This window comes from Oncorhynchus mykiss, chromosome 8 (genome assembly GCF_013265735.2).
Source record: "Oncorhynchus mykiss isolate Arlee chromosome 8, USDA_OmykA_1.1, whole genome shotgun sequence".
Classification (NCBI taxonomy): Eukaryota; Metazoa; Chordata; class Actinopteri; order Salmoniformes; family Salmonidae; genus Oncorhynchus; species Oncorhynchus mykiss.
In genome coordinates this window covers 56,718,737-56,849,551 of record NC_048572.1, presented here as the reverse complement: position 1 = coordinate 56,849,551, position 130,815 = coordinate 56,718,737, and the positions used below count along the sequence as shown (strand labels likewise).

The 130,815-nt window shown below is 41.2% G+C and overlaps 3 protein-coding genes and 1 pseudogene across 6 annotated transcripts in view; all 4 read left to right on the top strand.

Moving 5' to 3' along the window:
• The first annotated feature begins 9,404 nt into the window (after positions 1-9,404).
• On the top strand, positions 9,405-20,753 carry penka (proenkephalin a). Its single transcript, XM_021613078.2, has 3 exons — positions 9,405-9,658; positions 9,874-10,014; positions 19,579-20,753. The coding sequence occupies exons 2-3, from the start codon at positions 9,877-9,879 to the stop codon at positions 20,125-20,127; spliced, it is 687 nt and encodes a 228-aa protein (XP_021468753.1). The 5' UTR covers positions 9,405-9,658; positions 9,874-9,876; the 3' UTR covers positions 20,128-20,753.
• A 1,109-nt stretch (positions 20,754-21,862) lies between these two features.
• On the top strand, positions 21,863-34,826 carry LOC110530946 (annotated as a pseudogene).
• A 21,553-nt stretch (positions 34,827-56,379) lies between these two features.
• LOC110530198 (epidermal retinol dehydrogenase 2) lies at positions 56,380-66,274 on the top strand. Its single transcript, XM_021613077.2, has 7 exons — positions 56,380-56,662; positions 57,062-57,393; positions 57,941-58,072; positions 58,364-58,463; positions 59,092-59,236; positions 59,622-59,747; positions 65,081-66,274. The coding sequence occupies exons 2-7, from the start codon at positions 57,073-57,075 to the stop codon at positions 65,175-65,177; spliced, it is 921 nt and encodes a 306-aa protein (XP_021468752.2). The 5' UTR covers positions 56,380-56,662; positions 57,062-57,072; the 3' UTR covers positions 65,178-66,274.
• Positions 66,275-86,249: 19,975 nt separating this feature from the next.
• Positions 86,250-130,815, top strand: part of LOC110530945 (choline transporter-like protein 5-A) — a 93,396-nt gene continuing 48,830 nt past the window's right edge. For 2 of the 4 annotated variants that reach the window (XM_036985754.1, XM_036985753.1), the window contains exon 1: positions 86,250-86,419. In XM_036985754.1, coding sequence (XP_036841649.1) covers positions 86,338-86,419 — 82 coding nt within the window. In that variant the 5' untranslated portion in view covers positions 86,250-86,337. The remainder of the gene's footprint in view (positions 86,420-130,815) is intronic. The other 2 variants (XM_036985752.1, XM_036985755.1) reach the window with 2 other exon arrangements.

The following is a 130,815-nucleotide window of genomic DNA, read 5'->3' as shown; positions in this document are numbered from 1 at the left end:
CCTGCAGAGAGCTGGGACCAAAGTAACAAAGCCTACCATCAGTAACACACTACGCCGCCAGGGACTCAAAACCTGCAGTGCCAGACGTGTCCCCCTGCTTAAACCAGTACATATCCAGGCCCGTCTGAAGTTTGCTAGAGAGCATTTGAATGATCCAGAAGAAGATTAGGAGAATGTCATATGGTCAGATGAAGCCAAAATATAACTTTTTTGTAAAAACTCAACTCGTCGTGTTTGGAGGACAAAGAATGCTGAGTTGCATCCAAAGAACACCATACCTACTGTGAAGTATGGGGGTAGAAACATTATTTGGGGCTGTTTTTCTGCAAAGGGACTAGGACGACTGATCCGTGTAAAGGAAAGAATGAATGGGGCCATGTATTATTTTTTTGTCACTGGCATACACACAATAGCCCAAAATGTCAGAGTGGAATTATGTTTTTAGATTTTTTTTTAAATGAGTTACAAATGAAAAGCTGAAATGTCTTGAGTCAATAAGTATTCAACCCCTTTGTGATGACAAGCCTAAATAAGTTAATGAATAAAAAATGTGCTTAAAAGGTCACAAAACGTTGCATGGTCTCACTCTGTGTGCAATAGTGTTTAGCATGATTTTTTAATGACTACCTCAACTCTGTACCTCACACATACAATTCATTATTTGTTTCCTCATTATTTGGTTCCTCATTCGAGCAGTGAATTTCAAACACAGCTTCAACAAGAAAGACCAGGGAGGTTTTCCAATGCCTTGCAAAGGAGGGCAACTTTTGGTAGAAGGGTAAAAATGTAAAAAGCAAACATTACACTTTGGATGGTGTATCATTCACTGCAAAGATACAGGCGTCCTTCCTAACCACTGGTAGAAAAACTTACTAAATTGTCATACTTGAGTAAAAGTAAAGATTCATTAATAGTAAATACTACTTGAGTAAAAGTAAAGATTCATTAATAGTAAATACTACTTGAGTAAAAGTCTAAAAGTATTTGGTTTAAAATATACTTAAGTATCAAAAGTAAATGGAATTGCTAAAATGTACTTAAGTATCAAAAGTAAAAGATTAAGTATAAGTAATTTAAAATTCCTTATATTAAACAAACCAGACGGCACCATTTTTCAAAATTATTGACAAATTGCTAGGGGCACACTCCAAAACTCAGACATAATTTATAAACGAAGCATTTGTGTTTAGTGAGTCTGCCAAATCAGATGCAGTAGGGATGACCAGGGATGTTCTCTCGATAAGTGTGTGAATTGGACCATTTTCCTGTAAAATGTAACCAGTACTTTTGGGTGTCACGGAAAATGTATTGAGTAAAAAGTATTTTATTTTGGAATATAGTGAAGTAAAAGTAAAAGCTGCAAAACATATAAATAGTAAAGTAAAGTACAGATACCTCAAAAAACTACCTAAGTAGTACCTTAAAGTATTTTTATTTAAGTACTTTGCACCACTGTTTCTAACTCAGTTGCCAGAGAGGAAGGAAACCACTCCGGGAGGGATATAGCCATGACGCCAATGGTTACTTAAAAACATTTACAGAGTTGAATGGTTGTGATAGGAGAAAACTGAGGATGGATCAACAACATTGTAGTTACTCCACAATACTAACCTAATTGACAGAGTGAAAAACATGGTGGTGGCTGCATCATGTTATGGGTACACTTGTAATCGTTAAGGACTAGGAAGATTTTTAGGATAAAAAGATACAGAATAGAGCCATGCACAGGCAAAATCCTAGAGAACAATCTGGTTCAGTCTACTTTCCAACAGACATTGGGAGACAAATTCACCTTTCAGCAGGACAATAACTTAAAACACAAGGCCAAATATACATATACATATATATATATAAGTGGCCTAGTTACACTTCTGACTTAAATTGGCTTGAAAATCTATGGCAAGACTTGAAAATGGATGTCTAGCAATGATCAACAAGAAACTTTATCGAGCTTGAAGAAATTTAGAAAGAAGAATGTCCAAATATTGTACAATCCAGGTGTGCAAAGCTCTTAGAGACTTACCCAGAAAGACTCACAGCTGTAATCATTGCCAAAGAGGATTTTACCACGTATTGACTCAGGGGTGTGAATACTTATTTAAATGAGATATGTAACGCTCAATGAGTGAATGGGTGTGGAGTCAGGTGCAGAGAGCAAAGGATGTGGGAAAAAACACCTTTTAATGTCCAAAATCAAAAAGAACAAAATAGTTATACCCAACACAGGCGTAACTATTACTACAATAAGTACCCTTAGGTAAAAATACCAGGACAGCGAGAAAACCCAACAAAAACACCTCTCACAAATACAGAAGAACAAGCCCGCACAAACAGAAGCGGGCTAAACAAACTTAAATAACACCACCCTAACAACCAAACAATGAACAGGTGAAAACAATTAGACAAAACCAAACGAACACGGAACAAAGGATCGGTGGCAGCTAGTAGACCGGCGACGACGACCGCCGAGCGCCACCCGAACAAGAAGGGGAGCCACCTTCGGTAATATTCGTGATATTTCTGTATTTCCTGTTCAATCAATTTCTAAAAACATGTTTTCACTTTGTCATTTTGGGGTATTGTGTGTAGATAGGTGAGAGAAAAAAATCTATGTAAACAATTTTGAATTCAGGTTGTAACACAACAAAATGTGGAATGAGTCAAGGGGTGTGAATACTTTATGGAGACACTGTGCAGCTACACACTTTAGTGTAATGATAATAATGTACTGTAATGAACCAACCTTTGGGGTTGGGACTCATCTCATCCATCACATGTACAGTGCCTTGCGAAAGTATTCGGCCCCCTTGAACTTTGCGACCTTTTGCCACATTTCAGGCTTCAAACATAAAGATATAAAACTGTATTTTTTTGTGAAGAATCAACAACAAGTGGGACACAATCATGAAGTGGAACGACATTTATTGGATATTTCAAACTTTTTTAACAAATCAAAAACTGAAAAATTGGGCGTGCAAAATTATTCAGCCCCTTTACTTTCAGTGCAACAAACTCTCTCCAGAAGTTCAGTGAAGATCTCTGAATGATCCAATGTTGACCTAAATGACTAATGATGATAAATACAATCCACCTGTGTGTAATCAAGTCTCCGTATAAATGCACCTGCACTGTGATAGTCTCAGAGGTCCGTTAAAAGCGCAGAGAGCATCATGAAGAACAAGGAACACACCAGGCAGGTCCGAGATACTGTTGTGAAGAAGTTTAAAGCTGGATTTGGATACAAAAAGATTTCCCAAGCTTTAAACATCCCAAGGAGCACTGTGCAAGCGATAATATTGAAATGGAAGGAGTATCAGACCACTGCAAATCTACCAAGACCTGGCCGTCCCTCTAAACTTTCAGCTCATATAAGGAGAAGACTGATCAGAGATGCAGCCAAGAGGCCCATGATCACTCTGGATGAACTGCAGAGATCTACAGCTGAGGTGGGAGACTCTGTCCATAGGACAACAATCAGTCGTATATTGCACAAATCTGGCCTTTATGGAAGAGTGGCAAGAAGAAAGCCATTTCTTAAAGATATCCATAAAAAGTGTTGTTTAAAGTTTGCCACAAGCCACCTAGCAGACACACCAAACATGTGGAAGAAGGTGCTCTGGTCAGATGAAACCAAAATTGAACTTTCTGGCAACAATGCAAAATGTTATGTTTGGCGTAAAAGCAACACAGCTGAACACACCATCCCCACTGTCAAACATGGTGGTGGCAGCATCATGGTTTGGGCCTGCTTTTCTTCAGCAGGGACAGGGAAGATGGTTAAAATTGATGGGAAGATGGATGAAGCCAAATACAGGACCATTCTGGAAGAAAACCTGATGGAGTCTGCAAAAGACCTGAGACTGGGACGGAGATTTGTCTTCCAACAAGACAATGATCCAAAACATAAAGCAAAATCTACAATGGAATGGTTCAAAAATAAACATATCCAGGTGTTAGAATGGCCAAGTCAAAGTCCAGACCTGAATCCAATCGAGAATCTGTGGAAAGAACTGAAAACTGCTGTTCACAAATGCTCTCCATCCAACCTCACTGAGCTCGAGCTGTTTTGCAAGGAGGAATGGGAAAAAATGTCAGTCTCTCGATGTGCAAAACTGATAGAGGCATACCCCAAGCGACTTACAGCTGTAATCGCAGCAAAAGGTGGCGCTACAAAGTATTAACTTAAGGGGGCTGAATAATTTTGCACGCCCAATTTTTCAGTTTTTGATTTGTTAAAAAAGTTTGAAATATCCAATAAATGTCGTTCCACTTCATGATTGTGTCCCACTAGTTGTTGATTCTTCACAAAAAAATACAGTTTTATATCTTTATGTTTGAAGCCTGAAATGTGGCAAAAGGTTGCAAAGTTCAAGGGGGCCGAATACTTTCGCAAGGCACTGTGTGTACCGATAACTGACAAAATAAAGGAACCACTTGAGTAAATGAGGGATACAAAGTATATTGAAAGCACGTGCTTCCACACAAGTGTAGTTCCTGAGTTAATTAAGCAATTAACATCCCATCATGCTTAGGGTCATGTATAAAAATCCCCAGGTGTCCATTATTTTGGCTACCATGGCTAGAAGAAGACATCTCAGTGACGAGGGGTTTCAAGGGAGTGTAGGGGGTTTAAAGGGGTTGTGTGTGTGTGTGTGTGTGTGTGTGTGTGTGTGTGTGTGTCTGCCTGCCTGAGTGCCTGTCAGTCAGTCAGTCACCAGATCTCAACCCAATTGAACACTTATGGGAGATTTTGGAGTGGCCATCATTGTAAATAAGAATTTGTTCTTAACTGACTTGCCTGGTTAAATAACATTTTTTTTAAATAACCTAAGACAGCGTTTTCCACCACCATCCCCAAAACACCAAATGATGGATTTTCTCGTGGAGGAATGGTGTCGAAGCTGCTTGTGGTCCTATTGAAACACTTTGTATTTCCTTCATTTTACCTGTACACACGGTACAGTAGACGTAAATGTTACAGTGCACTAGATCCTACATGTGCCCTGTGGTTTCTTCAGTGTAGGGACGTGAGAGTAAGATTACACCTGACACTTCTGTCTAATCTGTGAACAATGAGTCTCTGTGTGTGTGTTTTTGCGTGCATTCGCCTCTGCATGCGTGCATGCATTTTTGTACGGGAGTGCGTGAATGCGTGTGTGTGTGTGTGCGCGAGAGAGAGCGAGACAGGGTTCTACAGTAATTAACTCTCCTGTCATCTTTCCATGCTCCAGTGTGACTGACCTCCATTACCAGGCTGATACACCCTGCTCTTCCCACACAGCAGGAAATGGAGATGATTAGAAGCATACTTGCTCAGGCCACCACTGGCCATGTTCTGTTATAATCTCCACTCGGCACAGCCAGAAGAGGACTGGCCACCCCTCATAGCCTGGTTCCTCTCTAGGTTTCTTCCTAGGTTTTGGCCTTTCTAGGGAGTTTTTCCTAGCCACTGTGCTTCTACACCTGTATTGCTCGCTGTTTGGGGTTTTAGGCTGGGTTTCTGTGCAGCACTTTGAGATATCAGCTGATGTAAGAAGGGCTATATAAATACATTTGATTTGATAGCTGCACTTTATTTGAACCTGACTATTGTCTGACAGTTCGATTGCAAGAGACGCTGTTTTTCTTCTTCTTGTAGTGTCACGCCCTGACCTTAGAGAGACGTTTTATTTCTCTATTTGGTTAGGTCAGGGTGTGATGTGGAGTGGGCATTCTATGTCTCGTTTTCTATGTTTCTTTATTTCTATGTTTTGGCCGGGTATGGTTCTCAATCAGGGACAGCTGTCTATCGTTGTCTCTGATTGGGAATCATACTTAGGTAGCCCTTTTTTACCTCCTTTTAGTGTGGGTAGTTAACTTTGTTAGAGGCATCATAGCCCTGTTAAGCGTCACAGTCGTTTAGTATTGTTTATTGTTGTTGTTGGTGACATTCTACTAAATAAAAGGAATATGTACGCTCACCACGCTGCACCTGTCACACCCTGACCTTAGTTATCTTTGTTTTCTATATTATTTTGTTTAGGTCAGGGTGTGACATGGGTGGTTGGTTTAGTTTTTGTATTGTCTAGGTGTTTTTGGCCTGTCTAGGGTTTTTGTATATCTATGGGGTTTTAGTATGTCTAGGTATATGTAGGTCTATGGTGGCCTGAATTGGTTCCCAATCAGAGACAGCTGTTTATCGTTGTCTCTAATTGGGGATCCTATTTAGGTTGCCATTTTTCCATTTTGGTTTTGTGGGTTATTGTCTTTGTGTAGTTGCATGTCAGTACTCGTGTTATAGCTACACATTCGTTTTGTTATTTTGTTAGTTTGTTTAGTGTTCTTTGTTTAATAAAGAATAATGTATTCATATCACGCTGCGCCTTGGTCTCCTCGTTATGACGAACGTGACAGCACCTTGGTCCACTTCTTACGACGCCCGTGACATGTAGCTTATTTAAAAGTGTGAATACTTTATAATCAAGCTACTGAGAGAATGAGAGAGGGTGACAGAGAAAATAATGAAATAAAATAATAATCTGGAACTGACCTAATGAACTTCAACAAAAATCCTTCACTCACATGAATGCCGTATAGCGTCTTTCTGAGAAACAGTTTAATTTCGTGGTGGATGATGCATCTTTGTATTGTTTTGATAACAATGTAGCATTCTACTATAGCAATTTGGAGAGAGAGAACGAGATGAAAATGATGACGAGACAAAAGAGGTTGACATTTGTGTTAGGCATATAACAGGATCTATCATTTCGATAGAAGTGGGAAACCATCATTTGGTGTTTTGGTGATGGAGAAAGCTGCCTCGGGCGCCGCTTCAGAATCTTCCATATGTGTTTAATTGGGTTGAGATTTGGTGACAGAGAGAGAGACACACACACACACACACTAAGCTCCCTTGAGACCTCTTTTAAAGTCACTGATATCTCTTCTTCTAGTCATGGTAGTCAATACAGATCATTGTCATAATTGCTCAGCATCCAGGATATGCAGTAAAAAAGATATAACTGATCTTGTTTAGCATGGTGTCATTCTGGATGTGTCCCCCTTGGTACCCTATTCCCTATATAGTTCACTATGTCTGACAAGAGGGCCCTGGTCAAAGGTAGGGCACTATATAGGGAATATGGTGCCATTTGGGATACTTTCAGAGTATTTACTTCCAATAACTAATAGACTCCGCATATTGAGTAGGTTCCGACAAGCTGTGTTGACAGGAGAATAATTTCCTGTGATGCTGTGAACACATGTTGCAGAGATAAACGTGGATGTGTTTGAATATCATCATCAGGGATGGTTTGTTTGTACAGTGGACATATTTGTGAAAGACTTAACAATGATTTCCTTCGCTACTAATGTTCAGGTGCACACACATCACACTGGGTTGAGCTACACTGTATTTAGTTTAGAAATCAGATATCACTGGATTGGAGTGGACTTTCATACATGGCAAAATGACACTCAAAAACTGCAAAAATAACGGAATAACCATTTCATTCAAGTTCATAGTTGAAAGAAAAAAAATGTATAAAAAAAAACAGTGTAGGTCACAAGGTAATAGTTCGATTTAAACGTTTTTCTCTTGGTTCATACCATTATTTCCACCCAACCACAGAGAATTCCATTAGGGTTCTAGAATATAATGACATTAGGATCCAGGGGGCCTCAGAAGCCATATTGTAGCACAGTTGTATTTCATCTACCCAGCTTGTTGGCCCACTGGCTTCTCATGCTCCAGGAGAAATAACTAATTTATATGAAATAACAACTATTACGGGGTATCATCCGACATGCCGATCTCATCAGGAGAGCTTAGTGCAGTAATATGGGTGTAATAGCACCATGGGGTTACATAAACTGCTGCTCAACAGGACTCGTCTTCATCATAGGGCACAATTGGACCAGCGTCGTTCGGTGTTAGGGTTTGGCCGGGGTATGCCGTCATAAATAAGAATTTGTTCTTAACTGACTTGCCTAGTTAAATAATGGTTAAATAAAAAAATATATAAATAAATTGTCATCTTCACCATTCTCATCATTATCACATCTTCATCATTATCATCATCGTCAACATTATTATCTGCATGATCATTGGCATTGTTTATCTCACACAATGGCATGCACATTCATGTCACCTCAATAGGATTTGAAGAGAGAACCAAACGGACTACTTTTTAGGCCGCAGTTGTAAACTATTGTATTCAGGTTCAATAGTCTAGACAGAGGCAGAATCAGCTTTAATCAAAGGTGAACATAATTACCAAGTTCCCTCCCAACCTCTCACCTCCCTTTATCTGACTAGGTGTGCTTTTTTGTTTACTCACTCTGATAAGGACAAGACAGCTGTAGACCATAATTATGGTAACTGACTGCTCTCAACTTCATATTACTGTCTGTAGCTCCTCTTTCCTGACAAACAGTTTGACGACAAACAAGGCTGTTAACAGTGTAAGGCCAGTTTTAATTAAAAGCCTAGGTCCAATACAAAATTATCTGTCCTTGCCTGACTAGGACTTTTCTACAGAATTCAGCAAGTAAAGTTTTCTAAGGAATCAATTTGACATATTTCATTGGATGCTTTTGTAACAAATCCCTGTGTAAAACATACAAGGATTATACCAAACATTAGGAACACCTTCCTAATAACACTGATGAAGTGGATTTAACAAGTGACATCAATAAGGGATCATAGCTTTCACCTGGATTCACATGATCAGTCTATGTCATAGAAAGAGCAGGTGTCCTCAATGCTTTATACACTCAGTGTATATTGACGAAAGAGATTGCTGATCATGATGATTCAAATTGCCTTTTATTTATTTTTATACAGGTGCACATATCTTAAATAGGTGCCGACTCTTGGCCCTATGTGACCTAATCTCCCAGAGCAAGATGAGTGTGTCTCTGAATATTGTAGCTGTAACGTCTGGCACCATAATCCTATGGCACAGAACACAATCCACTCTATGGAGTGCTCCTTCAACAGAAAGGTGTGTGTGCTATCATCAGGATTATCATCTCATAGTTTACGACTTGACTAAGAAGTCATTTTTATTGATCTCTGTTACCTCATGACACATGTGATGTATTGTGGCAGTGTGACACAAATAACTGGTCCACCATGTTTCAAAATGAACTGAAAATGGTCATTATGTTAAAACAAATAAGTGTGGACCCCATTATTAAATGCAAACACAAAGCTTATTAGAAGAAGTGACTCACATACCACACCTGTAGTCAAAGTATGACTGAATAGCCTACATTTTCCAAACATCCTATTATAGCCTGCAAGGTCAAATAAATCTAAGGAATATGAATTGCGTCAGTCTATGCGTCAAATTCCCCTCTGACGACTGGAAACATAATGATTACGTTTTCTGAGGACTACTTATACCTATCAAGATACTGAACTTGCATTATGAACTCAGCTCACATAAGCATCCATTTTGAGCATCCTCCTGAGTATTTAGCTTCGTGAACGACGAGCTCTTCCATCCGTGAGCCTTTAGAGAAAGCTGATAGGCTCAATCGCAACAGTTCTAAATTTGTTTTTTTCCAGCGACTTGGTAAGCACCGGGGGAAATACTATATTTGGTATAAAACCTCACAATCAACAGTTCCTACTGCAACACCACAGGGATTGAACTAAGCATAAAAAACAGAGGCAAGTATTGGCTTTGATGGTTTGTTTTTTCTTGGCAACTTTGGAATGAGGATAACTGAGTTGAATTTAGAGTCCAATTAAGGATATAAATGGCTTTTTTCGTATAGTCCATGATTTAGCACTTCGTGAGAAATGAACAGTAAGTAAAACTCTAAATCACAAACGTTTTCTAATCAAGTCTTGGTGGATTCTCTCCCAAAACACATGTTCTCCAGTCTATGGCTGTCCCGGGGAACTCACTATGGAGGCTGCTTCTCTGTGCGTATTTTGCGCTCACGGTCGGAGCGGACTGCGAGAAGGACTGTGCGCTCTGCCTCAACCGCATACTGGGACAACAGACGGCAATTAACACTCTGGTATGTACATTTTGGACATGTTTTAATTCAAATGTTTTTAAAGTAAAGTAACTGGGTGCTACTTTTTCCGCGTCACTTTTTCGTGGGAAAGATTGCGCAGTAGGCAACCCACCTGTTTATTTTTGTGATTTCAATGTTAGGCAATGCTGTGTGAGGTGCATGTATCCTTGGAACACGACTTTATTAAGCTCTTTTTCATTTATTTTGATGCAGGCAGACAATTAATGAAATACCAATTAAATTAGGAAACCCATCATTTTAACTGCATCAATATGAAATGTCATAATAGTTTCGGTTGAATGTTTAATGTAGGCAACAACTTGTGTTGTTGGTCTAACTGGTGAACAGTTAGACCGACAACATGTAACCTCGAGGCATTTCTATGCACCCATCATTCAGTTTTTACAATTACATGAGTAGGGTAGTAGGGGGTAACTGCCACCCCCCCCCCCCCCCCCTCCCATGTAATTCACATAAAGACCACAAGATGTCATCAAATTATTTCTCCAACACATCCCCGGCTGACACTGTTCTTGTTGAACAAAAAAATGTTATTTCAACAAAAGGATATTTGAGGTAAGTTTATCAATTTTTTGTAGTTGTAGATATATTCCAATGAAATTAGATCTATATATATATATATATATATATATATATATATATATATATATATATATATATATATATATATACAAGTAGGAAAGCCAACTTGTTTAGAGAGAAAAATGTAGATATTCTTTTAGTAAAGTAGTAATATGTTGGATGAGCGTGTTTGGGACAACTCACCCCCCCCCCCCCCCCCCCTTTATAGTTATGAATGTGTTTCTACACATTTAGACAATGACTAGCACAGTTAGCGCTAGTTTATGCTAACTTTCTTGCTAGCAACTTCTCTAGCAGTAAATGCTAGCCAGCTAACTAGTTAGCATAAGATGCTAGGAGTACTAGCTAGCAACCTTACTACCAGATCGTCTGAGGTAAAATACATAAAAAAGATAACGTAACTTAATTTCAGTGGTAAATGTTTCCACTAGTTACTGATAGCTTTACAGTTAATGCAACTTTATAGAATTTTAGCTCTTTTACACAGCATTTTATGTCATATACAGTGCCTTGCGAAAGTGTTCGGCCCCCTTGAACTTTGCGACCTTTTGCCACATTTCAGGCTTCAAACATAAAGATATAAAACGGTATTTTTTTGTGAAGAATCAACAACAAGTGGGACACAATCATGAAGTGGAATGACATTTATTGGATATTTCAAACTTTTTTAACAAATCAAAAACTGAAAAATTGGGCGTGCAAAATTATTCAGCCCCCTTAAGTTAATACTTTGTAGTGCCACCTTTTGCTGTGATTACAGCTGTAAGTCACTTGGGGTATGTCTCTATCAGTTTTGCACATCGAGAGACTGAAATGTTTTCCCATTCCTCTTGGCAAAACAGCTCGAGCTCAGTGAGGTTGGATGGAGAGCATTTGTGAACAGCAGTTTTCAGTTTTTTCCACAGATTCTCGATTGGATTCAGGTCTGGACTTTGACTTGGCCATTCTAACACCTGGATATGTTTATTTTTGAACCATTCCATTGTAGATTTTGCTTTATGTTTGGATCATTGTCTTGTTGGAAGACAAATCTCCGTCCCAGTCTCAGGTCTTTTGCAGACTCCATCAGGTTTTCTTCCAGAATGGTCCTGTATTTGGCTCCATCCATCTTCCCATCAATTTTAACCATCTTCCCTGTCCCTGCTGAAGAAAAGCAGGCCCAAACCATGATGCTGCCACCACCATGTTTGACAGTGGGGATGGTGTGTTCAGGGTGATGAGCTGTGTTGCTTTTACGCCAAACATAACGTTTTGCATTGTTGCCAAAAAGTTCAATTTTGGTTTCATCTGACCAGAGCACCTTCTTACACATGTTTGGTGTGTCTCCCAGGTGGCTTGTGGCAAACTTTAAACTACACTTTTTATGGATATCTTTAAGAAATGGCTTTCTTCTTGCCACTCTTCCATAAAGGCCAGATTTGTGCAATATACGACTGATTGTTGTCCTATGGACAGAGTCTCCCACCTCAGCTGTAGATCTCTGCAGTTCATCCAGAGTGATCATGGGCCTCTTGGCTGCATCTCTGATCAGTCTTCTCCTTGTATGAGCTGAAAGTTTAGAGGGACGGCCAGGTCTTGGTAGATTTGCAGTGGTCTGATACTCCTTCCATTTCAATATTATCGCTTGCACAGTGCTCCTTGGGATGTTTAAAGCTTGGGAAATCTTTTTGTATCCAAATCCGGCTTTAAACTTCTTCACAACAGTATCTCGGACCTGCCTGTTGTGTTCCTTGTTCTTCATGATGCTCTCTGCGCTTTTAACGGACCTCTGAGACTATCACCGTGCAGGTGCATTTATACGGAGACTTGATTACACAAGTATTTATCATCATTAGTCATTTAGGTCAACATTGGATCATTCAGAGATCCTCACTGAACTTCTGGAGAGAGTTTGCTGCACTGAAAGTAAAGGGGCTGAATAATTTTGCACGCCCAATTTTTCAGTTTTTGATTTGTTAAAAAAGTTTGAAATATCCAATAAATGTCGTTCCACTTCATGATTGTGTCCCACTTGTTGTTGATTTTACACAAAAAAATACAGTTTTATATCTTTATGTTTGAAGCCTGAAATGTGGCAAAAGGTCGCAAAGTTCAAGGGGGCCGAATACTTTCGCAAGGCACTGTAAATAGATAGCTTTTCAAATTATATCTCTCCCATTGTTTTCAGTCACAGGTGGGGACTGGATTAGGTGTGATTAGCGCAGGAGGTGGGCTCATGAGTTGTGCTCCAATTTTACTGGGGATAGCTTTATTTGTGACCTACAGGTACAAATTAGAATCGTGCAATAGCAAGCATAAGAGAATTGCCACATCAATGTTACACTGAGTTAATTACTTAAGTTACTGTTATTAAATGTTATATTTCAATGTTAATTAATGTTATTATTTATATTCCATTTCAATATTATATTACTTTTTTTTTTTTTTTTATGAATTAAAAACAACTAATTAAAAACCTTTTGCTCCTGAATGTAATTTTAAAGACTGCTGGGATTTAAAATCTTGCATTATTAAAATCATATTTAAGTGCAATTGTACATGATGGATTGTATGGAAAAGGAACAAAGAAAGAACATAAAAAATGAATGTGCAGGTGAGTTAAAAAGAGGGACTTTACATCAAATCTCCTCGTAGTGCGGATATTAATGGTGACATGTATTTTTTAAAATTAATTTTATTAGGATCGCCATGAGCTGTTGCAAAAGCAGCAACTACTCTTCCTGGGGTCCACACAACACATGAAACATGACATAATACAGAATATTAATAGGCAGGAACAGCTCAAGAAAAAAAATAAAGGCACACATAGCCTATATATCAATGCATACACACACAAACTATCTAGGTCAAATAGGGGTGAGGGGTTGCATTATCTGTTGTTTTTTTAACCAGGATTGCTGTTTATTTGAGCAATATGAGACGGAATGGAGTTCCATGCAATCAGGGTTGGTTAGGTTACTTTCTAAATGTAACCCATTACAGCTACTAGTTACCTGTCCAAAATTGTAATCAGTAATGTAACTTTTTGATTACCCAAACTCAGTAACATCATCTGATTACATCCAGTTACTTTTAGATTACTTTCCCCTTAAGAGGCATTAGAAGAAGACAAAAATGAATGTTACCAATTGAACCACATCTATTGCAGGATAAATCATTGTTAAAGTTCACCTGGCCTGCCATCTATGGATGTAACATTTTACTTTATGGGTTGGTTATGTAGGCTTCTTCTAACCCATCGCATTCTACTACATATAATATTTTGATTCAATTATATCTTAATATTAAAAACCAAAGTCTATCAGAATTCCAGTCATTCCAATAAATGTTATTCCCCATGATCTTCAATATGGAAGTATAGATTAGCCAAATTGTTTTACCTGAGCATGACCCCAAAACTAAGGACTTATTAGCCAGCCATACTCCATTGTTTATGATTTTGTTGTCATGGAGGACTGATTGGGCTCATTGATTCGATTTGAAAAATAAATGCTGCGCTCATAGAATAGCATGCTTTGAGCACCACTGAAAGTGCTATTTACATGTGAAAATGAATGCCATATTCTGCATTTGCTATAGGCCTATTGTTTAACTTTTTGTTGGTGACACTTTGATATCTTGATAATATGCATCTGTTTAAAGGGTAAAACCACAGATGAAACAATAACAAAACCGCACCCCACCTCTGTTTTGGTAAAAGGCTGAGGGATGGGCCTGGAGAAATGTAACCACTCTCAGATTAATAGACAGAGCTATGGATGCAAGGACTGACCATCCATGATATCAACATTATTTATTAACCATGTTATGAGGATATACAGTATTTGTTTACATTTACAATGTTTACAAACATTGAAGAAAAACAAGCTTATATTTTGGGTTCTCATGTAGTGTGACAGTTGAACTAAGTTATATTCTTCAAGAATCAATGGATATATATATATATATATATAAAAAGTCCAAAAGTGGATGTAGCACCTACAGATTGCCCCTTTAAGTCTATAAAAAGTGTACGAGTTTGAACATGTGTTCATTAGGCCTATGGATTATATTTTTTTATCAGCATGAATTAATTTGAGCAATAAAAGCTCATAGTCTGGGATCCACACTGTGCAGCTGTTGCAAGAGCACATTTTTCATTGGCTGTCCACTGGTTTCAAAAATAGTGATTGATAGGCAGTTTAAACTTCTTGAATTCAACCCTTATTGGGTTCAAATACACATTTAGATTTGTGAACAGCCATCCACAACAACCACAATCCGTAAGGCGCAAATAGCTAAATGAGAGAGCAACAGTGTGATTCACATCAATGCGGTGTGTAGATAACAATAATAAGTGATATCCGTATCGCCTCAGACTACACCACTGCTGTCATCCTTACCTCCAAGGATTTATTCAAAAAGGATAATCTTTGAATGCCGACAGCAGTCGTACCAGTAAGACATAACTTGGACTGTAGCCTACAAAAGCCTATTCCTGCTCTTTTCCTACAATCCATCAAAGCCACTTGGTATGTCATCATAGTGGTCTCTGACTTGTGGTCAGACTCGCTCAGGGGGAACAAACTTAAACTTACGCCTTTTTTCAATTCTGATTTGAATGTCATTGAGAAAACAGAGGTGTCAATTTTTTTGTTGTTGTTGCAAACCTCCTTTCTGAATTTAAAAGTAATCCTCAAAGTAATCATCTAGTTCTTCAGTATCTATAATCTGATTACAATATTTTTGCTGGTAACGTAACGGATTACAGTTACCGTTTTTTTATAATCCGTTACATGTAATCCGTTACTCCCCAACCCTGCATGCAATAATAGCTCTATATAATACTGTATGCTTTCTTGAATTTGTTCCAGATTTGGGGATTGTGCAACCCCATTTCCCCCCATATTTGATTTAAATAATTAAAATAAAATAACTAGACTTAGCTTTTAAGTATTACTTACTAAAGAATTTCTAAATCAAAGTGATACAATGGATTTTAACTCACTTGTGTGAAAGAAACCCTATGCCTTTTCTAAAAACAACATTTCATGAAACAACTAAAAAAGTGTAAACTGTAGCCATTTATTTCCCTTTACAGTTCATTCGCCTAAGCATGACCTTCATCCACATACCAATTTTTTCCAAATGTTGCTTTTTTGTGTCAGCAATTAGAGATTGTTCTTAGGGGGGGGGGGGGGGGGGGGGGCTAGTTACCCCCAAGTACCCTATTTGGTTTAATTGAGACATTTACAACAATATAGCTTGTATTAAAACCAAGACTGATCCATTTCCAGGGACATTTTCACTTTGTTTAAAGTTTAAAGGCAGGTTTCGGAGTGTCTGAATCAGATTAGACAATTAGTAGTACTATTTTATCCCAAATGGTCAACATCGAACAACAAATTACAAAAATGTACCACGATGAAAGGTAAGAGGGCTCAGAGTGGTGCAGCGGTCTAAGGCACTGCATCTCAGTGCTAGACGCATCACTACAGACCCTGGTTCGATCCCAGGCTGTATCACAACCAGCCGTGATTGGGAGTCCCGCAGGGCGGCGCATAATTGGCCCAGCGTGGTCCGGGTTAACGGAAGGTTTGGCCGGGGTAGGTCGTCATTGTAAAATAAGAATTTGTTCATAACTGACTTACCTAAATAAATAAAAAGAGTTCAGCCTCCAGAAAACCTGTCTTTATTTGTGACCTTAGTGTGTTTTAGTCTCACCAGGGGGCAGCATGTTAGTAGTTATGAGCTTCAATACAGCCTCAATTAAATGTTACTCTTCATTAATTCAAGCATTTTCTCAGGGTTTGATTGACACATTTCAGAGAGAGTTTATTTAACCAAAAACCCCTGTGGTGCCTTATTGCTATTATAAACTGGTTACCAACATAATTAGAGCAGTTAAAATAAATGTTTTGTCTTACCCGTGGTATAAGGTCTGTTATAAACTTGGTGGGTCGAGCCCTGAATGCAGATTGGCTGACAGCCATGGTATATCAGACCATATACCACGGGTATGACAAAACATTTATTTTACTGCTGTAATTACGTTGGCAACCAGTTTATAATAGCAATAAAGCACCTCGGGGTTTTGTGATATATGGTCAAAATTCCACAGCTAATGACTGTCCAGGCACTCCGCGTTGTGTCCTGCGCAAGAACAGCCCTTAGCCGTGGTATGTTGGCCATATACAAAATTCAAAAGGCACTCGCACATCTGAGCAAACTTATTTGCAGGTGCATGGCAACAATTGAACAAGATGAAGGAAAAAGGAAACCGCACACTGCTCTTGATAGTATCACTGATCTTTAATAAGCTTTATGTATCGGCCTCACGGCCTTCGTCAGAGCTTTAGTACATTTTAAAAAATGTGCACCCTTATGTAGACCTAGCCCCACCCACATCCGTTCCGCACACATCGAAGGGGGTTGGAGGCAAAGGAAAAACAAATAAATGCTACCAAATATAACAATATGTATAAATAAGACGTATGAAACACGTCTGTAAAACCACAATGTGGACATAGCAAGTTTTCATTAGTCATTGGGTACATCATACGAAAACAGAGTAATCTTAAATAGGCACATAATTCATGTTCAAATTCACAAAAATAACATACATAGGCATTTCATCATTAAGTCCTTTAGGAAATAATGTCTGGAGGGTGAAAATCCCAAAACATTATATTTTTCTCAGAGTATTATTAATATCACCTGTCTGATATCTTAACTTTCTCTATGCCACAAAATCTAAAGGTAGAAATGTCATGCTTCAGGTCATTGAAATGTACTGGGACTGGATAATCCCTGTCGTTTCTCCTGATTGAACTTTTATGTTCACTAATTCTCTGTTTGAGAACGAGAAGTTTTACCGACATAGCAGAGCCCACCTGGACATTTAATAATGTAAATAACATGGGTGGTGGAACACGTAATAATGTAATTTATTTGGAACCGTTTTCCTGTGTGTCGGTGGCAGAAATATTCACACTTCATCATATTGTTGCATCCTCTGCATTAATAGCTACCATTTGGTAGAGGGCGTAAAAGAGCCTGTCTGATTTTCTTTTGTGGCTAGCAGTTGGAATGAACCAATTTATTGCGTAAATTGCGACCTCTCCTATACACAATAAGTGGTGGATTTTTTTAAATCAGCCAGCAAAACTGGGTCCGATAATAAAATATGCCAGTGTTTTTTGACCACACCTCCCACTTTTCGCGAGTTCAAAGTACATGTAGTTGTGGACATTACAGAGTGTTCTTTAGCTTTAGCGGGTCTTTTTTGTAACAGTTCATCTCCTGTTTTTCCCAATGCCAAATTAAGAGCTTCTTCCACATATTGTGGCGAATAGCCTCTTCTTAGAAACCGAATGCGCATCTCCGCTGCTTTTTCTAGGTAATCTTCTGTGGAGTGGCATATAAAGCGCAGTCTGAAAAATTAGCTTCTTGGAAGTCCCCTTTTTAATGGCTCAGGATGGAAGCTGTCCACCTGCAATAGAGTATTTCTGTCCGTTTCTTTTCTATACAGAGTTGTAAACAGGGTTCCATTTGATTTCTCAATCCACATATCAAGGTAATGAACACGTTGAGTGTCACGTTCAATAGTGAATTTGAGATGGGGGTCAATGTCATTGAGTAGTGCCATAAAATCTGACAGCTCTTTTTCAGTTCCTTCCCATATGCAAAAAATGTGGTCAATATATCGATACCACTTCAGAACTTTATTCAAAACTGGATTTTCGTTTTCATTATTAACAAAACGTTCTTCAAAAAGACCCACATAAAGGCGAATGTGGAGTCCATCAATGCTCCATTCGTTTGGAGGTAGTATTCATCATCAAACCTAAAATAGTTAGTTATACGTTATGTACCCAATGACTAATGAAAACTTGCTATGTCCTCATTGTGGTTTTACAGACGTGTTTCATACGTCTTATTCATACACTTTTGTAATATTTATGAAATACATATTGTTATATTTGGTAGCACTTATTTGTTTTTCCTTTGCCTCCAATCCCCTTCTATGTGTGGAACGGATGTGGGTGGGGGCAGGTCTACATAAGGGTGCAAATTTTTTAAAAATTCACAAAAGCTCTGACGAAGGCCGTGAGGCCGATAAGTAAAGCTTATTAAAGATCAGTGATACTATCAAGAGCAGTGTGCGGTTTCCTTTTTCCCTTTTCCTTCATGTTGGCCACATACCACACCTCCTCCTGCCTTATTGCTTAAATTTACCATGGCTGTCAGCCAATCAGAATTCAGGGCTCCAACAACCCAGTTTATAATTGTTCTTAGAGATCATTTTTTTCATATTATTCAAATACCTCCAATAAAATAAAGTAAAATAAAAATGAATCTGAGACATTTATTTTCCACGAGATAATGTATTCAGAATTATCTGTAGGCTAAACAAAAGCCCTCTTCTCTGCTGCTTTGATGTGCTCAGAAATAAAAAGACAAGTGCTATGAGGCATTAGATGTAGGCTAGTAACAGGCTTTGAGGAACGTCTCATTAACTGTGTTTGCCAGAAGCTGTTTAATGAACCAGATAAAAGTGTCCCTCCATCTGTTTCCCATCTTACTTATTTAATTACTCTTAAAACTAATAGAGAAGTATCATAACATATTGGTATAGGCAAATAGAATCCATTTGTTTGTACATCCAACTGTGTCTCTCTGGCATTGGAGAATAGCGGCCGCACCCAGTTATTTCATGCACCAGAATTGGACTTGTTTCTGCTCCTGTTAACTATTGTCTAATTAAACACTACTCTATATGTACAATTTGCCTTTTTATGGCAAAACATATATCACTATATCACTCCAGACAATATATTATTTCTTCACGGCTGTGTACCATGTGCCCCTTGATTGAGACAAGTCTCAAATTAAAACTAGATTTACAGAAAGGAAATGGGTTTGTGAGCCTCTGCTACACTTCTGTGTTTTGAGGTTCCCATCCCCTTCATATCTTTGCAGACATGCTCAATAGAATGTGAGGGCAGCCTGGACACCACGAAGCTCCGCCTCTGCCGAGACGTCCTATTGGAGGAGGAGCCTGTCGCTGTTGACGAAATCAAACAGGATGGGGTGGAGGGCGAGCAGCACCAGCTGGCCAAGAAGTATGGCGGCTTCATGAAGCGCTACGGGGGGTTCATGATCAGGAGGAGCCCACCCGTACAGGATGGAGGAGTGCAGGGAGGACAGAACAGCCCAGTGGCTGAGGAAGAGGACATCCGTCTGGAGATCCTGAAGATCCTGAATTCAGAGGCCGAGGCGCAGAGAGACGGAGAGTTGGCCAAGCGCTACGGGGGGTTCATGAGGAGAGGGGGGGACTTCGGTGCTCTGGAGGTGGCGGGCAGGCCATTGAAGAAGCGTTATGGGGGCTTCATGAGGAGGGTAGGGAGGCCTGAGTGGCTGGAGGATCAGAAGAACAAGGGGGGGCTCCTGAAACGCTCCTGGGAGGGGCAGGGGGTTGACTCCCCCCTGGCTGAGATACAGAAGAAATATGGCGGATTCATGGACTAGGGGCTGCCCCTTCTCCAACTCCTCCTGATGAGTCTGGACTCTCAATATTGATCAGATGATCCATTCTTATTCTGTTGTTGTGCTTGTACTGTGCTGCTTTTTGTTTGTTTGGGTTTACTGTGACAAAAAAAACACTTAGCCTATCAGGTGATGAGAACTACATTTATGACAACCAGTACTGTATGTTTTATGGGTTTGGTTATTTATAAATTAACCCGTGTTCATTGTGGTGTGCGCGGGCTGGGGCATGTGTGAAAAACCAATCATGGCATGACCTGTTTGCTCTCTCTCTTTGACTTGCCACTGTTTTTAAATCGATAGTTAACTTTTTTGAAGTGTTAGTTGATTTTAGACTTACCTGGGGTATTGTTGTGTCATCCAAACCATTTTTAATGGTTGGTTATTTAGTATTGCCCAGAATCTCTTGGCAAGGCAAGATGAAAATATGTCGGTGGCTAGACCTACTTTCCACCGTGCTCACACTTGTCTCAGTATGCTGATGTTGAAACATGTTGCTTTCAGTTGAAAATGTCCTCGTTTTGTGTTCTTTCTATAGAGAACAGAACAGCATTTGAGACCAATTAGTTGTACAAAACCTAATAAACCCATGAATCCTGCAGAAATAATTGGACTCCGCTTGTCTTGTTCTGGCTGTTTGATGTGTTTGTCAGCTTGGGAAGTGGAGCTAATGCTACTGTCTCACTCTGCCAAGCCCACCTGATAATAACTCTGGTGTTAGTGGTGAGGATAGGATTCATTTGACAGATTCACTCAGCTTGGGGGGAGATTTATTAAGCAAATGTAGGTGCTTTGTGGCCTGTCTATATTTTTGTACACATTGCTCACGTGAACACAAAATATTAACGGCAATTTCCCTTAGGATGTTGTCTCTTAGCTCCCCCAACTTCACGCAGTACCAAAACTTCACAGCTTGGCTAGATATTTAGCTTAACTTAATCCCCCCTAGAGGTCTACATGAAGAATGCTCTTCATAACAATAAGGCAGTATTTGCAATATGATTCACAAGTTAGATTTCTACAAAAGGGGATTGATAGCCCCGCTCCATTCTGCCACATTCATTAATATCTTCAATTTCTCTAGTTTCAATGTTCAGAGGCACCACCATATCTACACTGAGTGTAGAGAACATTAAGTAAACCTTCCTAATATTGAGTTGAAGAGATCCTTCTTTAACATCCCTTCATCTACACTGACAAGTGACATCAATAAGGGATCATAGCTTTCACCTGGATTCACCTGGTCATGGAAAGAGCAGGTGTTCATAGTTTTTTGTACACTCAGTCTATATCCACAGATTTTCACTTCCAAAATGTTGGCAGATGCATACATCATATAGATAAGTCCTTCATCAAATGTATAGATGAATATCTATCATATCTATCAAAGCTCTATATATGGTCATGTCAAATAGGAAGATGTCAAAATATTAGTGGAATTCATTAATCAATGCATATTAATTGAATGTCTTGTCAGCCCTCATTAGGCATATGCTTAAAGAAAATGTTAATTGTTACTTGTGTATCATGTGATTATGTATGTATCTAGTTGGTCATTTATTTTCTGTATGGAACAAAATCTGTTTTAATTTTACATGCAAAAATATAAATCATCTAAAGAATGTTTAAAAATGTAGCCTGCGGGACCTTTTGAATGACAAACATACATTCCTAAATCCCATAATTCCTTACTCGAGTTTTGATTGGGTGTCATGTGACCATACATAGAGACTCCAGATCAAATCTAGGATATGCTCGGCTGCTCTGTTCAGGCACTTGAAGACGGGAAAAGCAACGAAGAAACCACGCAGAAGGTAGTTAGTTATATGTCAACAAGAAGTAAGTAGACAAATTCCTGTTTTAGTGAGTATCTTTTTTGCATTAATTACCATGCGCTTCACCGCGGAGTGCAAAGGTCGATTAAAGACCCGAATGTCCAGTGTTGAAAGGAGGCGATACAAAATATCCAAGGTTGAGCTGATTGTCTATTGAGGTAAATTTGCATTGGTTACATTTTGATACATTTTCAAATACGGAAATGATGTTGACCTAATTTGCTACTTTTTATTCGCTTTATTCTATCATTCAGTGCACCAAATGTTTGTCTACATCACTGAATTGAGGTTGTGTTTGGCGTGTGGATTCATGAGTACATTTCATGAATCATGAATATATTATCAGTTGAACGTTGACCTTTTTAGATCAAATCATGCTAATCTGCAATCTATTCATTGGGTTTCTTGCTTATTAGGATCTCCAAGGAGCACAAACAAATTTGCCAGCATACAACAGTTAAACCAAAACAAACAGAACTGTCTTTCCAGGGGTCAGCAAAATGAATGTCCTCTTGGAAACCTTTGTTCATTGTAATGTCCATCTATTACAACATGGAGGCATTTGTCAGATCGTTCATCTGACTTGAGAAGAAAAATGTCACTGGGGAAATCGTCCTTATCACAGGGGTAGGCATTGGCTGGCTCATGGCCGTCTGGTTCTTTGGGATGTCAACCAGGAGGGCATGAAGGAGACTGCACTAGTGAAGGAGAAAGGGGCAACTAGGGTCCACTACTACCTGTGTGACTGCAGTGACAAGGCGAAGGTCTACAGAGTGGCTGACCAGGTAATCAATTGATGACTCATCTTCCATAAGGACTTTGATTACTTGAATATGGTGTATCTGGGGCCGGGGGACCTATACCGACCCTCAGTGATGAAGATTTTTCACCTGTTAGCAAGCATGCGTTCACCTATAAATGCAAGCTGGGCAATTCCACGAACCAGAAATTATGCTTAAACTCAGATTAATACCTTTGAAATCTATACCAAACAAAAAACATTGATTTCAAAGCTAAACAAAGCATACAACTCTATGCACAATGACTACTTTGAACAATTGACAGTAAATAAATGAATAAATGTTCCGCTGGAAAACTGCAGAGGCAATGTTTGGTAACCATCATTTGTATCTGCACAGTTCTTCCTGTAAATGTGTTTTTCAACGTAAATGTTAAATGTAGCCCTTGTGCATAGAGTTCTATGGGTTGTTCAACTTTGAAATCAATGGTTTTTGTTCAGTATACATTTTTAAAGGGAAAAATCTGAGTCTCAGCGTAATTCCGTTACAATGAACTTGCCCGGCTTTGTCTTATGCTGCTGGTGACTTGTTCATTATTACTACAGTCATCATGGAGGTTGACCGACCCCCCCCTTCTTTCCATTGTGTGTAGTAAACTGTCTCTCAAAGCAAACTGATGTTTGGAAAATCTATTGTGCTGGAGGCACGTTGAATGAATGGGGAAATGAGGGAGTAGCTGGTTACCAAATGTCCAGTGTTGCTGAGAATGTAAGTAAAGCCACATGACAGATGGTGATTCCTTGCAAAACTAGAACAAAAAAATACCACTTTTGGATTTTCACAATGTAATCCATAGTATGCTCCTTTGAAGGAAGGATTGTTTACATATATTTGACATTTGTAACCTAAAGCATTATAAAACGTTTATTGATTTTAGAACAATGGTGACATTTTGGCCTAACCCGGGACTCCTTCAAGACTCCGCAATGTTTCATCTGTTGGTGCTACAAAGCAACAAAAAGTTGTAATATGAAGCTTTACCCCTTGCCCTGTAATATGAGTAGTATTTCAATTTCAATTAAATATTTTAAAAAATAAATGTACCTTTTCAATAACTTTTTCAAAGTTAACACCTATTTTATACAGAGGAATTGGCATAGTAGGCAATGCAACAAATCACAGCACTCCTTTTACTTGCACATATCATTGCACATCCTGAAAATCAGTAACAGGGCGACCATTTTGAATCCATTTTCACATTTACTCTGTTGGTCATGTTCACAGATTGGATTAGAACTCTAAAAGTAGCAGAGATCCCACTCTGGAACTTTGATATGGCCATAGTGTGTTTAATAATACACAGAACAATTTGCTCAATCAAAAAATTTACATTTTCTACATTAATGTTTAGACTTTTCAATATTCATAAATTAATGTAAGAATTGTTATTTAAATCAAAATACTACTCATATTACAGAGCAAGCTTTGTAACACTTCCAGATTATCATTATGGAGTCTTAAAGGATGCCTGGGTAAGGACAAAATGTCACATTTGTACTTAAATTAATTATTTCTCAGTTATGCTTTAAGATACAAATGTCGCATATACAGGTAACTGCCAAAATACAGTAAACATTTGAGTAAATGAGGGATTCAAAGTATATTGAAAGCAGGTGCTTCCACTAAACGGGACTGCCCTGTGGGAGCTCCTGACAGACGTTCACTATGGTGCATCAAGTTTGTTGGAACCTCTCCAGCATGCCGACAAAGAATTATTCATTTAAGATTGACTTTGAGTGTCCCTGTGTAAGAATTGACAATTTGGTGTCAACGAACAGAATGCTTGATTCTGCCTGCGGAGCTTTCCAGTGGGGGTCTGCGAGAAACCGGTGGGTGGCGCATTTTATGAAGCATTAGGGAAATTCCCGTCTGACCAAAAGACGACGAGACCCACCCAGATCCTTACTGTGAGCTGTCCAGGAGGAGACGCATCAACCACAAACAAAAGAGGGACATGTCTTCTGATTTCAGTAAGTCAATTTAAATGAATCTGTATAAAACATTTAAATGATTAAAAATAAAATCAAGGTAAGTAACGCATAAAAAGGTACCCATAGTTTTCTAGAGAGAAGGCTTATGAAAAGACTAGAGCGAGGACCGTAACGGTACCCTGGAAAGCCCCGCTGACAGCTGTCTGTAGGCATTTATAAGAAATGTCTACGTGGTCTGCTGCCACTACAAATAACACAAGTTGTTTATGAATACGTGTTGTTATTAAATATGTACAGGAGATACATACGGTGCATAGCAAGTAACAAGATAATCGTTGAAGATGCACATGGGGTAATAAGTCATTAGTAATTATTTTTACTAAGGGAATGCGGATGTGAAAGTTGTGTATGGTTGAGTAAGTTTGGAAGGACGTGTTAAGCTGATTTGAAATATGGATAATAAATGGATTGAAATTATTACTATTAAGATTGAAATTTGGATAATAAGAGATTGAAATATGGATAATAAGCTGATAGAAATGTAGCTATAATGTACTGAGTGAATAAGAGCTGTCAGGGGACTACCTCCAGTGAGTTTTCCAGTTCTCTGTGAGCTGAGTTTTTTTGATCTATAACATTATCTACGGTTCTGGGGGTAGGGGGATGGGGGGTGTCTGAGGGTGATGTTTCTGAGGGTGACATGATTTTAGATTACATGAGGATAACATGACTCATCAGTGATGGTATAACATCATTATATATGTGGAGATGTGAAAGAAGGTACTACTCCCAAATATGTTGTGAAATGGAACATGAGTGAATATTTCAACCCCTGTATGAATAGAACACTGGTGTAGAGGAGGAATTTGCGATGTAACACATGTATAATGGGTTACTAGAGATAAAGATGAAGTAACAATATAAATAATAATTATATACAACTTGCACACCCACACTTCGACGTACGTAAGTGGTGTAAAAAGTATTCTGAGTTCAGAGTGGTCCCTTTATGGATCATTTGATAAAGATAAGGTTAAACCATTATACGGGACTTGACTTACTCCTAACCAATAAAACTATAAATCCTTATGTGATTTCCTCCACCCTGGTAATACATGATTTTCTGTTAAGTAAACTTAAGGCGACAATGTATTGTACTCCTGATGACGTTTTTCATTGAAATCCCGAATTATGACATTCTAAACCAATTCGTGAGTAGGCAAAATGGAAACTGCATCTGTTTCCCTGTCTATGCTGTCTCAGGTGCCAGACTTATTATGGACCGAGCGCGCCGTCTACACAGGACTGACAGACCGTGCCAACCCAGTTAATACATATGGATCCCTCCAAAGCATTACATGTTAATCTTAAAATCAGAGCCATCTTAATAAGTGGAAGCAGAAAGTGAATATCCAATAGAAATTTGAAATAAATATATAAAGTAACATTGTTAGGGTAGGCTAAAATGAAAACCATGCCCTCCAATATGGACAAAGGTGTATCATTTTTGTTTTAAACCTTGCAATAGGGGAAAAAGCAGAACGTTGTTTGAGACTGATCCGTGTATATTAGTAGTAGTAGATTGAGAAGAGAGTCCTAGTTGAAAGAAACAGATATGGAGATTAGTGAAAGTAACAAAGTGAATTGTAATTGGCTTTCAGATAGCACTCCAATAATGCATTGTCTTAGTAATTTGAAGAAGTAAAATGGAGGGATTGAGCATTGGGACTGATATTAAATTAGAGGACGCTCACTCTTTAAGGCCTGGTCCACTGCTCTTGTGTTTAAGTCATCTGTTTTTTTTTTAGTTAGAGATAAGCTTCCGTTGGAACAATAGATTGCCTCGAGTACACACTGAACTCAACAGGTTGTAAGAGAGAGAGTGTGGGAATTTGGGACAGAGGTATGAATAATTGAATAAGACAAGTTTTTGACAATTACTCAATTGTATAGTTTAGGTCGCACCAGTGATTTAAATAAGGTAATGTAATCTAAAACAATATTTTTTCATTACGTTGAACTGTGTCTAGAATTGAAGTAGATCCAAGTAAATGGTTTTAGTACTGAATATTGAGCTGATAAGCCAGCACCAACTTTTTGAAGGTCCTAGTAGATTTGTTAATCAACAGGCTTCATATTGACATGTTTATCAATGATTATGTACTGTATCTCTCCATTGGAAAGGCTTCCTAAGGCAAGTGCCTTGGGAGAACCGGTAAAGGTACCCGGATCATTAACAAGTTTATAATTTATCAATAGTCCTATGTGTGATTCAGGCCACGTGAAGGTCAGGGAGAGAGCGCTGCCCCTGAATGTGGGACACCTGTCTCTAGTCTATTTTACCATTACCTTATGAGATACAATTATTTCCTTTATGGAGTTGTAATTTGTTATTTTTTATTTAACAGGCAGTGTTGTTGTTTTTTTGGTACGCATGAGTCACGATGTGAGTCACGATGTGAGTCATGTATCCAAAGGGGTATTACCGATCCCCTATGGTAAATATGCAAATTTGGTTCCCTGGGCCTTTGGAAAATATGCAAATAGCTTTTCTTCACATGCCTTCCAGTAAGCGGAAAAATATGTTGGTAATGGTTGAGTTACTTCAAATGGGTTGAAGTTTTCCCCACCTCGAGTGATGTTGTTTTGTTTTTATCTTGCTTCAATAACAAATTTCTCCAGATTGGGTCTGCTGGATGGTTGGGATTTCTCCCTAAGGATTAGCCCTCTGACTCCCTGACCCTGTACCTCTGCAATGAGATCGCCAAGATGATCGGTGAGTAAAAGACACTTTTGAGGTAATGGCGAAGGTGACCACAGATGATATCTAGATGCATGGAAGGGATAATTTGACCAAGAACTGGGTGAACCTCAACCTTCCCAAACCGGCTGAAGCAATGACGACAATGGCGTTCAGTATGGTCTTTCACCACTTCTACCATGAGACCTGAGTCCAAGCCAGCAACCTGTACACAGCATCCAGTCAAAACTATCAACTGCCTTTGCTCTCAGGAGTGCGACATGAGTCCATGTGGAGTGAGCATTGAGAAAGATCCATCCAAACATGCTGGTGTACTGGTAGGAAAATGGACAAAGACATAATGGACTGTAAAGGACAGTGGCGGCTAAGGTGAGAGACATTATCAAGGGCCATCCACTTTGAACATGTGCCAATGGTAGGATGAACTGAAACACTATCTGAAGAACATGTAGAAACACCAGAAGGATGGGTGTCGAGAGGGGGGTGGTCAACAGTGCGCGTAATTCATTTAGGCTTATCCAAAATTGTCAGGTTGATTTGTGGAGGTCTGCACATTGCAACATTTATAGTAATTTAGTCTAAGAATGCATTGAGATACCAATCTGTCATTACTACAATTGATGAGAGAATTTCATGCTAGAAAAATAAGATAAATATACTGTATATATACTGTACAATGTACATTCTGCTAAGTTGACGGTCTTAAATTAAAGTGACAGAACCAACATGAAGCACTAAGGACTGTCATCCTAAATTTGGGTTGGATAATTTATCAGTAGTTATAACTATGATTTGGAAAGGCTTCTAGAGACAGATATGCCCCTAAAATGTGAAGAGAGCCATTAGATTGTAGCTTGGGCTACTGTTATAACGTGTTCTCTCTCTTTCCTGTGAAAATCAATATGCATTTACCCTAAACCAAATACGGGAGATCTCTAGAGACTCAGAGAGAACTGGAAATGCAAAAATAATTGCGTAAACTGGCTCTGCAAAACAGAGAGGCTCGATTATCTTTTGGCAGGTCAAGGGGGCACTTGTGCAATCAATGGATGTTGTACTTTTGTCCCAGATCACTCTTCTAACGTGACTGATCTTGCCGAATACATTGCCACTGTTGCTGAGAATAATTCCCCACAACTGGAGTGGACTCCTGCAACTTGGTTGGAATCCCTGTTTGGAAGTTAGGGATCCCAAATTCCCAAATGGGCTGCGGCATGTGTTTTTGTCTCTTAGTTTGTATAAATTGTGTTATTTAACATGCTGTGTGCGTGTAGTTTTGATAAATTCACTCCCATTTTATAGAAGTAGCTTTTATTATGATAGTATTAACATACTAATTGGATTGTACAACCCAGAATGAAGGGCTTGAAATGAAGTGTCTGGTTTTATGTGTTGATTTCCCTTACTTCAATCGAAATATGGTATGGAAGTTAAAGAATATTTACCTTAAAATGTAATGATTTATTTTCACACAAGTGATAAAAGGGTGGAATGTGAATTTTACTTTGTACATGTTGTGGGAAAATTCTTATACAGGGACACTTGAAGTCAATCTTAAATGAGTAATCGTTTATTTTCCGCACGTTGGAGAGATTCCAACCAACTCAATGCACCATAGTACACATGTCAATCAGGAGCTCTCCCTGGGCAGACCCAGCACTTGTCTTATATACGGCTATACACAGACAAGTTATATTTGCATGATTTAGCATAATTAATTAATCATTACCGTTTTGTTTCATTTATGTGACCGACCAATACTGGTTCATAACATGTGACAGACCAACACCTCATGAGGCTTCTCTCTAAGCTGAGATCTTGAAACTGAGATGTCTTTCCTTTGTTCTCAAAACACGGTCTGGACGCACTGCAAAATTGCAGCTACTGATAAGAGGAAGATTTGTTCAGTCAACAACTTCAATGAACATAGAAATGGGTTTATAGAACATCACATGAATAGAACACAGAAATTGGTTATAAGAAAAGCACACATTAAAATTCCCATTACATGCATCTTGTCTTTGGTGTCATAAACAATCCTTGGTTCCTACCTGTGCCTGGTAAAGATATGAGGGTGGCCGTCATGACCTCCTACTTTAGACTATTTGGCAGAACGCCCAGAATATGTTCTTTAAGATAGGAGAGGGTGCCAGGCGCATGACAGAACCAACCCAATGAACTATGCCTATGTAACGTGTCTGTAACCAGTATATAAGGGAACTAAACGGGACTGGCCCGTGGGAGCTCCTGACAGATGTTCACTATGGTGCATCAAGTTTGTTGGAACCTCTCCAGTGAGCTTACAATAAAGAATGATTAATTTCAGATTGTCGAATTTCCACGACACCATACACACCATCTGCCTGGTACAGTTGAAACCGGGACTCATCTATGAAGAGCACACTTTTCCAGTGTGCCAGTGGACATGGAAGGTGAGCATTTTTCCACTGCAGTCAGGTCAAGACCCTGGTGAGGACGACAAGCACGCAGATAAGCTTCCCTGAGATGGTTTCTAACAGTTTGTGCAGAATACTTTGATTGTGCAAACCCACAGTTTCATCAGCTGTATGGGTGGCTGGTCTCAGACGATCCCGCAGGTAAGAAGCCGGATGTGGAAGTCCTGGCTGGTTACACTTGGTTGGATGTACAGCAAAATTTTCTAAACAACGGACAAACACTTTACATGTTACATTGGTATTTTTGTTCTCTCTAACATGACAACTCTATGGAAAGGGGAGATGCTTATGAACATCATTCTCCATTTTGATCTACGATCACCACAAGTGTCACGGGACTATAGAAATGACGGAATTATGGAGGTAGTTGTGCCAACAAAAATAAGGGGTCTTTTTTTGCTATTTATAAATGATATTCAATGCGTTTTATGGGCTGTAGTAGTAAAAGACAAATTCAATATTTTTGGGGGATACCTAAAAGTTGTACTAAAATTCTAAATCAAATAGCTAGATAATGAGCCATGGTATCTTAAAACCATTCTATATGTTAGTTTAGTAGACTAACCCCCCCCCCCCCCCCCCCCCTCCCAATGACTTAGACTTTTAAAGGATTTATTAACACATCTTTGTTCAGGTCAAGAGAGAGGTGGGGGATGTGAGCATTCTCATAAACAACGCTGGCATCGTCACAGGCAGGAATTTCATGGACACGCCAGATTCCCTCATTGAGAACCATTGAAGTAAACACCATGGCACACTTTTGGGTGAGCTAATGCGCTTACAGCTCACATCTGCTACACTGACATCAACACAACTATCTTGTCGGTTTTCCCTCTCTTGCTGTCTTCATCAATGCAGGTATTGAAATGTGAAAGCAATATCCTAAATCATCTCCCTTATTGTGGCAATTCCACTCACTCTCCCTCCAGTGAACACAGATCTGAAGCAAACTGAAATTCATATTTCATTGTGGAAGTTCTTATCCTGATTTCTTCTCATTTCTCTCTAGACTTATAAAGCCTTCCTCCCAGCAATGACTGCCAACAACCATGGTCACCTGGTCTGTGTTGCTAGCACAGCGGGTCTGATTGGTGTCAATGGACTAGCAGGTAAATCACCTACTATGCATGTGTGTGCATGACTTACTCCAATGTTCCTCAATACTGGTCCTGGAGAGCAACGGTGTGCAGGCTTTTGTTCCAGTCCAGCACCAAGAAACCTGAACGCTAATCAATGTTTGACTGACTAAATCAGGTGTGTTGGTGCAGGGCAAGAACAAAGCCTACACTGCCTGTAGCCTAGCCTGGAAACGCAACATTGAATTTCATGGAGAGCATCGCTGCACAGCTATGTTCGATCGAGTTCAAAACCGGGCTCTGGCTGTGCCACTCAAGGACATTCAGAGTCTTGTCCCGAAGCCGCTCTTGCGTTTTCTTGGCTGTGTGCTTAGGGTTGTTGTCCTGTTGGAAGGTGAACCCTCGCCCCAGTCTGAGGTCCTGAGTGCTCTCTAGCAGGTTTTCATAAAGGATCTCTCTGTACTTTGCTCCGTTCAGCTTTCCCTCAATCCAGACTAGTCTCCCAGTCCCTGCCGCTGAAAAACATTCCCACAACATGATGCTGCCACTACCATTTATTTTTTTTACCTTTATTTAACTAGGTAAGTCAGTTAAGAACAAATTCTTATTTTCAATGACGAACAGTGCCTGTTCGGGGGCAGAACGACACCGCAGGGATGATGCCAGGTTTCTTCCAGACGTGATGCTTGGCATTCAGGCCAAAGAGTTCAATCTTTTTTTCGCCAGACCAGAGAAGCTTGTATCTCATGGTCTGAAAGTCTTTAGGTGTCTTTTGTCAAACTCCAAGTGGGCTGTCATGTGCCTTTTACTGAGGAGTGGCTTCCGTCTGGCCACTCTACCATAAAGGCCTGATTGGTGGAGTGTTGCAGAGATTGTTGTCCTTCTGAAAGGTTCTCCCATCTCCACAGAGGAACTCTGGAGCTCTGTCAGAGTGACCTTCAGGTTCTTGTGTCACCTCCCTGACCGAGGCCCCTTCTCCCCCGATTCCTCAATTTGGCCTGGCGGCCAGCTCTAGGAAGAGTCTTGTTGGTTCCAACCTTCTTGCATTGAAGAATGATGGAGGCCACTGTTCTTGGGGACCTTCAATGATGCAGAAATGTTTTGGTACGCTTGTGCCTCGACACAATCCTGTCTCTGAGCTCTATGGTCAATTCTTTCGACCTCATGGCTTGGTTTTTGACATGCACTGTCAACTGTGGGACCATATACAGAAAGGTGTGCCTTTCCAAATCATGTCCAATCAATTGAATTTACCACAAATGAACTCCAATCAAGTTGTAGAAACTTGTCATCATGGGGTATTGTGTGATACTTTAAAAAAAAAGTACTACATTTTAGAATAAGGCTGTACAGCAAATGGTTCAAGGACAATGCAATTCCACAATTTAGTTAGTATTATCTTGATGTGGAGACCTGTTTTATATATCTTCTATGTTGTAGTGTTTTACTTCTATTTCTCTATTTTCTTTATCTGATTGTTGGGAAGGGCCTGTAAGTAAGCATTTCACTGTTAGTCCACACCTGTTTACGAGTCATGTGACATTCAATTTGATTTGAGACCTTTGTTTAACCTGCTCTACTGTATGGCAACACATGTGTTTCTCTCCTGGTAGATTACTGTTTCCTGCAAGTTTGCTGCTATTGGCTTTGCTGAGTCTGTGGCTCTGGAGCTGCTGGCAACAGAGAAGGATGGTGTCAAGACTACCATTGTGTGTCCACACTTCATGAACACTGGCATGTTCGATGGCTGCAATTCTAAGTAAGTTATCAGCCATAAGAAGTGTTACTGTATATGGGATTACATTTCCCACTTTAAAGTTGCCATTGTGTTTATAAGAGGTTATTATCCTCATTGCACATTTGTAATAGTTTTTCTCATGAAAAGTTTGAGATGACCCTGCTGAAGGGTATTTATTCATCCATGAATAAATGAATATGCAATCCCTTTAAGAGCCAGGGCCAGTTCTGTTTTTATGGGACATGAAACTGAACAAGAGACTTTTTAAATTGAGATTGGTTTTATGAAGCGTGAAATGGAAGGCCTTGTCTCGGCATTGACATGGTGGAATTGACGATTGTGTTATGACATTAGTAACGAAGGTGCTGGGAGACTTCCTCTCTTAGCGTGTGTACACAATCACTATCAACAACAAACATGTAAGTACTTACTTTACACTAGACGAAATGCTGCTTACTGTGGACTGGTGGCCTCTGTTGTTGCCTATCCTGGATCCAGACTAAGTAGGTTGCCCTCAGTCTAGTTCTCTAGCCTGCCTCCCCACCTAAAGTAGATTAAAGTATTTCAATGGTTAATATCAGCCCGAGATGCCACTTTTGCAGCTTGTTTTTACTGTTCCTGATCCAAGCTAGCCTGTTAGTACGAGTCTTCAGACAGGACAGGAATAGCCAAACAGACTAGCGAGGTGTCCTAAAGTGGTCAGATTAGAGTAGACTATGTATGGTAGGGATTTACGGATGCACCAAATGGTCACAGGTGGCTTGAGTAAGGTCAATAGGTTAGGTTAAGTTGACCAGACGTCCCTGATTTCCGGTTTAACACCCCCCCCCCCCCATGCTTTAAGACAATAGTCAAACGTTTTCATACCGTTAGTGTATGTGGACCTAAGCTTTTGAGCAGGGTTGCCAAGCAACAGAACTTTAGTATTTTCACTATGGACAAATGCATAGCCAGGCTAAACTGCAAGCACGTATGAAGTGTGCTACTTCACTGCATCAGGCAGGCTCAATAAGATCAGATATAATCAAGATAAACATACGTTTTACAAAAATGCTATGTTTCTTCACTAGAATAAGGATTACTACATTCAATAACGTGGTTTTCTTCAGATATTGTGAGACACACTGGTTGTTATTTGGGAGCACACATTAATGATCACAGGTTCTAGTTGAAAACTTCACTTCTGATCCACTATAGATGGTCATTTATCCAAGAGAGTTGATAATGCACAAATGGTGACGTGAGTGTTTAATAAAGTGGCTGACCTTTCCTCACCGTGTCCTCGTAGTTCCTTGAGGTGGAAGCAGACGGCTCTCCTGGGGAAGTACCTGGGTGCCTTTGAGAACACAGAGCACTATGAGACAACATGCCTTAAGCTGCGTTGGTCCCTTGCACGCTGTTTGGCCCACGTTTAACCGATGGCCATTGCCAACACACAACTCAGACTGTGAATTGTGCGTTCTGTTAAATTCGAAGCCATTCCATATGAGCATCAGCGTCATTGGATACTGATAGCAAAGTGTAGATATGTGGTTATAACAGCTGTCTGCATTTCACAATGTTTGAAGACTCCAAGGGGATATTTGTTAGTATAACACAATTTTCCAACATTTGGATAATGGCTCTAGGTAAATTGTCGGCATTCAATTTTCACCAGATGGGCAATGGGAAGTATCAGGGAATTCCATCTGCATAGTGTTGGTGCATCATCATTGGTGCAAAAGGTAGATTCTATCACCTTTACTTATTTATTTGTGATACACAGACGTCACCCAAAGCCCTGCTGAAGGATTTTACATGTGCATTGATGGATTTCCATAACGATATATTTTAGGGAACTAGTGAGTGAAGGAGTTGATTATTCCAAAAACATTTTCACTACTGCATTACAAAAATATGTCAAAGCTGTTTGAATGTGCCTAATGCCACTGTTAAAAGAAATGCATTATTGTGCATAAATGAAAAACCTCTTATGTAGATTTGTGGTTGGGTGTGAGTATGTTGAACTTTTTATATGGCCATAATTCTGAATCCCCTTGGGATATGTGAATACTCGAAAAATTATAATAAATATTTTGTACGTTTTTTGTCATCTGATAGTGTGCGATCATTCAGCAAACACTCATACTCAGTGCAAACCTAGTCAGTGCTAATACAATAGTTACTGGGGTGTATTCAGTTAGTTAAAGCAATCTGATGCACAACTGGTATGATTCTCATTCTATGGCCATATGTTATTATCTACACCATGCATTTTTATCTAAACTTTCTGTAACATTGTACCCTCCTGAACAAGCCCCTGGTGATGGGGGAACAGTTTTTGCTGTAAGAGCTGGGCCATTTGGGTACTGACACTCAGCTTGACCTCTACAACCTAATCAGATGGCTACTGGGAACAAAAGTCCTCAAGTCATTGGCTTAATTTACCATGGAGCATTGAGATGTATTTTAAACTGCAAAACCCTTACCGCACCACTGCACTTCATATACAAGAGTTGGCTGGCCTTCTCAAGTCAATCGTAGGCTCAGTCACTGGAATCATTTATTTATAAAGCCATTTTGGGTTTACTACCATTTTATTTGGCCATTTTTATTGTTCAGAAATGTGGTGGGTACTTGCTTCGTTCGGCAGGAGTTTATCCTGCTAACTGTTCCAAATGTCCAAACTGAATTTAGTAAAAGGGCTTCTATATACTCTGCACCATCGGCTTGGAATGCCTTACAAAATACTTTTAAACTGGAAGAACTTGTCCCGATTGGTGTTTTTAAATCACTGATGAAGGATTTTTAGGCCGATTCCCTGATATGTCAATGTTTTTAATTAGCTGTTTTATGATTTTGTTATACTCTTGTGAATTCTATGTTTTTTTTTCAATAGATTACCTGTAGTTTTTCATGTTGTCTGTCTGTAATTGTGTAATGACTTGGTGCTGCCTATCTGGGACAGGACTCTCTTGAAAAAGAGATTTCAAATCTCAATGAGCCCTTCCTGGTTAAATAAAGGTTAAATACATCAAATAAATATTTCATGACAATATTATACAGCCCAGGGCATGTTGCATCAAGAGATCATATCAGTTTGTTTTGAAAATATCAAATATTTAATTCTAAGTTCATTTATTTTGCAGCGCCATCAAAAGGTCTTCAATCTGCTTTCTATATAACAGGGTCATCAGATGTTTAAGTATAGTATGACAATGGCATGTACAGTACTTGCATGAGTACATCTGAATAATATGATACTTAATGTCCATTAAGATGGCATTTGGATACAGTGCATTCGGTAAGTATTCAGACCTCTTGGATTTTTCCACATTTTGTTACGTTACAGCCTTATTCTAGAATGGATTAAATACATTTCTCAATCTACACACAATACCCCATAATGACAAAGCAAAAACAGGTTTAGACATTTTTGTATGAAATTTTTTTGGGGTGGTGGCAGCATCAGGCTGTGTGGATGTTTTTCAGTGGCACGGACTGGGAGACTAGTCAGGATCGAGGGAAAGATGAACGGAGAAAAGTACAGAGAGATTCTTGATGAAAACATGTTCCAGAGTGCTCAGGACCTCAGACTGGGGCAAAGGTTCACCTTCTAACAGGACAACGACCATAAGCACACAGCCAAGACAACGCAGGAGTGTCTTCGGGACAAGTCTTTGAATGTCCTTGAGTGGCCCAGCCAGAGCCCGGACTTGAACCCGATCGAACATCTCCGGAGAGACCTGAAAATAGCTGTGCAGCAATGCTCCCCATCCAACCTGACAGAGCTTGAGAGGATCTGCAGAGAGGGATGGGAGAAACTCCCGAATACAGGTGTGCCAAGCTTCTAGTGTCATACCCAAGAAGACTCGAGGCTGTAATTGCAGCCAAAGGTGTTCAAAGAACCGGGTCTGAATACTTATGTAAATGTGATATTTTAGCTAATTTTGTTAAAGATAAACCTGTCTAAAACCTTTTGCTTTGTCATTATGGGCTATTGTGTGTAGATTGAGGGGGAAAAACTATTTAATCAATTTTAGAATAAGGCTAACGCAACAAAATGTGGAAAGTCAAGTTCAGGAGTAGATATTTGCTTAAGTCACATACGTTGCTTGTACAGTACTCTCTGTGTGCAATAATAGTGGTAAACATGATATCTTAATAACTACATCTCTGTACCCCACACATACAATTATCTGTAAGGTCCCTCAGGGAGGTTTTCTAATGCCTCGCAAATAAGCGCACCTATTGGTAGATGGGTTGAAAAAACCAAGCAGACATGTAATATCCCTTTGCGTATGGTACAGTTATTCATTACACTGGATGGTGTATCAATACACCTAGTCACTACAAAGATACAGGCGTCCTTCCCAACTCAGTTCTCAGAGAGGAAGAAAACCGCTCAGGGATTTCACCATGAGGCCAATGGTGACTCTGAAACAGGTTCAGAGTTGAATGGCTGTGACAGGGGAAAACTGAGGATGGTTCAACAACATTGTAGTTACTCCACAATATTAACTTAATTGACAGAGTGAAAAGGAGGAAGCCTGTACACAATAAAACTATTCCAAAATATGCATCTTGTCTGCAACAAGGCACAAAAGCAATACTGCAAAAAAATGTGGCAAAGCAATTCACCTTTTGTCCTGAATACGAAGTGAAAATCCAATACAACACATTATTGAGTACCACTCTGCATATTTTCAAGCATGGTGGTGGCTGCATAAGAAGACAGTGAATGTTCCTGAGTGGCCGAGTTACAGTTTTGACTTAAATCTACTTGAAAGTCTATGTCAAGACCTGATAATTGTTTGTTTAGCTATGATCAACAACCAATTTGACAGAGCTTGAAGGACTGTTGCCCAATCCAGGTGGGGAAAGCTCTTACCCCAAAAGACACAGCTGTAATTGCTGCCAAAGGTGCTTCTACACAATATTGACCCAGGGGTGTAAATATTTCTGTATTTCATTTTCAATAAATTTGAAACATTCTAAGATGTTTTTTATTTATTTTTATTTATGGGGTATTGTGTGTAGATGGGTGAGAAAAATAAATATATTTTGAATTCAGGCTGTAACAAAACTAAATGTAGAATAAGTGAAGGGGTATGAATACTTTCTGAAGGCACTGTATGTGGTTAGCTGATACAAAGGCAAGCCTGGATAGGTATTTTATGTATCTCCATAAGACTTGCAAGTACCAGTAAACACTTATCAAGCCATTACTTATGCATTGATGCCAATTACGGAGAAGTCGCTGATAAAGCAGCACCTGGTTGAGTGGGCGGCAAGACTCTATTTATCTGGAGACAACACAGATTTATTCAGACCTACACCTGATTTGTACTGCAGCCGAATATAATTATCTGTAACCTCAACATTTAAGTCTACACCAAAGCCTTTTTGTGTTATGGAAATGTCCTTGAGACAGGTGTGAGAGAAAGAGGGCTTTTAGAAACTTGGCCAGGTTCTGGTGGGTAAAGTCTTCATTTGGAGCGATTTGCAGGGCTACTTTCATTCCTTGAGGCCTTTGAGAGTGAGTTGTTGGCTTCATGTTGAACACAACACAATACAGCCATGACTAATACAGTAGACTTAATCACTCACCACCAATTAGACTGAATTATCATGACATGAAATGGCTCCTTTCTTATTGTTAACATCTTAAACCTTTACACTCATGGCAATTGGCCTATGTGTATAGGGGCTAAATAGAAATGTCTCTTACGGAAGAAATGTGAAAAGCATATGCGTAACCATGGTAGCAATTGAAATTGAACATTTTGGAGATAATGGGACAATTATTAGACCGAAGGTGAGTACATAGCAGTTCACCTGACAAGAATCCAAATATTACACTGTTGATTGTATGTGCATTTTACATTTAATGTACTTTTATCTGCATTTTGTTGATAACAAAATCTGAAAGCCATTCCTGGAAAATGTGGGGTAGGTGCAACATAATACAAAGAAATGACAAGGGTTTGAGTGAGAGGACTAACTGGTGTCTCCAAGTGGACACATCTCTCCAAAGTGTGCCCAGTTCCTAAGTCATTTCAATGCACTATTACGACTCAAAGAGTCTTCAACTAGAAGGTACTTTTTTCAGCTCACTTAATTGTGCCGTTGAGGAACTAGAACAACCCATACTTGTAGTTGTTTCATTTTGAACACAACCCTGCATCCGCCATCACGCATTTACTGTTGTTGTTTACACAATCTAAAAAGGGTCCTTTATAAATTGCAATCTGGGTCAGGTGGGCATGATTTGAAAGCTTGTTCTATTGCCAACAAGACTAGCTAAGTTATTAAATACGATCTTACATTCTCAGGCTTTCACAAGGTAGTTCAGAGAAACCGATTGTAATTTTGGGGAGCATAGAAAGCAGTCATGAGCCACAGTGAATTTTCTAAATAAACACTGTTCAGAACAACCCAGGGTATGACACCATGTCCCCTTGTATCTGTACATGAAACATAATGATCATAAACTTTGACCTTGTATATGACATGAGTTTTATTTGGAAATGTGAAGTGCACATTTGGACTCGGGTGTTTGGCTTGCTTGTATGACATCAAAGTGATATTTATTATCATCCTCAACATTATCTTTCAAAATACATTGAGTCATCTTCATTTACAGGATTTCCATCACTCAGACAACAACAAAAATTAGCAAAAGTTGCCCAATCACCAGGAAGGATAGGGGCAACTTCTTGTTGTGCGTGGTGCTAAAGTTCAGAATGTCTGTCAGTTAAAACCCATACTGCGCTATGAAACGCAGAGCCAGAGCTCTGACGTCATGTATAGCATGCTACTGTACAGCCACTACGTTCCATTGTAGGTGCTTATTAGTGCCAAAATCTACCCTTTTCAACCGTATACTGGTACGACTGTAAAGTGTTAAAGATATTCTCCGATACTTTTGTAGCGCTCATGAGCCAGAAGTGGTCACCGAACATTGTGTACTACGTCACATACAGTACCAGTCAAAAGTTTGGACACACCTACTCTTTCAAGGGTTTTTCTTTATTTACATAAAGGGTTTTTCTTTATTTACATAAAGGGTTTTTTCTGTTTTCTACATTGTACAATAATAGGGAAGATATCAAAACTATGAAATAACACATATGGAATCATGTAGTAACCAAAAAAAGTGTGAAACAAATCCAAATATATTTTATATTCTTCAAATTAGCCACCCTTTGCCTTGACAGCTTTGCACACTCATGGCATTCTCTCAACCGGTCCAACTTATCCCAAACCATCTCAATTGGGTTGAGGTCGGGTGATTGTGGAGGCCAGGTCATCTAATGCAGCACTCCATCACTCTCCTTCTTGGTCAAATAGCCCTTACACAGCCTGGTGGTGTGTTTTCGGACATTGTCCAGATGGGATGGGGTATGCTGCAGAATGCTGTGGTAGCCATGCTGGTTAAGTGTGCCTTGAATTCTAAATAAATCACAGACAGTGTCACCAGCAAAGCACCATCACACCTCCTCCTCCATGCTTCATGGTGGGAACCACACATGCGGAGATCATCCGTTCACCTACTCTGCGTCTTACAAAGACACAGTGGTTGGAACCAAATATCACAAATTTGGACTCATTAGACCAAAGGAAATAGTTCCACCGGTCTAATGTCCATTGCTTATGTTTCTTGGCCCAAGCAAGTCTCTTCTTCTTAATGGTGTCCTTTTGTAGGCCCGATTCACGTTGTTTCGTCTGAACAGTTGATGATGAGATGTGTCTGTTACTTGAACTCTGTGAAGCATTTTTGGGCTGCAGTTAACTCTAATGAACTTATCCTCTGCAGCAGAAGTAACTTTGGATCTTCCTTTTCTGTGGCGGTCTAACTGCATTCGAGAGAAGAAGGTGAGGACCAAGGTGCAGCGTGGTACATGTTCATAATTATTTTAATAGAACACTGAAAAATACAAAAACAACACCGTGAACGAACGAAACCGAAACAGTTCTGTCTGGCACAGATACGAAACAGAAAACAACTACCCACAACTCAAGGGTGAAACCAGGCTGCCTAAGTATGGTTCTCAATCAGAGACAACGATTGACAGCTGCCTCTGAGGCCAAACACATAGAAATACAAAATAAAACAAAACAGAATACCCACCCACATCACACTCTGACCAAACTAAAAATAGAAACATACAAAGCAATCTACGGTCAGGGCGTGACACGGTCTTTATGAGAGCCAGTTTCATTATAGCGCTTGATGGTTTTTGCGACTGCACTGGAATAAACTTCAAACTTCCACAATGACTGACCTTCATGTCTTAAAGTAACGATGGACTGTCATTTCTCTTTGCTTATTTGAGCTGTTCTTGCCATTATATGGACTTAGTCTTCTACTAAATAGGGCTATCTACTGTATACCACCCCTACCTTGTCACAACACAACTGATTTGTCTCAAACGCATTAAGGAAAGAAATTCCACAAATTCACTTTTAACAAGGCACACCTGTTAATTGAAATGCATTCCAGGTGACTACCTCACGAAGCTGGTTGAGAGAATGCCAAGAGTGTGCAAAGCTGTCATCAAGGCAAAGGGTGGTAACTTTTGTTTAACACTTTTTTTGCTTTCTACATGATTTAATATGTGTTATTGCATAGCTTTGATGTCTTCACTATTATTCTACAATGTAAAAAAATATTAAAAATAAAGAAAAACCCTTAAATGAGTAGGTGGGTCCAAATATTTGACTGCTACTGTATGTGTAGATATGTGTACCATGTCATTGCTTAGAGTAGAGTGGCCAGACGGAAGCCATTCTTCAGTAAAAGGCACATGGCAGCCAGCTTGGAGTTTACCAAAAGGAAACTAAAGGACTGACCATGAGAAACAAAAATCTCTGGTCTGATGAAACCAACAATTGAACTCTTTGGCCTGAAGGCCAAGCATCACATCTGGAGGAAACCTTGCACCATCCCTATGGTGAAGCATGGTGGTGGCAGCATCAGGCTGTGGGGATGTTTTTCAGTGGCAGGGACCGTTAGACTAGTCAGGATCGAGGAAAGGATGAATGGAGCAAAGTACAGTGAGATCCTTGATGAAAACTTGCTCCGGAGCACTCAAGACCTCAGACTGGGGCGAAGGTTCACCTTCCAACAGGACAACAACTCTAAGCACACAGCCAAGACAACGCAGGAGTGTCTTCGGGACAAGTCTCTGAATCGATCAAACCGATCGATTCCCGATCGAACATCTCTGGAGAGACCTGAAAATAGCTGTGCAGCGACGCTCCCCATCAAACCTGACAGAGCTTGAGAGGATCTGCAGAGAAGAATGGGATAAACTCCCCAAATACAGACATGCCAAGCTTGTAGTGTCATACCCAAGAAGACTCGAGGCTCTAATCACTGCCAACAAAGTACTGAGAAAAGGATCTGAATACTTATGTAAATGTGATGCATTTTTTACTTTAAATACATTTGCAAAAATGTCTAAACGTGTTCGTACTTTGGCATTATGGGGTATTGTGTGTAGATTGAGGAATCTGTTACGTAAGGCTGTAACTTAACAAAATGTGGAAAAAGTCAAGGGGTCTGAATACTTTCCGAATGCACTTTTTAAGTGACTTTATTGAGCTACGCAATCAATTTCACGCAATCAATTTCATACTTAAGAATGATTTGAACATGACGCACGAAACATGCTAATATAGGTACCATGACTTGCATAGGATTTGTGCCAGAAATGCTGTAACATTAGCATTTGGAAACATTACCAGGGAACCAAAGCATGGATTGCTGTCATACCTTGTCCAGACACTGCTACAGGGTAAGGAAACCAATATGTAACTTTGTAATTTAAGTGAACTATCCCTATAAGTTGTGGTTGTTCACATGGGTATTTAGGTTACTACATGCACACTTATGCACAATACACATGGCAAAGGCCAAGTATAGACACTCAGGAAGAACTGCCATGTAAGGGATCATTACCTGTGTGCAGAGCCTTGTATTTTCTAAATATATGCGCCGCCAGTGTGCACTGGACAAGTTTTGTGAAGTTAGCTAAGTCTACAGTAGCTATTGAAGATGACGGTTTACTCTATGGCTAGTAGGAACGTCAATTAAGTAATAATGCACATGCATTCAATGTTCACTAAAATGATCCTAAAATGTTATGTGGTTACTTGTTGACTATGTAATCATAGCCCCATCGTGTGGAGAATTCCAAACCCTTTTAATCCTGTCAATGATTTGCATGGCTAAAGGGACAGACTGACTGCACAGCGCTCTCGCTCGCTGTGTACCATGTCATTCTGCTTGTCAGCCAGGCTAATCAGTGACTCCAGTAGTACTCAAATCCAGATGTCTCCAAATGCAATGGAGAGATTCACCATCTAGCAACTGGATGCATCTGGGGGAGATTTGATGTATTCATGTCATGTATTAGTCTAGATAATAATTTCAACATTTTATTTAATTAACCTCCTAACCCTTCAGTTGATACTCCGTTTGTTGTGTCATCTGGAGAGAAGTGCAATTATGTTATCTATAGATGTGAAATACAGTTGCCTTATTCAGACAGGCAGTTTGAAGTGATTAAAAAAAGAAGAAAATTGCATATCCAATTAGAATCGGATATTTTTCCTGCAGTCTAAACAGCCAAAAAGCACATGGAGTCAAATATTTCCAAGTCAGATTTAAACCACATGCATAGGTGGTTTGAAATCAGATACAAATCTGATTCCTGGCCATGCGACTTGTGTCTGAACGGTCAAATCAGATTTATTTGCCCTCAAGTGTTTTTTAGACCTGTTTGGCATTCAGTATCTTGTCTCTTTGACAAGAACATGTGGTAGCTAACTAGTGTGTTAATTGTTTACAAACAAATTAGTGAGTGTGCTAGCAATCTTAAAGGGATAGTTCATCCGAAATCTATATTTGGGTTAAATTACACTTACCTTCAGTTGTGTCTGAAGGACCATGGTGAAAAAATTCACAATAATACACTATTTACTTCTGGCTGCAGCCTGAAGTTAGCATATTAGCATCGACAGATTTAATCAGTGGTTCCAGGCGAACCAATGTTATAAAAGCTGCATTGCAAGCCGCAACTTCCTCACAAACATTTCAAACTACTGTAAGTTCGGTAGTTGGTGGAGTTCGCAAGGATATGTTTTACATGCATACAGTTTAAAAAATATAGTTGGAATTTGGTTACCCAGAAGAGGATCTCGTCACGGTATCTCTGTGCATTCAAATTGCCAATTGTGTTCATAGTCCGTAGCTTATGCCTGCCCATACCATAACTCCACCTCCACCATAGGGCACTCTGTTCACAACTTTGACATCAGCATACCACTCGCCCACATGACACCATACACGTTGTCTGCTGTCTGCCCGGCACAGTTGAAACTGGAATTCATCCATGAAGAGTACACTTCTCCCCCATGGCCATCGAAGGTGAGCATTTGCTGTTACGGTTACGACACCAAACTGTAGTCAAGTCAAGACCCTGGTGAGGACGACGAGCACGCAGATGAGCTTCCCTGAGACGGTTTCTGTCAGTTTGTGCATAAATTCTTCAGTCGTGCAAACCCACAGTTTCATCAGCTGTCCGGGTGGCTGGTCTCAGATGATCCTGCAGGTGAAGAAGCTGGATGTGGAGGTCCTGGGCTGGCGTGGTTACATGTGGGCTGCGGTTGTGAGGCCACTTCGACGTACTGCCAAATTCTCTAGAACGATGTTTGAGGCGGCTTATGGTAGAGAAATGAACATTCAATTCTCTAGCAAGAGCTCTGGTGGACATTCCTGCAGTCAGCATGCCAATTGCACACTCCCTAAAAACTTGAGACATCTGTGGCATTGTGTTGTGTGACAAAACTGCACATTTTAGAGTGTCTTTTTATTGTCCTGAGCACAAGGTGCACCTGTGTAATGATCATGCTGTTTAATCAGCTTCTTGATTATGCCACACCTGTCAGGTGGATGGATTATTTTGGCATGGGAAAATGCAGGGATTGTAAACAAATGTGTGCACAAAATGTGAGAGAAATAAGCTTCTTTTTTTTATCAGCTCATGAAACACGGAACCAACACTTTACATGTTGTGTTTATATTTTTGTTCAGTATAGACTGTTATTGCAAAAATAACAACATTCTCACAGTGAAGAAAACATGGACAGGTTCTTCGAATATCGACACTACCAAACTTATTTTTAAGTATTTTTCCAGCTTTCAGCTTGCAGTGGAGCTTCGCTAACATCGAATCGCCTGGAACCACTTATGAAATCTAACTCCAGGCTGCAGCCAAAAGTAAACAATGGATTTTTGTTACCATGGTTCTTCAGACACAACTCAAGGTAAGGGTAATTTGACCCAAATATACTGTGCCTTCAAAGATCATTCACACCCCTTGACGTTTTTCCACATTTTGTTGTGTTACAAAAGGGGATTATAATGCATTCAATTATAATTTAATGTCCACGATCTACACAAAATACTCTTATCAAAGTGCAAGAAAAAATCTAAATATATTTTATTTATTTGTGGAAAATTAAACACTAGTATATCTTGATTAGATAAGTATTCAATACATGTTAGAATCCCCTTTGGCAGTGATTATAGCTGTGAGTCTTTCTGGTCAAATCTCTAAGAGTTTTGCACACCTGGATTGTACAATATTTGCCCATTATTCTTTGAAAAATTCTTCAAGCTCTCAAGTTGGTTGTTGATCATTGCTAGACCGCCATTTTCAAGCCTTGCCATAGATTTTCTAAAGTAACTAGGCCACGTCTTGGTAAGAAACTCCAGTGTATATTTGGTCTTGTGTTGTCCTGGCCTTGTGTTGTAATTGTCCTGGTGAAAGGTTCATTTGTCTCCCAGTGTCTGTTGGAAAGCAGACTGAACCAAGTTTTCCTCAAGAATTTTGCCTGTGCTTAGCTCTATTCCACCAACATGCTTGAAAATATTAAGAGTGGTACTCCGTGATCAGTTGTGTTGGATTTTCCAAAAAACGCACCGTATTTAGGACAAAAAGTGTATTTTGTTATCTTGGTGCCTTATTGCAAACAGGATGCATGTTTTTTTATATTTGTATTCTGTACAGGCTTCCTTGTTTTCACTCTGTCATTTATGTTTGTATTGTGGAGTAAGTACAATGTTGTTGATCCATCCTCAGTTATCTCCTACCACAGCCATTCAACTCTGTAACTGTTTTAAAATCACAATTGGCCTCATGGGGAAACCCCTGAGTGGTTTCCTTCCTCTCCGGCAACTGAGTTAGGAAGGGCTTCTGTATCTTTGAAGTGACTGGGTGTAATGATACACCATCTAAAGTGTAATTAATAACTGCACCACACTCAAAGGGATATTCAATGTCTGCTTTTTTTACCCATCTACCAATAGGTGTCCATTTTGCGAACCATTGGAAAACCTCTCTGGTCTTTGTGCGTGAATTTGTGCTTGAAATGCACTTTTCGACTGAGGGACATTACAGATAATTGTATGTGTGGGTTACAGAAATGGGGTAGTCATTAAAAAACCTGTTAAACACCATTATGGCACTGTGTCCATACAACTTATTATGCCTGTTAAGCAAATTTTTACTCCTGAACTTATTTAGGCTTGCCATAACAAATGGGTTGAATAGTTATTGACTCAATACATTTCAACTTTTCATTTTTAATTCATTTCTAAAAACATTTTTAACATTTCTACACTTTGACATTATGGGGTATTGTGTAGATCAGTGACACAAAATCTAAATTGAATCAAACCGTAGTCTGGCTTTTTTATGGCAGTTTTGGAGCAGTGGCTTCCTTGCTGAGCGCCCATTCAGGTTATGTCAATATAGGACTCGTTTTACTGTGGAAATATATACTTTTGTACCTGTTTCCTCCAGCATCTTCACAAGGTCATTTGCTGTTGTTCTGGGATTGATTTGCACTTTTCGCACCAAAATACTTTCATCTCTAGGAGACAGGACACGTCTCCTTCCTGAGAGGTATGACGGCTGCGTGGTCCCATGTGGTTTATACTTGCGTACTATTCTTTGTACAGATGAACGTGGTACCTTCTGGCGTTTGAAAATTGCCCCCAAGGATGAACCAGACTTGTGGAGGTCTACAATTTTTTCTGAGGTCTTGGCTGATTTCTTTTTATTTTCCCATGATGTCAAGGAAAGAGGCACTGAGTTTGAAGGTAGGCCTTGAAATACAGTGCCTTGCGAAAGTATTCGGCCCCCTTGAACTTTGCGACCTTTTGCCACATTTCAGGCTTCAAACATAAAGATATAAAATAAAAAAAATAGATAAAAAATGTCAGTCTCTCGATGTGCAAAACTGATAGAGACATACCTCAAGCGACTTATAGCTGTAATCGCAGCAAAAGGTGGTGCTACAAAGTATTAACTTAAGGGGGCTGAATAATTTTGCACGCCCAATTTTTCAGTTTTTGATTTGTTAAAAAAGTTTGAATATCTAATAAATGTCGTTCCACTTCATGATTGTGTCCCACTTGTTGTTGATTCTTCACAAAAAAATACAGTTTTATATCTTTATGTTTGAAGCCTGAAATGTGGCAAAAGGTCGCAAAGTTCAAGGGGGCCGAATACTTTCGCAAGGCACTGTACATCCACAGGTACACCTCCAATTGACTCAAATTATGTAAATTAGCCTATCAGAAGCTTCTAAAGCCATGACATAATTTTCTGGAATTTTTCAAGCTGTTTAAAGGCACTGTCAACTTAGTGTATGTTAACTTCTGACCCATTGGAATTGTCATTCATAATGTCATCAAAAAGCATTGCTCCTCCTTCACTAGAACTAGAATGTTCCAACTACAGAAGATATAATGTTGGGCGCATTAAGTGATGCTATGTTTTCTGTTGTGTCTTAGATTTCTTTTTTTTTATACACCGTATTGGAAGATTTTTGGCCCCCCTGAAGGCCTAAGTCCTATAGTCACAGTTCGCCACTGGGTTTTACAAACACCAGATACAACTTAGAAAGATAGTAAATCCATGTTTTGTATTGAGTGTGATATGCCTTTTGCCTGTGTATAGATCTTAGTTTTGGTAACTTTGTGTGACACGCTGTCCTCTACTTCTATACGTGGCCGGGGCTGCGTCGCATAGAAACAACTCATTCCGGCAAAGATGCTGGGAAATTCTGGTGTAAATCTGTAGCTAAGTGGGAGTAGGCCTCTCTCCCTGCATCTATCCTTTATCCTAGTAGGTGTAATTTCTTAGACTGTCAGGATGTTCATTTCTAGCTCAATCTACAATCCTTTACTGTGATGATTTCATTGATTCTGTCTTCTTTCACTTTTGTCTCCCATGATCTATTCAGCTGTCCTTTCCTGTCCTGCTCCCAGAGATCAACCATGTGCTATTCACCAAGCATGCTGTCACAGATGCTATAATGGCACAGAAACAAAGATGAGTCCTCGATCTATCTCTATGGCCTGTCGTTCACACGCTAATCTTCCCACTCATTGGCTAGAATGGTCCAACCTGATCTCACGTCCTACCGACTGCCTTCCATCTTTGAGGACATGTATTTATTTTGTTAGAGCAGTCACTTGACTATCTTGTCAATATAGTGGACTATCTTTGCTCTCAGTCATAGGTGGTTCAAGAAATTTCAATGAATTATCTTTTAGCTGATTCACATTTGCTGTACTGCTATTCTTGTTTATTGGTTCACCTTGTCTTCCTAAAGCCTATCTGAAGACAGTTTCAAATCTCCCTCTCTACTCTGTATTAAAAAGGTACAGGTGGTGAAACTGAAAACTGAATAGGTCAATGCCCCCACCCAAAAGTCCTTGAGTAGTCGCCCAATAGTCATCTTCTAGTCCCTCATTTGTTTGCAGTTTATCCACCACTTGTAGGTCTTCTATCCCTGATATCCCTCAACCCTGATCTCATTCTTCTCTCTCTGCATCAACGACTATCTGTCCACTTCAAACGTCTTGGAGAGAGTACAGAGGTTTCTAATGGTTCTTAATTGGTTCTAATCTTGGTAAATATCAAAGCTCGGGAGAAGCCCCAGATGGAGACAGTTTCAAAGTAACAAAAGTTTATTACAGAAACAGGGGGGCAGGCAAACGACAGGTCAAGGGCAGGCAAAGGTCAGTAGTCCATAGCAGGGTCCGAAAGGTACAGAACGGCAGGCAGGCTCAAGGTCAGGGCAGGCAGAATTCAGTAATCCAGAGCAGAGTCCGAAAGGTACAGAACGGCAGGCTCAAGGTCAGGGCAGGCAGAGGTTGGTAATCCAGGGTGGAGTGACAAGGTACAGAACGGCAGGCAGGCTCAGGGTCAGGGCAGACAGAATGGTCAAAAACCAGGAATGCTAGAAGACAGGAACTAGAGAAAGACAGGAGCACGGTAAAAACGCAGGTAGGCTTGATGAAACAAAATGAACTGGCAACAGACAGAGAACACAGGTATAAGTACACTGGGGAATATGGGTGAAACCTGGAGAGGGGTGGAGACAAGCACGAAGACAGGGGAAACAGATCAGGATGTGACAGTACCCCCCCCCCCGCTCTCTAGGGGCACCAACTGGCATCCTACCTGGGTGCATACCGGGGTGCCTGTGTTGAACTCAGCGATGAGGCCTGGGTCCAGGATGTCCCTAGCGGGGAGCCAGCCCCTCTCCTCCGGGCCATAATCCTCCCATTCAACCAGGTACTGGAGTCCCCTGCCCCGCAGTTGAACCTTCAGGAGGCGCCTCACTGTGTACGCCGGTAGGCCGTCGATGAGACGGGGAAGAGGGGTGGGTCTAGAAACAGGAGACAAAGGGTTGTGAGACATTTTAATCGAAGACACATGAAAGGGGGAATGTATACGGAGGGTACAGGGCAACAGAAGACGAACAGCAGAGGGGCTAATAATCTTGGAGATGGGGAAAGGGCCGGTAAAACGGGGGGGGGGGGGGGGGGGGGGGGGATTTTGCGGGACTCCACCAGGAGGGGCAGATCTCGAGTGGACGGCCATACCCTCTGCCCGAGATGATACCGGGGAGCCGGGGTCCCCGGTATCCCCGGTACCATGACAATTACAACAATACTGAATGAACACTTTTATTTTAACTTAATAGATTAATAAAAATCCATTTAGTCTCAAATAAACAATGAAACATGTTCAATTTGGTTTAAATAATGCAAAAACACAGTGTTGGAGAATAAATTAAAAGTGCAATATGTGCCATGTAAAAAAAGCAAACGTTTAAGTTCCTTGCTCAGAACATGAGAACATATGAAAGCTGGTGGTACCTTTTAACATGAGGCTTCAATATTCCCAGTTAAGAAGTTTTAGGTTGTAGTTATTATAGGAATTATAGGACTATTTCTCTCTATACCATTTGTATTTCTTATACCTTTTGTCTATCGGATGTTCTTATAGGCACTATAGTATTGCCAGCCTAATCTCGGGAGTTGATAGGCTTGAAGTCACAAACGCAAGGAAAGTGCTGTTTGAATGAATGCTTACGAGCCTGCTGCTGCCTACCACCGCTCAGCCAGAGTGCTCTATCAAATATCAAACCATAGACTTAATTATAATTTAATAAACACAGAAATACGAGCCTTAGGTCATTCATATGGTCAAATCCGGAAACTATCATTTTCGAAAAAACAAAACGTTTATTCTTTCAGTGAAATACGGAACCGTTCTGTATTTTATCGAACGGGTGACATCCATTAGTCTAAACATTGCTGTTACATTGCTCAACTATCAATGTTGTCATAATTATGTAAAATTCTGGCAAATGAATTACGGAAGAAATGGTCTTCACACAGTTTGCAACGAGCCAGGTGGCCCAAACTGCTGCATATACCCTGACTCTGCTTGCAAAGAACGCAAGAGAAGGGACACAATTTCCCTAGTTAATATTGCCTGCTAAGATGAATTATTTTAACTAAATGTGCAGGTTTAAAAATATACTTGTGTATTGATTTTAAGAAAGGCATTGATGTTTATGGTTAGTTACATTGGTGCAATGACAGTGCTTTTTTTCACGAATGCGCTTGTTAAATCCTCACGCGTTTGGCGAAGTAGGCTGTGATTCGATGATAAATTAACAGGCACCGCATTGATTATTTGCAGCGCAGGACAAGCTAGTTAAACTAGTAATATCATCAACCATGTGTAGTTAACTAGTGATTATGAAAAACAGAAGGAGGGCATTAATCAGAGAGGCAACAAAGAGACCAAAGATAACCCTGAAGACAGGAACTGCAAAGCTCCACGGTGGAGATTGGAGTATCTGTCCATAGGACCACTTAAAGCCATATGCTCCACAGAGCTGGGCTTTACGGTAGAGTGGCCAGAAAAAAATAAGCAAAAATGTTTGGTGTTCGCCATAAGGCATATGTGAGACTCCCCAAACAAATGGAAGAAGGTACTCAGGTCAGATTAAACTAAAACTGAGCTTTTTGGCCATTAAGGAAAACGCTGTGAATGGCACAAACCCAACACCTGTCATCATCCCGAGAACACATTCCACACAGTGAAGCATGGTGGTGGCAGCATCATGCTGTGTGGATGATTTTCATCAGCAGGGACTGGGAAACTAGGCAGAATTGAAGAAATGATGGAGGGTGCTACAGTGCCTTGCGAAAGTATTCGGCCCCCTTGAACTTTGCGACCTTTTGCCACATTTCAGGCTTCAAACATAAAGATATAAAACTGTATTTTTTGTGAAGAATCAACAACAAGTGGGACACAATCATGAAGTGGAACGACATTTATTGGATATTTCAAACTTTTTTAACAAATCAAAAACTGACAAATTGGGCGTGCAAAATTATTCAGCCCCCTTAAGTTAATACTTTGTAGCGCCACCTTTTGCTGCGATTACAGCTGTAAGTCGCTTGGGGTATGTCTCTATCAGTTTTGCACATCGAGAGACTGACATTTTTTCCCATTCCTCCTTGCAAAACAGCTCGAGCTCAGTGAGGTTGGATGGAGAGCATTTGTGAACAGCAGTTTTCAGTTCTTTCCACAGATTCTTGATTGGATTCAGGTCTGGACTTTGACTTGACCATTCTAACACCTGGATATGTTTATTTTTGAACCATTCCATTGAAGATTTTGCTTTATGTTTTGGATCATTGTCTTGTTGGAAGACAAATCTCCGTCCCAGTCTCAGGTCTTTTGCAGACTCCATCAGGTTTTCTTCCAAAATGGTCCTGTATTTGGCTCCATCCATCTTCCCATCAATTTTAACCATCTTCCCTGTCCCTGCTGAAGAAAAGCAGGCCCAAACCATGATGCTGCCACCACCATGTTTGACAGTGGGGATGGTGTGTTCAGCTGTGTTGCTTTTACGCCAAACATAACGTTTTGCATTGTTGCCAAAAAGTTCAATTTTGGTTTCATCTGACCAGAGCACCTTCTTCCACATGTTTGGTGTGTCTCCCAGGTGGCTTGTGGCAAACTTTAAACGACACTTTTTATGGATATCTTTAAGAAATGGCTTTCTTCTTGCCACTTTTCCATAAAGGCCAGATTTGTGCAATATACGACTGATTGTTGTCCTATGGACAGAGTCTCCCACCTCAGCTGTAGATCTCTGCAGTTCATCCAGAGTGATCATGGGCCTCTTGGCTGCATCTCTGATCAGTCTTCTCCTTGTATGAGCTGAAAGTTTAGAGGGACGGCCAGGTCTTGGTAGATTTGCAGTGGTCTGATACTCCTTCCATTTCAATATTATCGCTTGCACAGTGCTCCTTGGGATGTTTAAAGCTTGGGAAATCTTTTTGTATCCAAATCCGGTTTTAAACTTCTTCACAACAGTATCTCGGACCATCCTGGTGTGTTCCTTGTTCTTCATGATGCTCTCTACGCTTTTAACGGACCTCTGAGACTATCACAGTGCAGGTGCATTTATACGGAGACTTGATTACACACAGGTGGATTGTATTTATCATCATTAGTCATTTAGGTCAACATTGGATCATTCAGAGATCCTCACTGAACTTCTGGAGAGAGTTTGCTGCACTGAAAGTAAAGGGGCTGAATAATTTTGCACGCCCAATTTTTCAGTTTTTGATTTGTTAAAAAAGTTTGAAATATCCAATAAATGTCGTTCCACTTCATGATTGTGTCCCACTTGTTGTTGATTCTACACAAAAAAATACAGTTTTATATCTTTATGTTTGAAGCCTGAAATGTGGCAAAAGGTCGCAAAGTTCAAGGGGGCCGAATACTTTCGCAAGGCACTGTAAATACAGGAAAAATTTTGAAGGAAACCTGTTTCAGTCTTCCAGAGATTTGAAACTGGGACGGAGGTTCACCTTCCAACAGGACAATGGCCCTAAGTATATTACTAAAGCAACACTTGAGATAGTTTAAGGGGAAACATTTAAATGTCTTGGAATGGCCTAGTCAATGCCCAGACCTCAATCCAATTGAGAATCTGTGGATTCTGTGGATATAAGATTGCTGTACATCAACGGAACCTATCCAACTTGAAAGAGCTGGAGCGGTTTTTCCTTGAAGAATGGGCAAAAATCCCGGTGGCTAGAAGTGCCAAGCTTGTAGAGACATACCCCAAGAGACTTGCAGCTGTAATTGTTGCAAAAGGTGGCTCTACAAAGTATTGACTTTAGGGGGGTGAATAGTTATGCACGCTCAAGTTTTCTGTTTTTTTCTTATTATTTATTGTTTCACAATCAAAAGATATTTTGCAACTTCAAAGTGGTAGGCATGTTGAGTAAATCAAATGATACACACACCCCAAAAATCTATTTTAATTCCAGGTTGTAAGGCAACAAAATAGGAAAAATTCCAAGGGGGGTGAATACTTTCGCAAGCCACTGTACATTGTCATATTGTATTTGACTGTACATACTGTAGTAAGTGGGAATATTATTTGGGACATTGCCTTACTACATTTTGTTCACTAGAGGGTACTGTGGTCATACAGAGCGGGGTAGATTGTTCTTGGAACCTGAAGAAGCCTTGTAGACTAAGACAGGGAAAAAAAACTATAGTCTGGTACCAATTTTTTTTCTCTCTCACAGAATGTAATTCCTTGTTTAATACCTTGTCTGTCTGTCTGTCACAGCAACGGCAGCATCACATCCACCCATCTCAATAACCCAAGAATGTAAAAAAAAAAAAAACAGTTGAAATGCATAAATATACGTGGTAATAGTGCGTTCCAGAACAGATATTTCACACCGTAACACTTCATGACACAATTTATCATAACACTACTGCACAGTAGCCTATAATTAGGCACACACAGTAAAGACACATTCCTCCACTAAGGTGTGCTATGCCCATACTCTACATCCCTTCCTGGGCTCTTTGGGCTCCCGAGTGGTGCAGCAGTCTAAGGCACTGCATCTCAGTGATAGAGGTGTCACTACAGACCTTGATTCGATCCCAGGCTGTACCACAACATGACGTGATCGGGAGTCCCATAGGGTGGTGCGGCCCATTGGCCCAGCATCGTTCAGGTTAGGGGAGGGTTTGGCCGAGGGAGGACGTCATTGTAAAATAACAATTTGTTCCTAGTTTGTTCCTAGTTAAAGGGTGATAAAAAAAAGACAAAAAAGGCTCTCTTGATGACACTCCATGCAATTAACAGTGCTGACGCTGAGCAGCATGTGTGCATCCCTTGGGAAAAGGGGGGAGAGTGGAGGAGCCAAATACAAGAGTGTTCATTCTCCCCAACATTCATGCTATCATATCACTAGCCAGCTGGAGCTGGTAGATGGTCTACCCAGCTGGAGCTGGTAGATGGTCTACCCAGCTGGACCTGGTAGATGGTCTACCCAGCTGGAGCTGGAAGATGGTAGATGGTCTACCCAGCTGGAGCTGGAAGATGGTCTACCCAGCTGGAGCTGGTAGATGGTCTACCCAGGGTGTTTAAACTGTTCTTCCCCAGGGAACCCCAACCAGGCATACCAGCGACCCAGGAACCACCATCATATTTTAGCAAACAACATAATAATCACGTCTTGTCTTATCATCAGGTGAATAGTGGAAAGTACAAGTAATCAACATTTTAAAATTAATAGATTTGGTAGACAGTTTCATAATTTTGACCTCCCCGCTGTTCATTGGAAGAGAAAGTGAAAACTTTAACATTATCTAAAGGTACAGTATCAATTGGCGGCAAAGAGAACATTTATCTGTTGTGAAACAAATTTTCTGCATTTATACACATTTTACCCATTGACTTACCCATAAAGATTAATTAGCTGTTTTTAAGCTAATATACAGCAATTCTATGCATTTTGCTACTGTTAAGGGTGTGTTCCTCTGCTCAAACATTATAGAAAAATCAATTGGCATATGCCCTGAATGCCCGGTATTTGAAAAGTTTGATTCTCCCTGACTGTCTAGCTTTTATTTGATTGTTAGTTCTCAAAGATGGTATTAAAAAAAATGCATATTGTTAAATATCTTTTCTGCATGCTTTCTATCTGGTTTTGGTTGTTCAAGTTGACACTGAAACAGTTTTTCCATCTTGAAAATTACCACTTAGACTGCCCGCCTAAGAATTAGCTCCAATGACTGTAATTTCCTCCATATTAATTCGAGATTTTGGCAATGAAGTAATTTACCTACTCCCCCAGTGTCAGATGAACAGGAACAGCTGGCATGAAAACTGTTCCTGTAGACTACCAGTCATTGGCTAGTTAGCATTGGGTCGTGAAACTACATCTAAAGTCCTTCATACTGGACGCAAAGACATACACATTTTATTTAGCAGTTTTAAAGGGGAAATCTGCAGTTGCTACATCCATCTTTGGACTTATAATTGAATGGTATGTACCCATTGATTCTGAAAGAATATAACTATGTCCTGGTTCTTCAACTGTCGCACTCTATTAGAACCCCAAAATAAGCTTGTTTTACTCCTTTGTTTGCAAACAAAATAAATGTAAACGAACACTATATAGCCTCAAAACATGGTTAACACAATTATTGTTGATATCATGGATGGTCAGTCCTAGCATCTATAGCACTATCTAAGAGTTTGTGAGTAGTTGCATTTCTCCAGCCCAATCCCTTAGCTTTTTGTACCATGGGAGCAGAGAACGTTTTCTTGTTTCCTGCAATTATACACATTTTACCATGTTTTATGTGACTTCATATTATACTTGAGTGATTTAACAAAATCAATGGGGGCCCCCAAGGGGTCGAGGCCCAAACTGAATTCTTCTACTGCTCTATCTTTCGTTCGCTACATACTAAGGAATGTACACCCATGGGTGTAGCGTTTGGCCTGAGCAAGGAATTAGTTTAATATAATCTGGTCATGATAAATACAAGATATAGATGGCTGGTTAGCCTAGTTTGTCTACGTAACTAAAACGGGATAGTAGTTGCTCAACGGTATATTTTTCTAACAGGTTTGCCTATGAATGACATAAAAATAGGAAAAGTGCACAACCATATTTTCGAAATAGGACGTTGTGCATTCTAGTATTTATATTTTATTAGGGATCCCCATTAGCTGCTGCTCTTCCTGGGGTCCAAACACACCAAAGCACCCCCATTACATATAAAACAAAATATAAAACAGTGAACTATGTTTGTACTAAAAAACCGGTCACCCGTCTGAGCTGGTCAAACTGGATTATCCAGCAGGGCGTTCCGGGCTGGAGCTCGAGTTTTGGTTGGGTGTCATGTGACATTAATTAGCCATGCTCCAGCACAAATCAATGGAACAGGACTAGCCTCCGTGATTTGCAGAAGGGATAAGTAGGAGGAACCATGCTGAAAGTGCAGATAAACCCAATTGAAGAGCTCATCACTCTAAATGAAGATCTAAGTAGAGAAAATCCTGTTTCACTGCGTGTCTTTTTTGTTGTTGTTGTTTCGATTACTGTGCACCTTGACACGGAGTGCAAAGGTCGGTTAAAGACCCCCCCCCCCCCAGTGCTGAAAGGAGGCGATAGTTGTTACAAAATATTCAAGGTTGAAGCTGATGTTCTATTGAGGTAAGTTTGCGTCGGTTACAATTTTATACGTTATGAAACACTAAAATTAGGTTTACTTTTTATTCGTACTGTACTATCATTCGGTGTAGCATGGATGTTTGTTTACATCACCGAATAAAAAGTTGTTTGCGTTTGTTGCGTGATTTGAGAAGTCTAGGCTACCTTTAACGCTTTATCGGTTAAAAAGTCCTTTTAGATTGTAGTTATAAATACATTTGCCAACTTCGAAAGCAGAACACTAAACTGCAATGTTTATGGTAGGCTATAAAACGCTCATCTGCAATAATCTATTCGCTAGGCCTATTGTTTATTAGGATATCGACGAATAACCCAGCATGCAACAATTTCACCAATATACAAACAGAAGTGAACTTTAAATTGTGACAACTGTCTTTCCAGGGGCCAGCAAAATGAATTTCCTCCTGGAAACCCTTCAGTTGATTTTAATGTCCATTTATTACAACATAGAGGCATTTGTCAGACTGTTCATCCCATTTAAGAAGAAAAATGTCACCGGGGAAATCGTCCTGATCACGGGGGCGGGCAGCGGCATTGGCCGGCTCATGGCAGAAAAGTTTGCCAGCCTGGGCGTCTCTCTGGTTCTATGGGATGTCAACCAGGAGGGCATGAAGGAAACTGCAAGACTAGTGAAGGAGAAAGGGGCAACTAGGGTCCACTACTACATGTGTGACTGCAGTGACAAGGCTAAAGTCTACAGAGTGGCTGACCAGGTAAACCACCTGATTCTAATCAACTAGTCTTTAATCAAGACTGTACTTAGTTGAATTGGTGTTGCTGTTTAAAAAAATAAAAGGGGGGGCCTGCACTGATACTTGCCCTTGGTGAGTAATTATCACCTTGTCTTGTGGTCTATCAAGCATCCATTAACCTGTAATTGCAGGCTTTGCCTTGTGAGTAACTGTTTCATTATACTACAGTTGAAATGGAGGTTCACCTCCCTCCTAAAGCGAGTTAGTGTTTCTGTTCAGTAAACGTCCATTGTTGCTGAGGGAAGGGAAAGCCACATGAAAGTCCTTACATGCTATTCAGTTAATGTTTCTCAACTGTTAAAACTGGTTTTAAACTCCGTCACGCATAAGGATCCTTCCCTGTTTAACTAGTTAGTACAACACATTGTCACATAAGATCCTCCTCACCACAACAATGGGCTGGCAGGATATAGGAAGCAACAATATGTATCTGTTAATAAAATACAACAAAGTGAAGTACTGGGTGTGCTGAATGTTAACAAATGTTTTAAACATGTTTTTTGTTCAGGTCAAGAGAGAGGTGGGGGATGTGAGCATTCTCATAAACAACGCTGGCATCGTCACAGGCAGGAATTTCATGGACGCGCCAGACTCCCTCATTGAGAAAACCATTGAAGTAAACACCATGGCACACTTTTGGGTGAGCTAATGCGCTTACAGCTCACATCTGCTACACTGACATCAACACAACTATCTTGTCGGTTTTCCCTCCCTTGCTGTCTTTATCAATGCAGGCATTTAAATGAGAAGGTATTATCCTAAATCGGTCTATACATTTGTTAGAGCATTCACATTTTTACCTCATTGTAGGCCTATGTCCTTTGTAGTAGCGGTTCCACCCACATCCCCTCAAATTAACACAGATCTGTAACAAACTGAAAATCATATTTCATTGTACAAGTTCTCCCCCTGATTTTCTTTTTTTCTCTAGACTTATAAAGCCTTCCTCCCAGCGATGACTGCCAACAACCATGGTCATCTGGTCAGTGTTGCTAGCACAGCGGGTATGATTGGTGTCAATGGACTAGCAGGTAAATCACCCACTAGGCATGCATGTGTGCATGACTTACTCCAATGTTCCTCAATACTGGTCCTGGAGAGCAACGGTGTTGCTAGGCTTTTGTTCCAGTCAGCACCAAGACACCTGAAAGCTAATCATTGTTTAATGACTGGATAAATTAGGTGTGTTGGGGCGGGGCAATAACAAAAGCCTACACACCCCTTAACCATAGTGCAGAACATTGCCTTTGCATTATGTTCTACCCAGAGTTTAAGACAATCAAGAGACCTACCGTAGAGCTGATCGATAGAGATGTTATCAATTGACCTTGAATGGGTGACAGTCATTTTTAACTTGTTCATATACTGTAGCTGAAGGGTCTTTTCCATAGACTGACTTGGTTACAGAAAATGGTTCAAGGACAGTGCAATTTAGTTGACATTATCTTGATGTGGAGACCTGTTTTATATATCCTCTATGTTGTAGTGTTACTTCTATTTCTCTATTTACTTTATCTGATTGTTGGGAAGGGCCTGTAAGTAAGCATTTCACTGTTAGTCCACACCTGTTTACGAATCAAGTGACGATTTCAATTTGATTTGAGACCTTTGTTTATCCCGCTCTACTGTATGCCAACACATGTGTTTCTCTCCTGATAGATTACTGTGCCAGCAAGTTTGCTGCTATTGGCTTTGCTGAGTCTGTGGCTCTGGAGCTGCTGGCAACGGGGAAGGATGGTGTCAAGACTACCATTGTGTGTCCACACTTCATGAACACTGGCATGTTCGATGGCTGCAATTCTAAGTAAGTTATCAGCCATAAGAAGTGCTATACAGGATATCATTGAAAGTTGTCATTTTATTCCTTATTGTCAAAATACACACACTATGAAGGCCAAGGGTCACATTGCATATGTATATACCCTTTTCAATTGTGGACTGATAGTGGTTTATATTATGAGGTAGTGAACTTTAAAAAAATTAATGTATATTCATTTTATTTAATTAGGCAAGTCAGTTAAGAACATTTCATATTTACAGTGATGGCCTACAGTGGGTTAACTGCCTTGTTCAGTGGCAGAACGACAGATTTGTACCTTGTCAGCTCAGGTATTTCGATCCAGCAACCTTTCGGTTACTGGCCCAATGCTCTAACCACTAGGCTACCTGCCACCTTATTGACTCCACAGGTGGCCTCTCTTGGTGCCTGTCCTGGATCCAGACTACGTAGCAACGAAGATAATTGAGGCCATTTTAACTGACCAGGTCTACCTTCTGCTCCCAAAGAGCATGTATATTCTCATGGGCATGAAGAAGTGAGTATCCATTCATGTTCTTACTCTTCTTTTCCTTATGGAAATAACATGCTAGTTTTTGCTATTTGTCGCAAGGAGTGATCTGCTGCCCAGACACGCACGACGCATTGTCACTCCATTTCAACACTCAGAAGTGGTTACAGTACATGCTCAAACTGCACAGTATAGTCATACCCACTGGTGACAACCTGTTTCCTCTACTATTGCTAAGGTAGGTTGCCCTCAGTCTTGTTCTCTAGCCTGCCTCCCCACCTAAAGTAGATTAAAGTATTTCAATGGTTAATATCTGCCCTAGATGTTACATTGCATCCTTTGCGGCTTGGCTCTACTGTTCCTGGCCCAAACTAGACTGTTAGTATGGGTCTTTAATGTTTTCTTAGGACAGGCCAGGGATAGCCAAAGTTAGAGTGAGGTGGTCAGATTACAATAGACTATGTATGGGAGGGATTTTAAAGGTCCAATGCAGGAGTTTTTCTCAAGCAAGAAGTTTGCTAAGGCTGTCTGGGAGTGGGCCAGTTGGCAATGAGCAATCGGGAGGCCGGCGTCCCTCCAGAGTGGTCGCGCGCTGTTCAACAGCTTCTTTGCTCCTCTCCTCATTCACGGGGCCCCGTGATATGCCGTTCACTTTCTGTTTTCCTTACGCAGCCCACTCGCCCTTCTCCCGACCGGCGACAGTACGGTTTTGCGTCAAGCCTGCGGCATGCCTACTCCCTTTCGCCACTTATTTTTATTATTTAAAATGCATTAGATGCCATGTCCACTTGAAGAAAAGGTTTGATTTCCTAGAAGTAAGGAGGCCTGTACTGGTTCCCTGGATCAACAGGTGACAAATACATTTAGTGAAATCAAATTGTATTTTTTGGCAGGCTTCTCACAATGATATGGCAACAACATTTACATAGTGAAGGAATGAAATAAATATTGTAAATATACTGAAAATAAGACTACATTAAATCAAGTACAAAAAAAACATGCAGACCAAGGAAAATAGGATGAAACTAAAATAGCTGATAGGCATGATAGGCATATAGCACGGATATTGTTTGCCCGTGCTGAATAACTACACTGTTCGCAGCATATACTTTCATTATCTGCTTAGTGCAGTTGTGACATTGCATTGGTCCAGTAGACTAAAGTGACAGTGTGTACAGAATCTAAATAAATGGGGGGGTGGTAGGGTGTAGAAGTCACCCTTGGGTTCAGCTATTGGATCAGTCTATTGGATCAGTCTTTGGGTAGAGGCTGGCTTTGGGATAGGTGGGCTGAGTCTTAATGCTGACCCTCATTGTAGCAGCTCCCTCTCCCCAGTGTGCCGTCATCATGATCGGAGGCCCCTTTCAGGTAACGGGTGACCTGAATCTGGACCCCCCCCCCCCCCCTTATCTGTGGCATCCCAGGTTGCAGGATTCTTACGAATGGTTCCTGTACACAAAGAACATTTGAGTTACATTTGAATTGCACAAGGTCTTACACAAGTAAAAACCAAGGTACTTTGAAGAATTCATCTTTAGAAACAAGTAATTGAAACATGCCTTATCCCCTGCACCAGTCCAAGTTGTGGCAATGTCAAGCCGGTTTGACAGGATGCAAGGTAGCATCTGCTACACTGTTGACTTCAGGTCCTTGGCACCCTTACAACCAGACACCTAAGCTACAAATGTAAAAGTATTACACACTTAAGGAATTACACACTTAACATATTTCCCTCCCCAACCCCCTATATTTTATATTCATTTATTGTGAAAGTCTGAAAAGACAGATGTCAGATTTCCAATAAGAATTTAAATGTAATATAAACGCCTCGTGTTAAAGTTCTGAGCGGAGGAATTTTGAACATGATGTCACGTCAGGATACAATGCTCGCAACAACTGGGTCAAAGTTGAATGTCTCTTGCTCTTTCCCGGAAAAAGCAATGGCTACATAAAATTCTGAGCACACCTACAAGTCTGTCCTGGAGCTTGGTGTCCTGGCTCAGCCTGATCTTCAGCAAACCAGACCTTGCTGGTCCCCCATCTGGAGATTGAGATCAACTCCAACTGACCGATTGGCCTGTTGATAGATAACAAGGTATTCTTCTTGTTATCCATCTCAAGTGTCCGATACCACCCGGACTTATAGGGAGAAAATAAGCAGTTAATCACTGTCACACACCTGAAAATCAAATTGTATTTGGCACATGCTCCGAATACAACATGTATACTGTGAAATGCTTACTTACAAGCCCTTAACCAACAATGCAGTTCAAGAAATCGAGTTAAGAAAATATTTACTAAATAAAGTAAAAAATAAACACTAAATAAAAACGTGGCTATATACAGGGGGTACTGGTACAGTCAATGTTTGGGGGTACAGGTCAGTCGAGGTAATTTGTATGTGTAGGTAGGGTTAAAGTAACTAGACATAGATAATAAAACGGCGAGTAGCAGCAGTGTAAAAATGCAAATAGTCCTGGTGGCAATTTGATTAATTGTTCAGCAGTCTTATGGCTAGGGGGAGAAACTTAAGGAGCCTTTTGGACCTAGACTTGTCACTCCGGTACTGCTTGTTGTGCGGTAGCAGAGAGAACAGTCTAACTTGGGTGACTGGAGTCTTTGACAATGTCAAAGATGATGTACGTACGGCCCAGTGATGTACTGGGCCGTACACACTATCCTCTGTAGCGCCTTATGGTCGGATGCCGAGCAGTTGCCATACCAGGCGGTGACGCAAACGTTCAGGATGCTCTCGATGGTGCAGCTGTAAAACTTTTGAACCCATGCCAAATCTTTTCAGTCTCCTGAGGGGTAAAGTTGTGGACGTGCCCTATTCACGACTGTCTTGGTGTGTTTGGACCATGATAGTTTCTTGGTGATGTGGACACCAAGGAACTTCAAGCTCTCAACCTGCTCCACTACAGCCCTGTCGATGAGAATGGGGGCGTGCTCTGTCTTAATCACGTTGAGGGTGAGGTTGTTGTCCTGGCACCACACTGCAGAGAGGTGTTTAGTCCCAAGATTCTTGGCTTAGTGATGAGCTTTGGGCACTGTGGTGTTGAACGCTGACCTGTAGTCAATAAACAGTATTCTCACATAGCTGTTCCTATTGTCCACCTGGGAAAGGGCAGTGTGGAGTGCGATTGAGATTGCGTCATCTGTTGGGGCGGTATGCGAATTGGAGTGGGTCTAGGGTTTCTGGGATGAAGGTGTTGTGAGCCATAACCAGCCTTTTTAAAGCACCTCATGGCTACTGATGTGAGTCCTACTGGGCAGTAGTCATTTAGACAGGTTACCTTTGCTTTCTTGGGCACAGGGACTATGGTGGTCTGCTTGAAACATGTAGGTATTACAGACTTGGTCAGGGAGAGGTTGAAAATGTCAGTGAAGACACTTGCAAGTTGGTCTCCACATGCTGAATACACATCCTGGTAATCAGTCTGGCCCCGCGGCCTTGTGAATGTTGACCTGCTTAAATGTCTTGATCATATTGGCTATTGACAGCACAATCACAGTCGTCTGGAACATCTGGTGCTCGAATGCATGAGTCAATGAGCAACGCTGTTTAGGGCGTGTCATCTCTTTAACAAAGCAACAAACGGGAGGTTAAAAAAAAGCCCCCCCCCCCCCCCCTTAGCTCTGACTGTACCTATAGCTTTATTAATAAGAATTTTTACTTTCTATGCCTGTGATGTGGTTGTCCCACCTAGCAATATTAAAATGAATGCACCAACTAAGTCCCTCCTTTTTACTTTTAGATCTGTGTCTATTGTTGTGACTTGTTAGCTCCGACAATGCAGTAGTATCTATGAACATAAGCATTTCACTACACACGCAATAACATCTGCTAAATATGTAGTGTGTGACCGATTTTTAATAAGTGTCTGCTAAATGACTCAAGCGTAGCATAGAGTATATAAAACAAATGAAAAATGTAGGCTATAAACTTCGATTATTTGAATGCAAATACAACCACCTCGTGTGGTTGTTAAAAAAACCTTTGATTTGCAAATATTTTTTTTTAACCTTTATTTAACCAGGCAAGTCAGTTAAGAACAAATTCTATTTTACAATGACGGCAGTGGGTTAACAGTGCCTGTTCAGGGGCAGAACGACAGATTTGTACCATGTCAGCTCGGGGGTTTGAACTTGCAACCTTCTGGTTACTAGTCCAACGCTGTAACCACTAGGCTACTCTGCCGCCCTGCGTTTTATAGATCACCACGAAAACAGCTTGCCGCTTCTGGCTATGGTTAGCTGGAAGGTTGCTGTCCCGGATTAGAGAAATTCCTGGCTATTGTATTTCAAATGATCTCATGGTTTGCCTAGGGATTCCTCTGAGTGGAGGCTAAATGCCAGAGATGCAAATCACATCATTCACGACAAACTCTGCTGGTGGTAGGAATTTATAGCCTTGGGGTTCGCGACAGTGGGAAATAGTGGTGCTTGTCTTTTATAGGTAGTCAGAAAGAGAAGGGACATTGATGGTTTTTCACTGCACACAGTTCAACTTAGTTGAGCTGGGTTGCCAAGCATTCCAGACAATGTGATATCATTCACAACACCTTGTCTTTTGATTTCCATAATCTTGCAAGTACCGGTAAACACCAAGGCTACTTATGCATTGATGCCAATTACGGCTCAGTCACTGATAAAGCAGCACCTGGTTGAGTGGGCGGCAAGACTTTATTTATCTGGAGACAACACAGATTTATTCAGACCTACACCTGATTTGGACTGCAGCTGAATATAATTATCTGCAACCTCAACATTTAAATCTACACCAAAGCCTTTTTGTGTTATGGAAATGTCCTTGAGACAGGTGTGGTAGCGCGAACGCTTTCAGAAATTTGGCCAGGTCCTGGCGATTTGTCTTAATTTGGGACGATTTGCATGGCTACATTTGTTCCTTGAGGCCTTTGAGTGTGAGTTGTTGGCTTCATGTTGAATACAACACAATACACCCATGACTAATATAGAAGACATAATCACTCACCACCAATTAGACTGACTAAGACATGAAATGGCTTCTCTTGTTATTAACATATTTAGTAGTGCAGTTATGGGGTTATTATGCCCTTTGAAATACGTTTTGTCGCTGGACCGGAAGACATTCAAACAGCATTTATTATGCTCTGAATAATTTATTGGATTTTCATCAGTTTTCTGTTTTTAATTAAGATTTAATTTATTCCCACTGTGATTACCAGATTGTCTAAATGACTTGCTGTAGGTTGTTCTAATGAAGTCATTCTGACTGTTTCAATTCCAGACACTAGTTTGTTCTCATAGGCTTTAAGTTGTGTGTTGCAGTGATCGTTGCTAATATTTAGCCTAATTGACTGTTCTCACCTTCACAGGATTTTACCCTTTAAGACTGGGAATCTGCTGGGGATGTACTTGGGAGCGTTCAACTTTATGGATGCCTTCAAAGGACGCGTCAAGAAAGAGGCGTAGTGAAGAAGACGAGAGCAACCACACATACTAAGTACATTTTGTCTCAGACTCAAAGGTGATTAATACGGCATATCATGTTTTTTTTTCCCCCTTAAATGTTTCTTTCTTTAACTAATTTTAGTGTATGACAAAGCCTACGTGCTAGTTTACATCGGCAGACGAGGGATACGTGTAGGCTATATAAGGTAATAAAATACTGCTAAATATGTAACGAATGTATGACCTCAATATGTATTTTCATAGCATCAACACAAGTAGACTTGAGTGTGCTTTTTGGATCGACACACTCAATATGAAATGTTTTCACGAGTTATAGTCACGTCATGAAGTTCACACTGTATGTTATCTCCTTACACTGACACAGGCTCAATAGAAAAATGTGGTTCCTTTTTCACTATCATTCAGTGGATACTGTCCCCCCCCCCCCCCCCCACCCCACACACACACACACACACACACTTTATAATGCTTTGGCCTGAAGCAACATTGGAAGGGTTTGTATTGTCGATGCACTTTTTTTTTGTTGTGTGTTTTTCTTTATACACCCATTGTTGGGTATTACGTAATTGTTCACATGGGTGTTGTAGAACATATTGTGCATGTACTAATCTAACAGCCAAGTAGAGAAACTCAGGAAAAAGTGTCATGTAAGGGATCATTATCTGTGTGCTGGATTAGTTTGTCTACAGTAGCCATCGAATATGGTTTACTCTATCGCCAATAGGAATGTTATGATAAATTATAGTATGTACCAAACAAAAACACTCATTTTCCAAACTGTTATTCTCTTAACTGGACCACCTACCCCTTTTTTATATTTGAATTTACTGACAGATATTTATTTATTGCTTAATCATGTACAATGTTTTACTTTGACATTGAAGATGAGATGACTGCATGACTTAACTAATTTTATTTACATTTTCTCATGTTTACATTTTAATAACCACAATAGCATTGTTTACATGTAACAATGTTGGTATTTGAATAAGTACTTTTAAGAGTAAAGGTACTTATTTAGGTTTGCTCTTGAAAAATAAAGTTAGACATTTGTCTTATCAGGTTATTTTCCCCTAATGGCTCCCATGCTTCTAGAATCACTAACATGGTCCGAATGTGCTTAAATATTGAATGCGTGATCATAGCCCCATCTTGTGGAGAAAACCCGTTCTAATCCTGTGTCAAACCACGTTTCCATCAAATAATTTCATGCGGATGAAGAATGCTACTTGACGCATGAAAAGATTCACAACCGGGCTGATGTAAACAATTTTATAATCGCCAATAGACCATTTGTTCGTTCGACATGGTAGGACCGTTTTGTGTCGGTAACTATTTACGCGAGAAATGGCGATGGAAATGCCTTTATGCGCAAATATTGATATAATAACCATCCGATCGAAGTAAATTTGGGAAACGCGCCACGATATGTTGTGGTCCTCCCACTACGACTAAGGAAAGCATGCAGTTTAGGCTACAGATTAAATACATTTTGAATTTTAAAGCGTGGTGAGCTCGATGCTACTTTCCAATAAATATCGAGGGTGGTTGCTGTTTGACAAATACAACTAATATCGCTTCTATCCAAAATGTCACATAAATAGCCTACCCGCACAGTATCTGCGAGCGGTTGGATTGAGCGCATCTGCCAAGACCAGAGTGGACACATTTGCTATATAATGTAACAGTTTCTGTGACAACCATCAGTTAAAAATCCAATGGAAAACCATGTAACTTGTACTTTTCATTCGGTACATGGGGAATTTAAAGGCAAAATAAATGGTGCACCACGTCATCACGCACAGCCTTCTATCATAAAATATATTTGATGGAAAACTGTTGGGAAAATCACTATGTTTTATGCAGATTTGAGAATATTCCCATTAAACTGTCGCAAATTGGATGAGAACCTAGCTAATGACTTGCCTGGCTAAAGCGACTATAGGCAACAACAAAACAATGGAAATAGCGGAGATCAACATTTTTATCCGTTCAAGGGTGGATTTGTATTTTGTCTAACTTCATTGTGACAAATTATGGAAACTGTTTTTTAGAATAAATTGTTTGCTGAATACTTTTCATCACGTAACTGTAAACTCCACAAACGGATATGTTGGGAGGGCATAGTAGGCTGTCGCCAATTTATTCATGCGTAATGGAAACACTTCAAGCACTACATTTTTATTCGCCACTGTAGTTGTTTGTTTGGTGTGACGTCATTACGTCCAGCTGTTTATCGACGCAACGAAGCCAGGTAAATTGGAAGCTTGTGTAGTGGGGGTTTGCAAACAAAAAGGGAGTGATTCATTGATCTACGGGACTTTAATGGGGACCAGCCAACCTTTTGATACAGGATGCAGTGGTAAAACTGTGACTAGTGATACAAATAATGGCGCTATGGTAGCTGCAGCTAAAGGTTTAAGAGTAGTGGCTGCTGCAATCTGGTAAATGGTGTCACCATAATCAATATCTGGCAGGAAAATCGACTATGCAATCTTCCTGCTATTTAGGGAGATTATTTCAAAAAAATAATCCCACTTTAAATTTGAGCTTTTTAACTACACTATATACACCAAAGTATGTGGACACCCCTTGAAATGAGTGGATTTGGCTATTTCAGCCACACCCGTTGCTGACAGATGTATAAAATCGAGCACACAGCCATGCAATCTCCATAGACCAACATTGGCAGTAGAATGGCCTTACTGAAGAGCTCAGTGACATTCAATGTGGCACCGTCATAGGATGCCACCTTTCCGACAAGTTAGTTCGTCAAATTTCTGCCCAGCTAGAGCTGCCCCGGTCAACTGTAAGTGCTGTTATTGTGAAATGGAAACATCTAGGAGCAACATTAGCTTAGCTGCAAAGTGGTAGGCTACACAAGCTCACAGAACGGGACCATCAAGTGCTGAAGTGCGTAGTGCATACAAATATTCTGTCCACAGTTGCAACACTCACTACTGAGTTCCACACTGCCTCTGGAAAAAAACATCAGCACAAGAACTGTTTGTCGGGAGCTTCAGGAAATAGATTTCCATGGCCGAGCAGCTGCACACAAACCTAAGATCACCATGCGCAATGCCAAGCATCGGCTGGAGTGGTGTAAAGCTTGCCGCCATTGGACTCTGGAGCAGTGGAAACGTGTTCTCTGGAGTGATGAATAGTCCGATGGATGAATCTCGGTTTGGCGGATGCCAGGAGAACACTACCTGCCCCAATGCATAATGCCAACTGTAAAGTTTGGTGGAGGAGGAATAATGGTCTGGGGCTGTTTTTCATGGTTTGGGCTAGGCCCCTTAGATCCAGTGAATGGAAATCTTAATGCATACAATTACATTCTAGACGATTCTGTGCTTCCAACTTTGTGGCAACAGTTTGGGCAAGGCCCTTTCCTGTTTCAGCACGACAAAGCCCCCGTGCACAAAGCGAGGTCCATACAGAAATAGCTTGTTGAGATTAGTGTGGATGAACTTGACTGGCCTGCACAGAGCCCTGACCTCAACTCCATCAAACAACTTTGGGATGAATTGTAACGTAGACCGCAAGCCAGGCCTTATCGCCCAACAGCAGTGCCGACCTCACTAATACTCTTGTAGCTGAATGGAAGCAAGTCCCTTCAGCAATGTTCCAACATCTGGTGGAAAGCCTTCCCAGAAGAGCGGAGGCTGTTATAGAAGCAAAGGGGAGACCAACTCCATGATTTTGGAATGATATGTTCGACGAGCAGATGTCCACATACTTTTGGTAATGTAGTGTAGCTCATCCGTATGTTTTAAGTCTTTGTCAATGCAGATGCCCAAATATGTGTAGCCGGGAACCCGATCAATGGGAGAACCATCCATTGAATAAATATGTAGTCCATCTGAAACATTCTTGCAAGAAGAACAACATGTATTTAGTCTTGCTCGCATTAAGTACACGTTTTAACCAACACAGGCTTTATGTAAGGTAACCAGGTCAGATTGCAGCTCTAACATAGCCTGTTCAACAGTTGGGGCAATGGCATACATAAGTATCCATATTACAAGTTTTAACAGATAGACCAATATTATTTATATAAATAGTAAAGAGAGCAGATCCCAGTACCGACCCCTGCGGTACAACTTTTGTACTATCCAGAAAACTAGATTTAACACCAGAGGTCACACATTGAGTCCTGTCTTACAGATATTTTTCAAACCACTTGTAATTGTGAATAAAAATGTTGAATAAAAATGTGATGGTCAACGGCATCGAAGGCCTTGGCAACATAGCTACTGTATGCATATCGCTCAAGTCATGGCTAACTGCACACATGGAGTGTGTCTGAAAGTGGGCATGTCAACAGAAGTGGGAGGATCAACAGAAGTGGGTGTATGGAAAGCAAATCAACTAATTTGGCAGATTTGTTGCCACTCAGGACTGTTTTGCATGGCTGATTGGGCTTCACGACGAGTCGATTGTTGACAACTGTTGCATTTCAGTTAAGCCTAACCTTTTTCCTAACGTAACTTCATTCTTCTAACCTGCCACATTATTATCTTGACCTGCTATGTAAATTATCTTATCCTGCTACGTTAGTTCTCATAACCTACAATGTAAACATTATGCTGACCAGCTGTGCACCTGGCTACAGTCAATCTAACTAACCGATAACGGAGCACTGATGTTACACCCATCGCTGTTGGGCCACCCACTGATGTTACACCCATCGCTGTTGATCCACCCACTGATGTTACACCAATCGCTGTTGGTCCACCCACTGATTTTACACCCATTGCTGTTGATCCACCCACTGATGTTACACCCATCGCTGTTGATCCACCCACTGATGTTACACCCTTCGCTGTTGATCCACCCACTAATGTTACCCCCAACGCTGTTGATCCACCCACTAATGTTACCCCCAACGCTGTTGATCCACCCACTAATGTTACCCCCATCGCTGTTGATCCACCCACTAATGTTACCCCCATCGCTGTTGATCCACCCACTAATGTTACCCCCATCGCTGTTGATCCACCCACTTATTTTGCAACGCCCACTTTCAGACGCACTCCAAGATATGTTTATAGCAGTGAATGTCATCTTTTCATTTACTCTGATAGTATTACTAAGTAGAAGCCATATCAGCCAGGGAAATGAATTGTTCTCACAAAATGTTTTTTTATTTTATTTTTTACAGCTTTTCTGCTACATATACATACATTTTACATACACATTTGACATATATGGTACTTTTATATAAAGCAGTCACATAACAATAATACATTACCAAACATCAACTCTTTAATCCCACCCCTCAGCCGCCCATCCCACCTATCACCATAGACCACCCTCATTTGGTTTCCATGTGCTGTGATGTTTTACATAATTTCTTAACCTTTCCAATCTCATAGTATCCACAGATTGTGAGCTAAAGATGAAAACCTTTCCTACGAGTATTATTATATTATTTATTGACTGACTATGGCTTTCTAAATCACCCAACACGGTTATTTGTAAGGTTTATTTTAAGTGCATGTTGTGATTTTTTAACCATCCCTGAACCTTTTACCAGAAACAAGCTATATGTGAGCAATACTATAATAAATGATCTATTGATTCTGTCTCTTTCGCAGCAAAATCTACAGAGCTGAGATTGTTGTATGCCCAGTGGCGACTCGTCATTCAGGGCAGGTGGAGCCCCACCTGTTTTGAGCCCCCCATTTTTAGCTAAATTTGTTTTAAAAAAAATAGAGTTTTTTGGGTGGGGGCTTGCCTGTTTTGCATGTTATTTTGACATTAATACGTGTCACATTTCAGTTTGCAAACAATGTAAAAAAATATATATAATTGACTTAATAAAGCCGCATAGAAACATGGTCTCTTTTTTGTTGTCTTGAGTAAAGGAGCTCCAAAATGCAGGTGTTTCAGCCTAGCTCAGTGCTTTCTGTGGTGGTGAGGCAAGCCATCAGAAAATACGGAGTGTTGCGCCATGATTGGCTCAGTGTTCTGTCACTCATGGGAACACTACGTCACCACCAAGTCTAAGGGGAGAGCTCGAAAATGTAAGCCCCTTGGGTGCTGCCATAGAGTTACATTAGAAGTGCCCATCCAATAAGGCTCAAGGTCATTGGCCACAGATACAATTACATCAAATCATGTTATATCTACTTACAGTAGCTTTGATTGGACTGATTATGTCATCATACTTTCAAAATCTTAGCTAGCAGTCATCATCATGACTCAAGTCGACAATCTACGGGCAAATCCTTTTTAATCCTTTTCATATGAAGAGAAATTATACATAAAATGTATCAGTGCTCATCGGCCATAAACATTACACAACAAGTTGGAAATCGCAAATTCAACAATGAGTGGTTTGGAAGGAATCAGTGGCTAACTGCAAGCATTGCAAAGCAATCATTAGCCTACTATTCAGTGGAGTGGCTGTGTGGTCCCAAGTCGGAAAAAAAGTCCCTTAATTTTAAAGTTTTAAATGATAAACATTCAACATTGGCCATGCTGTCAATGAAGCATGATTTGTGTCGCGGTCAAAACAACTGTTAACTCTGAACTGCAAAATCTGACTTTAGTGAGTTCAAGACAACTGGGAACTCGGGGAAAAACAAGCTACGACTGTGAACATACTTTTTGAACTTTCATCCAACTCGGAATTGTAAATTGGGAACTCAGGTCTTTTTCAAGAGCTATGACCTGAAGCTCACTGATGTTTTGGCAATATTTCTTCTTCCATGTTCCCAGTTGTCTTGAAAGCACCATAAATCCAGAGAATGCCAGACTTTGATGAAAAAATATGCCCACAAAGGACTGCCGCGCCACCTTCCTGTTCAAGTGAGCACAGCACAACAAGGTCCAAAAATGTATTGTATGCTGCTGCATAAATTATGTAATATGCCAGGGAGATATCTATACTGTAGCTAAGAAAGTAACACTAAGTGTATGTTGTGTAGTAAGCTATTAGTAGCCCATGTGCCCAATAAATTGGTCTATTTTCACCTCTTAATTTCACCTACTGTTCTAACTTGCTGGTGCACATGTTGCCGATAACCTGTTTTTGAGAAATGTAATCATCAAATATTATAAGAGCTTTCATTGTCTGCTCATATGCCCCTTTCATTTATCCTACGGTTCTGAATTGGTGTACAGGAAGAACATGGTAAGATCAAACAACCCATTTTCTTAATTTTGTCGCAGTACATTTCAAAGTGCTGAACAAATAGTTATATTATTAATGTCTTAAATGAAATTACGGATTGCCTCTGATCCGCTTGTTGTCCTCTTATGCCATAGTTTGTACATCTCAATTGTCAGTAGAAACCACATTTGTTTAAGCAAGTCAGCTATGTTTTTTTTAAAGACAGAAATTAGGTTGAATGAACTGCTGGCAGACAATACGCTGCTGATAGCCCTGCATAGCAGTGACAAGGTGTTGTGACAGCTTTATGTAGACCCTAACAGTTTGTGGGCACCATTTGTCACCGTCATAGTGCAATTAATGTATTGTTTAGTATTGTGTTGTGTAGTGGCTTTGCTGGCAACCATACTACTTTTTTTTTTGCCTCACCAAGATTTACTTGCTAGAGTCGCCACTGTGTATGCCCCATATATATAGCATTCTGTTGGTGGCAAAAATGTTATATAATAATTTAAATTGAAAACTCTTAAGTGTTGAATCAAATGTTTTTTTTTGTACCCATTCACTGTGCCATGGAATCGCTACATCGAAAATCTCTTCCCATTTATTTTGCAACCTGTAAAACGCTGCCGTCAACATTTTTGGGTATATTGGTCTATTTATGCCAATTTCTTTCAGCTTATTTGTATCTTAAATGTATGGCAGGCGAACAAGTTCCCTCCCTACCTTCTCCCTTTTCCACTTGCCTCCAGTTTTGTGGTAATTCTGAAATCAGTTGGCTGTAAATTTGGATTGATCAGATATTCCCATATATTTCGATAGCTGCATATGTGACATCATGAATAGAAATGGAGGAGTTATATCATTAATAAATATAATAAAAATGTTCAAAATTTTTTCCATAATTTTTTTAATGTATTATTAAATCAGTATATTTCAGTTTAACCATGACATTTGTTGTAATATTTGTTATATCTATTCTGGAGGATAAAACTGAAATTGTAACCAGCTTTGTATGGCTTGTTAAAGGACAATATTTCATTTGAATTAGTCGGAAATGAAAAATTGTAATCTGTATAAAGGCAAAAAGGCCATTTTTGAACAAAGGATGAGCCTGTTTTAATAATCTACTGGAGAACCATTTTGGTTTTAAGTATAATTTATGTATGAGTGAAGCTTTTAGTGAGAGGTTTAAATCTTTAATTTTTAATTTTAGCCCCCCCCCCCCCAACTCATTCATTATATAAACAGGCACGTTTAATTTGTCTGGTTTAGCGTTCAAAAAAAAAAAAGAAAGTTTTTTTTTGCTCATATGATTTAAAACGAGTTGTCTGGAGTAGGCAGTGCTATTAGTAAGTAATTCAACTGTGATTGTACCAAAGACTTAATCGATGTGAGTTTTCCAATAGACAAGTACTTACCTCTCCATGGTTGCAGAATCTTATATATTATTACCAACTTTCTATTGAAATTGATTGTGGTAAATTCATTTATATTTTTTGAGATGTGAATACCAATAATGTCTACTTCACAATCCGCCCATTTTATTGGCAAACTGCAAGGTAGTGTAAAACACTTTTTTTGCGATCCAACACGTAATATGGTACACTTGTCATAATTAGGTTTTAGTCCAGGTAGGCTTGAAAAGTGATCAAGATCTTCAATAAGACTGCGCAGGGATCCAGATTTGTCTGCCTGGCCGTGGGGCTCTTTCCCTGAATTATAAGGGTTTTCTTGTGATCATAACAAAACTACGTATTTTGCTCAAATGTTGTTTGAAAATATGAACCTGGCTGAGAATAGAACATTCAGCTTTCTGCCTGAGTGTGGCGCTGTTTGCCGCAAATTTCGGGATTATTTTGTGACCAGAACAAAACGATTTATTTTACTGAACTGGAGATTTAAATAAATTGTGTTTCTTTAAAAATATGGTCTGGCTGACATGGACTGTTTCCTCATCTTATTCTCCTTGTGGTTATCTACCAGGTAACAAGAAGTGAAAACTGTACAAGGACTGAAGCAATAGACTCCTTGTTCAACTAGAGATTGAAATAAATGGCTTTTCTTTGAAAAGATGGGCCTGGCTGACAAAAAAAATGTATTAAGGAGAAAGGATCCAAAGACACAGAAGCTGATTATCCTTTTGCACATCTCTTTATTTACAATTCTGTCTGCCATGATTAACACAAATGCAGGAGATTAAATGCTACCTGAATTGACTAAAAAAAATAACACAAGTAGGCCTACAGTATAACAGCAAGGTCAAACAGGTGTGTGTCCACAGCAACACTTGATTATTCTCAACCCCCAATGTATGTGGTGTACTATGGTCTTCACATTTCCCCACCCGATTTGATAGCCCAGGTAACTCCACGTAGCACAGTTTGCACTCCCATCCTCTCCCGGGAGGCCTCTGCCAGCTGCACCTACCAGTACCCCTTCACTAGGTCCAAGTTGCTGATGTATCTTGCCTTCTCCAAGCGGTCGATCAGTTCATCCACCCGGGGCATGGGGTAGGCGTAGAATTTACTGACCTCGTTCAGGCCCCGGAAGTCATTGCAGAAGCGGACGGTTCCGTCCGGTTTCGGTACCAGCACTATAGGGCTAGACCACTCACTGTGGGACTCTTCCAGTACCTCCATCTCTAGCATTGTTGTCACTTAGCGCTGGACCGCCGCCCTCCGGGCTTCTGTTATCCAGTATGGCCATTTACGCACTTTTTCTCCCGCACTTTTTCTCCCGGACGTGTGTGGATTTGTTGTTCCACGAGATCCGTGCGCCCCGGCACCTCAAAGAACACGGCTGCTGGACCAACTCTGAGTTCTTGTCGTTGGGTCGGGCTGAGGTCTTCCCCCATGGCAACTTCGACAGAGGGCGTGTTCTACTGTGGCCGGGTTCACATTATGCCCAGCACCTCTCGTGCGTGCCACTTCTTCAGTAAATTCACTTTTCTCCGCCCTGGTTGACAGACCTTATAATTGACATTGCCTACCCGCTCAGCGATGTCTTAGGGCCCATGTCATGTAGCCAGGAATTTGCTCTCCTATGTGGAGATCAGCACCAAGACCCTCTCACCCGGGTGAAACTCTCGTGGTTATGCCCCCCGGTTGTATACGCGCTCCTGGGCGTGTTGCGCCTGAGACATGTGCTCCCTCACCACTGGCCACATCGCCGTCATCCTCTCCCTCATCTCCTCCACGTGTTCCACCACGCTGCAAAGGGGGTGGAAGACCTCCTTGGCTAGGTCCAGCAGTCCGCGGGACCGACGGCCATACAGGAGCGCAAAGGGGGAGAACCTGGTGGGCGCTTGGGGTACCTCGTGCACCAGGGTACCCCCAGGGGCCCCAACCAGTAGTCCTCTATGGCGCACTTGACTCCGGGTCAATGGAACGGATTCCCGATCCGCTCCCCGTTTTTCTCCATCCCCAGGTGTTTCCCCAAGCAGGTGGGTGAGGGCAAGCTGCAAGACAGTCCTAGCACACTGGGTGGGTATGAGTAACAAGTCTTTCGTTTCCCCATTGTGCTTTACTACCTGATACAATAAATTATGCTTGATGGCGAAGTGGGGTTAGCGCCACTCACGTACCCCAGGTAACAGTAAGCCATCCACCGCAATCACCTGGCACCTCTGGTTCTGGAGGTTGGGGTCTTCTAACTGGGCCATCCCAAACTGGCCCGTGAGGACTCCCATGTCGGGAGGTCCGTCTGGGGCCTCCACCTCCATAAAGGGGAGCCGAGGTCTTCTTCGAACAATGGCTTGCTTCTCAGAGTGGGGTCGTCTCCCTCCTCCGGGTACGACTCGGGCCTAGTGGACACCTCTCGCGGCAGGGCGTGGTTTGCGCAGGCGACTGTCCTTGTTCCTCTCCTTCCTACCTCGAGTGCGCGCCTCCTCCGGTCCCTCCTCCACAGTGCCTGGAAGAGGGGGCAATCTCTACTGAGGAAAATAGGCACAGGCAGGTTAGGAACAGCCCCCACACACATCTGGCATTCCCCCCTTGGAGTGGTTATCCTCACCGGCACGGTTGCGTCCCTCTTTGTGTCCCTGTGTACACAGGACACTGTCATCTCCTCGTCCCCCGATTCATCGTTCCCCTCTCGTGTGAGCCACTGCGGGTGGGCCAGGGTCACCATGCTGGCAGTGTCCAGCAGAGTGCTGGTGTCAACGCCATCGATTCGTACAGGAACCATCGGAGGGGCCGTCTCGGTGTGCGCAAAACAGGAGGTGACATAACTCACCATCCGGGTTAGCCCAGAGCTGGGGGATGCGGAGGGCATGGCCTCCTCTCGGCCGGGCAGCTCCACGCAAGGTGTCCCGACTCACCGCACTCATAGCACTTCACCCCCCGTGTCCACTCTCCGCCCGGGCCCCTATCAGCAGGTCCTGTGTCTTCTGGTGATTTTCCCTTGCGGTCAGCATTTCCTCCAGGCTCTGGGGGTTCTGCATGCATCTTCCTCTTGTATGGCATGGCCCGAAGATATCGATCCAGGACGACCTTATCGATTATCGGGAGGGACGGTACGTCGGTTAGTAGCCAGCAGCCCTTGGTCAGGAGCACCAGGTTGCTCATTTGAGCATGGGGGGAGAGGGTAGAGACAAAGGCCCAGTCATGGACCAGTTGTGAATGGCGTGCGAGGCGGAATCCATAACGGCTCAGGATCTCACGTTTGAGTCCCTCATAATTTGCGGCCTGGTCGGCTTTCAAGTTGAAGTAGGCCTTCTGGACCTTCCCGGAGAGATAGGGGACTAACAGGCTGGCCCACTTGGGCTTGGGCCATCCTCTCGAAGGTCCATGCCATCTTCCTCCATTAACTTAACCAGGAATTGATTCGGGCCAGACTCCTGAGAGTTCCCAGCCTTCAACTGGGCTACCTCCGCTACCAGTCTGAGGTTTTGTTGGTGCAGCTCCTCCAGTAATTGCTCCTGGAGAGCCTGTTGCTTCCGCTGGCTGAGGATAAACTGAGCCACCAGTTCCTCCATGGCAATCTCCATAGGCTCGAACCCACAGCACACCCAAAGCTTCTGAGATGCCTGCATTCTCCACCATATGTAGTAAACCTTGGGGTGTTGGGTTGAGAGTGCAGAGATTAATACAGAGACGTTCCAGTCAGCAAACACAACTTTACTAGGCAATACAATAAACATGACAATGAAATCATGTAGATTTGGCTTGGTCCTTCTTCCCAGCTTCTGCTCTGTGTCGGTCTCTCTGTTCTCTCCCACAGTGTGCCACAGTGCTCATTTTATGTGGCCTCCACGGCTGGTTGGCACTTTCCCCTAATTACCTCTACTTGGAGCCATGCGTGTTGGGGTGCCCAGCCCTTGTACCCCCAGCAGAGGGAGCCAAGTTCGCGGCATATACCTCCCCTCTATCACCAACCCCCGGGGTAGACCTCCCGGGATACCACACCATGCTCTCACTAACCCTAATGTTTTCTCTTTCTCTCATTCCGGATGCCTGAGGCTTGAAGGACCGCAAATTAGGACACCCTGGCCTTACACCTGGACGTGCCTGGCCCAGTCCCACCTTGCCCCCCTCTACCAGCCTGTTGATACCGCCACTGATTCTTTCTCCCACTCAAGACACTGACCCACTCACCCAGAAACCTGTATTTCATTACTTACCATATGACTTTATGAAAAGTCCATAGGGTCTTGAAGTGTGAGTACTTTCTCTATAGTCATTATAGATATTGGCTGAGCCTGCTGGCCATTAATACTGGTATTGCCCTTTCCTTATTAAAAAAGACTATACTTTCATTTTCAATTAAAACACAATGAAGACATTGTTTAGATTGAATGTGTCACGTTCTGACCTTAGTTCTTTTGTTATGTCTTTGTTTTAGTATGGTCAGGGCGTAAGTTGGGTGGGTTGTCAAAGTTATTTTTTCTATGATTTGGGATTTCTGTGTTTGGCCTGGTATGGTTCTCAATCAGAGGCAGCTGTCAATCGTTGTCCCTGTTTGAGAACTATACTTAGGCAGCCTGTTTTCACCCTTGAGTTGTGGGTGATTATTTTCTGTTTCGTATCTGTACCAGACAGAACTGTTTCGGTTTCATTTCGTTCTCTTGTTGGCTTTGTATTTTAGTGTTCTATTAAAGGCACACACTTAAAGGAAAATTCCACCCATAAACTATATAGGGGCACCCTATTCCTTAACACTGTCCCCTGTATAATGCATTACTTTTGACCAGAGCCCTGGTCAAATGGAAAGATGGCATTTCATAAAGATGTCATGGTAAGTAATTGGGATTGGGGCCAGGCAACCCAGGTGTCAGGCCAGGGTGTATGTACTCAGTCATGATCCAAGAGCCTCACTCAGGCCACACCTGTTTGACCTCGCTGTGATACTGTAGGCCTACTTATGCTACTTTTCAGGGTTAATTCAGGTAGAATTAAAATGTCCTTCGTTTTTTTGTAAGAAAAAACTTTTTTTCAAATCTTATTTCAGTTGAGTAAAATAAATAGATTTGTTCTGGTCACAAAATAATCCAGAAAATTGTGGTAAACAGCGCCACACTCACGCAGAAAACTGAATGTTATATTCTCAGCCAGGCACATATTTTCGAAGAAAACCTATTTTAATTAGATCTCTATTTGAGTAAAATACGTAGTTTTGTTGTGATCACAAGAACATCCTAATAATTCAGAAAGATATTCCCATAGTCAGGCAGACAAATCTGAACGTTATCTCATAAAGTGAGAAAAATTCGATTCCCTGGCTGATACGGTTTATACTTAGAACTACTTAAAATGAATAGGTGATATTCACTGCTATAAACCTGTCTCCAATATAATCGCATCATTTACACAGACCCACCACGGACCTTCATGTGAAAAGATGCTCCGTGGTCTGTTTTGTCAACGTGCTGAATGTATTCCAAAAACTTGCAGTAACCAGATGATCCCAATAATGTAGGTAGCCTGGTAAACGATGCCTCTTCTGGTATGTTCTATTGAGAACTGTGTGGGACTCGTTATTTTACTTATTAAGTGAAAGACGTAATTAACTGCAAATATTTTAGCATTACTAGACTACACAGAACTATTGCGGATCCACTGTAAAATGAGACGTGTCCCAGTCCAACATGCCTAGCTCGACCCACTGGGGCGTGGCTTACAGAGAGCTCTCTGAAATAAGCGCTCGTTTCGTCGTATTCCACCGGATAGAGTTAGCTCATCACCTGTGAATCTCGTATTTAGAAGCTCATCACCGGTGAATATTCTATTTAGAAATACAAAAAAATGACCCCCCCTTTTTTTATTTGATAAAAAAAAACAAGTGTAGCCTACCCTTCCCTTAATTAATTAAGGCTGGTTTAGCAGCATGCATAGGTGCTTATTTTTAACCGGACCATTAGCCAACTAGCCTAATAATGGGGGGTTAAATGGTCTACTGAGAGTGTTTGCAATTAATTAGGAGATTTTTGCCCTTATGCTTTTTCATTATTCACAATTCACATACTTCCATTCGCTTGTTTGAGTTGGCAATCCATCCGTATTTTCAAAGACGACTAACAAAGACCGACTTTTCAAAGACCGACTTAACCGACTACCAAAGAAGCGAGCTCCTCCAAACTATTCAATCCTCCTGTTGTGCCATATCAACCGCAGATTTTTTTAGAATCTGCCTCGCACATAGGCAACGATACAATTGACCGGAGCCTAGCAGTTTATATAGATGAGCAATGTTAGACCTATATGTAAAGACATTTAGGCCTATATGTGCACACAGTGCCATGGAACGAGATAATCGATTAATGATACACTATATATCTAAAACTATGTAGACACCCCTTCAAATTAGTGGATTCCACTATTTCAGCTATACCCATTGCTGACAGTTGTATAAAATCGAGGACACAGCCATGACATCTCCACAAACAAATATTGGCAGTAGAATGACCTTACTGAAGAGATCAGTGACTTTCAACTTGGCACAGTTATAGGATGCCACCTTTCCAACATGTCAGTTCGTCAAATTTCTTCCCTTGCTAGTACTGCCAAGATCAACTGTAAGTGCTGTTATTGTGAAGTGGAAATGTCCAGGAGCAATAACGGCTCAGCCACGAAGTGGTAGGCCACACAAGCTCACAGAACGGAACCACCGAGTGCTGAAGCATGTAGCACATGGAAATCGTCTGTCCTTGGTTGCAAGACTCACGACCGAGTTCCAAACTGCCCCTGGAAGCAACATCAGCACATTAACTGTTCACTGGGAGCTTCATGAAATGGGTTTCCACAAGCTTGGTTTGGGCTAGGCCCCTTAGTCCCAGTGAAGGGAAATGTTAACAATACAGCATACAATGACATTCTAGACGATTCTGTGCTTCCAACTTTGTTGCAACAGTTTTGGGAAGGCCCTTTCCTGTTTCCGCATGACAATACTCCTATGCACAAAGTGTGGTCCATACAGAAATGGTTTGTGGACATCGGTGTGCAAGAACTTGACTGGTCCGCACAGAGCCCTGACCTCAACCCCATCGAACACCTTTGGGATGAATTGGAACACCGACTGGGAGCCAGGCCTACTCGCCCAACATCAGTGCCCGACCTCACTAATGCGCTTGTGGCTGAATGGAAGCAAACCCCTGCAGAAAATCTTCCCAGACGAGTGGAGGCTGTTAAACCAGCAAAGGGGGGAGCAACTCCATATTAATGCCCAGGATTTTGGAATGAGATGAGTGACGAGCAGGTGTCCACAAACTTTTGGTCATGTAGTGTATCATGCTTCTGACCCGATCCTATTTAGAAATATTGATGTTGGTTTAAAAACCTTGATTGATTGTTTTTGATTTAATTTGATTAAAAACCAAACTTATTAGAAATATTCGCCATCCATGAGTTTATGGTGAGAACGTAGGCTACATGGCTCGAATGCAAACAATTTCGTCTGCTATTTCTATAGAAGTGCAAATATGACCTGTAAGAGGGTTTCATTGTGTTCATAAAACATTAGCCTACATTTCCGAGCAGTTATAATGGTGAGTATTGGATTTCTTTATATTGGATCTTTATCCAGCTCCTGTGAAAATTTTTGATAAAACCCCGACAGTCTAAATGGCCTTGTCTGTATTTACGAAGTTGCCTCGTCTGTACTATACTCCAACAGGGAGCAATTATGGTGCCTGTAACTGTATATAGACAGCCTATTTAAAGTTATTATTTCATTTTTCTTCGAATTTTATAGAATTTGATATAGAATCATACACTGTCTTTTATACTGAATTGTATCTTGCTTATTGACAATGTTTGGCATGTCCATGTCCAGACTGCAATTTACGGTATGCCTAGCCACCATATCAGTGCAAATGCTATAGCCTATATACAATTACAACAATATGGACTGGAAACACGTTCAACATATTTTGCAAATGGCAGGCTATTTACCGAAATAGGCTATAGAGAGCAATACTAATTACTTATTTTTGTAGGCACTAACTCAGCCATGTTTCGTTGAACAAAGCCTATGGAAAAATAGAGTTTTTGTAGGGTTAAACACCAAAAATAAGGTCTGTGACAAACACAGGATTAGGAGATCTTATACATTTTTTTTCAATTAGATTATCTTCATCAGCTGATGTCACTTTTTGAGATTGTGGAAGGATGTATCATTTAAAAAGCCTAACGCACATGAAGGCTTCATAATTCATGAAGGTAATGTTAACAGACTGATATTATCTCATGGAACAAATCATATCAAATCAAATTGTATTTGTCACATGCGCTGAATACAACAGATGTAGAGCTTACTGTGAAATGTTTACTTAATTGTAAAGCCAACAATGCAGTTCATGAAATAGAGTTAAAATATTTTCTAAACAAACTAAAGTAATTTTTTAAAATCAAAAGTAACACAATAAGATTACATAACAATAATGAGGCTATGTACAGGGGGTACCGGTACCGAGTCAATTTGCGGGCGTACAGTTTAGTCAAGGTCATTTGTACATGTAGGTAGAGGTAAAGTGACTATGCATAGATAATAAACAGCGAGTAGCAGCACTGTAAAAACAAAGGGGCGGCCATTTGATTAATTGTTCAGCAGTCTTATGGTTTGGTAGTAGAAGCTGTTAAGGAGCCTTTTGGACCTAGACTTGGCACTCCGGTACCGCTTACTGTGCAGTAGCAGAGAGAACAGTCTATGACTTGGGTGACTAGATTTTTAGACAATTTGTTGGGCCTTCCTCTGACACCGCCTAGTATATAGGTCCTAGATTGCAGGAAGCTTGGCTCCAGTGATGTATTGGGCAGTACGCACTACCCTCTGTAGCGCCTTACGGTTGGATGCTGAGCAGTTGCCATACCAGGCGGTGATGCAAACAGTCAGGATGCTCTCGATGATGCAGCTATAGAACTTTTTGAGGATCTGGGGACCCATGCAAAATATGTTCTGTCTCCTGAGGGAGAAAAGGTGTTGGCGGCCCTCTTCACGACTGTCTTGGTATGTTTGGACCATGACAGCTCGTTGGTGATGTGGATGCCAAGGCACTTGAAACTCTCGACCCGCTCCACTACAGCCCCGGTGATGTAACCGGGGGCCTGTTCGGCTGTAGTCCATGATCATCTCGTCTTGCTCACATTGAGGGAGAGGTTGTTGTCCTGGCACCACACTGCCAGGTCTCTGACCTCCTCCCTATAGGCTGTCTCATCGCTGTCAGTGATCAGGCCTTCCACTGTTGTGTCGTCAGCAAACTTAATGATGGTGTTGGAGTCGTGCTTGGCCACGCAGTCGTGGATGAACAAGGAGTACAGGAGGGGATTAAGCACGCACCCCTGAGGTGCCCAGATGTTGAGGATCAGAGTGGCAGATGTGTTGTTGCCTACCCTTACCACCTGGGGGTGGCCCGTCATGAAGTCCAGGATCCAGTTGCAGAAGGAGGTGTTTAGTCACAGGGACCTTAGCTTATTGATGAGCTTTGTGGGCTCTATGGTGTTGAACGCTGAGCTGTAGTCAATGAACAACATTCTCACATAGGTGTTCCATGGTGGGAAAGGGTAGTGTGGAGTGCGATTGAGATTGCATCATCTGTGGATCTGTTGGGGCGGTATGCAAATTTGAGTGGGTCTAGAGTTTCCGGGATGATAGTGTTCATGTGAGCCATGACCAGCCTTTCAAAGCACCTCATGGCTACTGATGTGAGTGCTACAGGACAGTAGTCATTTAGGCAGTTTACCTTCGCATTCTTGGGCACAGGGACTGTGGTGGTCTGCTTGAAACATGTAGGTATTACAGATTTGGCCAGGGAGAGGTTGAAAATGTCAGTGAAGACACTTGCCAGTTGGTCTGCACATGCTCTGCGTACATGCCCCAGTAATCCTTCAGGCCCCGCGTCCTTGTGAATTTTGACCTGTTTAAATGTCTTGCTCACATCGCCTACGAAAGCGTGATCAAACAGTCATCCGGAACAGCTGGTGCTCTCATGCATGCTTCAGTGTTGCTTGCAAAACGTCTCTGTACTTGCTTCTTGTCTCCCAGCGTCTGTCCTTGCACTCACAAACATTTACAGATGGACTATTGAGAGCATCCTGTTGGGATGTACAGTGCCTTGCGAAAGTATTCGGCCCCCTTGAACTTTGCAACCTTTTGCCACATTTCAGGCTTCAAACATAAAGATATAAAACTGTATTTTTTTGTGAAGAATCAACAACAAGTGGGACACAATCATGAAGTGGAACGACATTTATTGGATATTTCAAACTTTTTTAACAAATCAAAAACTGAAAAATTGGGCGTGCAAAATTATTCAGCCCCCTTAAGTTAATACTTTGTAGCGCCACCTTTTGCTGCGATTACAGCTGTAAGTCGCTTGGGGTATGTCTCTATCAGTTTTGCACATCGAGAGACTGACATTTCTTCCCATTCCTCCTTGCAAAACAGCTCGAGCTCAGTGAGGTTGGATGGAGAGCATTTGTGAACAGCAGTTTTCAGTTCTTTCCACAGATTCTCGATTGGATTCAGGTCTGGACTTTGACTTGGCCATTCTAACACCTGGATATGTTTATTTTTGAACCATTCCATTGTAGATTTTGCTTTATGTTTTGGATCATTGTCTTGTTGGAAGACAAATCTCCGTCCCAGTCTCAGGTCTTTTGCAGACTCCATCAGGTTTTCTTCCAGAATGGTCCTGTATTTGGCTCCATCCATCTTCCCATCAATTTTAACCATCTTCCCTGTCCCTGCTGAAGAAAAGCAGGCCCAAACCATGATGCTGCCACCACCATGTTTGACAGTGGGGATGGTGTGTTCAGCTGTGTTGCTTTTACGCCAAACATAACGTTTTGCATTGTTGCCAAAAAGTTCAATTTTGGTTTCATCTGACCAGAGCACCTTCTTCCACGTTTGGTGTGTCTCCCAGGTGGCTTGTGGCAAACTTTAAACGACACTTTTTATGGATATCTTTAAGAAATGGCTTTCTTCTTGCCACTCTTCCATAAAGGCCAGATTTGTGCAATATACAACTGATTGTTGTCCTATGGACAGAGTCTCCCACCTCAGCTGTAGATCTCTGCAGTTCATCCAGAGTGATCATGGGCCTCTTGGCTGCATCTCTGATCAGTCTTCTCCTTGTATGAGCTGAAAGTTTAGAGGGACGGCCAGGTCTTGGTAGATTTGCAGTGGTCTGATACTCCTTCCATTTCAATATTATCGCTTGCACAGTGCTCCTTGGGATGTTTAAAGCTTGGGAAATCTTTTTGTATCCAAATCCGGCTTTAAACTTCTTCACAACAGTATCTCGGACCTGCCTGGTGTGTTCCTTGTTCTTCATGATGCTCTCTGCGCTTTTAACGGACCTCTGAGACTATCACAGTGCAGGTGCATTTATACGGAGACTTGATTACACACAGGTGGATTGTATTTATCATCATTAGTCATTTAGGTCAACATTGGATCATTCAGAGATCCTCACTGAACTTCTGGAGAGAGTTTTCTGCACTGAAAGTAAAGGGGCTGAATAATTTTGCACGCCCAATTTTTCAGTTTTTGAGTTTCAGTTTCAGATTTGTGGCAAAAGGTCGCAAAGTTCAAGGGGGCCGAATACTTTCGCAAGGCACTGTATCACCGCCTGGTACAGCAACTGCACCGCAACCGTAGGGATCTCCAGAGGGTGATGCGGTCTGCCCAAAGCATCACAGGGGGCTTACCTGCCCTCCAGGACACCTACAGCCCCCGATGTCACAGGAAGGCAAAAATATCATCAAGAACAACAACCACCCGGGTCCTGCTATCATCCAGAAGGCAAGGTCTGTACAGGTGCATCAAAGCTGGGACCAAGAGACTGAAAACAGCCATCAAACTGTTAAATAGCCATGGTACCCTATATACATAGACTTGAAATCACTGGCCACTTTAAAAAACGGAACACTAGTCACTTTAATAATGTTTACAGATTTTGCATTACTCATCTCATATGTATATACTGTATTCTATCCTATTCTACTGTTTATATGCCACTCTGACTTTGCTCGTCAAATATTTATATATTCTTAATTCCATTCCTTTAATTTAGATGTTTGTGTATTGTGTCTATTGTTGTGATATTGTTAGATATTACTTGTTAGATATTACGGCACTGTTGGAGCTAAAAACACAAGCATTCTGCTACACCCGCAATAACATCTGCTAAACACATGTATGTGACAAAAATATATATATTGGATTTTGATTTGAAACTAAATTCTAGTCTGGTATCCATTTAAAAAAATGTATTTCACAGAATGTAATTTCCTACAATATTAATATCAGTCTGTCACACAACAACAACAGTATCCCATACACCCATCTCAATAACCCAAGAAAAAAATACGCAAGTAAAAAGTACAGCAGACACATTTTTATCATAACAGTAGCCTATTGGGCACACAAAGGCACATGCCTCCACTAAGGTGCGCTATTCACATACATCCCCTCTCTTGATGACGCTCCGTGCTATAAACAGTGCTGACGCTGAGCTGCGTCCTTGCATCTCTAGGGAAACGCTGGGAGAGAGGAGGAATCCTATAAACTTGGAGCCAAATACGCGACTGTTCATTCACATCCATGCCATCGCTCTACACATTAGACAATTCCATCGTTCAAAGTGAAATGGCAAGAAAATCGGACGTCCCTTCCCCTTATTACGGTGAGTAGCCTAGCCTAATTTAAGTCAAGTGTTTCACAGTGATGGGGTCTGTTATTGAATATTATTGCGCATGTAGCATGGGTCAGAAATTGGACCATCAGCCTACCTACCGGCACATTATATTTAGGATATAGGGCATAAGGTGAAATTGAGTTCTCAAAATATTGTCAAAGCAACAGGGAAAGGGATTTTAAGTCGTATTTTTGTCTCAGGTTCCTTATGGTGTTATTTTGACCACTAATTATTGAGCATGTTCTTGTGCCTCCATGAGCGCAAGTAACATTCATATGAAACCCTACCCTATTACATCGAAATACATTGATTAGGAAATGTTTGTCTCTGTCATTTATAATGCTAAAGCTATAACATAACAACAGCCCTGCGTGAAATCCTCAACTTGGCATCAACTGGCTTGGCTATTTTGGTATGCTTTTCGATTCGAAGCCCGGAGGTTAACCAATGTTACGACCGCTCGCCTGAATATCGTCGGGGATGCAACTTTGTTGTTAGTAAGGGCATCATGTGCTGCTCGCGCACAGGGCACATCTCGGCGCCGAAGATATGGAGGATGGCAACTGTAGGGTTTCCACTAGACAACACAGCCACAAAGTCAACTCGCGTTTTAGGGTTAGGCACAAGGTTAGCAGTGTGGTTAGGGTTAAGTTTAAAATAAAAATGTAATAAGATAAATAGTAGAAAATGGCGGGGTTAAACCATAATTATTACTTTGTGGCTGTGCTAACTAGTGACTATCCAACTGTAGGCTACTGCAGCCTCATCTGACGGTGAACTATAACCGAACTCTCAGAATTTAACACTATTCATCATTCTTTAGGCTACTTTTATAGGCTATAGTCTATATTTGAGTTTATAACTAGACGACTCACATCCTTGCATTTTTGGCCTTTGCTCACTGAAACTTGAGCACAAAACACAAACAATCTATACTCAGGCAAGTGTGCAGAGCATTTGAAGATGATGAAAGGTTTTCGTTTATATTCCACACTTAAATGACCCTATCAAATTTCTGAAGCTTTTCACAAACACCATTCTTAGGTAACTTATGGTTTTCAAGGTCATTATGCTGCCATTGTAGCCTATATTGTCAACCTGGATTCAGAGATAAGTGTAACATAGTAAACGAAAGTCCAGGACACTCAAATTAGTATGATATGTTACATATGGTATGTTATGTATTAATTTGTGGGTGTCCATCATGCATTTCTTGTGATATGTTATGAATTACAATTCATATGATAAGTTACAAATTAGGAAAAGGAAAGGAAAGGCAAAGGGGATACCTCACAGGCCAGTTTATTAGATACACCACCCGGTTCACGAAAATGGATTGCTCCTACATCGAGACATTCAGTTACCGTTCAAAAGAACATTAGAAGAATTGTCAAAATGAGTGACTTAAGCGACTTTGAGTGTGGAATGATCATCGGTGCCAGGCACGCTGGATCCGAAGTATCTCAGAAACGGCCGCCCGCCTGGGCCTTTCACGCAAGACAGTGTCTAGGGTTTCCTGAGAATGGTGCGACAAAAAAAACCCATCCAGTCAGCAGCAGTTCTGTGGGCGAAAACAGCTTGTTGATGAGAGAGGTTGTAGGAGAATGGCAAGAATCATGCTAACAGGCGGGCCACAAACAGACAAATAACGGCGCAGTACAACAGTGGGGTGCAGAACAACATCTCGGAATGCACAACTCGTTGATCCTTGTCACGTATAGGCTATTGCAGCAGACGACCACACCAGGCTTTACTCCTATCAGTTAAAAACAAGAAAAGCGGCTCCAGTGGGCACCCAATCACCAACAATGGACAATTGAGGAGGTAAAATATTGCCTGGTCCAACGAATCCCGGTTCCTGTTGCGTAAGCAGTGTGAGGCCATGGCCCCATCCTGCCTGGTGACAACGGTGCAGGCTGGTGGCCAATCTGCAGGAACTGTGTAATGCCATTGCATTAGCATGGACCAACGTCCCTGTGGAATATTTCCAACTTGTAGAATCCATGTCCAAAGAATTCTGGCTGTTCTGCAGGCAAAGGGGGGTCTGACCCGGTACTAGATGGGTGTACCTAATAAACTGGCTGGCGAGTGTATGTTACGGATTCCTATTTGTTGTGGCTAACATTAGCTAACGCTAGCTAGGTGGCTGGCTAGGTTAGGGTTAAAATTAAGGTTAGGTTTAGGAGCTAGGTTATATTAAGTGTAGAGTTAGGGGAAGGGTTAGCAAACATGCTAAGTGCACTGAACAAAAATATTATGTGTTGGGCCCATGTTTCATGAGCTGAAATAAAAGATCCCAGACATTTTCCATACACACAAAAGGCTCTCAAGAATGTCTCTAGAATTTTGTGCACAAATTTATGTAGATCCCTGTTAGTGAGCATTTCTCCTTTGTCGCGGTAATCCATCCACCTGACAGGTGTGGCATATCAAGAAGCTGATTAAACAGCATGGTCATTACACAGGTGCACCTCGTGCTGGGACAATAAAAGGTCACTCAAAAATGTGCACTTTTGTCACACAACACAATGCCACAGATGTCTCAAGTTTTGAGGGGCCACGCTATTGACATGTTGACTGCAGGAATGTCCAGCAGAGCTGTTGTCAGATAATTGAATGTTAATTTCTCTACCATACCATGGCAGTACGTCCAATCGCCATCACAACCGCAGACCACATGAAACCATGCCAGCTCAGGACTTTCATGTCCGTCATCTTCACCTGAGTGATTGTCAGAAACTAGCTATCCGGACAGTTTATAAAACAACCAAATAAATTCTGCACAAACTGTCATCTGCGTGCTCATCATCCTCACCAGGGTCTTGACTTGACTGCAGTTCTGCATCGTAACCGGAATCCGTATGCAAATACTCACCTTCAATGTGCTCTTCACAAAATAATCCCTGTTTCAACTGAACTGTTCTGATGGCGTCGTAGGCGAGCGGTTTGCTGATGTCAACTTGTGAACAGAATGCCCCATGGTGGCGGTGGGGTTATGGTATGGGCAGGCATAAGCTACAAACAATGAACACAATTGCATTTTATCGATGGCAATTTGAATGCACAGTTATACCGTGACGAGATCCTGAGGCCCATTGTCGTGCCATTTATCTGCCGCCATCACCTCGTGTTTCAGCATGATATTGCACAACCCCATGTCGCAAGGGTCTATTCACAATTCCTGCAAGCTGAAAATGTCCCAGTTCTTCTGGCCTGCATACTCACCAGACATGTCACCCATTGAGCATGTTTGGGATGCTCTGGATCAACGTGTACGACAGAGTCTTCTATTTCCCGCCAATATCGAGCAACTTCACAATGTCCATTGAAGAGTAGTGGAACAACATTCCACAGGCTACAATCACCAGCCAGATCAAATCTATGCGAAGGAGATGTCACACTGCATGAAGCCAATGGTGGTCACATCGGACAATTAATGGTTTTCTGATCCATGCCCTTACCTTTTTTAAGGTATGTGTGACCAACAGATGCATATCTGTATTCCCAGTCTTGTGAAATCCATAGATCAAATCACATTTTATTGGTCGCATACAAATATTTAGCAGATGCTATTGCAGGTGTAGTGAAATGCTTGTAAATTAGGGCCTAATGAATTTATTTAAATTGAATGATTTAAGAAATATGAACTATAACTTAGTCAAATCTTTACATTTTGTATGTTGCGTTTTATATTTGTTTTCAGTGTAGATACAATGTAGCTAAACAGTAGTAAGTAGTAACACGCAACCTTTGGGTTGTTGGACATTTGCATTATATGCCTACCCATCCATCCCGATCAACCACCCCGACCAACAATCCACCTTCAGTTTTTGCTTTAAATAACCTTCCGTCTTATGTAACCATACCAAACGTAACTTATCATACTAATTTTAGCATCATGGATTTTCATTTACTATGTTACGCCTAGTCTATGAGACCAGGCTGATATTGTTGCTGTGTTGTTCATAATTGTCATTGCCTTTTTCTCTGAGACATAGCTTCAGGATATTTCTCTCTGCACTGCGGAATACCTTGCTCTCTGTGACAAAGTAGATTGGTACTGGAGTGCCAGCTGGATACAGGAACGTGCACTGTTTTGGAATGCAATATGATTGTGCTCAGTGAAGAGAATCTGACATCTGTCAACTATTGTCAGGTATGCATGTGTGTAGTCTGCCATTTGAATGAGAGGGTTGGATGTGCACCAGACCAGTATAAACCAGTATTATGTTCACTGGCCTGAATGCCTTATTCCTAAGCAGAGTGGAGAAAGGATTTTCTCTCACTTGAACAATCCATTGTTGGAGGCATTGAAGCAGTGCTGGTATGGGATGTGTGAATGAGTACTGGGATGTACGATGCTATTCAAATTAGTGAATAATGGGCCTTAAGTCATTTTCACACATTTACATGGAGTGTTAAGCACTGCTACTCTTACTGAGTCAAAGTCAAGCTGTTCGCTGACAGTGATTTCGGCAGTTTTCCATTTCCAAAACATGGCTCTTGCCCTTTAAGTTTTAGCTAACCTTGCCTGAGACCTGAATCCTCCCAGTGTCAAAGCTTTAGTTCAGCGAGCTAACACAGTCTCAAATTGCACAGATACCAGGGTTTAGTATCTGGTTGGTTACACTAAAACTCCCAAGGACAGACATCACTGGCTTGTGTCTCACTTCCTACGTGGCTACAGTGTAGGGCCAGAGGCAGAGAGTGGGCCAGTGTGCCTTTGTAGTTGGAGAAGTTTCTTTCCTCTGTACTAAGGCTTATGAATAATGAAGCAGGTTCCCCGTGTTGTCTCTGCTGTGTCCTTCTGATCCAGAGATGTGGTTCTAATCTGTTGGTTACCTCCCTCGAGCTGCCTGGGAACGGTGTTTGTGTGTGTGTCTACACAGTTTGACAGTCCTCCGAATGGGTGCTGCTGTATACGGTAGCTGTGTGGCTCCTTATGATTTTTAAAGGGGCCCATTTCCTCTGAACATATTTTTGCTGTATGCTTTTGCTTCCCCGTGAACGTCTCGCTTCAATCTTCTTACAGTTTTTCTCTAACATAATGTTTCTCTAACTTTTTTCCTTCTATTTGCTGATTAGCAGCAGTGGTGGAAAAAGTACTAAATTGTCATACTTGAGTAAAAGTAACGATACCTTAAGTAAAAGTCACCCAGTAAAATACTACTTGTGTAAAAGTCTAAAAGTATTTGGTTTTAAAAATAGTTAACTATCAAAAGAAAAATGTAATTGCTTGAATTTACTTAAGTAGTAAAAGTATGAATAATTTTAAATTCCTTATATTAAGCAAACCAGACAGCACAACTTTCTATTGACGGATAGCCAGGGGCACACTCAAACACTCAGACATAATTTACAAACAAAGCATTTGTGTTTAGTGAGCCTGCCTGATCAGATGCAGTAGGGATGACCAGGGATGTTCTGTTGATAAGTGTGTGAATTGGACCATTTTCCTGTAAAATGTAACCAGTACTTTTGGGTGTCAGGGAAAATGTATGGATTAAAAGTGCATTCTTTTCTTTCGGGAATGTAGTGAAGTAAAAGTAAAAGTTGCCAAAAGTATAAATAGTAAAGTACACATACCCCCCCAAAAATGCTTAACTAGTACTTTGAAGTATTTTTACTTAAGTACTTTACACCACTGATTGGCAGTGTGAAATGAAGATAACTATGACCCATGAGAAATGTTCTGAACAGAAACATTTGTTTAAAAATAAAGGCTCAATTCCATTAAGATGCAAGAGAAGATATACTAAATACATTAAAAACCAACTAAAAGGCCAAACAAATTCATACAAATATACACTTTTGCAGACCATATCAACTGCCTGAGTACTGTGTTATAGTAGCTGTAATATGACTGCTGTTTGTGTGCAGGCTTTGCATCATTCCAGAAGTGTTTTTTAAAGACAACCTCGAACATTAAACTCAAAAGCTGTGAGGCACAGATTCTGTTTCCCTATGGGCTATCAGCCAGCGTACCAGGAAAAGCTGTTCAAATTCAGTGTCCTGCAGCTAGCCATGGTCCCAGATCTGTTTGTGCCATCCTGTCAACTCCTATGGTCCTTATCATGGCAAACAGTGCCAAAAAGATCTGGGACCAGGCTATGTTGAGGCTTGGGAAGCCTCTGCTCTGAACACTCTTGGTTATTCATGTATGGCACAGCAAGGTTGTGTTCACTCCCCTCCTAAATCATTTTGGATGATTTTGCCACAAGTAACATGACTCAAGTAAGGTCAGATATGTGTATTTGGATGTGGGGCAATATTGTGCTTGTAAACTTTTCATTAAACACATATTTTAGGTGAGGATAGAGCAGGGGTGTCAATTTGGTTAAGTCCGGCCCACGGGTGGTTTGAGTAAAACATTATTATGATTAGATTTTTTCTTTGGGTGGGAGAAACAAACTCAATATACTTTAAAATGACTAAAACCAAATTAAAACTGTATTGAAATTATAATGGACCTAGTTTCTTCACTGTTTCTAGCTCGCTAATAATCACCAAAGTGGAAGCTAGACAGTCAGGGAGCATAGAAAATTCCGCAAACTATTTTTGAGCAAATTTTGACGGCCAGGTAATGGAACAAATTTTCAGTGCGGCCCTCCGGACCTCGTTAAAAACTGAATGAGGCCCCCGGGCCAAAATGAGTTTGACACCCCTGGGCTAGAGCATAAAATTCTTGAATTATTTAGTGTTACAAATTTAGGAGTTGAGATTGAAATTTTAATGTGGTGACATCAATAATAGATTTTCTGTTCCACACCTTTTTGAAACGTCTGTGGAGTAAAGGATGATCCATCGCTACCATATAACCTCAAATAGGTGGAAGTCATCTTGAGAAAATGTGTCAACACACGGGAATGGGAAATGGTTCATGGAATATAAACCGGACCCAAACCGCTTGTCCTTGTGACTATAACTGTACAATATACATTGGTTTGTTTGCATTGTCGATTGGTGCCCTCTTTTCTTTTACAACTGTCAGGTGACAGTTGTCGGTTGTCGTTACCTCACAAGGTAAAGACAAATAAATGTGTATCTGTCGGGAATGAAGCTCTATGCGATTATAGCAGACAATACCAAGACAACAGACCTCTGACTGAAGTATGTTATTGACTGTGTGGTAATGAATCGATCAGGGCATATCAGTAGGACGTGTAGACTATTCAGTAATTGGTTGTACTAATAGGATTTTTATCATCAGATTGATAAAGAGCTGCAAGCTGTTACTCCCTGTGAAAACCGAGATAAAATCTGTACCGTTCATCCTCACTCTCTAAACCAAGGGGATTTACCGAGCCCCCAGGTAAAAGCTATCTCACTCCCAAAAACTTCCTAAAACCTAAAAAGTGCTTTGTCAGCATCGTTTAAGTCTCTTGCTCCACTCTTGTCAGCTCCACTCCTAATAGTGTCTCATGTCTTCAGACACAAGTCTCAGTAGTCCGGTACCAGTCTGTTTGTGCCTCAGCCAACTTGTTGGGGCTTTGCCACGCATGGTTGGCTTTGTCAATGGGAAGGCAATGATGTGGCTACAGACAGTCAGACACCCAGGCTATTCAGACATACTGAGAGAGCAGAGCAGGAAGAGTATGATGCTTTGCACAGGAAGGGAGTGAGTGGTGGTGTAGGTCGGATATGTGTATTTGGATGTGGGGCAGCAAGGGATCATCTTTGGAACATCATTTTTAGTACAGGAGGTGGGAAAGGATTCGGAGGTATGGTTTGTGAAGAAGGGTTGTGTGTTAAGGGTTTGGGCTGTATGTGTGCGTGTGCGTGTGTGTGTGTGTGTGTGTGTGTGAGTGAGACACCGTCTCCCAGATTATGTGACTGCCGGAGGAGGCAGCAGGACAGGACGGGCAGGATTATCTCTGGGTGACAGACCGGGAAAGCAGCCCGTTCACTGTGTTTGAGGACAGATAAGGCCAGCAAATAAACATCAGCACACACGTACACACACACACACACACACACACACACACGTGCGCACACACACACACACACACACACACACACACACACACGCGCACACAGTATGGACAACACCAAACCAATAGCCTCCAAACAATTCTGGTCCCTAAATACATTACCACTATTCATCAAAATGGATGTGAGCTGTTGCTGAAGCAATTTGCTTTATTGCTATTTTTCCCATTACACTGTATACTTGACTTGTCTCTCTGAGAAGTGTAATTTGGAGGCCCTCACTGAGGATGCTCTCTGTTGTCAGGGTTTGTCTCCTACTGTCTCTGTCCCCTCTGGGCTCATTGACATGGTCACCAGGGACGGGACTGTATCTGGGAGTTAGAAATGACTCAGCTCATCTACACAGGGAATATGCATGAACTGAATAGCTACAGTAACTCTATAATATGCAATGTCCATGCAAAATTACATAGAAAATGGTAGTGTCCTCAAATGACTATTCCTCTACTCTATTTTGGAAAACATAGTGCTCTGTATGGGGAAAAGGGTGTCATTTGACACAAATCAGTAGAGTGTAAGACTGAACTTTCCCATGGTTCACATCTTCTCTTTAAAGGTCCTCAACAACAGTCTTTAATTTATAGCTGAATTTTTGTGTTTGCTTTGTAGTTGGATGCTTTTGTCGTTCTGGACTGGACCGCTGTGACTGCTTCATCATCTTGTGTACATGCTGGAAGACTCCCTGTAGGATTGACTCAGAGTAAACAACAATCTGTTTCAAACAACAGTCTGTTTGATACACTTCCCTTTGGAGAGTAACTAGGAGGTACTTTATCTTACTGCGAGGTAAACACAAGTGCATCGGATGGGAAAGGCACAGCTGAGAAGGTTGAAACTTGGGTTAGCTTTGTGTAGACTAGACTAGGGAATGAGCTGGTCTTTTTTGAGTGTTTGTCTAATTTTGTGAGACTTGGTGCTTGAGGAGAACTTGGTGCTTGTGGGAGTGACAGTTGAAGTATATACCATGCTGTCTATCTTCCGTGGTGTATGTTTGTGCATACTGTAAATGCACACACGCGTTCCCTCAAATCTCTTTATCTTCTGATGTCAAATGAGTTAATATGATGAGAAATGAAGGTCATCCTCATAGACTTGCACTGCCGCGAGCAACATTTTCCACTGTATAAGCCCCAGACACCCACCATGTATATTCTTCCAAATACTCTCCCAGACAGACCATCTTATCTTTGTCCTTGGCTACTGTAAGAATCTAAGAAATTCCAAATCAGTTATGTCAGGGAGTGGGCTCCAGATTCTCCCCCTGCTGTGAGGATCTTTGAAATGACAATTCCCACTGGCGTTCAGATACTAATTGGGAGTGTCAAGCTCAGCGTTGACTCCATTAACACTCTGCACACGCCATTAGCTGTCTTGTTTGCTGGATTTCACAGGGATTCTGGACAGATTTAGCGAGGTGGATTAAAGGTCTGTGTGTGTAGGCAAACCCAGGAAGGAGATGATCTCCCTTTCATATGGTTTTATTGAGAGAATGAACTATATTTGTTTGTCTATAGTTGAGTCCTTTTTTTGGTGTTTCAAGTTTCAAGTTGTATTAGTCGTGGATGTGGTTTGGAGGAATGTGTGGTTGTTTGAGTGGAGTGGAGATAGGACATGTTGACTGATGCTGGTGTTTGCATGTCTCTGTGTAATTGAGTGAAATGAATTTGGATCGTAAAAGAGGGAACTTTTTTTGTTAGTGTGTGAGTGCAGTTATTAGTAACGTGTGTGCGTGTGGGCATCCGTGCATGTGGGTGGGTGCATCTGTAAGTGTGTGCGTGTGTGTCTGTGCAGTTCTTAGTAATCGTGCGCGTTTGCTTGGCCTGTGAAGAAGCTAATGCGCAAGCTAATCAACAGTGAAAGTGTTTTACCCAGTGGAAAATTGAGATTCACACAAGAGGACGGGACTCTGGATGGGATGCCACAGTGAGTTGACAAGAACACATAGCCGACCGTCAGCCACGCAGGTCGCTCTCTTGCAGACACTGTCATCTGTTGCTAAGCAGCTGGTCACCATAATACTTTCAGTGGGGATATGTTTACTGCACCAGCTGTTGATTATACACACCTCTGTGATGGCTGTGTCCTGACTGAATCTGGTTCTGTTTCTTTTTTTTGCCTGAAGTCTCTCATAGTTATTTGAGTAAAAGGACTTATTTCACTGTGACGGACAAGTTGTAACTAAACTCAATGAGGAAGTGAGCAACGTTATTGCAGTGCTATTATGCTGCAGAGTGACAGGGGAGACAGCGAGAGGGGAAAGTCAAAGTAGGGAAACTTTATTATCCACAGGAAAATGTTCGGCTACAGTTGGACATGACTGTGACGGTTAACTCCAGAGAGAAGCCATCACAAAGTCAAGAGGAGGAGACAGTGGGCATATGGGAGCTGGCTGGGGAGGGGGATCTCCCCAGGGGTGGATCAGAGGAAGCAGGCGGAGCATGGAGGATACCCAGGAACGAGGCACCCCAGGGGGGCAGGCTGTCCTGGGCTGCTGGGCCTTACTGAGCTGACTGCCGGAGCTCCTTGGCAGACTTACCAGGACTCCACCAACCCCCCTGCACTTGAATTGTGTCAGGGAAGGGTGTGTGTGTGTGTGTGTGTGTGTGTGTGAGTGCACGGGAATGTCTACGCGTTTGCATACTGTACTGTGGCTGTGATTTGAATTTCAGATTTCTGTTATGTAATAGGTGTTGTGGAGCAGAAGAGAGAGTAGCTGTCAGTTTCAGGGGTGAGTCACAGTCTGTGCTAAAATGAACAGCACTGTATATTGTTAATATTCTAGGTGACCTTAAGTGTTGACTGTGGAGTCGACAGAAACTGCAGAGAGATATATTTGGTTATATTACCAGATGTAGTTCTCCAGTGTCCTACTGGATTCACGGCTCTAAAGGTCAGGGCTGTTTGGGAATGGACCGTGTCAGAGAAGGTGCAATACTCTATACTGCTTTGTGGTTCCGGTCGATATGGGTAATGCCAGAGCCATATATGTAAATATGTCTAAATGCACTATATATATATATACAAAAGTATGTGGACACCCCTTCAAATTAGTGGATTCTGTTTGGAAGCAATGTCAGCACAGGAGCTGTTCGTCAGGGGACTTCATGAAATGGGTTTCCATGACAGAGCAGCCGTACACAAGCCTAACATCACCATGCACAATGCCAAGTGTCGGCTGGAGTTGTGTAGAGGTCACCGCCATTGTGTCCACATACCTTTGGTCATGTAGTGTATATGGCTCTGGATGTTGTTATCCAACTACTTTTTGGAAGAAAAAAGCTAATTTTATAACCTCACCCAGTATGCATCTCACTCCTAATGCAAATACCCTTGGTGGTGCAGAACTGATACACATTTACACAGAGAGAAATTGGGATTTTCACTACTGATTGAGGATGGTGTTTTGTATTCTAGTAATATTCTAACCTGTTTTTAATGCATGCTAATAATGAGAATGGAATGGAATGAGTGTACTGGAGGCTCTGAGTAGGGTCATCAAATGACACAGACACATTCTGTGCAATAAGAAATAGCTTTTATTTTCACGTAATCCATAGCAGTTCAATTAGAGATACTATTTGCACCAAATTAGTTTCTGGAATTGCATCATCGTCTCGTTGTTGCTATGTGTGACTCTGCATCTTCAAGTGAGTGTGTGTGCGTGCACATGTGTGTGTGCCATGTATTACAAATTGAGTGCACCTCTAAGTCTTTATACTAACTACTGAGTGCATTAATTCCCACTTGGGAATGCGTAGTAATATATAGGTAGATGGGTTTGTTGTTTAGCAACAAAAACTATGCGTGTGCAACTATGGCAAAATAGACAGGGTTGGCTTAGATTGTTGACAACATGTAAACTATATTTGGTCTCCAAATGTTTATTAAATATATAGAGACATTTGCACAATGAGCACTTGTTGTCTCTCAAATACACTACATGACCTAAAGTATGTGGACACCTACTCATTCCAAAATCATTGGCATTGATAAGGAGTTGGTCCCCCCTTTTGCTGCTATAACAGCCTCCACTCTTCTGGGAAGGCTTTTCACTAGATGTTGGAACTAGAGGTCGACCGATTTATCGGAATGGCCGATTAATTAGGGCCTATTTCAAGGTTTCAGAACAATCGGAAATCTGTATTTTTGGATACCGATTTGGCCTATTTAAATTTTAAAAAATCACCTTTATTTAATATTTATTTAACTAGGCAAGTCAGTTAAGAACACATTCTTATTTTCAATGATGGCCTAGGAACGGTGGGTTAACTGCCTCGTTCAGGGGCAGAATGACAGATTTTTACCTTGTCAGCTCGGGAGATTCAATCTTGCAGCCTTACAGTTAACTAGTCCAACGCTCTAACCACCTGCCTCTCATAGCACTCCACGAGGAGCCTGCCTGTTACGCGAATGCAGTAAGCCAAGGTAAGTTTATTAATGCTAGCTAGAAACTTATCTTATAAAAAACAATCAATCAATCAATCATAATCACTAGTTAACTACACATGGTTGATGATATTACTAGTTTATCTAGCGTGTCCTGCGTTGCATATAATGGATGCGGTGCGTATCGTTGCTCCAATGTGTACATAGGCATTAATGTTTATGGTTTTCTTAAAATCAATACACAGAAGTATATATTTTTAAACCTAAATATTTAGCTAAAAGAAATCCAGGTTAGCAGGCAATATTAACCAGGTGAAATTGTGTCACTTCTCTTGCGTTCATTGCACGCAGAGTCAGTGTATATGCAACAGTTTGGGCCGCCTAATTTGCCAGAATGTTACGTAATTATGACATAACATTGAAGGTTGTGTAATGTAACAGGAATATTTAGAGTTATGGATGCCATCCGTCAGATAAAATACGGAACGGTTCCATATTTCACTGAAAGAATAAACGTCTTGTTTTCGAGATGATAGTTTCCGGATTCGACCATATTAATGACCTAAGGCTCGTATTTCTGTGTGTTATCATGTTATAACTAGAGGTCGACCGATTAGGATTTTTCAACGCCGATACCGATTATTGGAGGACCAAAAAATCCGATACCGATTAATCAGACTATTTTATAATTTATTTATTTGTAATAATGACAATTACAACAATACTGAATGAACACTTATTTTAAATTAATATAATACATCAATAAAATCAATTTAGCCTCAAGTAAATCATGAAACATGTTCAATTTGGTTTAAATAATGCAAAAACAAAGTCTTGGGGAAGAAAGTAAAAGTGCAATATGTGCTATGTAAGAAAGCTAACGTTTCAGTTCCTTGCTCAGAACATGAGAACATATGAAAGCTGGTGGTTCCTTTTAACACGAGACTTCAATATTCCCAGGTAAGAAGTTTTAAGTTGTAGTTATTATAGGAATTATAGGACTATTTCCCTTCATACCATTTGTATTTCATTAACCTTTGACTATTGGATGTTCTTATAGGCACTTTAGTATTGCCAGTGTAACAGTATAGCTTCCGTCCCTCTCCTCGCTCCTCCCTGGGCTCGAACCAGCAACACAACAGCCACCATCGAAGCAGCGTTACCCATGCAGAGCAAGGGTAACAACTATTAGAAGGCTCAGAGCAAGTGATGTTTGAAACGCTATTAGCGCACACTAACTAGCTAGCCATTTTACTTCGGTTACACCTGCCTTATCTCGGGCGTTGATAGGTGTCACGTTCTGACCTTAGTTCCTTTGTTTTGTCTTTGTTTTAGTATGGTCAGGGCGTGAGTTGGGGTGGGCAGTCTATGTGCGTTTTCTATGATTTAGTATTTCTGTGTTTGGCCTGGTATGGTTCTCAATCAGAGGCAGGTGTCGTTAGTTGTCTCTGCTTGAGAATCATACTTAGGTAGCTTTTTCCCACCTGTGTTTCGTGGGTGATTATTTTCTGTTATGTGTATGTCACCTTTCAGAACTGTTTAGTTTCTCCTTTGTTATTTTGTTTAGTGTTCTCGGTTTAATAAATATATGATGAACACTTACCACGCTGCGCTTTGGTCCTCACCTCATTCCAACGATGATCGTTACAATAGGCTTGAAGTCATAAACAGCGCAATGCTTGATGCACAACGAAGAGCTGCTGGCAAAACGCACGAAAGTGCTGTTTGAGTGAATGTTTACGCGCCTGCTTCTGCCTACCACCGCTCAGTCAGATACTTAGATACTTATATGCTTGTATGCTCAGTCAGATTATATGCAACGCAGGACACTCTAGATAATATCTCGTAATATCATCAACCATGTGTATATAACTAGTGATTATGATTGATTGTTTTTTATAAGATAAGTTTAATGCTAGCTAGCAACTTACCTTGGCTTACTGCATTCGCGTAACAGGCAGTCTCCTTGTGAAGTGCAACGAGAGAGAGGCAGGTCGTTATTGCGTTGGACTAGTTAACTGTAAGATTGCAAGATTGGATCCTCCGAGCTGACAATGTGAAAATCTGTCGTTCTGCCCCTGAACAAGGCAGCTAACCCACCGTTCCTAGGCCATCATTGAAAATAAGAATGTGTTCTTAACTGACTTGCCTAGTTAAATAAAGGTATAAAAAAAAATAATAATAATCGGCAAATCGGCGCCCAAAAATACCGATTTCCGATTGTTAAGAAAACTTGAAATCGGCCCTAATTAATCAGCCATTCCGATTAATCGGTCAACCTCTAGTTGTTTATGACTGTTTATGGCTGTTTATGACTTCAAGCCTATCAACTCCCGAGATTAGGCTCATGTAACCGATGTGAAATGGCTAGCTAGTTAGCGGGGTGTGCGCTAATAACGTTTCAAACGTCACTCACTCACTCACTTGGAGTGGTTGTTCCCCATGCTCTGCAAGGGCCACGGCTTTTGTGAAGTGATGGGTAACGCTGCTTCGAGGGTGGCTGTTGTCGTTGTGTTCCTGATTCGAGCCCAGGTAGGAGCGAGGAGAGGGACGGAAGCTATACTGTTACACTGGCAATTCTGAAGTGCCTATAAGAGCATCCAATAGTCAAAGGTTAATGAAATACAAATGGTATAGAGAGAAATAGTCCTATAATTCCTATAATAACTACATCCTAAAATGTATTACCTGGGAATATTGAAGACTCATGTTAAAAGGAACCACCAGCTTTCATATGTTCTCATGTTCTGAGCAACAAACTTAAACGTTAGCTTTCTTACATAGCACATATTGCACTTTTACATTCTTCTCCAACACTTTGTTTTTGCATTATTTAAACCAAATTGAACATGTTTATTTATTTGAGGCTAAATTGATTTTATTGATGTATTATATTAATTTAAAATAAGTGTTCATTCAGTATTGTTGTAATTGTCATTATTACAAATAAAAAATTAAAAAATCGTCCGATTAATCGGTGTCTGATTTTTTTTGGTCCTCCAATAATCGGTATCGGCGTTGAAAAATCATAATCGGTCGACCTCTAGTTGGAACATTGCTGCGGGGACTTGCTTCCATTCAGCCACAAGAGCATTAGGGAGGTCTGGCACTGATGTTGGATGATTAAGTCTGGCTCACAGTCGGCATTCCAATTCATCCCAAAGGTGTTTGATGGGGCTGAGGTCAGAGCTCTGTGCAGGCCAGTCAAGCTCTTCACATCGATCTCGACAAACCATTTCTGTATGGACCTCGCTTTGTGCACGGGGGCATTGTCATGCTGAAACAGGAAAGGGCCATCGTCTAGAATGTAATTGTATGCTGTAGCATTAAGATTTCCCTTCACTGGAACTAAGGAGCCTAGCCCGAACCATGAAAAACAACCATTATTCCTCCTCCACCAAACTTTACAGTTGGTAGTAAGCATTCAGGCAGGTAGCGTTCTCCTGGCATCCGCCAAACCCAGACTTGTCCATTGGACTGCCAGATGGTGAAGCGTGAGTCATCAGCGTTTCCACTGCTCCAGTTCTTGTGCTGACGTTGCTTCCAGAGGCAGTTTGGAACTCGGTACTGAGTGATGCAACCAAGGACAGGAGATTTTTACGTGCTACACGCTTCAGCACTTGGCGGCCCGTTCTGTGAGCTTTTGTGGCCTACCACTTCGCGGCTGAGACGCTTCCACTTCACAATAACAGCATTTACAGTTGACTGGGTCAGCTCTAGCACGGCAGAATTTTTACAAACTGACTTGTTGGAAAGGTGGCATCCTATGACACTGCCACGTTGAAAGTCACTGAGCTCTTCAGTAAAGCCATTCTACTGCCAATGTTTGTCTATAGAGATTGCATGGCTGTGTGCTCGATTTTATACACCTGTCAGAAATGGTTAAGGCTGAAATAGTGGATTAGGTTAATTTGAAGGGGTGTCCACATACTTTTGTATATATAGTGTACATCATTACAGTTGTTGGTAAACTAGACTTGAAATCAGTCAAAACACCTCCAAACAAGACATGGTGTCAAGAACAAGACAAAACTAGCTTAAACAAGCCAACTACGATTCCACACATGGCAGCTTCTTGTCATTGTTGCTAGCTATCTGACCGTTCAGATTCATGACAAAGCACAAGCACGACTTCCGGCCACATAGATGCACATACATTATTTTCACGACATTGTCAGCCAACGAGTCTATATGTAAAATAAGGTGCTGTATCTAACAAAGTGCTTCAATTCCTTTTCACACGCTCCCTAGAAACGATCTCTATTTTATCGGCAATGGCAGTTTTAATTAGAAGAAATACAAACAGACTTCATCACTTGTTTTCCGGCAGATTTTGTGTAACGTTCCCAGTTGGCATCAACAGAGTTTGATTGTTCCAGAGCCTTAGAGAGTTCTTATGTAATAGCCTCTTTTCGTCTCCCTTTTTCTTCTCGGAATAATGTGAATGTATTTCATTCTGATACATCCCATGTTCCGCTTGCCTTTTTTCCTCCCTCTCTTTTAAGCTTTGATACCGTGACCGTTCTGTCTGGGTTTTTTTCTTCTTCAAAACTCATCTAGCCACACCCCCATCTCCTTACATCTCTGTTTTCGTTTTGCGCCAGACGCTCTCAAAGGATTGTGTTGACAGCCGCTGTCATGAGTTCTCTCTGTGTCTCTCGGTCTCTCTCTCTGTCTCTCTCTGTCTCTCTCTGTCTCTCTTTCTCTCTGTCTGTCTGTCTCTGTCTGTCTGTCTCTCTCTCTGTCTGTCTCTCTCTGTCTGTCTCTCTGTCTGTCTCTCTCTGTCTGTCTCTCTCTGTCTCTCTCTCTGTCTGTCTCTCTGTCTCTCTCTCTCTCTCTGTCTGTCTCTGTCTCTCTGTCCCGTCTCTCTCTCCCTGTCTCTCTCTCTGTCTCTCTCTCTATCTGTGCTTTGTTTTGAAGCCCTGTAGCACTTGTCTCGCACTCCCTCCGGTGGATTGAAGTGAGTCCACCTCTCTCGCCCTGCGATTGCTCTGGAACAAAGATTCACACACACTGCAGCCTCAGCAGAGCTCTCGTTCTCAATCACACCTCAGCACTCAGATGAAACACAGCAGATAGAGGTGATCTACATCCTTCTTGTCAATGTCTTATCTCTTACTTCAATTAGGTTGTCAGAGTCTTTGATTTAACTTGTTGTACTTTCTTTTGGTCAGATAATGGATGATTGACAGGGATGATGTAAATGAAAGCTAGAGTTGCTAAAATGCTTCAGACTGACAACACATTATTGGCTTTGGGAACACAGACATATGCACATCTGTGCCTTCAGAAAGTATTCACACCCCTGAAAATTGATTATATGGCCTACACACAAGACCCCATAATGCCTAAGTGGAATTTTGTTTCTCAACATTTTTACTAATTAATTACAAATTAAAAGCTGAAATGTATTTAGTCAAGTATTCAACCCCTCATCTATGTACCACACACAAACAATTATCTGTAAGATCCCTCAATTGAGTAGTGAATTTCAAGCAGCTTTTCTACCACAAAGAACAGAGAACAGTTTTCCCAATGTGTCTCAAAGAAGGGCACCTAGTGGTAGATAAGTAAAAAATAAATAGAAAAAATACATTGAATATCCCTTTTAGAATGGTGAAGTTATTAATTACACTTTGGATGGTGTATCAATACACCCAGTCACTACAAAGATACAGGCGCCCTTCCTAACTGAGTTGCCGGAGAGGGAGGAAACCGCTCAGGGATTTCACAGAGAGGCCAGTAGTTACCTTGAAACCAGTTAGAGTTTAATTGCTGTGATAGGAGAAGGATGGTTCAACAACATTGTAGTTACTCCACAAGACTAACCTAATTGACAGAGTGAAAATAAGGAAGCCTGTACATAATACAAATATTCCAAAACATTCATCCTGTATTGCTGCAGAAAATGTGGGAAAACAATTAACTTTTTTGTCCTGAATAGAAAGCTTTATGTTTGGGGAAAATCCAATACAACACATTACTGAATACCACTCTCCATATTTTCAAGAAAGTGTTGGCTGCATCATGTTATGGGTATGATTGTAATCGTTAAGGACTGGGGAGTTTTTTTCAGGATAAAAAAGAAAGGGAATGGAGCTAAGCACAGGCAAAATCATAAGAGGAAAACCTGGTTCAGTCTGCTTTCCACCATACACTGGGAGATTAATTCACCTTTCAGCAGGATCATAACCTAACGCACAAGGTCAAATATACACTGGAGCTGCTTATCAAGTAGACAGTGAATGTTCCTGAGTGGCAGAGTTAAATTCTTTACTTAAATCTACTTGAAAATCTATGGCAAGACCTGAAAATGGTTGTCTAGCAATGATCAGCAACCAATTTGACACAGCATGGAGAATTTTGAAAAGAATAATGGGCAAATGTTGCACATGCTTCTACAAAGAATTGACTCGGGTGTACTTGAACTTATGTAAATGAGATATTTCTTTATTAAATGTTTAATACATTTGCAAAAAAATCTAAACATGTTTTCACTTTCTCATTATGGGGTATTGTATGTGTATAGGTGCAAATGTTTTATTTATATACTTTTTTACAATACTTTTCCATTTTGAATTCAGGCTGTAACACAACAAAATGTGGAATATGTCAAGGGTTATGAATACTTTCAGACGGAACCGTGCACACACACACACACACACACTGTGCGAACATACATACACAAACACACTCTCTCCGTCTTCTGCATTCCCATTTTGAGTGAAGATGCCAGAGTTACATAGACACATCTCACAGATGGTTGGACAAGTTCCCAACAACGAGACCCACTGCATTGTCAGTTCTACTTCTTAATCCTCCATCACCCCCTCTTCAAATCTTCACAGCCTTTCAGCAGCAGAAATCTTTTATGCAAAAAGCTGTTATTTCAGCAGCTTAGCTGCCACTGCAGTTTCTCATTACCAGGCTTCTTTTGAAAATAGATAAATTAAGCAGCCATCTGGTGCCTAATTGGGCTTTGATTCCTGTTTTGTTTTGTGCTGAGGCTCTCCTTCAGAGATGTGTGTGTGTGTGTGTGTGTGTGTGTGTGCGTGATATGATATGACACTGCTGATATTCATTTAAAAAAAACATTATTTTCATCTCTCTTTCTCTCTCCTTCGCTACTTGATCATGTTCTTGTTTTACTGTAGCAGTGAAGAAGGGTGAATGTGATATCATACCAATATCTATCCTGCGCTGTGGCTACACCGCCACCCACTCAGTCTCTATTACTGTAGGACAATATGTGTTCATCTCATTTACCTTCCAGGCACTCAATCTATTCTAGTCAGATACAACGAATATGATTATCTTTAAAATCACATATTTACTTTAGTTCTAGGCTCTCTGGTTTTGGATTTTTGTTAACAAGCCTATATTTCTCTAGTCATATGTAAACAATAAAAAAATCTAACTATGAGCCAATATTTACCTTTGTGCAACTACTTGGGTCAGTTACACTTTACATTGAATTTGTTTTACTATCCAGATTGATTATAGAGAAATAGTTTTTGTACACATCCCTTATTAATACTATAGGTGTCCCAGGCCCTGACACAGTGCCCTGATTGGATAATATCTGAACGAGCCATAACCAACCTAGCAGAATGAAGAGTTATTTTAACTCTGTAACTAAGGCAAATACCTATGTAAGAATGCTGTTCATTGACTACAGCTCAGCCTTCAACACCATAGTACCCTCCAAGCTTGGGGCCCTGGGTCTGAACCCCGCTCTGTGCAACTGGGTCCTGGACTTCCTGACGGGCCACCCCCAGGTGGTGAAGGTACTGTAGGAAACAACACCTCCGCTATGCTGATCCTCAATACAGGGACCCCACAAAGGTGCTTAGCCCCCTCTTTTGCTCCCTGTTCACCCATGACTGAGAGGCCAAGCACACCTCCAACTTAAACATCAAGTTTGCAGACGACACAACAGTAGTAGGCCTGATTACCAACAATGATGAGACAGGATGTGTTGGCCCTGGCGGAGTGGTGCCTAGAAAACAACGTTCTCTCAACGTCAGCTGAGGGAGCACGCCCCCATCCACATCAACGGGGCCGCAGTTGAGAAGGTGAAAAGCTTCAAGTTCCTCGGTGCACACATCACTGACAATCTGAAATGGTCCACCCACAGACAGTGTGGTGAAGAAGGCGCAACAGCGCCTTTTCAACCTCAGGATGCTGAAGACATTTGGCTTGCCCCCTAAGACTCTCACAAACATTTACAGATGCACTATTGAGAGCACCCTATCGGGTTGTATCACCGCCTGGTACGGCAACTGTATCGCCTGCAACCGCAAGGCTCTCCAGAGGGTGGTGCGGTCTGCCCAACGCATCACTGGGGCCACACTGCCTGCCCTCCAGGACACCTACAGCACCCGATGTCACAGGAAGATCGAAAGGATCATCAAGGACATCAAGGTCACAGCCTGTTCACCCCGCAATCATTCAGAAGGCGAGGTCAGTACAGTTGCACCAAAGCTGGGGCAGAGAGACTGAAAAGCAGCTTCTATCTCAAGGCCATCAGACTGTTAAATAGCCATCACTAGCCTGCCTATACCCAGTACAATGCCTTGAACTTAGTCACTGTCTCTAGCCGGCTACCACCCGATTACTGCACTTTAGAGGCTGCTGCCCAAATTTGCATAGACATGGAATCACTTGTCACTTTAATAATGGAACACTGGTCACTTTAATAATGTTTACATACTGTTTTACCCATTTTATACAGTTGAAGTCAGATGTTTACATACACCTTAGCCAAATACATTTAAACTCAGTTTTTCACAATTTCTGACATTTAATCCTAGTAAAAATTCCCTGTCTTAGGTCAGTTAGGATCACCACTCTATTTTAAGAATGTGAAATGTCAGAATAATAGTAGAGAGAATGATTTATTTCAGCTTTTATTTCTATCATCACATTCCCAGTTAGTCAGAAGTTTACATACAGTCAATTAGTATTTGGTAGCATTGCCTTTAAATTGTTTAACTTGGGTCAAATGTTTCGGGTAGCCTTCCACAAGCTTCCCACAATAAGTTGGGTGAATTTTGGCCCATTCCTCCTGACAGAGTTGGTGTAACTGAGTCAGGTTTGTAGGCCTCCTTGCTCACACATGCTTTATCAGTTCTGCCCCCAACTTTTCTATAGGATTGAGGTCAGGGCTTTGTGATGGCCACTCCAATACCTTGACTTTGTTGTCCTTAAGCCATTTTTCAACAACTTTGGAAGAATGCTTGGGGTCATTGCCCATTTGGAAGACCCATTTGCGACCAAGCTTTACTTCCTGACTGATGTCTTGAGATGTTGCTTCAATATATCCACATAATTTTCCTTCGGCATGATGCCATCTATTTTGTGAAGTGCACCAGTCCCTCTTGCTGCAAAGCACCCCCACAGCATGATGGTGCCACCCTCGTGCTTCATGGTTGGAATGGTGTTCTTTGGCTTGCAAGCCTACCCCTTTTCCCTCCAGACATAATGATCATCATTATGGCCAAACAGTTATTTTTTTGTTTCACCAGACCAGAGGACATTTATCCAAAAAGTGCAATCTTTGTCGCCATGTGCAGTTGCAAACCGTAGTCTGGCTTTGTTATGGAGGTTTTGGAGCAGTGGCTTCTTCCCTTGCTGAGTGGCCTTTCAGGTTATGTCGATATAGGACGTATTTTACTGTGGATATAGATACTTTTGTACCTGTTTCCTCCAGCATCTTCACAAGGTCCTTTGCTGTTGTTCTGGGATTGATTTGCACTTTTCGCACCAAAGTACGTTCATCTCTAGGAGACAGAACGCATCTCCATGCGTTTGGAAATTGCTCCCAAGGATGAAACAGACTTGTGGAGGTCTACAATTTCTTTTCTGAGGTCTTGGCTGATTTCTTTTGATTTTCCCATGATGTCAGGCAAAGAGGCACTGAGTTTGAAGGTAGGCCTTGAAATACATACACGGGTACACCTCCAATTGACTCAAATTCTGTCAATTTGCCTGTCAGAAGCTTCTAAAGCCATCATTTTCTGGAATTTTCCAAGCTGTTTAAAGGCACAGTCAACTTAGTGTATGTAATCTTCTGACCCCCTGGAATTGTGATACAGTGAAATAATCTGTCTGTAAACAATTGTTGGAAAAATGATTTCTGTCATGCACAAGGTAGATGTCCTAACTGACTTGCCAAAATATAGTTTGTTAACAAGAAATTTGTGGAGTGGTTGAAAAATGAGTTTTAATGACTCCAACCTAAATGTATGTAAACTTCCGACTTCAACTGTATATATGTACTCCGGACTTTGCTCATCCTAATATTGATATATATTTACTTTTAGATGTGTGTATTGTTGTGAATTAGGTATTACAGCACAATTGGAGCTAGGAACACAAGCATTTCACTACACCCACATTAACATCTACTAAATATGAGTATGCAACCAATACAATTTTATTTGACAACTAGCTACTGTATTATGTACCAAGCTGAGACAGACAACAGTGTGTCAAACTCCCTGTGGAGTTTCATACGGTGCAGAGTGACAGACAGAAGGAGGACAGGGAAGACTGGTAATGAGTCATTGAAGAAGAGGCAGACAGTTGTAGCCTGCCACTTCAGCAAGTGGTGACAGTGATTTAGGTTGACTGGACACCTCACTACTTGTTCAGGTCAACCTGCCTGTTCAGGTTATCTCTCTCCTCAGGTCTGTCACATCGCCAGTGATACTGGAGATCCAGACAAGGAGATGTTGGTGCTCTAGCCTACGTGTATAAATTTGGCTAAGGCGTGTGTATAAATATTAGTATATGCCCTGGAAGTGGTAGTGTGTGTGTGTGAGGATGAATTGATTGTGGTTTTACATCTCTAAATATAAATTGATTGTTGTTACAGTAATTTATTGTTTTTAATCAATGTCTAATGGCTACAAAAAATATATATACAGTGGGGCAAAAAAAAGTATTTAGTCAGCCACCAATTGTGCAAGTTCTCCCACTTAAAAAGGTGAAAGAGGCCTGTAATTTTCATCATTAGGTACACTTCTACCATGACAGACAAAATTAGAAAAAAAATCCAGAAAATCACATTGTAAGATTTGTAATGAATTTATTTGCAAATTATGGTGGAAAATAAGTATTTGGTCAATAACAAAAGTTTCTCAATAATTTGTTATATACCCTTTGTTGGCAATGACAGAGGTCAAACGTTTTCTGTAAGTCTTCACAAGGTTTTCACACACTCTTGCTGGTATTTTAGCCCATTCCTCCATGCAGATCTCCTCTAGAGCAGTGATGTTTTGGGGCTGTTACTGGGCAACACGGACTTTCAACTCCTTCCAAAGATTTTCTATGGGGTTGAGATCTGGAGACTGGCTAGGCCACTCCAGGACCTTGAAATGCTTCTTACGAAGCCACTCCTTCGTTGCCCGGGCGGTGTGTTTGGGATCATTGTCATGCTGAAAGACCCAGCCACGTTTCATCTTCAATGCCCTTGCTGATGGAAGGAGGTTTTCACTCAAAATCTCACGATACATGGCCCCATTCATTCTTTCCTTTACACGGATCAGTCGTCCTGGTCCCTTTGCAGAAAAACAGCCCCAAAGCATGATGTTTCCACCCCCACGCTTCACAGTAGGTATGGTGTTATTTGGATGCAACTCAGCCTTCTTTGTCCTCCAAACACGACGAGTTGAGTTTTTACCAAAAAGTTATATTTTGGTTTCATCTGACCATATGACATTCTCCCAATCTTCTTCTGGATCATCTAAATGCTCTCAAGCAAACTTCAGACGGGCCTGGAAATGTACTGGCTTAAGCAGGGGGACACGTCTGGCACTGCAGGATTTGAGTCCCTGGCTGCGTAGTGTGTTACTGATGGTAGGCTTTGTTACTTTGGTCCCAGCTCTCTGCAGGTCATTCACTAGGTCCCCCCGTGTGGTTCTGGGATTTTTGCTCACCATTCTTGTGATAATTTTGACTCCACGGGGTGAGATCTTGCGTTTAGCCCCAGATCGAGGGAGATTATCAGTTGTCTTGTATGTCTTCCATTTCCTAATAATTGCTCCCACAGTTGATTTCTTCAAACCAAGCTGCTTACCTATTGCAGATTCAGTCTTCCCAGCCTGGTGCAGGTCTACAATTTTGTTTCTGGTGTCCTTTGACAGCTCTTTGGTCTTGGCCATAGTGGAGTTTGGAGTGTGACTGTTTGAGGTTGACTTTTATACTGATAACAAGTTCAAACAGGTGCCATTAATACAGGTAACGAGTGGAGGACAGAGGAGCCTCTTAAAGAAGAGGTTACAGGTCTGTGAGAGCCAGAACTCTTGCTTGTTTGTAGGTGACCAAATACTTATTTTCCACCATAATTTGCAAATAAATTCATTAAAAATCCTACAATGTGATTTTCTGGATTTTCTTTTCTCATTTTGTCTGTCATAGTTGAAGTGTACCTATGATGAAAATTACAGGCCTCTCTCATCTTTTTAAGTGGAATAACTTGCACAATTGGTGGCTGACTAAATACTTTTTTGTCCCACTGTATATTTTCCATCAATGTAATTCCTGCATTATTTCTAATCCCAGATATATATTTTTAATATATATATTCTGTATATTTTATTATTTTCCCCTAACCCTTCCACCCTCCCCTAGTTGGTGTAAATTAATGGACATTGATTTCTATTTGCCAAATATTTTTTTCAGCTGTGTTGTGATGTTTCACAAACGTTCTGAACCTTTCTATTCTCATAGTTTCTACAGACTGTAAATTAAAGATAAACATTGGCTGATAGTCAATGATCCTGTATTGTGTTAATTAGAGCACTACTCATTATGCCTAATCAAGGCACTGTTAATGACATAATGAAGACACAAGCTTGACATCCCTTGTTGTTTGAAAAGATTAATGGAAATATGGAGGGAGGGAGGGATCTGGCATCTTTCTTTGAACGTGACTCAACAAAAATCTATGTTTTATGTGGTTTTGTGTGTGTGGTTTTGTGTCTGTATGTGTCTGTGTGTGTGTGTGTGAGAGAGAGCGAGGATATGAGAGGAAGAGAAAAGGAATGATGAAGTGAGCAGTATACTTTCTCCCACTGCCATAGATAGCAGTGATCTACACAGCCAGTGGATGTGACCTAGTTTAGAACAGGCTGCATCGTATTAAACTTTAATAATTGCTAACAAACTAGATCCCATTACTGTGGGGAGCTCCAACCCTCCCCAGCGTTTTTCTCTCGATTGGTCTTCATCGGTCTAGTTCACTACCTTAGGACTGTAGAGGCAGTTTTAAAACGGCCTTATGGATACGGTGTCCATGTTAGGACATCCTCAGTGTCAGCAGGACTTGTGTCAGTCATAGCAGGAGTTGTGTCAGTCTCAATAGAACTCGGACACTGTATATGAAACAGCGACTAAAAGCCGAGCATGGTCTGGGTGATCGTCATGGGTTAAGTGTTTAGAAATGTCAAACATTTCATTGTGATCCAGTATAGCATTACTCAGGATAGTGGATACTAGTGAGGCAATTTAAACTATCCCTCACTGAGAGTAATGACAAGATGATGAGAGAGAGGGGGAGGGGGAGAGAGAGGGAGGAGAGGGGAAGAGGAAGAGAGAGGGAGGGAAAAGAAGAAAGAAAGCGAGAAGGAAGAGAAAATAGAGATTCTAGTATCTGGGCCCTGGTCGAGACGGGGGTGGTTGATTGGCTGTTACATAACGATCCCGCGCTTTGATCATACTCACAGGAAGTAGCAGGATGAGAGGGGAGTGATGTCACATGCTCGCCCAATATTTCAGTTTTTTCCTCCAAGAGGTAAACAGATTTATCTGAGAAGGGAGGCGTCAGACGAGTTAGGGCCTGGTTTTATTTATACCTCCTGTACCGTCATCATATATGGATGCCTCTCTCATTTATTGTTCTTACCCAGGATATGGGTGCAGCTCTCAAGCCAAATGAGAGAGAGAAGAGAGATAGGAGAGAGAGAGAGAGAGAGAGAGAGAGAGAGAAGCTCCCATATCTGCAAAGATGAAACTCTGTTCTTAATGTGTAAGACATCCTGTGGCAGCGTGATAAAGGAGAGACTAACACCCTCCATAATTCAGTTCCAAAATGAATTATTAGCCAGCGTTATATTCCCCCACACTTGGTGCAGGAGAAGGAAAAGGGTTATTACAAACACAGCTGGGTGTATCACCCTCTATATACCACACAGCAAGACCTGTTCTAAATTCACACTGGTGAAAGTCTAATCATAAAGCTTGTGGAAAATAGATGGGAAAGTCTATGGAGCCTAACAGCTTATGATGCCTCAATCATACATTTTACATGGAGGCGCTTAAGACTGATTCTGTAACTCCTCCTGCGTAGATTGAGTCATGAGAATTTCTCTGTTTCTATAACTTTTGTTCCTACTACATCCACTGTCTATTATACGCTGTATATATAAAAGTATGTGGACACCCCTTCAAATTAGTGGATTCGGCTATTTCAGCCACACCTGTAGCTGACAGGTGTATAAAATCGAGCACACAGCCATGCAATCTCCATAAACAAACATTGGCAGTAGAATGGCCTCACTGAAGAGCTCAGTGACTTTCAATGTGGCACCGTCATAGGAAGCCACCTTTCCAACAAGTCACTTCGTAAAATTTCTGCCTTACCTAGAGCTGCCCCAGTCAATTGTAATTGCTGTTATTGTGAGGTGGAAACGTCTAGGAGCAACAACAGCTCAGCCGCAAAGTGGTAGGCCACACAAGCTCACAGAATGCGACCTCCAAGTGCTGAAGCATGTAAAAATTGTCTGTCCTCGGTTGCAAAGTCACTACCGAGTTCTAAACTGCCTCTGGAAGCAACATCAGAACAATTACTGTTCGTCTGGAGCTTCATGAAATGGGTTTCCATGGCCGAGCATCCGCACACAAGCCTAAGATCACAATATGCAATGTCAAGCGTTGGCTGGAGTGGTGTAAAGCTCTCTGCCATTGGACTCTGGAGCAGTGGAAATGTGTTCTCTGGAGTGATAAATCACCCTTTACCATCCGGCAATCCGATGGACGAGTCTGGGTTTGGTGGATGCCAGCAGAACGCTACATATCCCAATGCATAGTGCCAACTGTGAAGTTTGGTGGAGGAGGAATAATGGTCTGGGGCTGTTTTTCATGGTTTGGGCTAGGCCCCTTAGTTCCAGTGAAGGGAAATCTTAACACTACAGCTTACAATGACAATCTAGACGATTCTGTGCTTCCAACTATGTGGCAACAGTTTAGGGAAGGCCCTTTCCTGTTTCAGCATGACAATGCACCCGTGCACAAAGAAGTCCATACAGAAATGGTTTGTCGAGATTGCTGTGTAAGAACTTGACTGGCCTGCACAGAGCCCTGACCTCAACTCCATCGAACACCTTTGGGATGAATTGAAACACCGACTGGGAGCCAGGCCTAATCGCCCAACATCAGTGCCCGACCTCACTAATGCTCTTGTGGCTGAATGGAAGCAAGTCCCCACAGCAATGTTACAACATCTAGTGGAAAGCCTTCCCAGAAGAGTAGAGGCTGTTATAGCAAAAAAGGGGGACCAATTCCATATTAATGCCCATGATTTTGGTAGGAGATGTTCGACGAGTAGAATTGTCCACATACTTTTGGTAATGTGTGTTTAGGCTACTTATGCTTATTGCGCCCCATATAAATTCTCAACTTTCTTCCTCCACTACTGCAGACTCCACAACGAACTTCCAAGCAAACAAACCTTTGAACTGCGAACTTTGCTAAATTGCAAACAATTTAAGTTTTTTGATAACGTTCCCGAGACATTGTGGCTTGATGACAACGTTTGCGAGTTGGTAATGGTAGTACAGCAACACTTTTTGACATGTAATTCCGTGTCAAATTTGATTTGATTTGACCTTTTGACATTTAATTCCGTAGCTCTGTCGAAATGGCGCTGTGTGTGTGTGTGTGTGCGTGTGCGTACATGCACCCTTGCGCGTGTTTGTGTGTTCCAGTGTGATGTATTTCAGTGGGCCGGTAGTCAAGACAGCTCAGAGCTCTAACCACCTTGAGACAGGACAAAGTGTTGTTCCTCTACCTCACTGTTATTATGACTGAACGAGCCAATCTGACTTCCTTCTTCAATAGATAGAGAGTCATTGACTGTGGGTGTTGGTGTTTGAATCATCTTGTCTGGAACAAAGTGCCTCAATCTATCACTGCTAGTGCTGGGAGGGAAGCCCAACACACGAGAAAGTGCTTCCTCTGTTTTTGTTCCTATATCAAGTCCCTCTGTATCTCAGCTGAAGTTAGCTGTAAGAGAGTTTTATTGTTGTAGCAATGTGGCACTGAAGTAGAATTGTCCGTGTCTCAGCTCAGCCTGATTGAAGACCTGTAGGTTGCTACCTGTATGTGGTGGTGAGATGTGTGTGAATACCAGTGGAGGATTCTCAGAGGAGGAAGGACCATCCTCCTAAGTGAATTTCATAAAAAACATTTAAAAAGTTGTCCTTTTTAGATAAAACTATACTATTCACATCACTAAATAATTTATTAAAACACACTGTTTTGCAATGAAAGTCTACAGTAGCCTCAACAGTGTTCTGTAGGGTAGCGCCATGGTATAGCTAGAGGACAGCTAGCTTCCATCCTCCTCTGGGTACGTTGACATCAATAGAAAACCTAGGAGGCTCATGGTTCTCACCACCTTCCATAGACTTGCACAGTTATTATGACAACTTCCGGAGAACGTCCTCCAACCTATCAGAGCTCTTGCAGCATGGACTGACATGTTGTCCACCCAATCAAAGGATCCGAGAATGAATCTAGTACTGAAAGCATAAGCTACAGCTAGTTGGCACTGCAGTGCATAACATGTAGTGAGTAGTTGTCTCAAAGAGAAAGATAGCAGTTGAAAATGAAGGAGAATCAAGCGAGAGATAGAGATTTCTTAATTGTGTTTCACTTTCAGGTTCACTTACTTAATAGTAGCTAGAAAATGCAGTTAGCTAGTTTATCCTACTCAAACACCCTGCTCAAACAGAGGTATGCTATGTTAGCTAGCTGACTATGACTATCCAACACTACACTGGAACTCTTCCAAGTGAAGGTAAGCTTTTGGTTTTACAAATGTATTGTCAACGGGGCCCACCAGTGGAACTGCTGAACTGCTAAACTGCTTACTGACTATACACTAACATTACTGCATGATTGTAGCAGGTTTACTAACGCGTTAGTTCTATTAGCTATGTTGACTTTGGCGTTACTTTAGCTAATATAGTGACAATTATGGAGGCTGTGTGTAGTGGTTATGATATGGTTTGGCTTGGTAAGATTTTTTTGCCTGGTCATGTGTTGAGCATTGAAGTTCACAAACAAAGGGAAAAGGTGAAAGGGGGAGAGCGCATAGATGTGAGAAGGAATATAACGTCGCTGCTATGAAAGTGAACTGTGTTTATGCGTGATCAGGGGTGAATTCATTCTGCCCGATTCTGTTGAAAACAGTTCTTAAATGGATGGCATAGGCAGCAGGTCCTGTGGCCTTCACCAATGTTAACCCTGCGTGGTCTAATAATCCTCCTGACCATGAAAAACAAACACAACTACAGTATTGGGAGCTACACTGCTGTGAAGAAAATAAGTTCTTACTGCACTGCTGTGTTGTGCTACTCCAGGTAGAAATAGCTGTGGCACCACAAAGTCTTATGGTACAGACACACTGGGAAATCTGACTGGCTATAGGTACTTAGCACAGGTGGAGACTGGTCTTTCTCTTGCTAGAACAAAATACGTTCCTGCTGTGTCCCGACCTGGAACTTGCCATTTCTGCTTATAGAATCGCAATCCTCGTCAGTGGTAGAACATTTGACTTTAAGCCAATCAGAGAGCACAAACCTCCACGTGAGGCAGCTGACAGAAATGAAAAGAAAAGGGAAAAAAGGGCGCTTTTCCCAGTGGGATCCGCCCCCTTTTCATCACGATTGTTCTAACTAAAACAATAAAGCGGCATAATGCATATTTTCTAGAGCAGGTCTTTACATATTTTACATATAGCTAAGAAATGTTGTTCTTCAAGAAGGATTTTTTTGTTAGGTTCAGTTTGATAATGTGCACCTGCTCATTAGTTAGCTAGCCAGGCAGTCACACACACTTCATATGAAACTAAGGGAGGGGCAAGTGCAGGACACAACACTAAATGCTTTACAAAGATAGCTATCTAGCAAGATAAAGAATTAATTTAATTCACTCTCCCATACTGCAAGTGCCAGTTCGCTTGCTAGCTAACGTTAGCTAAAAGGTTAGCAACACTCTTCAGCACAACATAGTTTTCTAGCTACTCCACTGACTCTCGACAGCTAACAGGCATCTGCTTCATTCAAAAACGAATCCATTGTGATTGAATTATAATTTTGCTCGCTACACTATTTATCTAGTTACGGCCATCTGGTTAGCATCAACAAGGTCTTACTACGAATTCTATCTAGCTAGCAATAACATTAGCTACAGCAGGTACACGCCAAACAGGCTACTACCACCTTGTGGCCTGGAGTATTTAAACGAAGCAAATCAGAGGTAAACATTTTCCATGTGAACAACAAAAAGTTGTTCACTCAGGGCAGAGGTGCTAAGTACCTATCGGCAGTCAGATTTCTCAGTGTGTCTGACCCTTTATAGTAAAATGCTACCTCGATTTCTACTCAGTCTGACTATGTCTGACCGCGTTTCACCGTGTTTGACCGTGGCCGTCTAGCTGTGAGAACCCTTAGCACTCACTTGACCATGAGCATCTGTCTGACCATGAGATTTGCCAGCCCAGAGCAGAACCACTCCACTAAACTTTGTCGTCATCCTCTCTGCACACCGCTGCACAGCAATCTTCCTGTAGGAGGAATGCAGACGGTTTGCGATTCATGGGGTCTGCTCCTGACAAGCAGTAATAATGCTAATGTGTGTTTTTACTGTAGGCCAGGGAATTAAAGCAGAATTAAAAACGGAGATTTCCTGGTAGTATATTTGCTGGGGAATGTGTGGTGCGTGGGAGACTGTCTGTTAGTTTGGCTGCACACGGTGCTGGATGAGTGACATGAGAGAGCTGAAGAAACTCACACTGGATATTAACTTAAATGACACTACACTTGCTAGACTGGCCTTTATGGTTCAGTTAATAGGAATTCACCGACTCATCACCGCAGATTTCAGCAAAGTTTGGTATAATTGAAGCCGGTAAGATAAGATCCACTATCTTACATTTGCTGACAGTGGTGGGATCTGGACATCTTCAATTCCTTCACTATAAAATGATCTAATCTGCGCGATAGTATGGTGGTCCATTGTGGCATAGCTAGGCTGCTCTGAGACAACTGTCCGCCTGTATTCATTTGAATGTGGTGACCGTTGGAGAAATAGCTTGAGCCGGGCTGAGAATTAGATAAGTATGAAAGCCAACGGTTCAGTATTCTAGAACACTGCTGTGCAGACACGTACACATGTTTTGGACTCGAATAAGCGCCTTAGTCTCACCTGGCTAGCTTGGCCTATAGACCTTGCTTGGTCCATTCGACCTGTACCCCTGACTTGAGCGTAGTACTGAGGAACATAAGGCTAATGTAAACAAGTGTGGCAGGCCAAAATAAACAGAGATTTAGGGGACACCCGCACAGATTGTAGCCATGGTGTCGCTAATGGGATTGTTCCAGGATTAAAGTCCCAGAGTGACACAGTGTGACCATGCCTAAACCATGCAGGGCCTGAATGACGGGTGTGTTTACTAGACTTGAGTTTCAGTACTGAACACATCCACTATGTGGCAGAGAGGGTATTGCTGAACAAACCCGCCTATAGACAAAGAGGTGAAATTTTACTTGATCTATCCATCATACGGCCATTTAAGAGTGATGTCATTAGCTACAGTGCCTTCAGAAAGTATTCACGCCCCTTGATTTTTTCCCATGTTTTGTTGTGTTACAGCCTGAATTTAAAATTGATTACATTTAGATTTGTTTGTCACTGGCCTACACACAATACCCCATAATGTCGAATTGGAATTATGTTTTTAGAAATGTTTACAAGTTCATTAGAAATGAAAAGCTGAAATGTCTTAAGTATTCAACCCCTTTGTTATGCCTAGCCTAAATAAGTTCAGTGTGCTTAACAAGTCACATAACATGTTGCCAGGACTCACTCTATGTGCAATAATAGTGTTTAACATGATTTTTGAATGACTACCTCATCTCTGTACCCCACACATACAGATAATTGTAAGGTCCCTCAGTCAAGCAGTGAATTTCAACCACAAAGACCAGAGAGGTTTTCCAATGACTTGCAAAGAAGGACACCTATTGGTAGATGGCACAAAAAAAAAGCAGACATTGAATATCACGTTGAGCATGGGGAAGTGGATGGTGTATCAATAGACCCAGTCCCTACAAAGATACAGGCGTCCTTCCTAACTCAGTTGCTGGAGTGTAAGAAAACCGCTCAGGGATTTTACCATGAAGCCAATGGTGACTTTAAAACAGTTACACAGTTTAATGGCTGTGATAGGCGAAAACCGAGGATGGTTCAACAACATTGTTACTCGACAATACTAACCTAATTGGCAGAGTGAAAAGAAGGAAGCTTGTACATAATAAATAATATTCAGAAACATTCATCCTGTTTGCAATAAGGCACTAAAGTAAAACTGCAAAAATGTGGCAAGGCAATTTACTATTTGTCCTGAATACAAAGTGTTATGTTTGGAGAAAATCGAATACAACACATTACTAAGTACCACCCTCATATTTTCAAGCATAGTGGTGGCTGCATCATGTTATGGGTATGCTTGTAATCATTAAGAACGGAGGAGTTTTTCAGGATGAAAAAGAAATGGAATGGAGCTAAGCACAGGCAAAATCATAGAGAAAAGCCTGGTTCATTCTGCTTTCCATCAGACACTGAGAGATGAATTCTGCTTTCAGCAGGACAGTAATCTAAAACACAAGGGCAAATCTACACTGGAGTTGCTTACCAAGAAGACAGTGAATGTTTCTGAGTGGCGGAGTTGACTTAAATCTGCTTGAAAATCTATGGCAAGTCTGATAATGTGGTATTAAAGTTATTACACATACACACCACCAGGTGGTGTAGCACTTGAGTACATATTGGTATCAATGTTAGAGGATTGGGATGCACCCAATACACGCGTTCTGTGCAGCTGCGACTGCCAGCCTGTTACACTATGCATCAGGTTAGTAATAAAGTAATCAGTTTATAAAGAACTACTCCCTCACTCCTTCCAAGGCATAAAGAGTTCCATGGGTTATTACAAATGGCGACGAGGTAAAAGGACGACGAAAAGATCGACTGGATGCTTGAAAAGTTCAAGTTTACATTCCAGGGACTTCTAAGGATTCACTAACAGGAAGGCTAAAGATAGCAGAGAAATGGCTGCCGCGGTAGGATTTGTATCTTCCTTTGATCATCAGACGCAATCGTGGGAGGAATACTGTGAAGTACTGACAAGGAAAAAGCCAATCTGTTGAGTTCAGTGGGAAGCCAAACCTACAGTCTTATGAGACTGTAGGTTCTGCTTAGTCCTGGTAAGCCTGGAGATCAACACTTTGAGGAGCTAGTGGAGTTGTAAAAAGCACATTTCAATCTGAAGCCGAGGGAGATTGTCAACGGTTAAAGTTGAAGTCAAGGAACAGAAATGCAGACAAGAGTGTTGTAGCTGTGTTGCGTAAACTGGCACAAGTTTGCAGTTATAGGGACAATCTGAAGGAAATGCTGAGATATAGGCTAGTTTGCTTCATAAATAATGACAGGATCCAAATGAAGTTATTATCTGAGACTGGACTACTTTTAATAGACCATTGGTTCTTGCACAGCAATGGCGACTGCCAACAAAGGGTGTAAAAGAAATCCAGGGAAAATGTGTGGACAGTGCTAATGTGACCTGGAGACAAGGGACATGCCAGAGAAGTGTGCCCAAGCTAAGCATGCGTCAGAGAGGAACCTGCATGAGGTGAGCACGTGAAGGCATGTTACAGATGTGAAGGTGATCACATGGCAAGTGAGGGCCATTTTCAGGATGGAAAGTGCCTTAAGTGTGATTTAACAAGGACTCATAAAATGAACATGTAGGGCTAAATCCCCTGCGGAGTTCCAATCCAAAAGGGGGAGGGAAGCAAAAGCAAGAAAAATGAGTTAAAAAGTGTGTGGCACATCACACGTTCTGTTAAAGCTCCCCAAAGCACACACATCCCTGGGTTGCTCCTCTTTTCAGTTCACTGCAGCTAGTGACTGGAACGAGCTGCAAAAAACTCAAACTGGGCAGTTTTATCTCCATCTCGTCATTCAAAATACTCAATCATGGACACTGTAGCTGCTTCGCGTGACGTATTGTTGTCGCTACCTTCTTGCCTTTGTGCTGTTGTCTGGGCCCAATAATGTTTGTACCATGTTTTGTGCTGCTACCATGTTGTGTTGCTACCATGCTATGTTTTTGTCTTAGGTCTTTCTTTATGTAGTGTTTTGGTGTCTCTCTTGTCATGGTGTGTTTTGTCTTATATTCTTATTTTTATCACAGCCCCCGCCCCCGAAAGAGGCCTTTTGCCTTTTGGTAGGCCGTCATTGTAAATATGAATTTTTTCTTAACTGTCTTGCCTAGTTAAATAAAGGTTATATAAAATCAAAACATCAGCGGGGAAGCTGAACAAGACAAAGAGGAAGAAGAGGATATATTCACAATGTCAGATTACGTTGGCTTCGATCACATTGAAATTGAAAGTCAATGAGTCAGATGTGAAGTTGGAAGTGGAAACAGGGTGCAATGTAACCATAATGAACAGAGTTGTGGGACAGTGCAAAAGTTCCCGACTTAAAGACTTGCTCTCGTCATCTCAAACCGTACACAGGTGAGAGAGTAGAAACATTAGGTGCAGCTAAAGTAATGGTGCAGCACAGAGACACAGTGACTGAGCTACCTGGTAGTAGTCCTATGATACTCTGGACCAAACCTAGCTTGTGGCTGGATAAAATAACTGAAGTTAGGCTGGGGAACAGTCAATCAGATTGATGAGACTCAACAGTGGACATTGGAAGAGATGCTGATAAAGTATGAGCATGTGTTCAAAAAGGAACTTGGAACATTGAAAGGCCTGCCAGGTAAAAATCTATGTAGACAAGGAGGACACACCAAAGTTTTACAAACCAAGACCTGTGCTTTATGCCATGAAGCCAAACGTAGAGGCAGAGATTGACTTTCACTTGAAAGAGGACATTATGGAACCAGTCAAATTCTTAGAAGGGGCGGCTCCCATTGTGCCTGTTTGGAAACCTGACAATACTATGAGAATCTGAGGGGATTACAAACTGACTGTTAACAGAGTATCCTAGTTGGAGCGGTATCCAGTTCCAAAAGCAGTGGATCTATTTGCAAACCGGGTTGGTGGACAGAAGTTCAAAGTTAGATATGAGCCATGCATATCAACAGATCAGTCTGGATGAGGAATCTTAGAAGAATTGTACAGTGAACACACACAAGGGGTTGATTGTGTATAAATGTTTACCTTCTGGTGTCTCCAGCAGTCCTGATATTTTTTTAGATGACTATTGAGGTGTACTTTAAGAGATTCCACATGTTGCCATTTACCTGGATGACATCCTGGTTACGGGCAGGCGTGACCAGGAGCATCTGGGCACGCTGACGGAGGTACTACAGAGATTGGGGAGTATAGGCTTACGTCTCAAGCAGAGTAAGTGTACCTTCATGGAGAATGAGGTAGTGTTCCTAGGACAAAGTGTGGACGCCGCGGGTATCCATCCACTCAATGACAAGGTACAAGCAATGCAGAACGCACCTGCTCCTACAAAGGAGAGTTAACTTCTTGACGCTACCCATCCCTTTAGCGGGATAATTGTCATCAACAACCGCTGAATTGTAGAGCACCACATTCAAATGATATTACTAAAAATATTTATATTCATGAAATCACAAGTGCAAATAGTAAAACACAGTTTAGCCTTTTGTTAATCCACCTGTCGTGTCAGATTTTGAAAATATGCTTTACAGCGAAAGCAATCCAAGCGTTTGTGTAAGTTTATCGATCGCTCGACAAAACATTATGAACACCTAGCACCAAGTAGCTTGGTCACGAAAATCAGAAAAGCAATCAAATTAATCGTTTACCTTTGATGATCTTCGGATGTTTTCACTCACGAGACTCCCAGTTACACAATAAATGTTCCTTTTGTTCCATAAAGATTATTTTTATATCCAAAATACCTCCTTTGGTTTGGCGTGTTATGTTCAGAAATTCACAGGAAAGAGCGGTTACGACAACGCAGACAAATTCCAAATAGTATCCCTAATGTCCACAGAAACATGTCAAACGTTTTTTATAATCAATCGATAATATATCAACCGCAGCTGTCTTTTTCAGTTGGAGAGGGACAGACAATGGTTGCCCAAACTCTGTTGTGCGAGCAAAATGCTGCTGTCACCCAGCCATACAATGACGGGATCTTATCGTTCTCGCTCATTTTTCAAAATAAAAGTCTGAAATTATGTCTAAAGACTGTTGACACCTTGAGGAAGCGATAGGAAAAGGAATTTGGTTGATATCCCTTTAAATGGAGCAAAGGCAGGCTATGGAACATGGAGTTATCAAAACAGAAGCCACTTCCTGGTTTGATTTTTCTCAGGGTTTCGCCTGCAAGTTTTGTTATACTCACAGACAATATTATGACAGTTTTGGAAACCTTAGAGTGTTTTCTATCCTAATCTGTCAATTATATGCATATTCTAGCATCTGGTCCTGAGAAATAGGCCGTTTACTTTGGGAACGTTATTTTTCCAAACATACAAATAGTGCCCCCTAGTTTCAAGAGGTTAAAAGCTTATATGCGGAGAAACCTAGTGTTGGAAAAAAATGTAGTGGTTGAAGTATTTCCATTACCCATTTAGACAAATTGTGCATTAATAAATTGCCGACAGCCATTATGCCCTCGCACCTATCTGTTTCATGTATCAGGCAGCCTGCGAAAGCCAGCATGGATAGAATACAATAATTGACTAATATTTGCCATATTCTAATTATTCACGTGCCATCGTATCGCCACGGTCTGTGCCATGGTAAAACTGTCACTCCTGTACATCTGAAATACTTGGATGGTGAAGCCAACCAGAAAAGCAAGGCGAAGCAATTCAGCCATTCTTGAAAGTCAAGACAATCCTTGTCCTGCAAAGATTTTTTTTTATAGTTGAAAAAATATATTTTGCAAGACGTAAGCATTTCAAATTAATTGTGGAGTGAAGCTTTATAGTTACCCAGTGACATCACATGCCCCGTGATTCGCAATCATCATTTATAAAAAATTTAAAAAACGGTTTCCATAATCATTTGTCGCAATAAAGAAAGTTAGACAGAAGAAATAGCCACCACCTCTGTTGAACTGAATTTTGTTTTTGATCTTTAGAAAATGTCTCCTATATCTGCCGTTTCCATTACTCGTCGCAAATATTTTTTTGTGACCATTGCTTTTGTTGAATAGACCTGGGTCAATGGAAACCTGCATATCAACAGTTAGGAAATGGTCAGCTATCAGAAAAAACTGTAAGTGGTCAGACAAAACTTCCTCAGCTGTCAGATAAAACTCCCTTTTCAGTCATGACACAAACTGTGAGCTAGTTGGCTAGTAAAGTGTAAGTGCCTCTCCTCTCCACTTCCCAGCTCACTCAAAATTCTCCACACGTACGTACCTACCCTGTACTCAATGCTAGCAGTGGAGAAAACAACACCACTCTAGCTCTATCAGTGGACTTAGGTTCCCTCCCCAGCCACCTAAACAGATCAATCCAAGGCTGGTATGGGTCTGTGGGCCAGGCCAGCAGACTTGGCAGGGTTTGGAGCTGCACATCCGATTCAATAGTGTCAGCACACTTCTTCCCCTGTAGTCTTGCCTGACTGGAGTAAACACAACATTTCTGCTCTCTTTCTGCCTCTCTGCTTCTCTCCTGGAGAGTCTAGGTTCAGTACACACAGTCACACACACACACACGCATGCATGGATACACATATGCATGCATGCATACACCATGAATAGACACACACACACACATAGTGCACACACAGACTTAACACAGACTTAGGTAATAATAATTCACTAATATCCCCCTCAGCTCAAAGCAGCTTTAGTGATAATGTACCCCGTCCTCTCGCTCAGCTCAAAGCAGCTTTAGTGATAGTGTACCCTGTCCTCTCTCTCTCAGCAGCTTTAGTGACAGTGTACCCCGTCCTCTCTCTCAGCTCAAAGCAGCTTTAGTGATAGTGTACCCTGTCCTCTCTCTCAGCTCAAAATAGCTTTAGTGATAGTGTACCCCGTCCTCTCAGCTCAAAGTAGCTTTGGTGATAGTGTACAACGTCCTCTCTCTCAGCTCAAAGTAGCTTTAGTGATAGTGTACCCCGTCCTCTCTCTCAGCTCAAAGCCTCGACACAATCCTGTCTTGGAGCTCTACAGGCAATTCCTTTGACCTCATGGCTTGGTTTCTGCTCTGACATGCACAGTCAACTGTGGGACCTTATATAGACCGGTGTGTTCCTTTCCAAATCAGGTACAATCAATTGAATTTACTACAAGTTGTAAAAACATTTCAAGGATGATCAATCGAAACAGGATGCACCTGAGCTCAATTTCGAGTCTCATAGCAAAGGGTCTGAATACTTATGTAAATAAGGTATATCCTATTTTTTTTTATAAATTTGCCAAACTTTAAAAACAAAAATGTTTTCACTTTGTCATTAAGGGGTATTGTGTGTAGATTGATGAGGAAATGTTTTATTTAATCCATTTTAGAGTAAGGCTGTAACGTAACAAAATGTGGAAAAAGTCAAAGGGGTCTGAAAACTTTCCAAATGCACTGTACTTATATAGATGTCAAATCTTAACTTCATCACACTTTTGTCACAGAGAATTTCGCTACTGCATCAGAAAATTCAAATGAGCCTCATGAGTCCCTGAAAAAGAGCAGTTATCTTTCTCTTCATGTGGGAGCAGTCGAGTCATTGGGATCAGGACTTGCTATCAAAATTATTTTCTCTCTCGCTCACTCAAACGCTAAGCCTAGGTCCTGTTACTGCAACATTCAAATGTACAAAACAATCTCTGAAATGCAGCTATACACATCAACAACTGTCTTTTTATATAGTTTAATAACAGAAGATAGATATTGTTCTCCACTAGCTAGTGTCAAGTTTATGCTTAGGTCAAAATTTAGTTTAATCCTAGCCTGGGGTGGTCTAGCTGTTAGGGTTGAGGTCACACACATATAAGCCTACTGTGTTGGCGTGGGTTCGATTCTGTCCCATTCCCTTTTGGCACAAATAACTTAATCCACATGATTGACTTGATTTATTTAAATATAGACGGGCCAGGGAAATTTTCTCCCCAATCTTTATAAGACATTACCATACCAGACACTTTTGGATAGCATAAACAAATAAAATGATAGCAGATGTAGGATCTTATTTTGAGACAGTTTGCTACAGCAGGGAAATAATCCTGCAGCAACAGGAAATGTGAATTATTATGTTGATTACAGTGGCGGTCGGTGCCGCTTAAGATGAGGGAGGCCGATAATTTTTTTAATGAGCATGGCCTTATTTCTATTACATCATATTGTATGACTGTCATTTATATTCCATCCACCCAGTTCAATGTAACATCGATAGGTTTAGCTTACTACCCTACATTACCAAAAGTATGTGGACACGTGCTCATCAAACATTTCATTCCAAAATCATTGACTAGACGTTGGAACATTGCTGCGGGGACTTGCTTCCATTCCTGACCAACGTCCATCTTGCCCGGTTGCTCAGTTGGTCGGACGGCCAGTTCTAGATAGAGTCTAGGTAGTTCCATATGTTTTCCATTTCCCAATGATGCAGACCACTGTGCTCTTGGAAACTTTCAACACTCTAGAAATGATTTTATACCCTTCCCCAAGATTTACACTGACTACAAAACATTAGGAACACCTTCCTAATATTGAGTTGCACCCCCTTTTGCCCTCCGAACAGTCTCAATTTGTTCGGGGCATGGATACTGACCCATGTTGACTCCAATGCTTACCACAGTTGTCAAGTTGGCTGGATGTCCTTTGGGTGGTGGACCATACTTGATACAAATGGGAAACTGTTGAGCAAGAAAAACCCAGCAGCATTGCAGTTCTTGACACTCTCAAACCAGTGTGCCTGGCACCTACCACCATACCCCGTTCAAAGGCACCTAAATGTTTTATCTTGCCCATTCACCCTCTGAATGGCACATATACACAATCCATGTCTCAATTGTCTCAAGGCTTAAAAATCTGTGAACCTGTCTCCTCCCCTTCATCTACACTGATTGAAGTGAACTTCAGGTGACATCAATAAGAGATCATAGCTTTCACCATGATTCACCTGGTCAGTCTGTCATGGAACGAGCAGGTGTTCCTAATGTTTTGTGCACTCAGTGTACGCCTCATCACAAGACAGATCTACGGACAGTTCTTTGGACATTATGGTATAGTTCCTGCTCTGACATGCATTGTCAACTGTGGGACCTTATACAGACAAGTGTGTTTCTTTCATGTCCAAACAAATTAATTGGCCTCAGGTGGACTCCAACCAAGCTGTAGTGACATCTCAAGGATGATCTAAGGAAATTGGATGCACTTGAGCTCAGTTTGGAGTATAATAGCAAAGGGGTATGAATACTTGTGAAAATTGTCTCAAAACATGTTTTCACTTTGTCATTATAGGGTATTGTGTGTAGATACAGTATGTGAGGAAAAAAATATATTTAATCCATTTTGAATCATGCTGTAACACAACAAAATGTAGAATAAGTCAGGGGTGTGAATACTTTCAGGCAAAAGTTTGGACACATACTCATTCCAGGGTTTTTCTTTATTTTTACAATGCTGCATCAGTTGACCTGGCCTCCACAATCAACTGACCTCAACCCAACTGAGATGGTTTGGGATGTGTTGGACCTCAGAGTGAAGGAAAAGCAGCCAGCCAGTGCTCAGCATATGTGGGAACTCCTTCAAGACAGTTGGAAAAGCATTCCAGGTGAAGCTGGTTGAGAGAATACCAAGAGTATCCAAAGCTGTCATCAATGCAAAGGGTGGCTACTTTGAATAATCTCAAATATAAAATAGATTTTGATTTGTTTAACACTTTTTTTGGTTACTATATGATTCCATATGTGTTATTTCATAGTTTTGATGTTTTCACTATTATTTTACGATGTAGAAAATAGTAAAAATGAAGAAAAACCTTTGAATGAGTAGGTGTGTCCAAACATTTTGACTGGTACTGTACTTCTATTCGATACTTAAAGCTTCTGAAAACATCGCAATGACACAAAAATAACTAGGATCCTTGCCAGGCAAACCTGATAATCAACTCCCACACTCCAGTGGCCTATTCTCTGATGACACCCTTTGATTTAACTGTGTATGAAAGAGCGTTAAATAAGAAATGAGAGTAACTCTGTCTGTCCTATTTCTGTTTCCTTTGCTTAGCACACTACATGGAGGGATGATGCACAAACTGAGCTAGTTATACAGATGTCAGATCTCAATATGACCCATGTCATCGCAGGAGGAAAATAATCCTTTAGCAGGAGGATTTTAATATTTAAAATGTATAATTGCCGCCGGGGGGCAGCTGGAAGTGGTATTTGTAGGTTGCTTTAAAATGCAGTACTGTACCTATGGGGCTATGGTTTGTGGAAGGCTCTGCAAACCAACCGAACTCATACCATAAAGTATCATCAAGTATTCTCACAGCTTGCCGAAGCATTGTGAACTGCCGTAGTGCAGTGGTCTGAGCAGCACGCTTCAGCTCCGAGCATCACAAGTTTGTCTCGTTAAACCATCAATACTCGCTAAATTCACACTCACAGCTTATCTCAATTGCAAGCATTATTGGTCACCTCATTACCACACCCTAAAAGATGCTTGCAACCAAAGTCTTTCAAGATATGTTCATCCTCTGGTTGGTATTGTCATCGCAACAATTTAGTTATTTTTGAACTGACTAAAGGCGATTTATCTATTTGACAAGCATTCCGTACAATAGAAATAAAGTATTTCCTAGTCGCTTTTTAAAAAACTATAGTGTTGAGGGAACTGGGAAAATAACCCTATACTGTCCATATTTGAAACAATTAACTACATTAAGTCAATCAGGGGATTGAGTTATTTGTGCCAGAAGGGCGTGGGCCGGAATCAAACCCACGGTGACACGGTAGGCCTATATGTGCGCGGTGAAGGCAGTTGCTCTAACCGCTAGACCACCCCAGGCCTCAATTTTTGTTCATTTGTAACCTTAGGATACACTAGACACTTGTATGTAGTAGCCTAGTTGAGACCAGTTTCTATCTTGTGTTATTAAGCTATATAAAACAATGTTTGTTGATGTGTATGGCTGCATTTCAGATACATTTTTGTATATTTGAATGTTGCAGTAATAGGAGCTAGGCCTAGCGTTTGAACGAGCAAGAGAGAACATAAAAGTAGCAAGCCCTGATCCCAATGAGTCGACTGCCTCCGCATGGACAGAAAGAGAACTGCTCATTTTCTACCACTCACGAGGCTTATTGGAATTTCCTGATGCATCAGGAACATTCTCCCAGACAAAAGAGTGATCAAGTTAAGATCCGTCATCTGTACACTTACCAGCCATGTTATTAGGTATACACCCCTGTTCGCGAAAATGGATCGCTCCTACAGACGGTGAGTCACGTGGCCGTGGTTTTGGATTTTGGATTTGGCATAAGCAGCATGAGTCCATAGACCCATCCTGCCTGGTGTCAACGGTACAGGTTGGTGGCGGTGGTCTACTGGTGTGGGGAATGTTTTCCTGGTTCCTTGTTTCCAATTGAGCAACGAGTGAACGCCACAGCGTATCTGAACATTGTTGATGACCAAACCTGTACTGACTAAACCTCTAAGATGAAATGGGCTGTTCGCAGCATGAATGTACTACCGTCCAATCTGCAGCAACTGTGCGATGCCATTGCGTCAGCATGGACCAACATCCCTGTTGAATGTTTCAGACACCTTGTATAATCCATACCTCAAAGAATTCGGGCATTGGGGTTCCGACCCGGTACTAGATGTGTGTACCTAATAAACTAGCCGATGAGTGTAGAGCGAGAGAGTGACAGTAGCTTACAAAAGCTTTGACTTAATCTTGAAAAATGTGGATTATTCAGTACATACTCTCCATTTTCTGTCCATTTTAGGTCATTTTAGGTCAGGGTTATTTTGTTTCACAGTAGAATGCTGTTGGAGATGCTGGAGTAGTGGAGTACAGTTGTTTCAAGGTAGTTAGACAGCAGTAAGTACATGTACATACTGTACTATAGTTAAGATACTGCATGGCAGTAGGTATTTTAACCCTATCAGTCATATTAACCCTATCAGTCCTGAGACCCCAGCAAAAATGGTCTTTTCATTTATCGGACTTATATTTATGATATTTGAGTTGAAATAGAAAGGTGAACGCAGCGATTAGGTTAGTTCCACCATGTTAGTCATAACCACCATTGATAATGTAGTGTGTGTGTGTGTGTGTGTGTGTGTGTAGCTGTTTATGAAAGAGTGATAAATAAGAAATGAGAGTAACTCTGTCTGGCCTATTTCTGTTTCCTTTGCTTAACACACTACGTGGAGGGATGATGCACAAACTGAGCCAATTATAGAGAGGGATTTACAGTAGTTTACAAAAGCTTTCACTGAATCTTGAAAAATCTGGACTATTCAGTACCTACTCTCCATTTTAGGTCAGGATTTATTTTGCTTCACAGTAGAATGCTGTGGGAGATACTGGTTATCCAGTAGAGTAGTTTGAAGGTAGTTAAACAGCAGTATAGTTGCAGTATTCATGAGCTTTATAGTTATTTGTAATTTATTTATTTTTATTGACAAATGTCAATAAAAAAATATAAGTTCAGCAAAAGCAAAAACCTGATAAAAATATATGTATATGAATGCTTAAGTA

Excerpts from the sequence above, each read along its gene's own strand:
- penka (XM_021613078.2), top strand. The coding sequence starts at position 9,877 with ATGGCTGTCCCGGGGAACTCACTATGGAGGCTGCTTCTCTGTGCGTAT. Across the intron at positions 10,015-19,578 it reads AGACGGCAATTAACACTCTG|ACATGCTCAATAGAATGTGA; the intron begins GTATGTACATTT and ends ATATCTTTGCAG.
- LOC110530198 (XM_021613077.2), top strand. The coding sequence starts at position 57,073 with ATGAATTTCCTCCTGGAAACCCTTCAGTTGATTTTAATGTCCATTTAT. Across the intron at positions 57,394-57,940 it reads TCTACAGAGTGGCTGACCAG|GTCAAGAGAGAGGTGGGGGA; the intron begins GTAAACCACCTG and ends TTTTTTGTTCAG. Across the intron at positions 59,237-59,621 it reads TTCGATGGCTGCAATTCTAA|GTGGCCTCTCTTGGTGCCTG; the intron begins GTAAGTTATCAG and ends TTGACTCCACAG.